Raw genomic sequence first — 131,218 nt, 5'->3', positions numbered from 1 at the left:
TAGTGGGCATACACAGAGAAACTTTTAGATTTTATACTTTAACTAAGGTCTGGCCCTCACGGGCTCTTAGACCATAAAAATAATACAATAATTTTTAGTTGGGAAGGCGGTTAAAATAAAACACCATTGTTACATACATATTACTTTATTACCATAAATGTTACCTGTAGACCGGTACATGAATGATTACAATATATACTTATAGAAAATATTAGCCTAAGAGGTGCTATCGTATACGTTACTTGAAATTGGCCTTTTATGTTTTAATTTATTGTATTTTATGATTTATTTTTTAATTCCGTGACTGTAAAATCAACTGAGTGCTCAAAACCTTGATAAACTATTTCCTTTTAAAAGCGACAATTTTGTTGTAAATGTGGAAAAATTTATATTGAATGTTTTGTTTGCAGAATAGTTTGAAATTACTTTAGTAATCAACGAACAATGTTTATAACTTTCTTTTCACCTCTCAGACTGTAATTAGGCTTATGCTAAACACTTATGATAAATACAGATGATTAAATATAATATAGTCACTTTAATATGCGTGACTAGCGTTCGTGAAGTTCTAACACCAAACAGTTACACCTTAGAAAGATTACGGAACTAGTAAGACTGGTCTTACAGCACTAAAATAAATTCAATTGTGAATTAAACTAAAAAATTAAAAGGGTATTTTCAATGGTCAGAGACATGACCAATAGCCGTACCACATTGAAAATCTCTTCTCGAACCGAACCAAATTCAGGATGGTAGTCCGGCAAACCATATCGAAATAGTTGTTGTTTGTCACAAACGATATAGGTACAAGTGCCATTTATGGAAAGATTTTTTATCTTTGGAAAAAAATATCACAGCCAAAATAAAAATGGTGCTAAAACTTCACTGATTATTTGCGAACATTGCACAAAAAGCTTGGTATCACATGCGTGGCTCGAATTGGGGGGGTCGAAATTTTAATGCTTAATTACATCAATCCTTCATATTTAAATCCTACAACGGTCGGCCAATGTTCTATAAGTTCTAGAAGGGTCAAAAGCTTAAATAAGATACATGGAACTCCACCTGGCATTTTAAGAGAGGTCAAGTGATAAATATTCATACGGTTTAATGGCGGAAAGTCGTATTACAATTATGTAATTATGACAATTCTTCGCACAGTTGTTCAAAAGGAGAGAGGATTCACACGCAAAGTCTAACGCAGAGGGCGTTGATGACGCGATGAGTGTTGCGAGTTGTTACTATTATAGAAATAAGGTTGGAAGTTTTCCTTCCCTAATTTCCAAAGGTATTCAAGAGGTATCGTTGAATCAAGATACACAATATCTCCACGTCAACCATTTGCCATCTGGTCATAGCGATGCAGACGTCATCCCCAATCATAATTATGAAATATTCCTCTATCAAAAGTTGACCCAATGACAGCGAGAATGCACCGTGTGATCACATTTATCACTAATTGTTCAACGAACAACCACTCCTTGTGCATAACTGGATACCCTTCCAACTTGAACAACATTGACGATGCAGTGATGCGATTGATTTTAGCAACATAAATCGTAAGCTAAGTTCCGGACGTTTGACAGATTAAAAAAAAAACACTTAATACTAGATAGTTGAGGGTGCGGTCTCATTGAAAGCTATCAACTAGCAGCCAGTAACTATTTTTAAATAAATGTGAAGCTTTGGATCTGGCTGGAAACTACACTGTTGATTATGGTTGTTGTTATAGACAACGTCACATTAGGTATCTGAAACATCGTTCATAGAAAGTTCTGGAACAATGCTAACTTGCAAATACCAGTAGCAAGAAACCAGCGCTAGCCCAATGCTGACAATATATCCGCGTCCTGACAAATACATCAATTTTTTTCCATTAAGCTCGCACATTGCGCTTTGCGCCGAAGCCTACAACATCTAACATTGAGCTTACCCTAACATCCAAGGACATCGATATAAGACCACAGATGCAAGATGTTTAAGTAAATTGTTCCGCGCCTATTGCGTGGGACGAAATAGCTTCCTAAAATGGAATACTATCTATTCACATTTTTAAATGATATTTGCTTGAAAACAAACTTGTTAATAACAAGTACAGTACAACAAATATTAATATCAATGCTTTAGCATAAATCAAAAAAAAATAATAAAAAAAAGTGCCGGAAAGCTATCTGCGGCGGAAAGCTGTAAGTTCGTGTAAGTTACATCTTAAATGTCGATGCACCTAGGCATTGTATCGATGTCAATATAGTATATGGTAATAGCAAGGTTTCCACATTTAAGTCCTTCTCAGACACGTCATACAATTTTGTAAAGGTGAACCCGTATCCCAAAGGCATACAGAAGTATTCAAAGTGAACTCGTATATATGAAATGCTATGTGCATTTCTGATGTTTACAAATGAAACTTTCTTCTAAGTGCTTCAGGGTATTGAAAAAGCAGTGATTTGCGTCAGCGATATTATATGACGTCTCTGTCAAGGACACATTATTGGGGATTATCACACATAGATATGACCTTAATCTAAGCCCTTGGAAGGTGTTTAGAATGTAAACAGACTGGAATTGAGCAATCATTTCTAAAATTTAAAAATTTGATAAATCCTAAATAAACTCAAACTCCAACATTTATTTATTGAATTAGACTTCTTATAGATGCACTTTCGAATCGCCATAAAACACAAAATAATGATGCAAAAGAACTGTCCTGTAGTTCTTAAGCGACAACATTCCATGGATTTCATCATCCATTAATGCTATAGTAGGCTCTCTGAACTAATACATTTTTAATATAGTTTTTTGAGGAATTCTATTGTAAAATCCACCATACCATATCCACAAATGGAACCTGGTAAAGTATTATTTTAGACCAAAATGTGAGTGAAACATGGCGAGGAAGCCAAAATTAGAAAAAAAAATCGATATATCATAGATAGTGTTACGTTGTGATATTGATTCAAATATAATTGTTTTAAATCGTTAATTTTGTACGCAGATGGAGTTGTAGTCTTTGCCCTAAATATATTTGAGGGGTGTATCGACCCGAAAAATAATTGTATACTCTTTCAAACACAACCATGCATAAAAAAAAACAAATCAATAAAAGGTAAGAAAATTTTCGAGAAGAGTTTATGAGAAAATTCCTATTTTCTTAGTAACCAAATACCACGTAAAATCAAATCAATCAACCTCACATAAAATCAACCAAGTATTAAATATAACTCAAATAAAATTATAAGTATATAAACATATCAGCGAGTTTACATTCCAACCGCACCCACGGGGAGAGAGCTTAAACGCTAAACCTAATAGTAAAAGTCCTTTTTCTTGAGTCCGCCTCGTAATTCGTTTTATGAAGATTCCATTTCCCTCGTAAAATATAAATTTCAGGGTTATAAAAATAGAAAAATAGACGACAAAATGGAATTCATTTTGAAGGACTATGCATAAGAGTGAAAAAGATTTAAATCAAAACGATATTCTAAATATTTCTGTTAAAATATACAATAATAAATGCACATGTTCTAAAAAATATATCAAATAATACAAGTTGAAAGTAGCGTTTCACACTTCGATTCAAACCAGATTATTTCATTCTTACCGCACCTTGTTGCGCCTTCCCTCATCCTCTTACACACAGAACTCATTAAAATATCAAAAAACTTAACGTAAATACTTAAGAATTAATTGTGCATAAGCCGTGGACAAATAATATTAAAAAATCAACACAGTTCCCGTGAAAGTGTAAACAGACAAAATAAACAGTAAACGTAATTATAATGAATTGAACTCTGAAATTTCTTTTAGCATCAAAATCAGTCATTATGATTGTGGTACTAGAAAACAAAAGTAACGCAATAATAAATACTCCTGCACCGGGCGAATTTTTAGTACGGTCAGCAAAATAATGTAGGCAATTCAATATTGTTAAACAATAATCATCAAAGAGGTAATACATATTAAACAAATTTGAAATTTCGAGCACAAATAAGACCGTACAACGAATATTAAAGAAATTTCAGGGTCAATCGGGAGCAGTTTAATCGGAATAGCTATCATCATCATCAGACGGTGCTATGTACACGTAGTTGCGTACCCCCGAGGGTCCAGCTTCGTAATCATCATCGATCACCACTCGGTCGTTGTCATTCATATCATTTTCATGCCCGTTCACCCAGGCCCTGATGTAGTCGCTATTACGGTTAGAGGCCCTTGCGGTGTTCCAGCGGCCATTGACCAGAGCTCTAGCGGATATGGGGTTTTCCAGGGACGGCAGGGGGTTGAGTAGCGGGGGGTCCAGGTCAACCGGCTCTTGGGGGAAATCGTCGAATAGCCCCTCGGCGTGGTGACGCCACTCGTCTACTACCATTTGGTGGCGGTGCACGTTCCATCCTGGATGGTGAGGATGGAAAATTGTAGTCATTTTGTTTCTTTAAATCTTCATTATTATATAAATTTCATGTTATTGCAGATGTAATATAGTAGTGTTTGCAATATACAATAAACAAATGAAAATTCAAAATTTTAGTTTAAAATGCCTAGTACAAAATGGTTACGTGACGCGAACCCCCGAAATGCTGATTAATAATCTCAATATCACCGAAAGCATTTACCCTTTTAAAGTGAACACGGAAGGTGTTCTATGTTAGTGATCATTGCAACACCCCTAAACACTATCGTACACTCTTGAACACGCACCTACTCCAGAGTCCAGACTTAATATCATCTAGAGAGAAGAGAGCCCATCTTCCTCAGAAAACTTACGTTTCCCATACCCGTAATCAATAGCCCCGAGCAATATTATATCACCACGAGATTGAATAGAATTAAGGTCTAATTCAGTAAAACCGACCGGTTAATCATGGTCCCCGAAGAGTCCCCATAACTCACCGGTAACCTCCAGGCCATCTTGCACGCGCACCCACTCCAGGCTGAGCAGGTTCTGCAGGAACTCGATCGCCTGCTCCGACAGCTCGTACTGGTACACGCCGCCGTGACGCGCGCGGGTCTGCGCCCACTCGCTGCCGTTGAACACCGACGCGAACTCGAGGAACGGCTGGCGGTATTGAGAGTGGAGAATTGTGAACGAACAAGACTCGAGATAAAAAGCAGTGGTGGCTCAGTGGTGAGAACCTCGGACTTCAAAATCGATAAGTCGGGGTTCGAGACCGGGCGAGCGTGGAGGAAATGAATTGATTTCAATTTATCTGCGCATGTGCATAACATCACTCCTTAAAGTGAAGGAAAACATCGTGAGGAAACCGGCATGTCCGATAATCTGAAGTTCTCATCTGCCAACCCGCACTTGGCCAGCGTGGAGGATTATGGCCTGAACCCTCATAGGCCTGTGTCCCAGCAGTGGGAACATATAAAAGCTGATGATGAAGACTCGAGGGAACGACACTTCCCGATTTCCAGCTAGCGTTATGCCGACCGTTTCGGCATAACATATGCTGAATGGTACCCTTTAGGTCGCCACAATAGTTATTACAGTTATATAAACTCTTATAATTGCTATTAAGTTTTTACGTCTGCAACATATCTCTTATTTTATGTGTGTTACTTTTAATGTGTGGTGTACCTAATATAATCATTTTATATTTTTTTTTTCATTACGAGGAACGCGTGGTTGGCGGCGTTTTGAGAGCGGAGATTATGTATATATAATAACTAAGTTACTTAATCGTAAACAAAGATGCAAAAAACTTCTTTATAACATTACTGGTGTAGTTTGGTTTCTTTTATTTAATTTAATTTTAATTAATTATGTGGCCATCTACAGATTCACAGTTTTGGTGGAAATACTGTATATCAGATGGGTCTGAATTCAAAATATCCATGTCCTTTATAAATAAACAGTAGCCAATAAATATACTCACAATATTAATATCATTAACAGCGAGGGTCGCCAAAATGAAGAGAATCCCATGGTAATAAGCCTCCAGCACATCCACGGCCCTCGCATTGTCCTTCAGCAGGACGTTCACGACCCGGGTGCGCAGGTTCAGGAATGGAACGAATGGTTTCGCTTTATAGACTTCTAAAAGCTTTTTGAAATATGGCACCGGGGTGGTGCTCAAGACGGAGTCCTTGGCAGACGAGCCGAGCTTTATTTTGAAGCCAGAGTACTCTTCGCCTAAAAGTTTTTGAGACTTTAACTATATGCCCATTTTATTCGTAGTTTCGACAACCCCTAAGAAGTTATTGAGTATTTTTTTGATTAAGAAGAAATTCACTTGAAGATAAGACAACTAATAGTTAACAGTTGTAGTAGAATATGCATATTTATTTGGTTTAAATTTATTTTATACATTGCTATGTAATATTGCAAACTTGCAGTCGAATAAACAAGACACTTATAATTTACTTGAAGATATACCCGATAAAAGATTGAAAAAAGAAAATCCATATGGTAGCACTATCATTATGTCTCTATAATTGTATACTGTCAAAAATGGATTTATCTTATTGAAATGAACATCGTTCTATATTTTCATGAAATCAGTCTAGAGTTAGTTCAAAGCTATGTGCTATCAAGCCATTATGGTATTTATGTGCATCTAATTGAATTCCACTTCAAATATCACATGAGTGTAAATAACTCTACTGTCAAAATCTGTCAGTGTAACTGCGTCATTAAATAATCGATTTCAAAATTTTGAGCAGATCATTTAACGGCACAGTTTATAGCGAGGTAGCGTCAGCAAAATAAGCTCTCTTACCCGTCCTAGATTTATGCAAGTGGAATATCGGCTCTTTATAATTGACATGTCGTACTCCAGGATACTGTTCATGTTTTAGTATAGAGTCTAAGGAAAGCATGAAACGAGGCGGATTAAATGTTTCTAAGCATACTGCTTTCACAGCGCAATAATTGCAAGCCAAGTGCGTCATAATCAAAAATAGATATAGACCGAAACTGGTCCTGAAACAAAAATGCATATATTATATTGTTCTTATGACAATCACACAATATGGTCACTTAAGTAATTGTTGATGTGAAAAAGCTTGGTGAATATCGTGGTTTGTATGTGAGTGCGGAATTTTTGAAAGTTAACATTGTTCGAATGTGTGTTGCTTACTAATATTTCATCGTTTTTCTTATGGCTATTTGGTCTCGTTCTTCCATTTGATACATAAATGAGTAAAAACGAGAGATCGTATGAGACACACACTAATGGACTTTATTAGTAAGCCCATTGATTGGTAATAATATAAAAATTGTAATAACGTATCATATTTATAAGCTAAAACGCTGTAATAAAAGCGCTTGCGATAAAACGCCAGTGCGTTTAGTATTAGAACTGCTACTTATAGCTGTACCTAAAGATTTAAATCGTTATATTTTAATGCTTATATAAGAGCAGAAAAAGATATATTTTGCATGTTATACCTTAGTGTATTGTTATCTAAATAATGTTTTCAGACTATTAAGAACTTCGTCACAATTGTATGTATTTTTATGTCACAACAACTGAGTTGGTGGTTTACCTGATCGTATGAGATCACCACCGTTCATAAACATTCGCCCGCTTTTAAGGGGATAAGGGAAGGATTAACGACTGGAAAGATGGAATGACCTAAGAAGGGCGAGGAAAAAGATACGGGTCACCGGCTCCCCTTACTCACCGTACGAGTAGTAGCATGCTACTATTTCATGCCGGTTTGCTGTGTACCAAAGTACTTCCCCGAGCTGTCCCAATTCGTGCCGAAGCGTACTCGACGCTAACATAAATGTACATATATTTAGTAAAAATATTTAGTGTTCAGACTCATGACTTGATGTTTTGATGTGAGAACTTCTTATGGGAGGATAAACGCTTCTCCTTTCGTACTTTAACCCACAGCACTATCCGTACTAAGTCTAAGTCTACATTTGTTGGGGGGCCCGAGACAAACTCGGTACATTTTTATTTATAAATATACTGTTTCTGTCGATGTTAACAGCATAATAAACGCAACGATAAACTAACGATTTAAATCTTTGGCTACCCACTATTCTATAGAAATAACCTTGATCTATATAGGTCAAAGTATAGTCTATCGTCATTTTTAATATTTACCTAATGTATTTGATGATGATGTATTCGATGATTTTAATATTTACCTAATGTATTTGAGATCATTTACAATAACTATAAGCAAGAGGGAAATCATATAATATGAATTGTTCTATACAAAATTACTAATTGGAAGAACATTACAATTTACCATAACTTAGATATGATTTTTTATAAAAATTATCTGATTGCGTTGATTGTATTGCATTTACTGCACTATTCGTCAGTTAATTCTTATGAAGAAGTATGTTTTACGGAATCTGTAAAATGACGATAGACTTACGTTAAAAATGTATGAACAATGAAATATACATTCCTAATTAAAAGCTATTTCATCAAAGTCATATCATTGAGTATATTTTACGTAAAAAAAAACGTGTTAAAAAGCATCATGTCTTACCCGCAGTATGTAAGTATCAGTATAGCGACGACTGACGCGAATAGATTGACTGCTGTCTCTTGGGCCGCGTCTTTAGCGGTGACGTCGGCGAGATTACTGCGTACCGCGTGGTGTTGCGTTAACGCCGTGCGTGAAGCGCCCCCTTTATACACCAAGTATAATAATATGTATTATGTACGTATATTGTTAAGAGGAAATTTGTAAGTTGTGGTCACATATAACAGGTTGGGCATACGCCAACTTATATTCATAAACGATCTATAGCTTAAGTATATATGTAACGACTATTTGGGATCCTTAAAAAATAAAATAAAATAGGAAATATTTTATTATATTGTATGCAATATTGTTAAACGTATATTTTCTTAATATCTATGATTATACATTACTAGCTGGAACCTTCACTCGCGTGGTACTTGGCTAGAATGTTGTCTTTGTTGTCGTTAATCCAGACTACAATCTATCTCTGGACCATATACCACAGAGATCCCAAGAGAGGATTTTGTGTGAAAGAGTAACATATATCCATACATTCTTGCAAATTTTCGCATTTACATTATGATAATTTGTTATTTTAACTGATTGATAAGAAACAGATCAGGAAACTGAAAACAGGCCCTAAAATTTCGTAAATATGACTGAAAATCTCTTGTCAAAATATTGTTTATTGGGGAGTAAAAAACGAAGTTTGAATACCTACAGTAAGTCCGAAACAAAATTAAGATAATACAAACATTGTGTGATGTATAAAAACGTGAAAAGGAAATTTTGAAATAGCGTAATTTCAATTACTCTCAAATTAGCACCACACCTTTTTTCAACAGAGACTAAATCCTTATTTGTATTCACATACATGTTACTCTTCATCCGGGTGCTACGCGAATGACGCCACGTCCTGAAACTAAGCTAGCACATACCTGCTACGCCAACGATCGCCTTCAAGGTGGTGCTGAAGCACAGTGCAACGGTGGTGAACTCGAAATAGTGTGGCAATGTCAGCTCTATGACCATAGCCACGTCATTCAGCACGTCGGCATACAGGCGCCAGGTCTTGCAATAGGCGTCTAGGTAGCTCCTACAATTTAAAATGGATCAATATCGATTTTATATGGAACAATATGGAATTGTATCATCATGTTATAAATGTCATGTTTAGAAACTGATAATTAAACAGTTATAACGTAGATTTTTTTGTTGGGTTGATGATGATAATCGATGACGATAAATAAATAAAATTATGTTTGTAAAGTGTCTGTTTGTAACGTTGAAGTAACCCATTTACAAAATCTTAAAAAAATATTTTTTTTCTCTGTCTGTCTACTAATTCCGGCTAATCTCTGGAAGGGTTCGACCGAAATTAACAGGACTTTCCCTGATAGATAGCTGTTGTTATAAGGAGTAACTAAGACTAGGTTTTATGTATAAAAATTTCTACCGGAAGATTAGGATTAGAAGAAAAACATTCATTCACTTGAAACATCGCATAGAAGTGCTTTTATGTGATATAAGGTACTCTTAAAACTCATTAACGCGAGTGAAATCACAGGACGTTTAAATTATAAAATCTTAATGTAAACAAATATTGTTCTTTTCACAAGCCACGAATACCACTTGTCCTAAATATCTATTACATAACTTACAGTTTATCTTAAGAGTTTCATTGATTTATCTAAATTTGTTTTATGTAAAAATACCATAACAAGCACAGAACGTTATATCACAGCATATTTTTTCATCAATTGTAGGTAATTAATGAACTAATGTATTTCTAATACTTTTATTCATCACCAGCCCATATATTTTCCCACTGCAGGGACTCAGGCCTCCTATCAAGGTTCACAGGCCTTAAATTTATCACTCTGGCCAAATGCGGATTGGTCACATATCGTCGAAGATTTTTGACAAGCCGGTTTCCTCACGAAGTTTTCTTTCACCGTTTGGAGCAATCATCATGTGGATCATGTAAAATGTATTTCTCGCACGGTCGACCGGTTTCGAACCACTTCTCTTAAAGCTGATACTATTATATAAGCGTTATTCGTCAGATACTAAACTATACTTTACACTATGAGCTCACACTCACACGGCACACAGTTATAGGTAATTACCATACTGTATTCACAAGATTATAATCAAGGATCTGTAAGGATGGTTCACTTGGATGGATTATCTTGGCCGGGCCTTTATATATGCAACAAGTATATCACCAATCTCGTTGTGACACGTTGTTGCTTCTTGAGTATTGTTACGAGGAAAACATTATTCTTTCCGAAATATTCGAATACGTATTTATGGCTTGATATGATAAAAATAGTACAAGAATCATTATAAATGCTTTCTCTCGCTTGTTGCCAATACAAATGTTTAAATGCTAGGGTCAATTAATATATTGCGCTTATGGAATGTTCAATGACTTTACGTGATGTTATAGCAAGCATATCATATCATTTTTTTATTTAACTAGAAGCGCTTTTGGCGATGGGTTTGATTGATGACGGCCAGTTTCGATAATGTCAGAAATGTTCTTTTCAGGCGACTCTTACGTAGACCTTACTTCAAGGGCTGATATTGGTTATGAAATCCGAGAATATTAGGAGTCTTAAATACTTAGGAAATTAATAAAATTAATAATGGATCTCTCTCTTAAAGCAGTACTAATTTAAGATGGCGCCAGAGGCTGACCCCTTTCCTCATCCTCCCCAGTACATTCCTTCTCTTCATTCGTCAATTCTTTTCTTATCCATACCCCTTTTAAAGCGGGCAGCGCATTCGTATAGGCACTAGCTCTCCGTATGTTAATGGATGGTGATCGTCTACCATCAGCGAACCACCAGCTCATTGCCTGCTCACCACTGAGGCAGTATAATTTCCACATTCCCCCTGCTAAGTAACGAAGCATATAGCTATAGTTTCTCAACATAAATTCGATCATAAATCTGTATAAAACGATCTCAATATAATTTTTTTTTCGATTTTTCTCTTCTTCGAGTGCTTACTTGAATTCAATAGGTAAAAACTTTTCTTGACTCACAGGATGTTTTACAAACAGAAATATATATTAAGCATACCAAATTAAATTTTCGAGTTATGCATGCGCCTATCCAACTATCCGTATACTACTAGATTTTCCGATCACTTCATTTTATTATCACAACAATATTCATAAAAAGTGAGCACGAAAACGAGAAATCAATGAATATTCATTTGAATAGAATACGATGTACCTTAGGCTTGATAAAAATCTGTTCCGACTTGAATTAATTTAAAGGAAAGGATAAGAAGTGGTTCACGTTGTTCCATCATTCCTCTTATTTATCTGTCTACTCCTGTATTTATATTCCGTGATGTATAATTTAGAATAAATAAATAGAACGTCACTATATTTAAATTGTTTTATTTCTTTTTAAAATTTTAAATACGCACGACGTCTAAACTCTAAACAATAAGTAACGAAGCATATTTATTTGATAGGTATTTTGTTTACCAATTGTTTCCCTAAACAACCAGTTCTAAATCGTCGACTATAAAATAAATTTATATCTGTACTTTGTTGCCTAATAAATTCTTAAGACAATAAGAGTTATATAATACAAAAAGAAAACGCATTAATTTACTTGAAACAAAAAAGTATACGCCATAAATGATGAAAGTTTGACCACAACCGTCACATATTGCAAGACGCTATCTAAGTTTTAGAATATAGGAATATAATCCAAAGTTAGTATTTGTCATTCAAGATTTGCTAACCAAATTTAAAAACGTTCGAATATAGAATATAAATAACTATCCCGTTGAACTAAAAGCTTTTTGGCGTCGTATTTCCATCGCTGGCTAGCAGTCAGTTATTCAAAAGTAGCTCCCGTCATAGTGAGCTATGTACAGGTGTTATAACAAAGCCACACTCGTATTTCATCCGGGCTCATAAATCAATAATGCAAGCTCTGCACCCTGCATCCGAACCTGCGCAATCTCGTTATTTAAAATCGATAGAGCCCTGGGTGTCCTAGGCATTTACTATCTATATGATGTTAAAGCCTAGCTTCCGGCGTCGCTAGGCAACGCCGCTTGTACGTACGAGACCGGCGAGACGAGTCTGTGAATGCTTTTGAGTTTCGAATGTAATTTAATAACGGAGTTGTTAACAGCTATGCATTGTAATATAATACATCAACGAGGGGTCTGATATTGGTTGTTTATTATTTGTGTTTGAGCGTCGCGACGAATCAAATCATGCGTATTTATATTATATCATCTACTATATTTTACATGCGAAATTTTTAGATGAAAATATGAGAATGAAGGTTGAATGGAAGTCTGAATTTGGACACCATATTTGAGAACTAATATATTTCCAAACTGGAAATATTGATCATTGAATTGAATAATATTAGAACCCAGGTACGAGCGTTACTAGGCAACGCACTACGAAGTTAGATGAATGGTGAGCGGAATCTACGAATACTTTTGAATTTCATATTTAATAAATGAATTTTAACGGCAATAATACGCGAAACCAATATCGGCTCCATATTATGAAAAATTATAAGTACGTATGTAAGTACGTCTCATTCGAATATGTTTCTAACATTTTGTTTCGGAAGGAATTAAACGTATCATGAATAAAAAATATAAGACAATTTAATTGCTGAAATAGTACTTGACTTGAAACTTGAAAATAAGAACGTGACTAAGAAGCAGATAAAACTAGATAATTATAGCAAACATAATTTCATAGAAACAATGAATGAAAATGTTAAATTTGCAAATTTAAGGACATAATATTATCAAATAGCGTGCAAAATCCGTACATGACATAAAAAAAATATATATATTTATTACGAAACTTAACGAAACTGACGAAAATGAGCTACATGCTCAAATAAATAATAAATGTTATTATATATTGTATCCACTGCATTGTTAATCTTACACGATATTTGTTAACACTAATTATTATTAAAGCATTTACTTGTAGCCCCGCTTGAAACATTACCTTTTAATTAAAAAGCTACAAACGATATCGCGTAGCCTGTGAGTCAAACGATCTATGGAATGTTTAAGTATGGCCTACGTTAGACAACCCATTAGGGCATAAAACACGCGAGCTCTAAAGAATACACAAGGTTTTTACGCCAGCTATCTGTTGCCCGCTTCGCCCGCGTGGTCGAAATAAGTTTTCATGGTACTAAGTTCCATCTCCTATTTTTTGGGGGCTGTGCCTGATCGGCCTAATAGTTCCGGCTGCACTTTTTTGTTGAAAGATCTATCAGTTAATCACCTTTGCGTTTACATAATAAAAATATAACACATGATTGAATTGTACTTGTATTGAATATATGTAGATGTTGAAAATCTTTCTCTTGAATCATTATTTTTAAAACACAAGCATCAAAATCTGTTGTAACGTTTTAAAGATCTAAGTAAATATGGAGACAGACAGGGGGAAGCGACTTTGTTTTATATTAGGTATATAAAACAAAGTCGCTTCCCTTCTATAAAACAAAGTAGTATCCCTAATACGTTATTTGAATTTTACGATTGCCTCTTATATATGAAATGTTCCGAGGTCTTGGTCCCGTAGTTCCTTTTCCCGTGGAATTTCCAGTACAAAACAATCCTATGGCCTTCATCGGGTCTATCTTTCAATCGAAATTCAACATCGGTTCGGCATAAAGAAGAAACAGACAGATAGTGTTACATTCGCATTTCATAATACTAGCCGAGACCACATCTTTATTTGCGCTTTTTATAAGAATCCGTTTTTTCTGCATAATACGGACATATTGCATAGGTGTCCCATTCCTATTAATCATTTCGTGATATTATACGATTATGTATATCATTCCGATATTATATTCACGGCCAGTAAGGTCACCGATGTCGCTCGTCACTAATATTATATCTACCCGCATTGAAAGTTAAAATAATCAAAAGAAACATATGTAGCGGTCGTTGGCTATGGTACTCGGAGAAACTTGAATAAGTTTATGTTTGCATCATTTATAAATCTTTATAAGTTATGTAATAAATATCAAAAAATAAATAAAATAAATATAATAGATTACACAAAAATAAATAAATGCATAGTTTTTTTTTGAAACAAGGGCTTCCCAAGCCAAAATATTTATTAAATCCTTTCTGAAAGTAGCAAATTCAAACAATCTAAGAAACTAGTGGGCTTTAATATGCTAACAATTAGGACGTATGATTTATATCCTCCATTTGTCTGCGCTCTGCACAAACATCACGTTATTCGCATAGCAAATGTTACATGAAATCAATACACAGGGTTCGCAGTTGCACTAATTAAAAAGCCCCGGGCTAAGATAATCCCCGTTACGCTGTTATAGCAGCTTTACATATTTTATAACATTGGAAATGTACGTTTCGAATTCGAATTCGTTGAGATATGTTTTGATAGAAAGTATGATTTCAATGATGAGAGGATACATTGCCATTTTATTGAAAAGTTCAAACAAAGAGTTTTTCTATGATTTTCAGGATTTGGAGGCCAATCGAAATGTAAAATATAAAATAACAAAATTGTAATTCAAATTACATAAAAACAAAATTAAAGTACAAATGACACATCATAAAGATTCAGAAATAGTTGCTGCAGTTTCTTTCTATATAAATTGTTTTGTATTCATTTAATTAGGATAAATTTTTACTTTCTTGGACAACAAAATCTATTCTTTACTACTTTACTATCTTTACTATTGTATGGAGCTTGAAAATTAATTACTTAGGAAATGTTGCTGCTGGAAATTGCTCTTCTTTTAATGAAATAGAATTAATATCCAATAAGACGACGAGATTTTAACTGCATAGCACGCTTTATAAAATACCCATTCACGCCGCACACAAAAACTGGACAATAGCCTAAAGCAACTTACCCATGAGTGTAGGCGAACAGGATTCTTCCAAGATGACCACAACCGTCTTTCAACACCCATGTGACCGTAGCAGCCAACGGGGTGGCAGCTAAGTCCCCCACTCCCACCCCCTTCATAACTTCCTTTGTCGCCAAAATACCTGTGTGAGTAATTGCATTTTTCTACATTCTTCAATTTAATTTCTTCATTCATATCCCGATAAATATTTTTCTCATATTAGTTTTGATATAGTGAAATTTATATGTGTATTTTTGTAACTGAAGTTATATAGTTATATGAGCAAATGTATGTATATAAAGCAGTTTGAATAAAATGATGTTTAAGACCATTTAAAAGTGTTCAAGTCTCTAACGCACTTGTTTAATGGAATTTGATTTTTTTGTGAATTCTATAAGATTTGAATGAATCACATGTAAAAGATATATATTCTTATGAGTTCAAATTATTTAGTTTTTAATTTTTTACTATATTTATATTTAATATGCCCTTTTTTACTATTTGTTATTTACTATACCCATACTTATATTTTAAAAATGTTACTTGCTTTTAATCCAATGAATTAATGTACATTTTAAAATTTTGTTGGCAATGCACTACAAAAACTGTGATTTTTCATGTGTTGTCATGTGCTTTCCATTATATGTTTTGATCTTTGGTAATGTGACAGCAGAGCTCTCATAGTGTTAGATATATACATGATATGCCATAAAGTCCATAATAGCATGAAAAGGTATACAGATTTATTGTGAAACTGTGTTTCTTTCTTTTGCTATTTTTTATTATTTCATCAAGTGAGTATTGATGTCACAAATTGTTACTTTTATTTCTTGAACATGTTGGTTTAAAGATTTTGAAAAGTGGTGATGTGGATAAGAAATATGTAGGTAGATTGCAAAATTTATTTATTTTCCGCCAGCTCATCTAGTGTTGAACCCACTTACCAATATAAGACTGGATGTCGTGCAGAACTTTCTGGAGCTATACATTATAAATACTAAATAATAAAATAAGTTACATTACCTGTGATGGTACTGCAAAAAGCTTGAGCAGTGTCGAATATCTGATATTCAACATAGTCCTTACTGATGCTGTATGGAAACCCTTGTGGCAAAAATATGCTTTTCAGCCAAGTTGTTATTTTGCTTGCCTTTTCTTTGTCACATACAACAATCTTATTTTGCGCTAAAACCAATGATAAATGTCAAAAGATACTCAACTTTTATATATATGCAAAATAAGATCATATTAATTATTTGAGTTTTTATTTTCATTATGATGAATATGAGTTGATTATGTATAAAAAGAGAAACTTAAAAAGACTGCTAACTGTATGCAAATGTTCCTAATTTTTCGAAAATCAAAAATAAAAAAATGAATACGGACCTGGAGGCTGAACATAGAATCTCTGCTTGGTTCCATGTCTCTCCTGTAGCAGCAACTCTCCTTCCATTGGTGCTGGATCAAAATTCTCCACTGTAACAATAATAAAAGAGTTTAATTATCATTATATTGCTTATTGTTCATAAAATTATTTTCCTACCCACTTACTTTTAATTGCCAGAAGAACCAATGTCAGTTTTACCCCGGTGGACAGTTGTTTTGTGCATCCCCGGAAGCCGGTCCGCACAAAACTGCCGTAAGTTAGGCGAAATTGTAATTTATTGATCTAAGAGTTGCCATATCCTACCGCTCTTTTACCACGTTTCCAGGGAAATCCCTACTGCGTGATTTTTGCAGATAAAGTGATTGAATAAGTAATTCAAGTAATATTTATGGTATGGATGTATCCGTACAAAATTTAGAATTCTTAGAAACAAAGTTTTGTTTCTTTAATAAATTCGACTAAGAAAATAAGAATTACTTGTATTTTATTTCTAAGAAGCAAATCGATACAGATACAGACTTAATTTATAAATAGTTATTAGTACCTTGTTAATATAAACTACTTTAAGTTAAAAGTTTTATGACATAGAAATCCGTGCCATATTGTGACTTATGACGTTCAACAACAAATATGTCAAATCAGAAATGTCAATGAATATTATTTTGTTATCTATTACTATATTTATGCATAATATGCTTATATAATTAAAATTTTTAACTTTTAATAAACAATCCATATATTTACTGTGTGAACAATTAAACATTTTATAGAAATATTAAAATTATATATAAATACATAAAATTGAAATAATAATTATTAAAATAAACATTTCTGAATATCTCTCCTTAATTGTAAATTTCAAATTCGAGTAATTTGTGAAATTATACTCAAAAATAATCATGAGATGATTAGGTAGGCGGCTTGTAGCATGTTTTTAGGTAGTAGAGATGTATCAGATAACAGTCCATTAATAATCATATTTATTACGTCTATGCTGTTATGAATTTTGATATTTGATTGTAGCTTGTTTCTAATTTGACAGGTCGGCCATATTGTTTAGAAAGACTACGAGTTGCCTCCCTGCTGTACAGTGACTTTAACCATGGATGGATAAAATCTATTTAATGGAACACAGGGTTGAATAGAAATACTTAAATTCATGTGTGTAGACAATTCATACACCACACTCCAATATTAAAAACTAGTTTGTTGGTGCTAAATGACTGATAGAAAATCTTCATGCACACATAATTTATTTTATAGTTCTTGTTTTTATTTTCTTCTATCGAAAAGATAACTCTTTCATAAAATGGATACATAAGCAATTCAACACACACAATGAAGTAGTATGTTAAAAAACTGCTTACATGTTAATATTCCCCAATTCTTAAGAAACTTAATTATAATGGCAATATTATTTTATGCACTGACATTTGACAACGTTACGTCTACGGGACTTATTTCGTGGCAATTTCTCACGTTCAAAAATCATTTTCGCATAGTTATTAGTAGCTAACTTGTTAGATACCTACGGAAGTGGTAGGTACAAAAGAATTCTTGTTTTTTGTAAAGAAAAAATCTTATCGGTGGTCTGTAAATGTTATTAAAATGTAATCTGTGTCTGTTAATCTGGGAATTGTCTATTCACAGTAATTAATCATTATTATTGTTTCGTAGTGCAGGTTTTTCGAAATTTGTGTAAGATGAAAATATAAAAGTGACTTCTGTTAAATAAAATGGCTCGGAATAACGATGTAAGCTCTTGTGATAGTAACGGTATAAGGGTTGAAGGTGATTTGGGTGATTTACAAGTGACGGAACTGAGCGACAGCGAAGACAAAGATGAGAGAACTTTTGTTGAGCCAAGTGCCTCAAGGACGCTGGATACCTTATCTGCCCTGCCCGCATCACTAGTGCAGAAATCAACAGTGCCTGTATTTGGTAGTATATCCGTAGTGGAGTCAGAAAATGTACAGTTTGGAAATAATACATACTTCAATGGGCCAGTGACTATAAAGCAGATTGTACAGAACAAGTCTGGTGTTGATAACAGTTCATACACTAGAACTGAGGAAGATGAACCGAAAGATACAGTTTACTCTCATGGAACAAAATTGGACGATATTCGTAAGTTATATTTTGATATGTATCATTTTATTTATCAGTATGTTACAGTTTGTTGTGTTAGATCAGTAGTCTTCTAGTATATCTATGCACAATTTCTGAGATACAATTGCTGTTTACAGTACACAATTATAGTGTAACTAGTCTTATTACAAGATAATTCACTGTAAGAGCAGACTGCAGAGCATATGCGCAGTGTTTTTGCATATATAATAATGAATGTTGATTTTCATATTATTGTATTATTTGTCATTGTCACTTTTTAGCAACTTTACAACAGACCAAATACTGTCCTTAAACCACAACCTTGACCTTTGAAACATGTCTTTATTGTCTTCCACATTAGCCAGTCCACAGATAAAAAAGACTCACAAATATTAAGAGGGTTACAAGATGTAAAAAAAAATTGTAAATATAGAAAAGAGACATTATTTTTAGATTATTGTCAGTTCAAAAAATTTGATTTTGTTTACAGTTCAAATTTAATATTGTTAATAACACCTATGTAACCTTGCTATTGAATTATTAATAAATAATTTCATGGCTTTTAATATTATAATAGAGATTAACGTTTAAGATATTTGAGTACTTTTATGGTTAAATAAGACAACAATCATTAAAATTGAAATAAATTCAAATAAACATATAAACTGTACACAATACTTTTATGGTTGAATGAAAATTAGAAACCACGGAACACTTATGGGATTGGATAGTGAATATTTACAAATATGTAAATTAAGAACAAATGAATAAAGAATAAGATTGAAATAAACTAAACTGTTTTAATAACTCTTAAAATTAATTAATTATTGACCATAACGCTACATCTTTCTGGCACTATCTGGTGTACCTTTTCAATTAACCAAAATAGTGGTATAATTTATTTCTATTTTGTCATTTGCCAAAACATTTATTTGGTCACAACAAATTAACCCAAGATTTATAGTTATTTTATACTCATACATATTGAAACTATTTAAAATAATGTTGTTGTATCTGATGAAAAATTTAAATGAAACAACTGTCCTTCAATTGATAGATAAATTAGACAAAAAGGGCTTACTTTTGAGTACTATTCAATTTCTAGAAATTGATTCATGGTCAGTTCCACTCATCAATCTATCAATCTTGTTGTAATTTATAATGATAAGCTATATACAAGAAAAAGACACAAAAATGTGGTGATTTGTGGTTCCTCAGGCCTTATCTTGTGGGAATTTACTCAAAAAAAAAAAAAATTGCGTTTTGTGTGAATAAAAAAGAGAGTGTTGTCTTTGGTTCATTTAAATCAAGATTGTAGTATGAAATATATTAAGAAAGTATATAAGTTTGAACATATATTTTGACATTAAAAATGTACTTTATTGAGTGCTAAATTTGTACTATAACATGGTAAAATATAGTATGATAAGTGAACTATGACTCTTTGCAAATTTAATGGCCAATAATCAAATTGATTAATAATACAATAAATTGTATGTAATTAGTTAAGCATTGAATTTAATTATAACAACAGTAACATTTTTGTTTTTTCAGCCTTGAAAAAGCACGAAATACTTGTGTGGCATAAATTAACATTTTCGGCTGTATGTGTAACTATAATTGGGGGGATAATAGCAATAGTTCTAATTTTACCCAGCCGAGGAGACCAGCAGCAAGGAACCACCGTTAGCTATGCAACGGAGAGTTGTAAGTTAATTATCTGTAAAATTATTATATAGGATCTTGCGAGCCTAGCTATTATGACATATTTTGGCCGTAATTCATGTATAATATAGACATTTCATATTTCTACATATATATCATATATGCAGTCTTCAATCATTAATGATATTGTCGATTGAAGTATCCACTGCAGCTATTTTATTTGAATATATACATTTCTTGTAGAGTCTAAGTTACAAGGCGTAAGACATAAACGGATAGGCATGACGATACCATGTTGTTGAGTTTACTATGGATCTCAACAAATGTACTACTTGCAACATATTATATAGATTTAGTTAACATTTACAAAGCTTTGCTGAATATTATTGTTTTTTTTGCTACAATAAATATTCCTTATCATCTTTCTATAGAACTCATTAACATTGAATAATTTGTCAATTGAGCCAACAGTAAAACTTTTTTTCAGTTAACTCAGCGGTGGTGGGCTTCTGTAATGAGAACATACAAATTATTGTTTTATCAGTCATAATGTTGTTATTAACATCTCTGTTGATTTCGTATTCATTACTAACAAGGGATATTGGTCATGTCAAAGCGAAGAGAGCAGGAATGTATGAAAAACCTCTGAATAAAAAGCAAGCACGCCTGCAATGCACTTTTACAGGTACGTTATGAGGTTGTTTGCATTCCTTATGTGATATTCATATAGCTGCGAAATTGTTATAGTGCTATCTTTATCCTTTCTAATTTTGTAAATGCGAAAGTAAGTTTGTTTGTCCACAAATCACGTCGCAACGCAGCGATTTTATGATATTATTTTCGTCTGGAATTTAGAAGACTGGACTTTGGATATACGGGCGAAGCGGCGGGCAAAAGCTAGTATGGATATATTATTACACAAAATCTACTTTTTCTGATTTTTTTCGATACCTAGTCGGTAGCTAAAATGTATGAATAAAGTGTTTATATTTCATGTGAATTGCACTACTATAAGGTTTAATGCATCAAGTTGGTAATAGATTAAACATTATTAAAAGGAACCATCAGTATACAATATGTATCCCACTAGATTATACAAATCAGGGTCATGTTATATTAGTTTGTATTAAGATTTCAATTCTTATTAACTATTACAAATGCTTAAGTAAATATTTCTTAATAATTGAAACGAATGGCAAAAATATTGTAACTGTCTTTAGTGTAATGGGTAATATTGCAATGTATAATAATGCGTCATATATTAACCACTTGATGAACATATAACTATTATATTAAATTGTTATGTATTCCTAATTACAAGTGCCATTGTATATTGAGGAAAATATTAAGGATTTACTATGTGTTGGTATGATCGCCTCCTTGGTATAGAGGTTAACGCGTGAGCGTAGAACCGAGGGGTCCTGGGTTCGAATCCCGGTGGGGATGCACATAAAAAAAATGCTCCGGTCTGGCAGGGCATAGAAGGCTGATGACCCGCTTGTCCATAACGAAAATCGATCAGTGAATCAGATGTCTATCATCTGCGCCATACCCCTAACGGGACTTCACTTTTTATGTGTTAATATAATTTATAGAATAGGCGTTCCCACTGAAAGAATAAGTATATATTAACTAGTGGTTTGCCACAGCTTCGTCTCTGGTAAGTTGTGCGTACATAGCCAATAGCACAATAGGAACATGTAAATATGGTGTAAGAATTTTGGAAATCGGTCCAGTGGTTTCTGAGATTATCGCGTTAAACAAAACAAATTCAATAACATCAGTAATGATGACCCGAAACCGTTCGTAGATTATTGTAATTGAAATAAATTTAATTTTAAAAGTGAATTACCGTGGAACTAGTGAAATAAGTTTGTTTGATTTTATATCAGAAATATAAAACTCATTATGAGAAAAATAAGTCATTCTCAATCTGTTTAACCCCTTCGTGAAAATTATCAATTACTTTCAGAAAATTTAGCTATGATTTAAGATTTTAACATTTAATTGAAGATTATAACAACAAACTTATTATGCATTTGACTTAATATGATTAATTTATTGTATCATTTAGTATGTTTAGGTGCGAATAAAATCTACACGATTCTTGAAGATATTTTATAATTTTTAGTAAAACATTTTTTATAAAAGTTGAATGTTTTACTTTCGACAGCCGAAACAGGTTTTGCAAGTTTTATATGAGTGTATTGCCAGTCTATGATTCTATAGCTTCGAAACAAATAAACCGATTTGAATGTAGTTTTGTTTCATATATAATATTTAAGTTATCTTTTTTAAGTTATTTATGTTTGTTCATATACCACACACTCATTCACGGCTTTAATTATTTTTAATATAATAAACCGATAACTGTCAATAATATGATATCATATCAATGTTATGTTTTATGATCAGAACTTTGCACGGTTGCGTGATTGCTTTAGCGAAATGTATATATTTGCATTTAAATAAACCACAAACGGAGTAACCTGGTAATACGCAGCGTATTTCTCGGTATTTTCAAATGATCAAGAAAAGTATATGTCGATGTAGGTGTACACCTAACTATTTTATGATATAGGTTATAATTTCTAACTATAACGTGCCGTAAGAATCTTTAATGTTTCCGACTTATAAAACTTTGATATACGTATTCAGTTGTTTTATTTACAAAGCACATGTATGAAAATAATCATCGTCGAATCACGTTATTATTTCTAAATTCATTCAGCAATCGTAAACCGTGATTTGTCTCCGTACTTCGTTTAATGTTTGTTAATCAATGAGTATCATTGAGTCATAATATACTGTACCGTATTTTTCATACATAACATTGCAAGTTATGATGAACGTTAATCCTACTATCCTACTAATATTATAAATGCGAAAGTTTGTAAAGATGTGTGTGTGTGTTTGTTGCTCTTTCACGCAATAACTGCTGAACCGATTGCAATGTAATTTGGTACGTAGACAGCTGGACAACTGGAAAAATATATAGGCAACTTTTTATTCCGATTTTCCTACGGGACACGGACTTACGCGGGTAAAACCGCGGGGCGAGCTAGTTGTTTTAGTGATGCGAACCCCATTGAAAAGTGATATTTTTAATATGAATATGCGTTTGCTAAATTCATTATGATTAATTACTACCTTAAATTGTCGTATCTTAATGTTGATTCATTAGTGAGGAATGTGCAGCATATAGCCAAAACCATTGCAACTTCATTTCTTGTAGATTTTTAAGCCAAGTAATTCATATTATGTGTTCTTATTTTCTGCATTGTTTGGAAGTTTGCGGACTTTCCTATTAAAATCAATCAAATAACGCAGCTGCGAATTGCAATGCAAATTGGTTACTATGAAATGAGAGCTAATTACAATGAAAGACTGCAACGCCATGCAAAGCGAATGAAACGATCAGATTTCATATATCAATAAATTGGTCTATTATATGGATTCTGCGTGTAATTAAGCTCGAATCTCGAGACTGCATAGCTTTTTTCGCAAATAAATGTGTTCTTAGCTTTAGCAAATTGTATTATTCTTCTGAATATCGCAGCGTAATTTCATGAAACATGTAGAGTATAGATTATACAGTAATATCTTATTATTAAATAACTGTTGAGCATTGCGATTGGTGCAAATCGAATCATGCAAAAGGACTTATCACTAACTATATTGTCTATTAATTTTCAGCGGACCCATTGTTAATATCGCCGGATTACCTCAGGATAGTATCGAGGTCCGATTGGTTGGCGCAACCGGTGGAAGCCGTGCTGGATAAGATACGGCAACCCGTGCCGTGGGTGATCATCACCCACACAGCCACGGAAACGTGCGAGACGCAGGTAAAGTGGGGTGATATGATATGATGGGTGACGGTAATAATGAATTAGATTTGTCAGATCCAAGGACTCATAACTGCATACTAGCCTCGAATAAATGTAATAGCTAAAACCAAAGATATATTTTTACAACTAACGTACTAGGCTAAAAACATAGACGTTTAATTATTAAGTATCTATAATTTTTAATGATATAGTAATCACTTTTATCATTTTCGTCGATATTAGAATAGACTCCCGTATAAGATTTCGTGTCTTCAGCGATGCTGGTGTAGTCGATAGAAAGTGACAAAAAAAATGATAGACATATTGTTGAATTTATAATAATGGTGTTAATAATCATTCTTCAGTTTCTGATGTGAACATAGACAGATTTTTACATTATATTTAGGTAGGTGCTCTTGGGAAACTATTGTAAGAAAAATAATTTTTTTGTACCAACAAATGTCACTGACGTTCCGGGGAAGGGAAGTACAGCTACACATTCTGAAATAAATAGGACCAAATGATAAAATTCTCCTATCAAATACAAAAAAAATACAGAGTAGGTATCACGTCAATAGGTTGAAAAACCCCAATAAATTTCTTGGATTCTCAACCGTTTCGCGATCACCAACTTACAAAACGTAAAATAAAAAATGATCAGTCGAATTTAGAACGTCCTTCGTTTTTTGGAAACATCGGTTAATGAAAGAGAGTATTAATTATAAAATCGTATATTCTTGAATCGTATAATTAAAGTATTTGCTCACTTAATAATTTGCATTTGGTATATGTATGTACTTTTTGTGTATTACACGAATTAGTATTATTTTTCCGATTCTAAAATCTACATTCTATAATTGTGAGTGAGTATTTCTAAGTATTTTCCTGTCTGTTGTGTAATATTGTTTTATTTGTTTGTATAAAGTGTCATTAAGGTATGGTTTCTATTTATGTCCAGTTATATAACACAATTGATAAGTGGCATAGGTCAGTGCTGTGAACGTCATTGGATTTTCGACTTTGTCTCAAAGAGATACGTGCTGTTTAATACATTGTTGATTTTTATAATCGCTTCTAGGTAACATCTAATAGTTCATTGTTAGTGGCGTATATACTGCGTTTTTCAATTTCAAATGATAAATCGCTGATTCACTTTCATGCTTGGACTATGGGGTTACTATGACGTATTAAAGTAGGGGTAATTCCAGTGTGAGATAAAGACAGGAGTCGCCTAGCGCCATCACATTTTCCACAGTGGACTCATTTGTAAGAACTACGCGAAGTGAATGTGCGCAGCAATAATTTATAATCATTTACAATTGATAAACCAAACGGCAAAAAGTATTTCGTTAGCTGGCGAATTTATTTGAAATCCCCGTATTTTTATACATTTAATAGAATAATAATTAACGTAAGTAATATTTTCGGGGATTTCTTCAATGGGCATATGTGTAGTTGTACACCAATGAGTCATGCACATACATCGCCCTTGATAAGGCTTTGTGCAAAATATGAGGGGAATTACTTGTTAATACTAACGAAACAATTAAGTGCTTTATATCACTATATTTCAATACAATTTGCGGTTGTGTTGTAGTTAATTTTCAAACTATATTATATAAATACAACAGTAGAGTGCACACAATAATTTCTTCATATTTTCGGAGTTATTAAATAGTTTATTTCTTGCTTTGTATACCAACGCTTAAACAAAAATAATCCTCTTCTTTGATATCCTTTTTGTTTGATCGTTTTTGTGAAACTGGTATTTATTTATACATAGAAAGTTTTGTTCTTAGAAAGCGCGATAGGCGCATCTATTGTAGGTATTTGGGTCGCCACCACTCGAAAGTTCATTTTCATTTTTAAATATTCATATTTATGGATATATATGGAATAAGGCTAAAACAGAAATTTATTATAACACACTACTCAATAATGAAATGATGTTTATACCACGTGTATTTTTTTGCCACTGTCGGCATTGGAGCTGGTGGGTCGCCTGATGGTAAGCGCTACCACCGCCCATGAACATTTGGAGAGGCGTAAGGTCGATTGCAGACCCTAAGCCTCTACAAATGGATTGCCGACTTCAAATTGGAGAGGGATGAAAAAAAATTGACGAGAGGAATAAAGGAATGGACTGGGCTGGTAAGGAAAAGGATATGGGCCTCCGGATCACTCACCGAACGAAACACAGCAGTATGCTATTTCACGCCGGTTTTCTGTGGTACTTCCCCGTTGCGAGCTGGCCCAATTCGTGCCGAAGCGTGCTCGACTACTACATACCATTTATTATATACCATATATATAAATCATTTCATTTACATGTATAATGTAAATTATATTATGATTTGTATTAAGCATGCCCATATTGTGTGTTGTGTGCATGCGTTGGACGTTTGAAGGAAAAAAATAACTACAATAATAGTAATTATAAGCTACGTAAGAACTTGGAAGTAACGGCCTCGTAGTCCTTAGTCCTTAGTCTCGTAAATATACCATAATAAATACATATTTAGTTTAAAAATTATAATAGTTTCAGACCGCGATTTTACTTAGGAAGTCAAAAATGAAAATTGGATTGAGATATTTCATGTATAAAGTAACCTGTATTGCTCTGGCCTCCTAACAATCTCCAGTCTTAAATACGAACGCAACATCAAAGAAAAACTAACAAAAAAAACACACTCGCCTTTATAATATGCTGTAATGTTATAATAAGTATGTTTTTCGTTACAGAGTCAATGCGTTCTGCGCGTGCGCGTGATTCAAACGTTTCACATAGAATCGCGAGGTTGGGACGACATTGGCTACAACTTCCTAGTGGGGGGGGACGGCTCCGTGTACTATGGCCGCGGTTGGGACTACATCGGTGCTCATACGCAGGGCTATAACAAATATTCCATCGGCATAGCTTTTATAGGCACGTTTAATAACTACCAACCCGCAAAGCAACAGATCGAAGCGTGCCAGAAATTAATAGCTAGGGGTGTCAAAATGGGAAAACTTGCCAAAGACTACAAACTCTTAGCTCATAGACAACTGATGTCGACCTTGAGCCCTGGTGATAAGTTGTACGATATTATTAAAACGTGGCCGCATTTTGTTAACAATTTCACAAATATCAAAGATCTGTTGCCGAATTATTGATTGTTAAGGATTGTTTTTTGTTGAGCTGGATTTCAATTGTTATAGGATGACCTTGTTTAGGTTATGTGAGTATGGAATGAAAAAGTTGATTTGTTGTTTAGGGTGGTAAATTTATTTCTTGTTGTATAAATGTGTACATTTATAAATATTTTTCTTGAGAAATCAAAAAGGAATGTACATTTTTTTAATGTACTTTTTTGTTAATTCCTCCTGCACATATTTTATTGTTTGTATTGTAAGTTTATGTGATAATTAATTACTGAGAGGGACTTCTTTAGCTATGATAATCAAATACGCGTTTTTGAGATTAGTGTTTCATTTCTAGTCCAGTCATCTGGTAATTTTATTTGAAAAGTTGTCTGGAAGTTTTGAAAATGGGTGATTTCGTAGATTTACCTCGTATCTTTGTCGACATTTTGAGTCATTTCACAAGGTAATTAACTCACAATCAGAAAATATCTGTCATCGATCTATAAACACATGAACATTGTAGAATATCAATAATTTTTCATATAAAATGACTAGGATCATTGAAAAATTGAAACGTATTTCAATGCTGTTTTTCCACTGTATGTATTATGTATGTGTTAGTATCTTATATGTGGAAACGAGAGCGGCAAAGTGATAATTCGAAGGTAGCTATTGAAAATCAATTCCAATACTTCTAGATCTAAGTAACCACATTTTATGTACCAAATGGCTGGATGATACTTTGATTCCGCATTATTTTACTCAAAAATGAGAAGATGCTGCAACTATTTAATATAGTTAATGATAAATTAAGCTAGTAACTATGTAGTTTTAAGTTTTATGCCATTCAAATGATTTATAAACTGCGAATTTTTTTAGAATAGAAAAATAAATTCACTCTCTTGGGAACTAACTAAATAAACTTAATGTTTATAGTAAATTGGTGGATTTATATGTTGAATCTAACAAGAAATGAAATTTTTACATACATATTACGTATACCAGTAGGTTTACGTTACGATTCTCTGGCTATATCTGTGTCCTTAATCACTCAAAACCTCAACGTTTATGTAATTATAATAACTGTTATAAACATATTGAAATAGCCTGCTGGCAAATTGAAAGGCCACTAATATTTAAGTACTGTATGTATTATGTATGTGTTTGTATCAGTATGTAATCGTTAAATGTTTCTAATGAGATTAGTTATACGAACAAATGTGTTAATTCTTTGTATGGAATTTCTGTTCATGCATATTTTATACATATTTAGATGGCAAACTAGTAGAAATTTCAATCTATGGACATACTGTTTGATTCGCTATCATTTAATTATGTTATATGTTTGTTGATATTTTAAGTATATAGTATAAGTAGAAATTTCGATAAGTGATTGATAATTTTCAATTAGGTTATGAGGTAAGACAATGTAGACGAGGGTGTATGATGTTATTGAGAGACAGAGACGATATTGAGCCGTAAGATAGACAAGGACGAAAGATAAATATAACTTATTTTCAATAAGACTATTTTTCTTTTGGGCCAAAACGAACTTGTGATATTCTAAAGAAATCTATTATTATTCAAATAAGATATGGATTATTAAATTTTAAGCTATTCTCATAAAAACGGGAGTTGTAAATTTCATAGAAGTATGTATTTGAAAAGAAACTCGTGTTAAAAAACGTTTATATTATATTATAGGATCCAAATAGTTTTTACGTGAACGTTCGACAACGTACAGACATGAAATTTCATCAATTATATTGTTTACAAAGTAACAAGCACTTGTTTGTAGGTCTTTGTTTTTATTCAATATACAGAATTGCACTCTTCTACAGTTTTATTCGTAAAAACCTAGTTACATTCGTGTAACTAGGTTTTCGGAGTTGAGTTAACACGTGTAATTATATTCAACTTTGACACAGAGGTGCCTTATCAAACAATTGGTTGTCACGTGAACAAACATAGTGAAATATATTTGACGAACTTCGTATTATGTTTTCGAACGTAGTTTTATTAATTTTAGATTAATTGTATGTCATTTATTTCACTTAGTTGACCGTTGCATTAGAAATCACTGCCAATGTGAATATAATGTATTCTCTACTAGCTTCTGCCCGCGGCTTCGTATGCGTTAAATTTGGAGTAGTTTAATACATGTTATTATATATATTAACCTTCCTCTTGAATTACTCCATCCCACAAACAAACCCATCAAAATCCGTTGTGTAGTTTACAAAATCTAAGCGTACACACAAACATACCAACATAGGGACACACGGGGGAGGCAACTTTGATTAATAATATAAAGTGATATGTATGAAACGTATAATTCCAGCAAATTTCAGTATTTATATTTTTAACCAACAATACGATATAAGAACTCATAGTATTTTTATGTAGTATTTATGCCATTATTACCTTTAAACTGAAGTATTAAGCATTCCTTTTTTATCTGTAAATAGACAGGTGTACACTGAAACAGACTAAGGATCAATAAAATCAACTAATGCATAGCCAATTGCACTGTCCATACATATATATATATATAAGGATTATTTAACAAATGTCGGTATTCGAACTACACATTACCCATACATTAAAATTGTTGCATTAATAAAATTGTTTCGTAGAACGGAAACTTTATATCTCGTATTTTTCATATAGCAGTGAGAAATAAATCTTTCCTACAATATCTCATGGTTAAATGGTGACCGAGTCTCTACTGTCAGTGTTTTTTTTTTCATTTATATCTCTTTTATATGTACTACTCTTAAGAGACTGATAATGATGTATGTGAATCATGATATATAATATAGTGCTAACACGGACGGTGTAGTTACGAATTAAAACAGGTGCTCACAAGGTTTTAAACCATTTGTATTATACGTACATTTATTTAATAAAAGCTCGTTATATAATTAAATTTATTGTCAGTGTGACTGATAGGTACATGAATATGTATGTATGAATAATCTAAAGTAGATGTACTTTGATTTGATACTATAATAGAAAACACTTCATGTGATAATGCAATTGAAACTTGTCATACTATTGACCGGAATATCATTGCGTTAAGTACAATTAAATGTATTTAACAAATAGAATCTTATGTTATTTATTGCGGTTTCAATTCTATGTTCAGCTGCCATTACCAAACATTTATGTTCTATTTACAGTAGAAGTAACTCTTCTACTTAATATAACCTCCGGTAGGCATAGTATTTATATAGAGTAGTATCACGATTAATGACCATTACTTGAAATAGAATATTCCAAAATTCAAAATTATTTATTTGTAACGAAATTACACAGTGTACTCAAACCAAAATGAACGATGACACCTTTAAAAGCTTGTTTAGCTGTGGCACAGGTGTCAACGCCCGTCTCCATTTAAGAAATATGTATAGGTAATAAATAGATAAGATTAATTAGGGCCTTGTTGCTAAGCCTTGCACCAATGGCAACAGATTCATATGAAAATATAGGTAAAGTATGTTAAAGCGACGACTTAAATAAAGATTAGATCACGAATTTTATGGCATTTATATGTTAAATAGAGTGGTAATTGTTTTTGAGTTTCTTAATACACATATAGAATCTATACTTCCGAAATAACATTATACATTTCATAAAAATTCTTAACTCATTTAGCTCTATAATACAGGTTATTAAGATACTGAAAATCCGAATTTAAGCGAATTTTTAAACAACGTTATCTTTTATGTGCAGTAGTAACTATAGATTTCGATCTCATGTTACATTTTTTTGTTAATAGTTGTACTCTAAATAAAAATTGACGTAACATTTTCTTTGTAAACCATCCAGAAGTATCGTATTCGCATAATTTATAAAACTGCAGTGTTTTAAATATTGTGAAATTTACCGTAGATCCCCATCCGATACCGTACCATATCTTTCTATGGTAATTAAAAAAAAGCACTCATTCAGTAATATTAGCAATGCGCTTAAGCTAATACTTAACTATAATATATAAGCTATAATATGAAATGTAATGTTAAGTATGTAAAATTATCGAGTAATTGATTATTTGATTTTTTTTATTGTAATGTACATTTTCTTTATATTATATTTTTACTATCTGAGATATTATAATATACGTTATTGTATTAATATTTCTATACGTATTAGAGATCGTTTCATATGAATATTGCTTTTGAATTGTTTTAAATTTGTGGAAAATAAATATTAAAGTTGATTAAAGGTCAAAGCATGACTCATATGTGAAGGTGAAATAATATTCATGCAGGGTTAAAAAATAACGTTTCACCTACACGTACAATTTTAGGCGAGGTTTATAGATTTATATAATATATCTATCCTCTTCTATGTCGCGTGAAATGAAAAGGACAGAAAGCACGATTAGTCGTAATTGCCAGTGCACCAAGTATTGAATGATTGACGAATGATCGATGCCACGTGGAATGAAATGGTTATGCTTGTACTTGACATCGAGGTGAGTTCATTGATTTTGTAATTATTAAGAGGGATGACGTATATATATCATGTGGGTTATATTTAGAGGAAAGGTGTTTTGTCTCTTCACTTAAAATTTCTAGAAGAATTTATATAAAGGTTAGATGAACTCTTTTTTCATGAGTGATTATTATGTATTGATTGTGTGAAAAACAAGACGACAATTATTTGAAAACGAAAAGGTTTATTATTATTGAAATTGTTGCCAAAGTGTTACTAGTTGAAAAAAATCCAAATAAAAACGAATAAATATTAGTTTAAAAAAAACTAAAAAACACGCTTTAACAAAAATCATATTTTGCAAATTAAAAAATGGAATAATTTTATCAAATTAGTGTATTGTCATCGGTCCTCAATAAATCTACAAAGTTTGAACGAAATCTGGCCGTTTAAAGTTGGTCAAAATCGCGCCCAAAGAAGTCGGTTACAAACAAACATACAAACATACAGGTGAAGCTAATAAAAAGCGTGTAAAAAAGGAATCGTGATTGTTTGTAATAAAATTTTAAATACATGATATATCTGTTATTACTAAAAATGTATATTGTTCGTAAATCTGTTTATAAGCATTTATATATACAGACATTAGATATAATATTTTGTTCAATGTGCCTTAATTAGTTGTAAATGTGTTTGAAGTTTGTTGTAAAATAAACGTTATCAAAGCGTATTTATTAATTTGTTTACGATACCAAATGAACAGCTGAAAAATTTAAATGTTCGTACAACTTAAACTTGAGATATCTGGAATGTTCTGAGTGGGGTTATTTTAAACTTTGCTCATACAGGTAAACACTTCAACTCGGGGTGTAGGCGATATGCGTTACTATGAAGAATGTCGAAAAACCATGAAAAAAGTCACGAGGACATATCTTATATGCGGTAAATTATAGAAATATCAAATTGTAAACTAAATATATTTTTATTGTACGCGTAACGCTATGATTTGACATTATACTCAAAATAACACTATCTGTTATTCACTCCGCTAAAAATATTATTCACGGATTGTTTTAAATTGTTGATGATATAAAACGTTTCTATATAAATTCTACATAGATTTCATTTTAGAACTATATTTTATGTCTTTTAAATTGCTTCAGAGAAAAAATACCAATGGTGACTATTTGACGATCTGATGGCCAAGGCTGTGGACCATTTGTTGCGGTAAAATTGATTCACTAATCTTTCTGTATAAAACAATAATATGTGAAGTCTTATTTTAATCTATCACGTGGAAAATATGTTTACAATTGTTATCTTCTTCAATCTCAAACATTTATTTATTCAAGTAGATTTTTTTCACTTCTTTTTGTATTAATATTCTAAAATAGATTCGTATCATGTTTTGCAAAAAATCCATACTGTTTAATTGTTACAAAAAATAGTAAATCAAATTATATTCAATCAACATTTTTAGGGAAACCATTAGAACTTAGTTTGGTAGTGATTACAAGTAAGACAAATTAATGGTTGGTTGCTTTTTAGAAAACTGACTGCGCCCCGCGGTTTCACCAGCGTAAGTTTGTATCCGGTAGGAATATCGGGATAAAAAGTTGCCTATATGTTATTCCAGTTGTCCAGCTGTCTACGTATCAAATTTCATTGCAATCGGTTCAGTAGTTTTTGCGTGAAAAAGCAACAAACATACACACATCCTTACAAACTTTCTCATTTATAATATTAGTAGGATTTCAGTCCTATAGAAGCACAGATAAATTTTTAGTAACGTGGTTGGAGTAGAAAATGCTACAACAAAATTTCAGACGACAGTATTTCGAGTATAATCTTGGAAAGTTATATGACTTGTAAAATGTTTGTCTACAAATCCTTTTTTGTGCTTGAAATTAATGATAAATAAATAAAATGAAAAAGAAATACATCTTATGATGCCAGCCTCTGAACTTGAGATCCTTTAAAACATTAAATGTGGGCCAATTCATGCGCGTTAAACCATGCTGTATTTGTTATTACTTCATGTGACTCTGTAGTAGTCAGGAAAGGAGTAAGATTATAATTGTCTTAAACCTTTCTGAACAGACATATACGTCTATAGTACCGCCTGTACAGAAAAGATTAAACGACGTTTAAACGACGAAGTTGTCGAGGTTTTATACTCAAGAGTCCTCAGTGGAATATATATATATATACCCATACTACTATATTAGATAGCTAAGTATATAAGCTTTTTCCTACTTGTCTTGTCTTATCAAAATTTGAGAAATTACGTAAAGTAAAGGTTATATTTATAAGATAAATATTTAGATGTAAAGACATGCAAAGAAGCCTACATGAATAATTGTTTTCGGCTAAATAAAAAGGTAGAGTATCTAGTAATTGGGATACGCTGCACGCCTGTCTATATTTTAATTTTATCAATGTCAGTATATAACTCTGTAGTAGGGGTATCCCCATAACCGTCCCCCACGTTACGCCCATGAAAGTATACGTTTCATGACTAAGTATTATTAATTGTTATGGTTCGAGCGTGAATGTTGTGCATGGTGCTTATGGACCGATTATAAATTCATACTGTTTCTATCATCACGCTTATTGAATTATTAATAGGTAAAAGGTGGTGTAATTACCGCAGAGCGAAAGTTCGTTTTAAAATGAAATTCTTAGTTCTTTTTCAATTGCTATTTTATATCAACTGTTTTATCGTAGTGAGTACACTATTACGTTGTATTCGAAACTCATTTTCTATCAAGTGAATTGAGCAAAAATTCTGAATGGATATCTAGATTCTATTAGGTATTTTAGAAAATATGTAAAAGGTGTGAGTATCAATAATTATTTATTTTAGTAGGAGGTTTTAGAATATTGGGGTTTAATATATACATAAGTATTAAAATTACTTCGATTTTTTTAATCCACTGGATCATCCGCTGACTTCTTGTCACTAAGAAAAATAACGTACCTACGCATCCACAAACAATTAAAGATCTTAAATAGCTAAAACGATCCAGCCATCGAGTTTCAGGGCACCTATACTTAGAAAAAATGTAACTCGAATTCTGTACTATGAATATATTTAATTGAAAATTTTGGACTCTAAAAAAGATACAAAACCCAAACTTTACCAAGTACTTAAAGTTTTTGTCTGTCTGTATGTATCTTTAAATTACATCACGCCGATCTGAACGGATTTGTGTGAATTGTAGTACACATATTTGAAGTTTTGACTCTTTAGTGAAATATGGGGTTTTTTATCAAATATGTACTGAAATAGTTAATGTTTAAACTCAATAATGCGCAGGTACCTTGCATATTTTATTAATAATATTTTGTTAGAAAGCTAACAAATTAAGATATTATAATAAAGAAATATCAAGGTTTGCAGTTTACAAAATAACATGGACATCTCAACCAATGAATCAATGTAAACAAAAGCTCAATACAACAGATAATTTTGAAGAGAAAATAAGCATTATGTTATCTCGTAGATTATTTTGTAATGAAGACGTGAAAATAATGCTTTAAAAAGACGAATACTCTCAATATCTATAGACGGGCCGTCTATAACCCACCTGATAAAATGCAGTTAGGACTATCATGCTTCTGCAGTGCCCTCCGGATGGTTTCATAGACCCTGGATACATATGATTTCTAGGCCATCATCTTAAAACGCAGCGTCATTATGGAAGCGAATGCGGGGCAGTTGCGACGGTATTCTGAGGATCATTGCTGACGATTGCGGATGTCAGGACGCCCGTCATGGGACACTTTGTGCGTACACTTGTTGCAAGCAAACGAATCGTTTATGCGTAAAGTGTCTTGTGATGGGCGTCTTGTTCTCGTTAATGTTGTTTCTACGTTAATAATTTTTTGCATTAATGTAGGCCTACACCATATTAACATTATCATTAAGTTCTATCAAATGGATCTGCACTATCCGAATAGATTTTTGAGCCCGATAGTGTCTATCGACACTAGCCAGACGCGCAAGTACGGCTGTCGTCTGTATTCCATCATTCTCATAGTCACCTGAGACAGAAGACCGATGTGTTCAGAAAATATCAAACAAGGAACGTTCTGTTCCTCTAGCTTTAGGTACGTGCATTGATGTACCATAAATTTCCTGATTTCTGTTGATATTGTACACAATATTTTTATTGATTCCACCAGGTATTTGAAACTGTAACCGCATTCAGAATTCAACATTCTGTAGTCGAACATGCTAACCACTACACCAACGAAGCAGTCATGTGCGACTAATTTGCTCATATTATGAAGAAGCTTAGGTTTGTTAATTTGTTTGAGGTAATCTTGATAAATACTGAAATAGTAGGTACCTTTAACCAGTAGCAAAATAATAGAGCGGAAGTGGGCACGGGTCAAGAAGTTGATTTAGAATTGTATATTATAGGTTTGTATATATTTTATTGTATATCGAAATAAAAAAATCAGGCTCTCAGTCTATCAATTACAAAAAAAAGTTTCTATTGTTTTATTTATCATATAAAGTAATATGGAACAACCAGCAAGCCCGCGCTTGGCTATCAATTCGATCTACAAGTTATAATTACTGTCCGTACCTGCTTCAATGATATATCACACCTATTTTTCATTGTGAGTGGACATATTGACGGTTAACGTCCATTTGCCCTTTGGAATGGCTCAAAAGGCCCACATCAAGGTAAAACCTGCGGGAAAGAAGCTAACTATAAAGGAGAATGTAAATAGTAAATTTGTGGATTTTTGCAAGCGCACAGATTTGCATGGCTTTAAGTATATCGTCATGGAAGATTTGAGTAGAATGGAAAGGTGCGTATTCTATTTATAATTATACAAAATTAATAATGCACAATATTGAATTTTTGTCAATTCTGACGATTATAATACCAACGCGGCGGACTAGAACCGCGCATGAACATTTGATGACATATGAGGGAGTCTTCTGCAAATGGATTGACAAAGAGATCAGGGATTAAGACAAGCTTTATGAGGGGAATAGAGGAAAGGAAGTAAAAGGGTAAGGATGAGGATACGGCAGATTTTCTGTGGTTGTGTGGTGCAGGCTAGCCCACTGAAGATTGGCGCGAATACTAGCGTGCGGATGCTTGTGTTGATGTTGTTATCCCTAATTCCTTAAAAGCAGGTAACACATTTGCAGAGCCTTATCTCTGTAAAAGTTCATGGGCGCTGGTCGAATGGCACCAGATGAACCACCGGCTCGGTTGCTCGTTCCAATATATAAAAAAAAGATAAAAGCGATTCTAGTAATCAACTTAATAATATTCTCGCAACCAGGGGGAGTTTTTTTGATAATGTTAATTAAGCAAAATTCAGTTTAATTTATATACATTTCACGTTACTTTTAGGATTTGTTGGGCATTAGCAGTCTGCATCAGTATTGGATTTGCAATATATTTTGTTATAACCGCCTACAAGTGGTACGATCGGAATCCTATAGTTACGGTAAGTAACATTAAAAGGTACCTATACCATTTGTCGTGGAAGGCTTAAATGCTATTATATCATTACACTATGACTCATAGATGCAAACGCGTGTGAAATTGCGGGCTACAGCTAGCGTGTGGATAATAGTATCCTTTATATTGAAAATTAACGTAGACGAGGGGAGGAGAGAATGGATTCTTCATATACTTTTTATTCAAAGTGCATATAAACACTGATCTATTTTCTTTACGGACAAGTAGGTGATCAGCTTTCCGTATCTTGTCAGATCGATATTTTTTTTTCTCAATCGGGAATCTAACTCGGGACCCCTCAGTTGTACGCTCTCGATTAATCACAGTACCAAGAAGTCGGTAAAACCAAAATCGTTACCCATAGCACAGATAATATAATATTGTACTGTTTAATAATGAAAATAACAATGCGAATTAAATGGAATATACTACTCATAGTACCACATTTAGCAAATTACCTATAAACTATGACCTTTGTACATTTCAAATACTCATTCAGCATCCGCAAACATAAATCGCTAATCCACTTCAAACACAATATTGAATACGCGATATTTTGAAGTGCCGTTGTATATATAGCATAAGTACACACAACAGCAATAGATTCCAACTAAATTGCTAGCGAAGTGCTCTTAAAACAGAAACAGTAATGATTCAAATAGTGGTTAAATCGAAATCCTCAGTTCATATTGCACTTATATGGACTTTGTTTCGGTAATTGGTTACCAAAATATTGGCCGAGTGGCCACACACGGGATTGCGTCGAACAATTCGATGTTTCCACGAATGATAGAAGTTCAAAGGTTATTTATCGAAATATGCATAGAATTTTCCGTTTGTTACCAGCTGCTGGTATAGCGTGGACAGTGGTAATTGACTTAGGGTATTGGTTGTTCTATGTTTCGTTATTATTTTATATAGACCATTGTTGGTGGGGTAAAAAATCAATAGAAATAGGAACTCAACATAAAATTGTACACACTTTTTTTAAGATGTGTTAAAGTTGTCATTATGGCTTGGGCTATAGAATTAAAAAAACAAAAATAAATAAATGCAATTAATGATAAATTACAGCAGAGTTAACCTTTTTTTGTAATCATCATCACATCTGTTCATAAATGCTCACTAGCCGGGCTACGGGCCTCCTATGTGGCCTCAGGCCATAATCCCCCACGCTGTCCAAGTACGGGTTGATAGATGTTACACGTCATCGAACTTTTAAATTTAAGTTCGTGGTCTTCACCAGTGAGCCCCCACTGCGTCTTACCCTTTTTGTTTGGACAAGTTAGTGTTAATTTCAACGCTCTACGCAATATCTAATCGACTTCAAAAAATGAGGCGGTTCTCAATTCGGCTGGTATATATATGTTTTAATCTAGTATATCTTAGTAGCAACTAAGCATACCTTTCAATACGACATTCAAAATAAAACATTTTTCTTCCAATAATTTTATCTATAAAACGTTATATAACAGGTTATAGAAAGCACACAGGGTCCCATATGGGAAGTGCCATTTCCAGCTGTTACTATTTGCAGCTTAAATTTCATATCGCTAGCGGCAGCGAAGAAATGGTCCGATAATTTGTAAGTATACACCGTAGGTATATGTATAAGTAGGTATTGTATTGAAATATCAATTAGAAATTAATAATCTCGTATTCGTAGCACTTAAACATTTGTTGAGCAATTCATCACTAATGTTACTGACAACTTTAAAACATGTTGACGCTTTTCAGGCGATAATATTTCAGCATACGTTATCAACTTTGAAATACGTCATGTTGCCAGTAGCATGTTGAAAGCTCCTCAGCATTTTGTATAATTTTTTTCCAAAATGTTTACCATGTTACGTGGCTTTAATCAAAACAAATGATTCCATTTCTAATTACAACAAATGTTTCTATTACGTAATTAATCCCAATACTGTATCTCAAAAGCGAAATATCGCTATTTCATATTATTCATATTTATTATTGTGTATTTTAGATCGTTACCAGTCAACAAAACGAGGGCATATGTATTTGAAACGATTAAACTGGCACCGCTACTGTTTATGCCTTCAACAGCAAGTAATGAGCAAATAGATAAATTACAGGCGCTGCAAGACATTTTGGATTACAACAGTATATCTGTAAAATCGTTTTTTACAGAGGTACGTTAATATTTCTCTCTACAAATCTCATTTTTATCCATCATCCCATATTTCCATTGCGGACCTCGTATGAGCGTTAGGACCATAATCGGCTACACTGGCTAAGTGCGAGTTTGCAGATTATTATAGACATTTTTATTTTATTTAATTAAAAACGAAAAATTTGAACGTGTGTGTGGATGTGTCATTTAGTAATAAAATTACCTAAGAAATACAGTTATTAATGTTGATAGAAAGCTCAGATGTATTAAGAGATTACCTATTTACTGGGTTTTCTAACCAAATCTGAGAGGACTTAATTATTTTTTTATGAATCATAATCTCGTTTCCACGAAGAATACACCTATTTGTTTATAAAACTAGCATACAGAAACTTCTATATACAACTGAAGCTTTAAATAAAAGTCTTTTCCCGATTTAAAAAAAGGAAAGGTTCTTAATTCAATGTTAACTATTTGTTGTTGCTCTGTCAGAAATTTAAACTGGCTGAATCGATTTTGATAATACTTTTTTCATTGAATGCTGATATCTTTCGTGCGGTTCTTATTAAATTTGCCATAGTACTGATAAATCGAAGGAGGTTCAGTTTTTTGCTATAAATAATTAATACAGGATAAGAGTTTAGTGAAAGGTGCGTTAGTTAGTTATTTTCTAAAATCTATTATGAAATAGTACAGGGCTCACATTGTTACTTCCACGTACAAATATAGTATTTGATTTGAAAGCGGATTTACGGATTAGTGAATCGCTTTGTAAATTGGCAGTATAGCTCAATATTGCAATACGAGTGCAGGGATAATCGTATACACAAAATATAATTTGTAATGGATCGTTATTAAAATCGGATGCTCTGAATAACGAATAATTAAAACGTTCTATTATTTTGTTTCATATAAGTGAATAATAACGTCATAGAGATTTGACCAAACAACAGATGATTCAAAAAGGGATAGTCTATGATTATACTATATTTTAACTAAGAATGGTATTTTGTTTTATTATAACGTATTAACATCTGATGAATTCTTTATTAATTCTTTTTAGATCTGATTTTGATGAAAATAGTGATTGCCTTTTTATTTAAATAGCACAAAGATTGCAGACATTTGTGCGCGGTTCTTGTATCGCCATATTTCAAATTGTAGAAATTTTCCATAAAACTGCCAAACCAAGGTCTTTATTCCCACACAACTTGCCGGTAGATTTCCAATGTCAATAAAATAATGAAAATATATTCCAATTGGCAGCCCCATTCAAATATTTCTACCCTAATGGCCAATTAAATAAGTTTTTCATATAATGTTATGATTATTTGTACTTTGTATAGCTCTCAATGGAGTGTTGGATGTTTATATACCAGACGATAAGTCAAATTACGAAAACATATTTGAAAAACTCTTAAATTGGATATTAGAGACAGTACCAGCAACTAACAAAATTGTCTTTAGTGGGGTGTGCCTACCGCATTATTTATAAATCCAACTACTATCAATAATTAATAAAAACATTGTGATATTATAATAATATAAAAACAACAAAAACATAACTTTCAGTTGTCACCAACCATTTCGTGCGATAATTTAATAGAGCGATGCATGTGGAAGAACACAATGTACAGATGCGAACAGTTGTTTCAACACATCTTCTCGACAGTTGGCCTCTGTTGCGCCTTCAACTATTACGCAGTTGATATCAGTTTGACCAGCGAGTAAGTATTCTTGTGTTGGCTTATTTGATCGCTAATGGAGCACCTGAAACGCCACTTATATATGCAATTAGCTGTTCACCCTGGCTTCGCCCAAGGCCATATATAGAGGCCATAGTCATTTATTATTATCTTAATATCATTTTATTACAATCCATCGAATGTTACCAAATTTCGAAATCATTTTTCAATAATTCAAACTTCACAAAATACTTTTTTGGTACCTTAATCTTATTTAAAAACATCTTTCTAACGGCCTTTACCTTACCTCACAAGAAGAATATTAAAAAGCACACGCTACGAATTGAGAAACTTTCCTTTTGGGAAAGTTGGTTAAAAAATATTGAGACTTCTTTAAAGATTACACCCATTATTCTAATAATAAAATAAAGCTGGGCGTAGTTTATATTCTTACAGGCAACTATTACAATATAAAACATTTTCTATCATAAGCTGCTTATACCAATTAGTAAGATCTTAGCACAATATTCTATTTATGTTAGATTTTTCAATATTAACAACATTATTTTCTGTAAAAGTGTACACCTACATCTCTAGTGGAGGGGTATAATTCCATATACTAAAATGGAATCAAATTACAACAGTTTCCTATTAAACATAAAATGCATTGCGCCAAAAATCTCACGCATATTCGAATAACGTCCAGTCTCCTTGTTTTTGGGAAAAAAAGGTCACCGCGATGTGGACACAGTGAGAAATCCACAATGTGAGAATGCACTTGCATATTCATGGCACTTCTTCATTGCCACAATAGGTCGAATCCCAGTCAAAAGCATGTCAGCCACGTCACGAATTTTGTTGTGTGGTTTTTCTATGCCTTTTTGCCAGTGCCCGAACGCATCATAAGCATTTTAATTAGAGCTAGTACACACTTAACTACATAGTGTAAAGCTAAGTCGCTTCCCGCGTAACTTTTGTTGTGTTTTTATGTTACTTCATAAATTCTTACTGGGTGAACCGATTCTATGATTCTTTTTGTATCTGGTGCCTTCGATGTGGTCTAGTCTACTACATTTGAATGTGGTTTAGTTTTTTTTAATGATTATTTAATACGATATTGTAGGTTGATATAAAGACAAGGACTTCTTCTTATCATTCTCATTATACTTGGTACGAGTCCTTGCCTAATAAATCTTCAACACAGCATAATAAAAATAAAGAATTACCGATACCGGTTCAGCTGTTTACGTGTAATGTCGGTACCAACTTCATTTACTATATCCTATATAAATATATCTTCTTTTCGCCTGCGGTTTCGTTTACATAGTCAAAGGAAAAGATTTCTGAAGAGTCCCCCGGTTTAACCGGCACAATTACCGACCCCATGAGATTTCTGGAAATAAAACTATCCTATGCCTTTTCCAAATCTTGTACTATCTCTGTACCAAATATCATCTAAATCGGTTCAATAGCTTAGGCGTGAAGAAGACACAGACGGATAGACAGACTTTCGCATTCATATTTGTAGGAATATTAATTATTATCATAAGCCAAAAATTATCAGTATTATTAAATCCTATTTTGCTTTATTTATTGTTGCATTCCTGATAAAACGATAACATTGACGTATTTCAAAAAAGTACATTTCAACAAGTTTATTGTTTTTTTAGTTATTCCACACATTCATATTTATTATGGACAAAATAAATAATATAAATGAAGTAGAATTTAGCTCGTAAATGTTCTATCAACATATAAATAATTAACTATTCTATACAAAGCGATTTGGACTACTGGATCTAGCAAATTGTTTACTGACAATCAGTTTAGTTTGAATTTTAATTTTATAAAGCAATAATTTAAAATCAATTGCTGTTTGTTTATCTTGCCGAAACACTTGACTGATTTCTAAAAATATTGATGGAGGTTAGGGGAAGGTTTTAAAGACAATATATATAAATATTAATCAAAAACCGATTTACCCCGCAAAAGTTATGAGGAAACAAACACAAAAATACTGGCGACTCGGTAACCTCCCCATCATAGTATTTACTTGTGTTTGATTTTATGCGAGTATTATACATTTATAAAATAAAAGACTTTTTGACGGATTTTAAACGCGATTTATTCATTATATTATTAACCTGACTTACTACTTAATAACATAATGAATAAATCGCGTTTAAAATCCGTCAAAAAGTCTTTAATTTTTAAACCTCCCCATCAATACAATATTTGCGTAATTGTTGTAATGCCATATATAATGCGCATTTCAGTTAATTATTATAGTTTTATGCCATATTATTAATAATTGAAGTTGATAGTAAATTAGTAATTAAATGCTTGCTTTAAACTTTGATTGTTTATGTATTAAAACGGAATTTTAATAATTATAGTATAGATATTTCAAGATTGCACATTTGTGTTTTGTTTTTTGCTAACGTACATAGAACTTTCTCCATACAGTCCATTAAAAAGATATGTATTTTTCTGTGCAGCCAGTGTCTTTAATACGTACGCCAAAAAGGTTTTATATTTCCCATTCTGTATAATAATTAATAAGCTTATTTAGATTATCGAATGTTTATTCAATAGTAATTCAGAGTTGTTACACATGCCGACTCCGCGTCGAGTTGCATCTTGTGGGTATCAGACAGCTCTCACCGTTATACTGAAAACCGACCCAAATGATTACTTCAGTACTATAACTGCCTCACAAGGGACTTTGGTGAGTTTATTCTTTAATGTTTTAGACTGGTTTCTTAACAATCGATAAACAAATTGTTAAAAAGGTTTCAATAACATCTCTTGAGGGATTCCAAAGTGCTTTAGACACTTAAATAGGTAGAAAACTCATGGCACATGCATTCGTGCTTTTTTTATTTATTGGTGTTTTATTATGTAAAAGTACGCCTTTATCACGTTCAATGCCTGATCCTGGATAAATTTGGATCTCAATCCCCAGTACTTCTCGATTTATTCGATAACAATGTGGTTTTCAACCAATCCTATTGAAACCATAGAAACATAAATTCTTGATATAATTATTCTAAATAAGTACTGTAAATTTTTACCCCTTACCATATATAGACAAATTAAGACTACAATATCACTAATTGGTAACATCGCTATATAAATCGGATGAAAAGTATTTTTCTGTACTGGCAGGTTTTTATAGAGAACGCATACAATCACCCGGATTTAGACTCGTCGCTTCGAGTGATCAATCCTGCTGAAGAGGTTATGATAGCGATCTCCCCAGAGTCAACTTACAGCACCCCGGGCATAAGGACATTTAACCCGAGCAAGCGGAAATGTTATTATAAAGATGAGGTTAGTTAAAAAACATGAATCCTACTATATTAAAACTCCATATATGCTTCAATTTATGTTTTGTATTTACCCTATCGTAACAGGCCCAAACATCAGCCAGTTAAATCATTCGTTTTTTATATTAAATCATGTATTTCCCAAAGCTATCGGTTACAATTGCAAGAAGTATATAATGAAAATTGAGAGTATACGTCCTCTGCTAGGAGCCAGGCAGTTTGACATTTTTGCAGTAGCATTAATTAAAAACCATATTTGACTATATATCTCGATAAATTAATAGAGACTATACTCTTAATAAATAAATCCAAAAGCAGTGGTGGCTTAGTCGTGAGAACCTCGGACTTCAAAATCGATAAGTCGGGGTTCGAGGCCAAGAAATAAAATGCTTAAACGGTGAAGTAAAACATCGTGAGGAAACCGGCATGTCCAAGAATCAAAAGTTAGACGACATGTGATAACTGCCAACCCGCACTTGGTCAGCGTGATGGATTATGGCCCGCACCCTCGTAGGAGGCCTGTGTCCTAGCAGTGAGAACATATATGGGCTGATGATGATGATACTCTTAATAAATGGCTTATGTAGTTAGCAGTGACTATATACTTAGTCCAGATAGAGCTTGTTTAATGTAGATTTAAGTTTCCTAATTACTTGTATAACATTAATGGTATTTGTTCGGTCATTTAATTATTGCTTATGCTATTTCTTGTGGTTGGCGTGTTTAAATTACTGCTTCGGTATCAGTGAGTGTTATCAATAATTAGATAACAATTAGTTTTAAATGTTCTTATCACACACAGATCGTTTGATTATAGATCAATAATGTTTTGGTACAAAAATATTATAATTTTATAGAAAATAACATTCTATCGTATAAGTGAAGAATCAATTTACCCACTTGTTAGTGAAGTATGTGCTGATTATTTTTGTTATTTTAAAATAAAGTAAAGGTCCGTCGGTTCCCGGCCGAGGTAGAGGACGGTTATGATTTTCCCTATTTATTTTTATGTTATTTTTGCACTTTCTTTATTGAAGCGACTTAATTAATTTCAGTTTGAGAAATCTTACATTAGTGTTTTTAACTATATCACTAAAATATTTATAAAATAACGGTAAACAAAACAAGAAAAAGTATTATGGTTCATCAAAAATAAATATTATACAAATAATACGTATATTATTTATCATCCAATAATCAAAGCATTCATAAGCTGTGTGTCCATTTTGGAATTTATGATAATTCTTCGCTTTGATAATAACTTATATGAATTTTTATTATAGGTCTTTTAATTTTTATTGTAATGTCTGCGTTTATAATTTTGCATTAGGTGCTATAGATATGTTTAGAGTGAAATAGACATTCCATAATTCAGTGTGAGGATAAGTTCACATACAATTATGAGCTTGTCATAGCTACTGATACAGTTCAGACTTCAGAGAAGACACGTGTACGCATCTATAGATATCATAATATATATATATAACACCTGGTAATGGTATTATATGTTTCTTTAAAATTGATTTTTATTTGAGTATAACATTGTACATTGTTTTCATTGGCTCTGTATCTTTGTTTGACCGACTCTTTTATACTCGATTTAGACATATTTTAAACGGGCAGATTTTATTCCAACTTAGCACATCTATCAAGGATCGGTGATAATCCATAATTTCATGCGTTTATCTTATTTTCCTGATTATGATCGCCAGGGTTAATTAATTTCCTTATGTCTGTATAAAAATAAATGAGAATATTTAGTTTATTCTATAATTAATGCGTTATCTTTAGTTTTTTTTTTAACTTGATTTATTATCATTCATAAATGTTTCAGAAAAGAAAAAAAATCCTTCAATTTTAAGCACTGTCTTTTTATCTATCCATAGTGGTGAAGAGTTTATGAAAAAAAAACCTATGGAGACAACATTAGGGTCTATGATATATCCATTGAATTTATAAGCGAGTTCTTTATCAGTGGATTACGATATAACATGATATGGAAATAGCGAATTTACTAGCGAATATTCAGTTTATTGTGAGCACAATAGGGCCATTATAATATTTAGAATATATGCTATAATGCGAAGTCATGTAAGTATGGATGGATGTACGAATTTGTTATATTTTATGCGAAAACAACCTATAGTATCTGTATGAAATTTGATACAATAGATGACAGTCCGGATTAACACTAAGGCTACTTTTTGCCCGGGGTACTTAGTAGAAGTGTATATTTGGAAACCTTAACTTCTTTCTTTACTTTTATCGCGATCAATAATAAGATGAAGCATTAAATAAAACAGTTTTCTTAAAGTGAGTATGCAAGCACAGACATTCAAACATTATATACAGTAAAACATTCACGTCAAAAACATCGATAACTCATGGAAAAATTTATAGCACAATCAAACGATAAACAATATTTATAGACCCATTAATGCCTATTTGTAATATTTATTCATTATTCCTTTCAACCGCCGATTCCAAAATATTATTGCTACTAACCACAGTGAAATATCTTATATTAGTTCATATTAACCTCATTTAAAAAACCTTTTCAACGCTACCTCGACCGTCCGTAACGTTTTTTCAATTTAATTGTGTCAAAGGCTAGCAATAATGAATGTCGAATAAATCAATGTAAAATTTTTAAAAATTAATAAAACCACAAACCTTTATTTCACTGTGAAAAATGTTACCCACAATAACCGCACAGCTGATCCTAAATTTAGTGCTTATATCAACAAGGAAGTTTAATAAAAGTAAATTCGTAATCGTTTTATCTAACGTAAACATAAATGTAAGAGTTCAATTTCAACATTATAACCCCAACTTTACCTCAGGCTGGGATGGGATAGGGGGCGATTTTATTCTTCTCCTCTTTCATGCATGCTCTGCATTTTGTACAAATCAAACGTAGCTTGTGTAAAAATTCTTGAAAATTGAAGGTAGCATGCCGTTATGTCCTTTTTCTATAATTTTGACAGCTTTGAACTAATATCATGTATGATATGAATTTTATCGTAAACACTAGGATCATCATAGGCATCAATTAAATAACAATAGATAAGAAGAAAGCAATCTAAATGTGAATCATTTGCTATCAGTCGTGATAATATTATAGTTTTCGGTAAGGGTTTGATAATTTATGAATTTCAGTTTTAAAATTTTGTGACATACCATTGTAATTAAATATATTTAAATTACAACACTACGGACTACTTCATTTTTATTATTTACTAATATTATAAACGCGAAAGTAATTCTTTCAGTCTGGCTGTCTCTTTGTCACGCTTGAACCATTGAACCGATTGATGTGGAATGGGACTTGATGCAAGGATACCCTCAGTGGTTAAGTGACAAAGAGACAGAGAGACCGATTCATTCCGCGATTTTATAGATGAAATTTTCAATATGTCGTTTCTGTAACATTATTAATTGGTTTATCAATATGTAACAAATTATTTCAGGATTTAGGGTATGTAAAATGTAATTGTTCCATATTGGTAAAATATTAAAAAAACCCTATACTAGATAATGGTTAAAAGGTTAAATGAGAAATACCTTATATATTTGTTTTCATCAACGAGTCATATAAAGACATTTACAAAAATGACCTGTCGCGTTATTTTTAGTTTTCGTGCGTATTAACATAATCCTTTTGTTCTTTTATAAGATACACTATCAACTCTTGCGCATATAAAACCGGCCAATCACGTGCGATTATCCTTTGTGCGTATTTAAATTCACAATATCTATACGGTATTGACGCAATTTGTAGTGATAATACAAATATCTCGGATACCATCAAATCACTCTTATCTCGATTTAATTCAATTAGCAAAAAGTATGTAAATATCCCAATTGTTTCATTTATTTATGTGTTTTGTAGCAGAATATCGGATAAGGCACTGTCATTGAAATGAAACGTGAGTCATGCGTGCGTAACTGGGAACTGACAGTAATTCAGTTCTATCTAGAAATGTATTCTATGACACGAAGTCTATCTTAGTGTTGAATATACGAGCCAAGTTGAAACAATTCTTTCAGCCATTTTCATAGATTCGACTATTGCAGTGTCTTAATATTTTGAAGTTAAAGGTTATCGCGAAGTCTTAAAGCAGTGCAAATTCCAGTGTAAGAAAGAGACAGAACTGTACGAGTGGCCTATCGCTATCACTTTAAAATCATTAAAAATAAATAAGATCTTGTGTGATAATTAAAAAAAAATCTTTATATACATCAGTCTTCGTCAGGAACCGAAATGAGGAGACAATGTTGCTACTCCATCTCCATATATATACGTCTTCATATATACTCACTTTTATATACGACACGAAAACGCAAATCCAAATCTGTATGCCATTTATTTCATTTATTTATTTACTAGCTCCGCCCCGCAGTTTATTATTATATGTTATTCCAGTTGTCCAGCTGTCTACGTATCAAATTTCATTGCAATCGATTCAGTAGTTTTTGCGTGAAAGAGCTACAAACTCAAACACATCCTTACAAACTTTCGCATTTATAATATTAGAAGGATTTAACGAATATTTGCTCGCAAGTAAGTGTCCTGAATAACATCAATGCAATGGTAATGCTAAGCGAATATTGTCAATCGAGGTTAAGTCGTGAATATATATTCACATAATGCCTAAGCATAAAACCAGTTGTGCAGCGCGGACTCTGAAATAGAATCCCTAAGGGTACAGTATCCAAAAGGGACTCCCATTACTAAGACTTCACTCTCCGTTTGTCACTAGACTGTATCTCATAATTGATGACATAAATGTTGTTTCCAATAACTAAGTATTTTTTTCAATAGTTTCCGTATTGATAAATATATCGGCGCTTCCTGGGGGGCGAAGTCCCCACCGCCCAGCCGATCCGCGCCATTACATAAACCATTTCCAATTAGGAACCTATATAAAAAGTTGATACCGCATACGTATGGTTTCTTACCTTGAGAATGCTCACATAATTATTGCTTTCTATTGAACATTTAATGTAATAAATACTCGTAGTCGACTTTTGTATAAAAATCCCTACTAATTTGTGACTCTGTGATTTATGAGTCGATGAACAAGGAATAACGAGCCACAAAATTTTCCAGGTACACATAGGTGATTTCGTACATTACTCTTTCCACAATTGCAAGTCTTTACAAAAAATGGAGAATATTGAAGCTAATTGCGAGTGTACCCCATTCTATTTTCCAATCAAAGGTAAGTTCGATTCGTAACAAGTTATCATGTACTGAACACATGCAAAAAAGTTTTCTAAATCTCACTATAATCGACAAAATTAATATTTATTATAAACACGATAGTTTGTAATAATGTTAGTAGGTATGTATGCTTACTTTTCACGCAAAAACGTGAAATGATTATAACCATATACGTTGGATAAACTTAATTATATAAAATAATATAGCTAATGATATACAAACTTAAGTCTTCTGTGTCCTGCCAGACCGAGACATTTTTTATTGCGTATCTCGACCAGGAATCGAACCCAGGTCCCCTCGGTTCTTTACTGTACCAAGTAGGCGTTCAAATTCAAATTAGTGGATTCGTTATTCTTGTTATCTTGAAAAAAGCGCTACAAAAGGTTTTTTTTTTCTCCTAATAAATGAGTAATAAAAAAAAGTATTTTTCATTTAATTTATTTAATTTCAAGTAACACAGACTCATTCTGCTAGTAAGTAATTCTTACTAGCAAAATGAGTGAGAATGACTTACTAGCAAAAGGATTAATATCCTTAAAAACTTTTTTTCTTAAAAATTATGAGAATACAAAAATAATAATCCTCTTTAATTTTACACATAAGACAGAGGATTTATTAACAACGATTGCTCATGACTTTTACATACAAAAAATGGGTTTTGAATAACCGACACATTAATTTTAATATGTAACACTGAAAATAACTACGGAAGATGCAACGCAACGCGATATCATCTTGCGCACTTGTTTAGACACTTCGCAATATATCTCGTAACGATCTTCTCAATAGATTTTGCTTTTTGTGAGCGATAATATGTTATCGGTATTGATTTGAGGAAATACGTACAGTAGTACTATCTTCGCTAATACGAAGGCTATCGAATATATCACAACAGATTTATCCAGATAACTGGATATTAATAGCGACGTTTTTCTAGAATATTCTAAGCGATCTGTTCATTATTTCAGTTTATCAAAATTTGAACATTTAAAAAACAATTCTTTGCAGTATTAATCTGAATCTACTGATGTATGTAAACTTTCTATAAATCGTAAAATAATCACTACATTATTTATTTCTTTCTCAGATAATACTCGAAGCATAAGGCAGAACCCATTTTGAATGTATTAATAAAGCTGTTATAAAAATTCTATTTTACAGAAAAGATGCGAGCTTGCAACTTTTACGACATGCGTTGTATTCGTCAAATTACAGGTAAAACAACGATATCAAACAAAAGAAACGATTAATTATCAAAGAGGAAGCGATGGAGGCGGTTGATATTAATTATCGAAGCGTGAAAAACACGTCAATAACATTACTGTGAATTTGAGTCTCAATTCAAAATTTATTTCCTAAAAAAAGTTTAATATGTGTAGTTTTATAATTTCGATATATTTTATTCTGTAGATCTTAATAGAGTTTAATTAAATTCCCTTTAGTGGGAAAAGGCTCCATAAACAAACATTGGTAGCTGTATTTTGCGCCAAATGCAATACCGTTGACTGCAAAGCCATAATTAAGCATTTCGTATTCAAATAGAGGGATATATTTAATGGAAACTAGGTTGTTTCGTATTAGGTATGAATCGATTCTAGCTATATTAAAGGATGTGAAAGCTTCGTATATTAGAAAGTATTGTTAAATGTTGAATTATTTATCAAACGTGTTTGTTTTTCAATTTATCTATAGATTTACATACTGGGTATTGAGATTTACATAGTAGTACTCGCATGCTACTTTTTCACGGTGGCCTTCTGTGGGATGTGGTGTCTTGGCCGGTGCGAGCTGGCCCGATTCTTACCGAAGTTTGTTCGTGTTCGGAGTTCTGAATTAGTTATATCCATTCTTCGTATGAATCACCGTACCGAATTAAATTTTTTCGATGGTTATCTCTTGGGAAATTATGAAATAGCTTAGTCATTCGGTGTGAAACTCTAACTTGTTTGAAGTACACGTGAAAACTTGGTCCGTCTTCACACAGTTGAAAATATGGGTAAAGCTGTCTATAACGATGATTTAGTTAAGATAAACTCTTTCGATTTCATTCTCTAAAACATTTAATTCTGACGTGAGGTCGGTAGATATTGATGAAGAGTTTTAACATACGTTTGGAAATCAAATTTTCAGACAATCAGTCGGAAGGAATTGGTTTATCTCTAAAGAGTTCTATAGAATGCCTACCAGAGTGTGAACATTTTGACTATCCGTTGGAGACGGCGTTTGGTGAAATGAGTAACAACGTACCGCTCGGTGGACTAACATTTTTGTATGTAGTCAAATTATTATTTATTTTTTTTAATTATTTATAATAACTTGTTGCACAACCTAAGATAGAAACAACGAGAAATCAATAAACAGAACATTAGAGCCATATTTTGTACAAGAGGCTAATTGCCAGAGCAATATCTGTTTTAAATTAATTTTGAATGTTATTATAGTTCGGTGTTAGCTTTGCAATTCTGTTCTATAAAATTTACAACGAAACCGAATGAAGCCGATGAAAAAGGTAAGCGAATACAAATACCTACTTAAGTCTCATTACAGAGGTTGGAATTATATTTTTGTTCAGTCACTCACTCAGACTGAGTGGTATAGAGGCAGTGCTTCTTTTCCACTCTTCCACGTTTTTTAAAGTCTATCTGAAATGTTTATTTATCATGTATTTTTCTACAAGGTCTCAGATTATTATGGAAAATGCGTATTTGCATTACACTAAAGAATTTCTCAGAAGCTTTCCTATAGTAATCTGATCTCCATATGTAACTGAATCGATGCGAACCTAGTATTTTATCTAGAATTAGTTATTGCTGCTTATTTTTATTTGTATTTTTCTGGTCGGGGTTCGATACCGGGCGAGCATACAGGAAATAAATTGATTTTTCAATTTATCTGCACATGTGGATAACATCGCCACTGCTTAAAAACGGTGAAGGAAAACATCGTGAGGAAACCGGCATGTCCAAGAATCAAAAGTTCGACGACATGTGACATCTGCCAACCCGCACTTGGCCAGCGTGGTGGATTATGGCCTGAACCCTCCAGCTCCAGCAGTGGGAACATATATGGGCTGACGATGATGATGATAATGTTTTGGTTGGTTAATAAAAGTTGTATTTATTTCAGTGAAAACATTGACCTGGAAAATAAATCAGTTTTGAATGTGTTCTTTAATGACTTAGTCTCTACGAGATATAGACGGGATGTTAACTTCAATTGGCAGAATTTACTCGGTAAGGGTTTCTATACTAGATGTTTAATTATAATCAAATATATTTTAATAATAATCATCAAATAATCATTAAATCATTAATTTTTGAAGTGTTGTTCTTAAATTGGCTTACATTAAAGCAAAAGAAATTGCAAAAAATTGGTTACCTATCCAATTTATGATCGTGTCAACTGCGACTTTCTAGTTAAATAGCGTTATATGGTGCTGTCGGGAGGTCTTACACTCTCTCAATGGTCGTATCTTGATACACTTGCACTGTTATGTATTTTCATATATTTCTACACAGATATCATACTTGGAATTTTTTTTTTAAATGTCACCGTCGGCAATGGAGCTGGTGGGTCGCCTGATGGTATACGCTACCGCCCATGAACATTTCGAGAGGTTAGGTTGATTGCAAATGGACTTTCACTTGTACAAATGGATTGCCAACTTCACATTGGAAAGGGATTAAGAAAGGATTGACGAGAGGAGTAAAGAAAATGACACGGAAGGGTAAGAAAAACGATATGGGCCTCCGGCTCCCCCACTCACCGAACGAAACACAGCAGTGTGCTATTTCACGCCGGTTTTCTTTGGGTGTGTGGTACTTCCCCGGTGCGGGCTGGCCCTATCCGTGCGGAAGCGTGCTCGATATACAAGTAATATTGTAATTTGTTGACTTATTTGGAAGTATTAATAGGGTTTTGATAATAATAAAGTCATCTTTGAAAATAGGCGACATGCTTCTAAGTAGTATATTAATTTAATTTGATAAAATCTTTAGCTAGGGATAGTAGGATTCTTGGAGATCTTTCCTTAAATACTTTTATCGCCTTATTCGGACGACGTACTACATGGACGGCTACCTCTTTCTTTCACGGACACAGAAGGTTTTTTATCTACTAATGTCTAATAATAGCTTTGTGTGTAGAGGCTATTAATAGATAAACCTTTACATTTGCAAAGCGGATGTAAATTTTTACAAATTAGCAACGGTTTTATACCTTTTTTTTGTAATGCTTTCACTGTAATTCGACCCTCTTTTATTTTAATATTAAGCAACAATAGCGCGAATATGAGAACGGCTATGAATATTCATTTGAAAATGACAGATTCCACATTCAAATATGACATAATATAATTTTTTTATTGTAACTATATTTATGGCCAGTTTTTAGATTAATGGTTAAAAAAAAATTTTTATTGTGTTGCCTCTCTTTTAAGTAGGATGTTAACTGTATATGTAATATTTAAACTAAAAAAAATATTACCCGGGCGGAGTCGGGGTTAAACAGGTAGTCTGTTATATAAATAACTTACATAAATTGGTAACATATCTGAATGACGTCAATGTACGGACGTGAAAGATTATACAAGATACAAGGACCGATCGGATTGCGATAAATTGAGCCGGTTTTGATATGTTTTGTTTTTAATTGTTATGCTAATTCGTCTTATCTTGTACCGTGTTTCATATTTACGGAATGGTAAGAATTGCGAACCTACTGTATAATGGATTGGTCATTGAATATGGTTGACACAATTTCACGTTATATAACTGTATTTAAATGTTCATATTAGATTGCATTGTTTGCAATAACATTCTACACGTTTCATATTTTTCTCTCTTTAAACTCGTTTCATTTTGTTTTTTTATCCATGTTATAATAATTTATTTCATATGTAATATTGTTATTATTATTTGGTATAAATTTATATACAAACCATTTAGTTTAAAAATCAATTTGCGTGTTACGTACTGTATGTATGTTTATATGTACGTACCTATGTTTATTCTTTTGAATGGCACTCCAACAAGTGGCTACTGAAAATTACCGCTGCACATTACGCGCGTAGCACATGCTCTACATGCTGCTGCACATGAGTAGTTACCTTTTTTAGAACCACACTGATTAGTTATAAGTTTTAATGTTCTTTTGTAAAGATTTTGTGCTGTTAAATAAATATTCTTTCTTTCCTTCCTTTTAATTAATATTTGTTGTTATGAAAACAATTTTTTCTTCAGTATATATTGGCCGGCAGTGTGTTATTGGAAAGCCCATCTCTTGCTCGAAGATAAATACATTGATTTTACCTTAATAGACTCGCAGTTTTTAACATCAAATATTCGTATGTTTTGCAACAATATGCAAAGCTAGGGACACAATTAATAAAACAATTATTAACACACATAATACTTACACAGTAAAATGTTATGTATTATAATATAAATAAACAAGTCTGTATCTAGAACGATCATTAGTGTGTAACAAATCTGTATTGTTAATATTTCTTTCACATGCTCTAGAAAATTCTACACACCCACGTAGGTGTCACTAGTTGGCTTCTCTTTGTGTTTTTCAAAACATGGGGGTGTATGTTGGAATTCGAATTAAGCGCGAAGTAAACTAACAAAAGCTATAGCTGAAGCTAAAAAAAGGAAAAAAAGCTTCAATAACATTTGCTATATGTAGAAAGGAGTTATTGGAGTGTATTGAAGTTTTCTTATAGAAAATATGAAATTTTTCGATCACTCCAATTAGAATCCTCTAAATCTGTATATATTTCTAGTGAAATTTCATTTATTTCTCTAACGAGATGGTTGAATCGAATATTAGTATTTTGGTTTGAGAGAGCGCATCAAATAAATATATTCTTTATAGTACCTGTATTTCTAGTGTAAGCTACACGCGGAGGGCTATCTAAGTTTCTTCACAGAAATATATTGCTGCATCTGTGTAGTACATACAAAAGTTGCAAAAGCGGTATTATTAGAAATACGTTATGAAAATATTTAAATATACCTTTAATTATTTAATTATTATATACCTTTCTCGGTTGAATTTTTCTGTTAGATGCAATGTATATATTATATGCATGAAGTTAAAGGGAAAGGACTGTCTTCTGAGACACATATAATTTGTTATAAATTTAATATTTGTCCTTGCTAATAAAATTTATTTATATTATATGTTTTTATAAATTGCCTGTTTGATTAAAAAACATATCCAGTCTCGAAGTATAAATATCGCGTCAGCGCTTCTTGCGGTTGCCTGCTAATAAGAATCAAAGGAGCACATTGAAAGTGGACGATACGTATACCAAATCATAATACGGGATCTAAAATTATCACGGTTCAATTCACAAATATTTGTTAGATCTAAATCGATTTCAGTGAAGCCGCTGATAGCGATAGTATTGACGACATTCGAGCTGCGGCTTCTTATCGCTTACATGCAATCTCGTGAGAACATTGATAGAAATTTGAGTGACAGAAATCACGCATCATTATGAGTAATGATTTTAATGTTTCATTATAACGCAATTACGGTTATTTATTGTATTATTACGGATTTTTATTATTTTTATTATTATTTTTTGAATTGAAATATTTATAATTGTACGGCGAAATTTATATTATTTTTAGAATGTTATTTCAATATGAAGCGGTCGACACTTGTGTTGTGTTTGAAATTATTACCAGCGTATTGCTTTATTTCCCTTTTTTATCTTTTTAACTTTCTTAATCTGATTAATTAGTACAGGTGAAAGCTCAATCATAAATAAAGTAGATGAAAATAAAAGCTGAGTTATTGAAGGTTATAAGTAAGTAAAAACAAATACAATATACTGTTGTTTAAAATATATTAATTGTGTTTTCATTACAGCTGCCTTTGGAGGTCTGTTGAGCCTAATGCTTGGCTTCACCCTTATATCTGGCTTTGATTTCTTTATATTCTTGATATCTTGTACAATATACGATTGTAAGAACACCGAAGTTACCACCAACCGGATGATAAAGCAACCGAATGTAATAAGCATTGCAAAGAAACAAAGTTGGCAATCGAAAAAATTGTATTCGAAGAGATATTAAGCAATAACGATAGCTGTTATGTAAATAATAAAGTTCTGATTCTAATCCTGTTTTATTTAAACACTAGCTGCGCCCCGCGGTTTGGGTTTAAGTCCGTATCCCGTAGGAATATCGGGATAAAAAGTTTCCTATATGTTATTCCAGTTGTCCAGCTGCCTACGTAACAATTTTCATTGCAATCGGTTTAGTACTTTTTGTGTGAAAGAGCAACAAACATACACACATCCTTACAAACTTTCGCATTTATAATATTAGTAGGATTCTCCAAACGAGTGCTATGAGTTTTTCATGATAAAGCCTATGTATATAATAAATTTTCATCACAACTGTTCTGTCTATTTTAAGCCATGGTATTTTATTAGAGACTAGCTATGACTTTGCATTCACGCGTGCGTTCATTAAAAATTAAAATGGAATTCTTCAAATAAATTATATCCTGTATATGGAGGACTTATAATTCTATAACAAAACAAGTTTCATCAAAATCAGTCCAACAATTATTGCTTGAAAGTCGGACAACAGGTAGACAACTTCAAAATTATTATTTTTTGGCTTATGTTACTTCTATGAAACTTCTAGGCGTGCATTTGTTAGTTTTTATTAAAGTGTATTCAGGATTGAGTTCATTTTTAATTTCGTTATAATAGGAATAAATACAATTGAATATAAAAGCAGGAAACAAATATGTTACATATATAATTATTATACCTAAGTGTATATAAAAATTATATCAAAGCATTATGCTCATCGTTTTGTATAGAAACTTCATAATACATAATATAGTTTATCTAGCTCTTGAATGGAACTGAAATATAAAGCTTAATCAATCGTGCCTGCGACCCTTATTCCAATTAATATTGACCATTTCGTGTGGGAATAGAGAAATCCTGCGCACGAAATAGGCCAACTCTCACCGAGGAAGGTAGGTACTAGTATATTATCATTCTCAGCACTTCCTTTCTTCTCCCTGTCCATCGTTTCCTTTATTCCTTATCTTTATAAAAGGTATACCATAGATTGTAGTATATATTTAATAAACAACAGTTTAGATATACTTCCTTTAAACGGTGGCCTTTTCATAATATTCAGAAAATCGTTCAAAATTATTACCTACTTTAATTTTTGTGCATTCCAATGAATCTATTGTGCAACACGTAATGTTCAAGTATGTTTCCATTTGCGAAGATACTTGACGCCACTTATCTAGTAATTGTTATCTGTAATTGTTATTAAAATCGCCCATTTTTCACTTTTGTATTTAATAATAGGTTTTATGGTTAATTTTGCATCTTTATTGTGCCTTTTCTTACATTATATAAAAAAAAACAATATTTGCATAGTTTGTTCTATTAAACATATCAAACATGAGGTGACGAGAAAAACTTCTTTACGTTCAAATAATAACTAATTATTTGCACCAATAATATTGACAAAGAAACTTAATTACCTAATTGATATAATTATTTGACTTACCTTTGAACAATCTTTTCAATGGATATGAGTTTGTATCTTATCAATAATGATATTGAGATATTTAATAAGACTATCTTAATCCAACAGTTATGCCAATTTTATTATTAATACATAAAAAAGGGCGTTGATTCTCAAAAAACGGAACCTGCAAAACGATAACTATTGTTATGAGTAAAAAGACCTCGCTATATATTACAATTAAAACAAGATCTGTTCTATAGAAAGCATCCCGGAAAATAATAAATGCTTTAATTAAATACTACCTATTTAACACATTGATGATACAGATAAATTTAAAGCAATAGTATAATTTTATTCAGATAGTTGCGTCTATAATCTATATTATTTTGTTGCGTTTGTTTTTTAATAGCAAAACATAAACAATTTGATCTTGAAATAAGCCATTGTGTCAGTGGTTAGGACTTCGGACTTTAATCGATTAGAGGTTTCGACCAGACGAGATCAAAAGAGCGTGTTAAACAATTAGATCGTTCAATATATCACCACTGCTCGAGATGGTGAAGAGAAACGTCGTGAGGAATAAATGTTTGAGAATGAAAAGTTTAAATACATGTGACAGCTGCAATGTGCACTTGGCCGTGGTAAAAGGTCTATGTCCTTGCAGTGGACAAATACGGGCTGATAATGATGAATTGAAAAATAACCTTTTTCTATTATATTTCAAACTATTTGCAATCGACATCTGATAACTATTTATATCTACGAATATATCGCTATCAGTAGGTATCCTGAAATATATATCAAACTACTGAATCAACAATATAATATATCTCAATGTAATTGAATCTACTAATCGCAAATGGTGCCTTATCAATTAAGATTATCTCTTTAAAAACCCCAGCCGTTGAAATGTTTATTTCAGTATTGTGAATCGAATTCATCATAGGCGAGTTGGAAAATGTTTTAAATTCGATCAACATCGATTGATTGAGCTGTCGCCGAGTTATTAGTAAGTATAGTGGCACTTAAATAATGTACTACGCGAAGTTATAGGTTTATAGCGTTTATGAATATAATCTTGCAGTGTTATTGTAAGGAAACTGTGATTTGTGTTGAGTGAACTACAAAGATAAATGGATGCTATTTTGAAAACGTGTTGATCGTATGTCATTATATTAAACCACGTTTAGTTTTATGTTAATTGCAACGTATTGCGAATGTTGTCCATTGTTCAAAAGGATGTTACGATGCTCATTGATTTTTGAATGACATATATTGTTTAGTGATAATAATTGTGATTTGTGTTTAACGACAAATGTTAATTCTTTGTGACCGTGAAATATTATTACAATTATTTAATATGAATACGCTATTTACGATGGAGTAATTGATAAACAAACATATATCTATTTGTATTGTTAAAACAGTAAGAGTATGTATTATATAAGTAAGAACGAGGCAATGGTATTTAAAAATTATTCCATTTATCAATCGGAAGTTTTCAATTGCTATTTTTTCTAATATTTTAAGTTTATGATGTTAAAAATTCAGAATTTTTAGTTAATTTTAACTCTTACCATTACAATGCATCAAATTAATAATTTATTAAGATTTTACACGCCATTTACATCCGCAGAATGTGTAACACTGTAACACTGCACCACCTTACCGGTGCTATATACGAGCGCGAAAAAATATTTCCATATAAATTTATACTTCATCTTTTTACTGATCACACATCGTGTGCTGTCTTATCATTTAATTTTTAAATAGTTTTTAATGAGGAAAACCACATGAGCACGGTAAAACCCCAGCAATGATATAACAAAGAGCAATTTTTTAAATCTTAATGTTTATAGTAATCTTTAGCATTATTACTATGAAGTTCTCTAGTATACAATATTAGGTCAAGTGATCTATGATAAAAGGAGTCATATTATACATAAAAGAAGCAGTATCTAACATTAATTTCGCTTACCGTTATTAATGAACTATAACAGCATTTAAACTTTAATCTATCTAGATCATTAAAATGCAATTAAGATATTGGGATCTATGAAATGAATTGACATCGATGAATATCATTGCCATTGATAAAAACCGTACCTATAAAATAATAGACTTATTTAATTTACTTTTTCACTTTGAAAAGTGCCCTTGAAATAATTAATTACTCTTATTTTTAAGTGTAAGAGGAAGCGAAGAATAAACTATTGGTTAATTTTTGACAAAAAATTAAATCGCCCTCAAATTGTCAAAACTAGACTCAATTTAAATGGTACAGCACTAGCTTCGGTTCACCCAGTCAAAAATTCTTAGGTAAACTAAAGAAAAGAAAAAACAGTCGAATGGAGAACTTACCCTCGTTATTTGAAGTCGGTTGATAATTAATATTATAATAATCGAAAAAGAAGAAACGATCCGCGTAAAGTTATTAACAATAGAATAATCAAATACTAAATTATTTTGAAATACGATCAAAACAATAAGATTAAACTGTTTCAAATGGAAAATATACATATCATGTACGAATAATCACTCATTGTTATCCGATGAAATTAATATCGAAGGTGTTAAGGGTATTAAACAAATTCACGTAAGGAGGATGCAAAAATACAATTCACAGATAAGAATACTTTATAGATAATAAATTTTCATTGGAGAGATAATTTTATAAAACGGCTTAGTATTGCCATAATTCTTCCCATGACTATTCTAATAAATCTTGTAGAAAAATAAAACCAATATACTAACTAACCTAACTAACCTAACTATTGATTTATAAACGTATATATTTTTTTGAATTTAGTATTGTTTAAATGTTAAATTGTTTTATATAATGTAATTGAAAAAGGTAAAATTTAAATAAAGAATCAAATCTTGAACAGTCGTTCGGTCGTTGATAGATAGACCGTCTTTTATAGCAGTCCATTAATTTGTTCGAATGAATATTTGACGTATACATAGATAAATAATTAATTACGTTTGCGAATTTATTATCTATGATATATGAGTTCTTAATTCGTAATTTTGATTATTCAAGCTATTTACAATATCAGTGCTAAATTAGGTTTTTGAATCATTTTGGCGTATTACATGCGCGATTTCTTATTGATTATGGGGTTTTATTACTCATTAGTTAATAATGTGTAAAACCCGTGCACGAGGAAAATGGAATATCATTTTCGACTTCTTAATGCGATCATTATAAATAAATTGTTGTAAAGAATAAAACGAAAGCCCCGTACATTGAGGTGTAGGGAATAGCATTATTCGTTGAATGTTTTTATCGTTCGGTTGCTTTATGGGTAACTAGATGTTAATGCTTCGTAAAGAATTCATTCTTAAAGCAGGAGAGAACGTTCGAAATATAATATGAAGAGCCAAATGTTTGTTTGAAATATAATACATATGATATCAGGATGTAGAATTGAGTCGTAGATAATTAGTAAATAATATCGAATTTACACATTTCTTTTTGTTTAAATTAGTGATTCCTTTCACGGATTCAATTTACTCGCAGCTTGGATCAATGCCTTTAATCTTTTAATAGAAGGTTATGGCAATGTACCTATCATTTTTGAGATAAATACGAATCCATGTTATATTTATCTTTAAAGTTTGACTCTACGCAACCGAACTATGATTCAGCGAATATACGTCATTTATTTACGTCATCGCTTAAGCCTACTATGCATTTAAGTGTGTGGTCAAAATAAAATACTACAACAAAACGTAAACAATAGTCGTTTTATAATAATCGATTAATTTGAGAATAATATAATCGAATCGGGTACACGATAAATTGGTAACAATAGTAAACGCAACATAAAATCGATATCATTATACACAGCAATTATATGCAACGATAACTGATTTCTGTACACCGACTTAAATTTATAAACCATGACTGTAAATGAGTTACTGATATGAGGACAGAAGACAAGGGAATTTTGTGCAGTTGTTATTTTTCTAGACTAGGGTAAATATAATATTATATTCTATTATTACGTTTAAATTGATGGAGTTGATAATAACACAAGACGTTAAAAGTAGGATACTTGAACCGAGTCGGTTCCTTGTTTAAATCTACTTACACAAATAAAATAGGTACTACCATTCACCATAAGTTACTTTAATATACCTTATAAGGAAATAATATAGAACTTATTCGTAGGTATATCTTCTTTATTGCTTAAACTAATTGTAAATACATTCGCGTAGTGTTTATTTTATTAATAATTAACATAATTTCCTGGTTAATAAATATGTGAAATAATTTTCGTGTTTCGACATCGAAGGAAATTTAAAATATATATCCATAACATTACATCAAAATAAAGGTCTTTATTGTGTTTATAGATTCCTCTTTTATACATATTTATACTAAGGATAAAGGAAAGGAAGTTTATGAATTTTTTGAATTTGCGACTCTGTAAGGGGTAATCTCAGAAGTTTCTGGAACGATTTCAAATATTCGTGTGATATAGACCACGGGCGAAGTAGAGATGAACAGATGTATGTTTTGACTTTCAAAACAAATATATGTTTGACGAATCCTTTGCACGATATGATTATTTTATATGAACATAGTTTATAATTGCATGTACTTCTAAGAATATCATAGACCACCTCACTAAAACCATGATAGAAATACCGGTTTTATCGTTTATTCAATAATTACCTGTATCTACTTTTATTAAGGTGTATGTTTAATTGCAGGATTGGCAATAAATCCGATACACCTACAATGGACCGACTTAGTGTGGGTCTCGTTCTCACACTATGCATAACCATCGTTGCATCAATCGAAGACTTCAGTAAGTATATCAGTGACTATTTATTCGAAAATGAACCGTGTCTGGAAGTACTTTTGGCTCAAATCCCTCTGGTGTTTGTTTCTTGAAACTACGAACGTTTCTTCGTGTTTGAATGTTACTTAATATGTAATTATTATCTAAATTAACTGCTTCTGAGATATAAACTTACAAAGGCGCTTGACAGATGCTGAAGGTTTATATTTAATTTAGGTATAAGTTTAATTCGAAACCAAACAACCTTCTTCTGTTTTTTGTAAGCGTGGTCTTTGAAATGAATTAGGTAAATACTATACTGAATTCGCGTATATTTAAAAATACATATACATTTCATAATATACATGTTCAATTTAATAAATGATACACAAGATATCCCTTAAACAAAAACATTTTAGCAACATTAATATACTTAAATTTTTTGTACTCGTACACTCTTTTTTCATTAAGATAAAATGTATAAGTGTACAACTAATTGCGGAAATAATAAATATTAAATCTTCTAGTAATATTAAATTGATTTATCGTTTAATTCAGTCCAATAGTGATCACGCGGTTTTTCCTGCTTTTATAATACAATAAGGTCATAAGGATAAATATTTTATACTAATCGTAGAATACAAATATTGCATTTTACTTGCTGTTTTTATATCACTGCGTTTGCGCTTATAATGCGAACATTATAGCGCTTATAATTCAAAATACATCAATAATTAATCAATTGTCAAATCAAATCAAAATCAATCACGGATTTTTAAATATAACATCGAAAATTTAATAACCTAGTAGTTAATAGGCGTATTGATTTTATATTTTTGCCATAATTATTGCTTTAAAAATATATTGCCTGTACTGCAAATAAAAATACAATAGTAAATTTGTTAGGTCGTCCTCCATTTAGGTTGAAGCTGATAAATGTGTTGCATTGTCTCTCGCATTAGGACATTATGGGCTTTTCTTTATCTAGAAATCACGCGAAGGTATTCTTTCAAAGTGAACCTGAAGTGAAATGAAAAGAAAATTTAAAATTTGGTTTTAACTCAGATAACGCACGTTGATCAATTTATCTCCAAGGACGTATATCATATTTTATAACGCTATTAACACGCAACCAAAGTAATGCTAATATTATTATACAACAAAACATAATAATGTCATAGTGGATAACAATGATATATGGGATTCGGGATCGATTTAGTGGGATTAACTACGCAAACAGATTACACTCATAGCTAGTGAGTAGTTTATTTTTGATAACTCGGGCTACCCAACGTGTCCCATATAGCGAAGAGGTAAAAAGTTGGTGTGATTAATGGATTTTGCAGTGTGGACTTGTATTATTCATTTCTTTTTTCATGTCTCTTCGTAATTAATTGACTTTCGGCGGTTTAAACTGTTTTAAAGGTATATTTAGTTCGATTGTATTACAAGGATTTTGTCCGTGTAAAATTAACAACAATGGAAAGAATAAATCATAAAGCATAACGCATTAGAGTACCCATGGAATTGGAATATTACCTTGTAAAATATTACTTTAAGGTGTGTTTTTTTATTATTATTTCGTTATATGTATATAACATTTAAAATATGTTAAATTTTTTGTGTAAGGACAACTGAAAATAATCCAATAACTTACAAATAAACATGATGTTATATTTTTAATCTGAAAATATTTGACATTCCATGACAAACATTGGAATGACATTACACGCATAAATTTTAAGCAATATTAAATTTAACAGTGAAAATTCGTTCACAATTATAGCGAGCGAGTTGACTTTAACCAGGCAAAATATCTGCGCTATTGTCTTAATAATGAATTCATCCATTACTACTTACTACGTTTTCGCCGCTTTATTAAATACTATGTTTTTATTTTTCTACATAGAATTTAATATATTCATTCTTCTGCAGCACTAATCGCCAACATGGTTTTCTGTTCTGTGGTAAATACTAAACCAAACACAATGCAACCTTGCTTCATTTTAGTTAATTACTGTTACCATTATTTCCTTTGAATCTTATCGTTATGTTATGAGGAAATGTCTCTCATTGCAGTATTAGCCCTGTATTGGAAGCGTTGTCTTATAATACAATATAGATATATATTTTGAAACTGTATGTGTTAAGTTTGTGATAAAGGTCTTTGAATATTCAGTTTATATTGTGCTTTATGTTTTTATTTCGTAGTTTGTGATATATGTTTGTTTACGTCTGAATTTTGGTAAATATAATGTATTTAATAATATATTCAATGAGGATTTGAATACTCAAAAAAATCTTCACTCTACTGTGAAATTTTGATCTTATGAGCTCTTTGGAGTATTCCTATTATTATTATTGTTTGAATCATCTTCATTTTAACTATTTACAATTTCATTTTTATCCGCAATGCATGCACATATTTATTATATTTTTTTACAACACTTTATATTAAAATGTTAAATACATTCTATTTAAACTCAATTCATTGTAGATACACAAAACATCTCAAATAGTATACAAAATAATTGCGTAGCAAGCATTCTACACCTACAGGGACTCGTATTATTTACTAGCTATCTGCCCGGGCTTTGTCCGTGGTAGATGTAAAGCATATATCAGTTATAAATCTCGTACGTATACAACGGTAACAGAATTTTTGATCGGAGGAGAGGTACTGATATTATGGCGGTCAAACAAATAAACTCTTTAGATTTATATTATTAATATAGAATTAGATTCGAAATATATTTGTCATACCCATTGCTATGCTAATTGTATACTATGTATTTATTTAGAAAGAATTATTTCTATATCTTCGTTTTTAAATAGTCCGGCTAATTGGAAATTTAAGGTTCGCCTATATCGAACCTATCTGCGAAGTTAGGGTAAAATAGTTGTTGTCTATACTGCTATCAATGTTGTATATTTATATATTCAGCGTATGCTTAAATATGGAACTATTCTATCAATTCAGGTTATCTATAAATCACATCATGTTTTTAATAATTGTGAGCAGTTAAAAATTAAGATTGTAATAAATATTTATTGGTAAATATTCCCAATTTTCTAGTTCATTATAAAAATTATCTAGTTCATAATTCGGAAATAAAAAGAAAAAAACAACAAATTTAAGGTTAATTGTGGAAAATCAATTGAATGAGAATATTGTGTTCTTAATTTGAACGATAATAGAAAAAGAAAACAACGTTGTTGACTTTATTTTGTCTTAAGCAGTAAATCGAAAGTTCTCAAAGAGTCACATGTTTAGAAAAATAGGACCGCCATAATATTGCCGATTCCTCTTAACTCCAGAAAACTTCCACGGCACTGTCCTACAATTCTATCGATAACATCAAAATTTCCAATTCAATATTAAATCCAATAATCACAAAACCAATCAAATCGTCAAAAAGTCATTAAATACCTAACTATTTAATCAATTATCTCTTCTAACCTAACACTACATTTCAGATGTAACCGAAAGTCCGCTTCTGACAGTGACTAACAAACATGGTGAAGAAGTGTTCATAAGCGCAGACCTTATGAGGAAGTTAAACGAGGAGCTGGAGACGTGGCACTGGACCCCTTGGTTACGGACCAGGACGGAGATCCACGACAATATACTGACGGAGGTGGCGTGCCCCAGTGGCGATTCGATTGACAGCTTCCCAGATAGCATATTTGACGGTGAGCTTTAATGTCATGCAACTGTTCCCCCGAATACCAGCGATATTGGCGGCTTTTCTTTCTCCCAGTCAGGCCGTAACCTATTTTTTAAGGGCACTTGTTCACCTATAAATTGGTAATCAAAGGCAAGGACATCTAATTGTGTTATAAAAATTAAATAAACAGGTGAATTTATGCACGTGTGTGCTAGTGTGCTAAATAATACGTTCTGAAATAGATATACAAAATACAGATTTTCATGCAACTCAGGCTTTTTAATTCTTTGTGTCTGACATTTTATTTGCATGATAGTCTATCAAACGCGCGATTTTCCACATCTTGTATTGGCCAAAGCATGGTGTTATAACGCCTATTTCGATAGTGTGCTATCTTCCATCTATAAAATATTTTCTTTATTTTTTTTTTATATTTATGTTATTTGTGCTAATATATACGTATTATATTGGAAATTTTGTTCTAATCCTAAAATATCATAACAAACAGGCTAGATTAAGATATGTTATATATTATATTAAGAACCCCATCTCCACAGATGAGCAGCTGCGACGTGGAGGCTTCCTCCTATATGCTCTATTCGGTATATACGCCTTCACTCTGCTGGCTATCGTATGTAATGACTACTTCATACCCTGCGTCGAACTTATATGTGAAGATCTGAAAATACCACAGGTGAGACAACGAATAAATATTCATTTTATATCACGCTTACCTGCACAGCTTCTGAAGTTACTCTAATATCTGAACGTGTCTTTTATTGCAATTAATTTTCGAAAATTTGCATGAGTAAGTGTCAAACGGGCTACTTGGTAAAATAGACTTAAGGTCTGGTTTACCATGTGGCTTTAATTATATTTCATCTAAAAGTTTGTGACACAAGAGGGAAACTCTCTATATTTTTATATCTTTGATGATGATAATAGTGATTGTGTGGTAAACGGTGGTAAACGTTTTCTAACCGAATAAAAAATTAATGTTAAAAATAGCAAGACAGACAACCTTAGAATTAAGATTTATAAATCTTCAATATTGACATAATTAAATGAATCTTCAATGTTTATTCTCGTCACAATTAGCCGTATAGGTTTTACTGTTTTAAATTGCGTATATATATTAGAATATACATAGCTGAAGAAAATTAACATTAGGGTAATACGATGTCTCTTTAAGAAATAGTTTATAACAGGATATCTGAAAGTTGGTAACAAGCTAGCTAGAATTAAACTCCGTTATTTCCGCCAACGTATTTAAAAGCCCCAGAATGCTCGTTGGGAAATCGTGAGTTATTTTCCTGAATCGGATCGAATTGTATAGTCGCATGTTTTCTCTGTCATTAGCTGTGTTGAAATACGGTGCAATTTATATGATTAGAGTTTCTTTCGATGAAAATAATAAAAAAACTGAATAGGAAAATGTAGTTAAATCATGTTTGGCGCCAATTTTTGAATTTGGAATCTCTTTTATATTTTTAGAATGTGGCTGCGGCCACTTTCATGTCGGTAGCGACGTCGTGTCCAGAGTTCTTCGTGAATGTGATATCAACGTTTTTGACGGAATCCGACATGGGTATTGGGACCATAGTCGGATCCGCCATTTTTAACATATTGGGAGTCGCCGCAATTGGTGGCCTTGCTGCAATAATGGTAAGATAGAAATTTAATACAATTTCGTGTTAACAAATATTCTTAAAAAAATAATGTAATTTTTTGTAATTCAGAAATAATATATATACTAATATACACATATTTAATTCACAAGAGTTAAAAACCATTTTATACATTTCATCGAATTAATAACGCAAAGGATAAAAACATCAATTACCTAATGAAAATTTACATTGAACACTTCCAACCAATGAGGCGTCGGAAATTCTAACAGCTGTCTAATTTCAGCCAATCACGATTGAGCGTCGGCCGGTAACGAGAGACGCATTCATATACATGGTGAACGTGAGCGTGCTCGTAGTTATCGTGTGGGACGGCCAGGTGGAATGGTATGAGGCGTTGGTACTGGGCATCATGTACATTCTGTACTTCGTCGTCATGTTCAACAGCATGCGAATGTTTGCACTGTACGATAGAATTATAGCGTCGATATGTAAAAAGAAGCCCGAGTGTGAGTATCATACGCGATAAATAAACTTTAACTGAAACAACTAAAACTAATTTAAACTCATCAGTTTTAACCTCTTTGGTTATAAGAAGAGTGCTAAACCATGTCTAAGCTGTCTGTATGGAAGCGGTTGTTTAAAGGCAAGCTATTTGCGTTTTGCAGATCAAAGAAAATATAAGAGTTATTTCTTATAGAACGTAGTTTATTCAATATTATTTAACAGATATATAACATCATTTTGTAATGGTTATTGACAGAAGAATATTTTCTTGAAATAATAGCTTAATAACGCCAGTGTTAACGAATGCTCTGTACAGAGAGGTAATATATATGCTAACCACTCATTACTACAATAAATTATTATAAAGAAAATATATTACCGAAAATATGTTGTACCTTTCCATTGAAGTAACTGAATTTTGATTAACACAATGTTCTATAAATTACCACAAGTACTCCTATAATGAACACAAATTCCCCAACCTTTCTTCTTTAAAACTGTTCCAAGAATTGCAGTAAAATGAATAAAAAGTATGCAGTCTTCATTGAACTAGATTTAGTACAAAATAAGTATTCACATTTTCTGTGTAAGAGCTTAAGCATTTAAAAGGAAACGATAACGACATCATTCGAATGGTTTCCACAATGTGTTTTTCCATGGTTGCTATCTCTTTAATTTTCTCAGTCTAACAACTCTTATCCTTAATCCTCGAATCCAACCTCAAAGGTCACAGTCGGTTGTTCAATTTCTTAACTGTTGAGCAAATGGATGAGTTTAATAGATACAATAGATATTTACTATTACGGATCGTCAGTCTTACCTAATACCTACCAAAATACATGATAAACATATAATTCTAAAATTTACATCTTAAAGCACGTTATCATGGAACGTTACGAAGATTTTGATATTAACCCTGTTTGTTATTTTGTTGCAGATATTGTATCCACAGACGGAAAGCCAGTCGAGGATGGAGTCGATAACAAAGGTTTTAGTAACGATATCTCAACTGGAAATGGTGTTTCAAACGACAAACCTGTTGAAGAAAAAGGTAATTTTCAATTGTAACAAATTTAATACTTGTGCTCAATAATGAATTTGTATATATTTGTTATATTTCTATCTTAATTTTTAAGTTTTGTACCCGTAGGTGACGATAATATTAGATAAGATGTTTGCAAGGATTTGCCATTCTTAATGTGAGGCAAGTCTGATAAAGTTTTGGAACAACAAAACATAAATTACAAAAAATTACGAAAATAAATTGATGATATCGATAATGATACGTTAAACATTTATGATTACCATCATGTATATTAAATGATCGATAAAAACAAAATCACATTAGTCATTGTTACTCACCAATGTTGTATGTTTTCCAGTTGAACCCGTAGAAGAAGTAAAGAAACCAAAAAAGAGCGTCTGGAGGTTCCCAAAAGAGAACTCCACCTTGTACAAGGTTTGGTGGTTCTACGCCTGGCCTCTTAAATTAGTTCTGGGCTTGACTATCCCTTCACCTATCACTTACAAAAGATTCTACCCTCTTGCCTTTATAATGTGCATTATTTGGATCGGTGGCAATAGTTACTTAGTTTCTTGGAGCATGACTGTTATTGGTAAGAAGTTTTTTTTTGTCATAGCATATGCGTATGTATATACATAAGTATAGGTAGTTTTTCTGCGAATGTGCTGTTCGCATTTAAGACGTAAGAGATACGAAAAGGATTGATGACAGGAATGTAGGGTGGGGGAAAGGATACTGGCGTCCTACTCCCCCACTCATCCTATCAGACACATTCGCGTTTTCGCGGCATTCGCGTGCTAGTACTTTATGCTGATTTTTTGTGGGGCTGTGGTACCTACCCTGGTGCGAGCTGGCCCAATTCGTGACAAACTGTGCTCGACTCCCAAATTTTCAAACATTTAGTACTTTGAGTTTTCAGAAAATTTTCTCAGTATTTCTGTTATGTCTTTTATCAGTTTTAACAATTGCTTAACAGTCGCGTGCATTGAGAAGTATGTGCAAACACTTCAGCATAACAGCGGATGACATTGGCCCAGTCTTCGATCAATAAAACATGGCCCAGTATATATTATACATGAAAGATAGAACCCAATATTAAAATAAGATAGATATTCTTTAAAATGCCTTTAAATACGTTTAATTTGATATTCATTATAATTTTATTTTGTCATCCCATTTTAGTATTACACTCAATAATAAAAAAAGGAAAAAACAGGAAATCATGCATCAAATAGTAAAATCCTTATGAATTTTTGACTATATTAGCTTTGAGTCAAATGTTATAAAAATTTGGTTGCAGGACACACATTCCTTATCCCCGAATCAGTGATGGGAATGACGTTCCTTGCTTTCGGTGGATGTCTACCTGAGGCCTTATCGATTTTCATCATGTCCCGGCGTGGTATGTAATCCTATGCTTTCTGAAGCTACTTATTATTTCTCTCACTTATAGTACCTACTAATTTAAGCGAATTAAGAGTAATCCTATAATTTTGTCTTTAATTTCATATGATTATTTTTAAATGAATACTTGAAAATTTTAGCGAACTTTAAACTTGATATATTATGTGTATAATGATGTGTTGTGTTCATAATTTTGTTTTGGAAACGTTAAAGCAATAGAACGTTGTAAAGATATTAATTTCTAAATTTAATTTATCTATTTGGCGATGCTCACAGATATAAAAACCATTCCATATCTACACTTATAAATTCGTTAAAGCGTATCTACATATAAATACATTTATCAGTTGATACAGATGATATAAGTGTTGTAAAAAAGCGATTAATTCGCCTTTAAATAATAATTCGTTAACGCTTGTTAGATGGTATCAATTCTAGTGTAATGATGATAATTCAAAATTTTGCATGCGAGATTATATTAAATATATATGTGTATCATATGCTGCTGCGATATTTTTCTTTTTGCCAATGGACAATTATGCGAAATGGAAGCGCTTGCTTTGCGATTTTATCACTCTGAAATTCCATGACTCCTTACTAATGTTCCGTTCTTTTGTTACAGGTGAGGGTGGTATCGGTGTGTCAAACGCGCTAGGTGCGAATTCATTAGCAATCTTGTTTGCTCTGGGAGTACCGTGGTTGATTAAAACTCTGACATACCTCGCCCAAGGCGCTGATTCAACAGCTGTATACATCAACTCTGCGGGAATTGATTTCATTGTCGGCTCATTATTGGTCGCAGTCGCATGTCTTTGGCTGACACTATTTATCGGAAAATTCCAACTTCGGAAGACTGTTGGTTTTGCGCTTCTGGTCTTATACGTAATTTTCATCACCTTCGTCATCTTAGTCGAAATGGGCATCATTCTTCACACCCATATTGCTATATGTTGATAATTTAGTGACGTGTAGTTAGCTGTGATACGTTAACTTTTTTTAATTAATGTATGGTTAACAATGAATTTTAAGTTATATGCAATCAGCATTGACGTTGTTCTTCATACATTTTCATCAAGACAAGCGTTTCTGTGATGAAATTATGTTTGTAAATATGTTTTAGTGTAAGCTTCGGCCTCTTTTCTAGTGTACAGTTATTGTTTTTATATACTTGTTAGTATTGAAATTTGAATTACAATTGTATCGTGTAATTCTGAGATGATATTATTGAACATTGAAGGATTTCAATTATTTGCAGCAGATCTGATTATAATATGGAGACACAAATGTGATTGACTGTAATGACTGAGTTGATGTCTCAGAGAATCAAATGGTTTTATAAAATGTGGCTTGAGGGTTGGCGTAGTTGGACAAATGCAAGTGGTGGCAAAAGGATCAGTCTTAGGTCCTGTAATGAATTTAATTTTTAAATTGAAAATGAAAACTTTATATGATTTTAGAGTTGTAATGAATTAAGCCCCCTCTACCTACGTTCGCCCTTGAGAGCAATTAATAAAGTTGAATAGAGGAGAATTACAAAAACGATGAATTACAATTCAAAAGTTAATAAAATGTTAGTAATTTGCATTGCGTTTTAATTTTTGTTTTGTTTTGATACTTTGAGTGATTGTGTGCTCTTTACTTGAAACTGTCTCAGTAAAAAGTAAATTAAAATTTATACTTACAGTTACTCTTATTTTCTTCTGTAATTATATTACAAAGGTTAAATTAGATCCAAATTTCCTGTTTACAGCATCTAAGGCTATCAGGCAATTATTCATACTATTATTATAATGCGAAAATTACTGTCTGTTACATGATTTCTGCCCACTGAATGTATTTGAATGTGAAAAAAAGTGTGCTGGATAAATTTTGATTACTGATAAATATTTAATGATATTCTAAACATAGCAAAAAAATTGTACGTGCATCCAAACAATTGCACCGCATAAGGTAAATCTTTCTTTTAATTGTTCGTTATCATACTTAAACGCCGTGTGAATTTATAATTCTTTTTATATATTTATGTGGGAGTCTTTACTCTTCTTGGAGGATATGTTATATGATTTTTTCCATGAAAACAGTGTGAAAATCGGTGTCACAATTCTGACCCTTATTGCAATGTCAGCAGCATCGCAGACGGCAATATTTACAGAGTCTTCACTTATCTGTGATCAGGTATGTTATAACTCCTGTGCCATCATTCACCTTACTTTATCTTTTTGACGGTTTAACTAATTTGATTTTAAAATGATATCCGTGCGCCTCATTTGTTTTGATAATTTGATAACCACTGATAAGATTGTTTAATTAATCAACTAATTAGCAGTGATTAACAATCTATTTGAAAAAGGTTTTGATTCCGTGACAGTGGTTTTATTAATTTAAATAATTGAATTGAATTGCTATCTGTCTTTGTAAAAACAGATTTTATTTGACATAATGTTCGATCTTTTAACAAAAAGTCTCTATAATAGAAATCGATGTAAATTTTTTTATTTTTAGCAATACAACGAAACCGTCCTTAAATATCAGAACTAGACTACCGTGCATATAAAAAAAAATGATCATAAAAATCTGTTCACCCAGAAAATGTTATGAGGTAATAAACACAAAAAAACGTAATTGATAACCTCCCCCTTTTTTTAAAGCCGGTTGAAAAATGGCGCTCATCAGATTCCTTTTCCGCTGTCAAACATTTTATATATTTAATTTCCATTTCTCTGATTAAACCTTTCATTGTCTGTTATTAAATAGTTACAGATCATAAGTATAATTTATAATACATACTAATTGTATAAAACTGAAGAAATTGTTTTCTGAACGCGCTACATTTCTTGGGAACAAATGTTTTTGTGTTATATTGTATAGTTAGATAGTTGTTTATACAATAGAAACTTTTCTTTCAGATTTTTTTTCAACATTGACTTGAAGTGTTATGTCATTTGTATAGATGATGATAAAAGCACATTTTTATATGAGATCAGGATGTCATAAATAAAACACGTATTTTATTGTATATTTAATATCGTATAATTAAGATTACAACCATCTCAGGCGTCAAACGACTCCTTACAGTCTAATACAATTCAAAATGGACGTGGGTCCTTGCCTTTTAAAACTCATTCCATTAAACTTAAGTGTCCTCTATATGCTCTTATAATTTAAACACCAATAAATTTTATAATTATTTAGATGATGTTGAAATAAGTACGTATTACTAAATTTTAAGTGTGATTGAAAATGTTTTTGGTTGAAGTTAAAATAACATTACGTTAAAATAAAAGAAATCATTGCATAAAAATCATAAAAATTGTAAATAAAATAATAGACCAATTCAGGTGCATACAGATATGCAGAGACTTTGTTTTAGAACTCAAAATCGTTAATTGATATAGGTAAAATAAATTGTAAATAAAAGGAAATGAACTCGCAAGAAAATGGATTTTGATGACATATCTGTTGAGCATTTTGATGAAAATCTACAGCTCAACTGTAAGCTTATTGTTTGAAGTAAACTTACATAAATCCATTAATTTCTAGGCCTTAACTTCCACCTTCTACATAAGTAAAGGGCCTATAAAATCAGCGAACATTTTCAAATCACACGAGGTCTTAAATGTAATAAACTAACGTATAACTGCGAAATACATGTGTTTAAAAAGCAAGGTTTACAATAAATTATGACTATTACACTCAAGTTTTGGTGCAAAGTAATCAATCTTAAGTAAGTAATAGGTGGGACTAATTCTGCTAACATATTCTTAAGAACAAACAAGTAATAATGCAGAAAAATCAAAGTGACTAGTAAGAGAGGGCCAATTTAAAATCATTCACATATTATACCAACCCATAAAATGTCTTATAAATGGTACGGTGCTTTAAGAACTCTGCGATTACATTTAAAACTTCCCCATTTTAAACGCAAAGGCTCATTCATCCGTTCGTTTGAAGAGCTTTCGCTTACAAAACAGAAACGATGGTTTTTGATTAGTTATAATTCGTTGACATAATTATAAAAAGTTGATATTTAAATGTTTACCGATGTAAAGGTGTCTGAAACTTGTACAATCCCACATTGTGAATATTTGTTTCGATATTTGTTTAACAGCATTACAGTCTCTTTAAGTTAAGGTGAGTTGTTAAATTTTGATGGTGTCGGCAAAAACCGATTTAATTCGTTTCTGTACATACCTACTGGCCCTTAGAGCGATAGAAACTATATTACTTAATCTAATACTGATAATAATCAGTTATAAAGTATGAGATCTCAAAATCTATAAACTACACAGTCAATAAGATTAAATCTATAACCTAATGTACAATAATATGATTGATAATATGAATGCCAAGGTCGTCATTTTACACTGATCCGGGCATGCTCAATTTCCGAGATAACAAAATTATTTTTAACAAAAATGTTAATCGCCTTCAAATTATAAGAACTAGAACAAAATTGAAATGAGACCACATGGGTGACACAGGTTTTAAATGAAATAATCGAAATGAATCGGATAAACTAAGTTGCAGAAGGTGAAATACTATCTATATAAATAATAAATAATGAAGAATTTGACCTTGAAGATAGATAGATGTACATACTAAATCTTCCAAATTTAGTGCATCAGAAAATTCGTGATGTCTGGTGGCTATGGGATCTTGCTCTTTTTTGAAGATGATTAAAAAAAAGGGAAATTATAGATTTTATAGGTAATTGAGCGCTGATAAAATGATCGCTAAGGTCGTCGAATATAAGGATCCTGTTGTCCAACGACTAATTACGTTCGTTGGATAAAAATCGGTAGTCCGTTGGGCGTAAACAATGTCGTTGGGAATAGATCAAACCTTAATAATTAAAGTAGAATGAAGCCAATTATATAATATAGGAAAAAGTAAGGGAATTGGTAAAAATGAGAGGAAAAATAATTTAGGCTAGAATTGAGATCGGGAAGTGGGAGAAGGTTTTAAGGACAAAAAAAAAAAAACGGGTATTCTCTATTTCCGGTAATACAACTAGACCTGTTAAAAATAGTTTAATCGCAAAGTTTCAGTTAATTAAAATATGTACAAATTAACCTTATAACGTTATTATATATTTTTTCTCATTTTAATTTATTCTCCTCCTTTTCCAAGTGCTTTCATTCTAGTACAATATTTTTTTTTTGTTATTTTTTTTTGAATGCTTTATGTATATGCATGTATAATATATTTCATTAATCCGTTAGACGTAAAATATTTCGTTGGGCATAAAGGATATCGTGGAGCTAGGGGTCATTTGTGGGCAACCGACCGTTGGGCAAAATCAGGGTTCGTTGGTTCGTAAGGTATCGTCGTCATTAAACCGTTAGGCAAATCAGTAGTCGTTGAGTGAAATCAGCATTCCATGGGGCAAAATCAGTGTTCCGTTGGGCGAAGGCCGAAATTCGGTGGGTAATAATCGTTGATCCGTTGGCCATAAAAGAATTAAACTGCATGTTGTCGATGGCGATCCGAGCTGCCTGCTAGAGAAAACCACAATCAGCGTTTTCAATAAGTGTCCAGATAACCCAATCCCTAATTAATCTTGAAATTATTTTATATACTAATCATATTGAATAACATTATGCTATTTAATATAAGAGAAATTATTTGCAACATGAGTTTAGTAAGATTTCAGTATTATAGGGAAATTAGAAAAGTTGATGGAAATGCAAGGAAGCTAATACCTGCAGATATTTTTGTTTATAAGTAATAAATATAGGTGTAAAACGTAATAAGTATAGTTACATATTATTAAAAATATTTGCATAAAGTATTTGTTGTTAATTAGGAAAGCGTATGTGGTGCAAAATTAAAGAGATACCAGCACCGCATGCCAAAACGCTGCAACCAATTACGGCATAAGATTCTGGAGATACATGTGAGAGCTTCTGCATTACTAATTATTACTACAAGCTAGAATTTCATAGATAATGATTATGTTCTGGGTTATACATGGTACAAATCTATCATTGTTTAAAGATTCAGATTGAATTCATGTATGTATTCTCTTTGCGAAGGAACGTGTAATAGGACGTGGAATGTGCTTTGCGAGATGGTGAAAGTTAATTTTGATATATTTTTGTACGGACAAAGACTTGAAAGTCCGGATGGAACAGAATTCACATTGATCACTTTTGTGTCATAATTGGAGGGAAGTTTAAAATACTAAGAATTTGCTTCTTTTATTTTGGAATACTATATATTATAGCTTGTACCTGTCCACGTCCTTGTAAATTGTCATCTCATGTTGATAAGGATGCGGACTATAAGTCGTGAGATTCGGATTTTTTTTCGCATTTAATAAGAGATTAAAGGCGTAGTACTACTGTTTTCTTTTTATACTGCGTTTATAGCGAAGCTTACAGTCTTTACAATTGGTTAATTAATAAAAAAACATAAAGAGAAATGATAAACATAATGGAAATTCAATTTTAAGAAATTTGGGCATATGTCGCATCTAGTTCTTTAGCTTTCGTCTTATATTCAGAGAATGTGACATCTTTATGTGGAGTAAAACTAGGCTCCAGCATTATGCAAATGGATAATAAAATATGTTATGTATTATGTAACTGTGTAATGTATACGCTTTTTACGAAATTATGTTACAAGATCTTGTGACTTTTATAAGATTCTCTATATCATAAAAACGATAGCAGTATAGATGAGTTTTGGATTTCTGTGTGATGTTTTGTTTTATTTTAATTTTTATTGACATTATAAAGCAATAAATATTTACACTTTTCTTAATATTGTTTTCAGACAGTAGAGGTATAGAATTAATATTGACAAACGTTAAAGAAAATTGAACGGGTAAATTATAATTATTTATCAAAAACATTATATAAATTGTCTGTTTCCTAAATTTAAGTGTAAAATAAACACCTGTGCACGTAGGTTTATCGAATTCAAATACAAAGTTTTATCTTAAATCCAATATACCTACTACTAAATATACATTTGTATGTGAACCTTGATTTAGTTGAATAGATGCTTGAATCTGAATCTAGTTCATTGAAAAGTTACATGAAGGACTGGAGGTTTATAAAGGACGCAATTTTATTTATAGAACCTGGTTATAGAACCCGGGGGCGTTGTCAAACCAACCAACAAAATAATAATAATATGTATTTAGTAATCAAATCATGCTTTTTATTTTTTATTTCAAGAAGGTATAAAAAAAAGATTGCTACAAATAGAACCTTTTAAATTGCACCCCTTGAAGTTAAACTATTACTAGCAACCCCAACATATAAAAAATAAAATAAAATCCTCTGAGCAGCGCACGCTAAAGCGTAAATAATGTACCATTAATGTTTAAGTGAGACAAGATATGGTGAGACATTGTATTAAATGACCAGTAACTCACCACTAATAGCTGTCATGGCGAAGACATCGCGCCGCTGGCGGCGGCGGTTCAGCACTAGGCGGATGGCGTTAATGACGTCGTGGTTAGTGAAGCAGAATATGATGGACAAGCATACACCCTGGTAATTTATTATGCATATGACTTTTTATCACGAAAAAGGCGTGAGCACAATTTTTCAATATGGCAACATTAAAGTTATGTTAAATCGTAGAAGGGTTAACAAGGTGATGGCTATTCATATTTATTTAACTTAGTTTCTTTTTTGTTTTATCAAAAAAATATTTGTTTTAATAATATTCGTCCCTAAATGCTCAATTTTGACCATGCTATCATACTTGTAATAAAGTTCTCACGAACATATCGTACTTCCGTTTTGTACAAAAATTATGAAAAAATTATTGGAAATAACGTATCAAAAAAATAAACCGTAATAAATGGGCCTAGATAGAAAATCAACATTTAAATCGATATCGATGATCTTCTGTAACTCATTCGAGAGGTGGCATGGCGTGCATGCTAGGCTGGATGTACAAATTGACTTAACACTTTATATTCTAGATTTAAATAAATCTTACCTGGAGGCTAGTGATGACCGAAGCGAAGATCTGGTAGGGTTGTTCGATAGCTGTTTGCTGGGAGGGGTGCATCGGGATCAGGATGAAGTGCAAGCCGAACAGTGGGATCTGTATGAGTGATAATTATGTTATATCACACCGCGGTACTTTAAAAAACTCCCTATAAATTACCGTAAGATCTCGTGTTTTCTATATAATGTACGTGTGTAATATTGCGTACACGTGCATTTTTACGTGAACCTAATTTGTTCAAGAACAAAATTTAGCGAGTTGTCATGTGCTTTATTTGAGCGGTATTTCCACATGGCCAAAGGAGAAATAGACACTAAGGGTCTTCCCGACTAGTACCCGTTTCCGAGGCTTTTCTCAGCTATTCACATTTACAATATTAGAGGAATATAAAGAGGTCGTAGAGTTCGCGAATCTCAATATTCATGCCCTGCTTAAGTTAGTTTAGGATGCGCAAAACCGTACAGTGGCCTCATATTGTTATCATCCGCAACTAGCTCTCTAATCTAATTTAGTTTCGATTCAATGTTATTTTTATAATATATTTATAATATTATTATTACTTGTCTTAAAGCTGAGATTAAGGCCTGATTTCTTGATTGAAATTTAATTCCAAAGTAACATATATCGTGGTGAATATTTAATCGCATACATACTAAACAAGCATTGTGTAAATCGTAACGAAAAAAGTCCAACTTCATTAATAATTTCCATCCCATTTGACGGTATTACAAAGATTCACGGTATATCAGACAGAATGAGTCGCAGCGCAGTTTCTTCTCCACATTTCCCTAACTTAATTGATATTTACGCTGCGAAGCGGTTTTGGTTGTTTAGTGAGCGCTCAGTATTAAATATTTTCTTTGAAATATAGTATATTCAAGGAATAATATTATATGGATGTTTATGAAGTTTTAAATTTTTCATAATTACAGTGAATCGTGTGAATAATGCTAATACATGAGTAACTAAATACTTTGTAAATGTTATGATATTTATGTTTAATAAAACAAATAAGCGAATCATTTGTATATAGAATTTAGTAAATGTGCTGTGGACTTAATGGCGAGGGCCCGGTGGCAGATAAATATCAACTAACACCCGCGGCCCCGTCATTTCGGCTCGACGACACACGAGTTTAGTTGGTTGTCCACTATTGCAGTAGGAGTCCGCAATAACCCACGAACCTTGCCCGGGGGTCTTGTGAATGCGCAAAAACTTTCCCCACTTAAAAAGGTAAGAACCTCGAACTAACATCAAAAAGGGTTCGAAACCAGGAGAGCATGCAGGAAATAAACTGATTATTGAATTTGTCTCTAGATCCACATCACCACAGCCTGAATCAGAAATGGAAAATATTATGGTGAGATAATCGGCTTAGTCAAGAAGTTTGATGAAATGTTTGGCAGATGCTTATCCGATGACCAGATGACCAGACTGGTGGACTTTGGACTAAACCTCATAGAAGCCCTGTACCCTAGCCTCCACAAACACTTCAAATGTACAAATGTTCATCTAAGCTGCGAGAGTGTCCATTTAACGGTTCAAAAGATTGAGGCGATGGACTCTTGATCAGTTGCTGGTCGGGCAGTAATTGATCAGTGACTTGATTCAGGATGCCAGTCTATATATAGGTTTGGGATACAAAATATGCACTTACCAGAACCAGAGCAGCCTTAGCAGCCTTGGCCAAAGCGACGAAAGTACTCTGCCGCGGAGTGCGACGAATCTTGAAGTACAGCACGCAGACGACGTTCGCCAGAAACACTGCTATGAAAAGTTTTGTTAGTTTCATTGTTTTCCTATTATATGTAGAAGGTCCGGTGGGACATAGAGTAAATATAAAGAACGTTTTTTTAATAATCTGATAGAAATAATATCTATCTTACCCATGCCCATATTACCATACTTATGATCATACCCATATTTTGATGTATTGAGTATGAACGATTGATTGATTGTTGATGAATTATCATTTGCTAGCTTTAACACGCGGCTTCCCAGATGTTCAAAAATTAAAGGCAACAAGAAATATCATTTACAAAAAACGAACATATAAAAAAATACAATTTCTTAATACAATGACTTACTTAGGGAAATAACGAGAGAGCCGAGAACCGGGATAGAGATGAGCAAGAAAGCATGGCTCGAGTCAGTCCAGCAGCTAGAACAAATTAGGTCAATTAAAACGTTAATTAATCAACTTGTTTAGATTAATTCCCCTTATATATCATAACTGTTATCTAAATTTTATTATGTGACTCTGGTCCTCCTCGTACGTATAAATGGATTATAGAGTCAGTCCCACTTTTTATTTTTTTTAGTTCCTCTGTAGTTTATACCTACCTATAATGAAGTAGAAGAGAATTGACTTCGCATGCTCGAGTTGTTATTAACCACAGATGATGATGATGTTTATGATGATGATGGAAGTGAAATCTCCAAATTTTAGAATGATCTTAAGTCTCCTTCACTAGATTTTATGAAATGAATAGAGTATGAAGCATTTGGCAGTAGCAAGTAAATTGTACATTCGCAATGAGATTTATATGATTCGTCATGTATAAACATTATCTATCATCCCATTAAATTATGGTTGTAGAAAAATTTAAATCGACTTCTCTCAAACATTTATAGGTATTTAATTGCCTTCTGTCTTTGAGGTAAGAAGTAGTTTAAGATTGCGATAATTTTCAACGAAGTAACAATTTTTAAGATTTATGTTTTCATCTTATCATTATTTAATCATTCGCAATGCAAGTAATTTCCCTCGTTTTACTCTATCCATATAGCCTTAATTATTTTTTGCTCTAAGAATTGTACTCATGCATTGCAAATGAAAAAAAAATCGCTAGAACTGATAATTGGTAAAGAGTAATTCCTGAAATATATTACACAAAGCAATACCTTCGCAAATAGCCATGTAAATATTGAGATAATTTAATTTAAAAGTTGTTTTCCGGGACTCATTAGAGTGAACAATGGATTTAATTTCACTGGTGACTGGATGTGGGTTATATCTTATTTCTATCTATCTTATTTATTAGAACTTGTAATGTCCATATCCCAAATAATACTCTCAATAGGCAGATCCAAATAAACGATGAAGGCGCATGTAGAATTTTATTATAATATTATTCGTCCGTATTTTTGCTATGATTAATTAGAATAAAAATCATTTGTTCCATGGCGTAGCATAACTTATTAATTCCTGTTAACATAATAGATTCGCTTCACATTCTCGCTTCATCGCTTCATATTCCAAATTTAATAATTTTTAATACAAACAATAAAAAGCATTAATGCAATGCTTCAGATTTGCAATCAGCATTAAATTTACTCGCAACTTATGCCAGATAGCGTTTCGCATAGATCTTTTACATATATTTATACTCACTGATGGGTAGATTTCTCAGAGAAGATGCGGACAGCCGAATAAGCAGACATGATGATAGCAGGGAGGCCCCAACCAATGCATCGGAACAGCAACATGCATTGTTCGTTCTTCATAAACACCTGATAAAGGAAAAATATCTATAAATCTGAACAAAGAAGCATATGCTAATTATATTTTCGAAAACTCTCTATGATACAGTGACTTAACGAGCTGCCAGAAAAATCATAAATACTTACGCAAACCAGAGACAAGTGAAGATGCAGCCCCTCACAGAACATCCACATGTAGCCAGTAACCATCAAGTAGTAAGTAAACACGTGAAGCGTCTGGCACCAGATCTAATAAATTTAAATATGTTTTAAGACCTCGCCGTTGCATATTTTATCCAATTGCAAGAAGTATAAAGGCTATTTTATTTTGAGGAAAAACCAGAGTTAAAAATACTGATGAAAATACAAATAATTATACTGATGGTCATATAGTAGACACTGACAGAAACTGACAAAACTGAACAAGACAATTCTAAAGGAACTAAAAAAGAATTAATGCCATAAATGAAATTAAGCATTTGATTTCAAATGCCTGTTATACCAACCGGATTCTCGAAAAGCACAAACACGTCGTTGATGACAGTCAGATACCAGATGGTCCAGAGCAAGTTCGTGATGATCACTGAAGAGAACAGATTGATGTGCACGCGGATGCGGGTGCAGTTCAGCGTGCTCCTGTTTGAAGAATTATAGCTTCAATTTATGGAGTTTGAAAGAATTTTCTAATTTTATGGTCTTTTAGAGTATCGATTTATATAAGCTCTATTAATTTTTAATGTAAAGCTTTTGTTGACATTTGTTGTTATATTATCTACTTTTCAACATCTAACTTATAATCGCACTGCAAAAATAATAAAATCCCATTTTAGTTTGAAGACTAATCATAATTAAAAAAATAATCTGTGGTACTTACCGGAAGTACCAGAAGATGAAGAGCGCGAGAGACAGAGCGAAAGTGGACAAGGCATACCCGCCGATGTACAGGTTGTTCACCAAGCTGCGGAACTACGGAAATTCACACAATTTGAATAACACAACCTTTAGTAGTTAAATTGACCACGTCCTTGGTACAGTTGGTTAATACGAGAATGCATAACTTTTAACCTTTAACCATAAAATCGAAGGGTCCTGGGTTCCCGGTGAGGATGCATAAAAAAGTGTTTGGCAGGACACAGAATCACCTACTTGTTCACAAATAAAATCGATAAGTGACACAGATGTATATCATTTGCCCCATACCCCACTAGGGGACACAGGACCTCACTTAGTAATTAATTTACTAAATTACTGCAACTGTTTTTTTATCATTATCATGTTTGACTTGGTAGATAATTTGGAACAGCAAAATTAAACATTAATTTTAAGCGAAATCATGATTTATAAAAAAATACGCAACCCTCATATCCTCGTAGTTGATGCAGTTAGTGTAGTTGGTCCACGCCTTTTTCCCCACTGGGTGCTCCCACCAAGTCCCATTTTCCAGGCAGCTGTAAAAAATATCTTACTTCAACACGGAACAAATGAAAAATAAGGGTAGGCTATATATAAGTCGTTTGTAATTTAAGTTAAATTATAAAGTTGCATATATTATGGATAACATGTGGGGATAATTTCGAAAAATTTGGTTAACTGTAGCATAAAACTATGTTCTTCGATAACAATTTGATATGATTTTTACTCAATCTAAAGTAACGATTACAGCATTCAAAAGTATTGATAAGACGTTAATATAATATACTGTTAATATTGAATAAGTGGTCTTATAAAATCCCTAGTAAAGTTGAAAGGCCATTGAAGTTGCTAATGACATTTAAAACTTCTCCCTTCAAAACGCCATACTAATATAAAGCGCTTTACATGTTCCCTTTGTTTACGTTGTTTAGGAAATAAAAGCACATACATGAGTGAACTGGAATAGACCAGACAATAAGATGTCACGTAGGTGTTCAGTTTTTATTAAAACCTTTCAACGTCAATGAGGAACGACCACAAACTATCAGAACAAAGAACACAGCGATCTCAAAGGATCATGGGATTGCATGTACAAAGCGAATACCCTGAAAAATATTGGTGTAAAGTTCATCATAACAATAGATCCATCTTTTGTTTCGTTGCCAAGGTTTATCAAGAGGTGCAGATTTTTATTAAATTCCTGCAATATTCGAGTTCGTTTGTGAAAGCGCAGTCCTTTGAATCGAATGAATTTTGTATGTGGTATTTGGTATTGTATTTGGAAGAAAAAGCACGCTGTCTAAAAGGCAGCTTATTAAAACAGAAAAATGGCATTCAGCTCCAAATCTATATGAACTTGAAGTTTAAATTGGTTAAATATAGATTAGTGGTTGCCGGTGCTGAAACATTGGTTACGAGTAAAAGCAGGGCACTAGCCTTTCAACCATTAATTGCATTACTTAAAGCCAATACCCCATTAATTATCAGACTGGACACGATACACGGAGTTCAATTTTTTTTTTAATTTGACGATTCCTTTAGAACTATTTCCTACTTGTGCTTTGGTTTAGAAATATTACAAATGTATAATAGTAATATACAGATATATATACATAGAATATGTGAATACAATTCATAAAGGACCAGATTTTATCACCACTCCAACGAGATAAGTCGAGTTCTTGAAACAATTACAAATGCTGTTCAAATTTATCAAATGTGATGTAATATTCAGTTTCATCCAATAACTGGTGAGTTGAAGCTTAATCATAGGAATTGTCAGTTGATAGGTGACAGAAACGCATTAGTTAGTTACGAAGCTAACTGGCTAGTTGTGTAATGATACCATGTAATGACATAAATCATAGTATGTGCATAATCAAATAATTAATCTGTGTCATATTAAAAGATAGTCAGTCAGTTCATGGACAGCTCTTAATTTAAGAAAATGTAATAAGTATCTACAATGCATGAAAAAAAAGGAATAACATAATGATGATATCTGAGTTATATATGTGACAACTTAAATAAACTGTGAATATTTAATTCAATGGATTATTAATAGAAGAATATCAGCGAATTATTTATTCTCATCATTTATAAACAGCGACAGGATCTTAGCGACATTCCTTAAATATGTCAGGGCTTTCTTATAAGTAAATTATAAGTATTATTACATGTCTTAGCAAATTTAACTTTTCCTTTGCAGAAGTCCTACTTCTGCACATGTTCATGGGCAATGTAGTTGCTTACTATCAGGTGAACCACCAGCTTCGCTTGCCCGCTCTTGCATAAAAAACCACAATTTCTAACAGTAGCCTTTGATAAAAATCCACTACTAGGCAAATTACCAATCCGATGAATACTCATGTAATAAGACCGAACATTTGCAATAAAAAAAAGTTTAATCTAGACTCTATCCTAGTGTAAAAACATTTCAAACGTTCACATAAAGATGTGAGTAAGGTGTCAGGATTCCAAGATATTATGAATTAAGTGAAACTCAATTACAACTTCGTCTCAAAGCTATGCGTTCATAACAGCTTCGTTCTAACTTCTAACTACATACATAATATCATATAATCACTACAACCAACACAACTTGTTTACGACTAAATGCTTTGATTTTGCTCAATTTTCGAAACATAATATTTATATTCGAAGCAATCATTCTTATGTAAGGTAATGCCATTGAAATAGTTAATCGTTAATCGATTAATGGGAAAATTTTGTTGTTATGTGTTTTTATAATTACTAGTACACATCTATTTGCGTGAGTATGTGTACATCCATCGCTTATTTTTATAACTAAATATAAATTTTCTGTAAACAAAATCGAAATATGTAAATGTAAATCTCTTAGCATTTTTCACTTATCGCTAATGGAGGAATGGAGATGAAAATTTGGTCACAAATATATTTACAGAAAACTCGGAGCAAATTCGTATATATTTTAAATGAAACTTTATATTTCCTTTTATTGGATTGGTTTTCTTTATGGACAATCGAAATTACGAAACATTTTATAAAAATTAACGCGATGGATATATTAAAATCCTAGACTTCCGTTGTGACGAACGAGTTGGTAGATTTTATTTGAATAAGTACAATCAAAAAACCGGTGTCCAAACATTATCGCACTACGAAAACCGGGATTGTGTACTTAATTCAACGGACAATGCGACTCGATTTGTTCTAAGTACATTTATTTGTAAAAAACCATATACCTACAGCTTTCATGAGTTTCATTTACGTATGAAAATACAACGGAAGGAATCGAAGTTATAGTTTGAGAAGGAATTTTATGCTGGGAATAAATAAGATAAAAATCTTTAAAAGTAACAAACTGACTTCACTTAACAATTTGAGAATAACACATTACATACTAGAAATCCTTACTGTTAGAAAGGTAAATTCAAACACAAATGGAGCTACAGTAAAAGGCACCTACTAGAATTAAAACCGAACCTTGAGTTTCATTAAAAAAAAGTACCATAAACCTTGTTATTTAGAAATTGTATGACGTAATCAGATAAGAAACATTTCCTAAGTAATGGAATTAGTTTAAGTCGGATATTAGAATGTGAATCCCAAATAGCGCAAATTAATTTGCTGAAACGCCATGGCATATATGAGAAGAACATATAAGTAACGATATTTGAATCTATAAAGCGTCTTTATTCAGGACGATGTGACAAGAAAATATTATGACAATTGAAAACTTCGGAACAACCGACGCTTAGGCGAATGAATGACTGTTGGCAAAAATCCATAATGTTTCTTATCAAGGCCTATGGGAATAGTATACATGTTTATGCTACACTTCTATGAAGTGTTGATGAAGCGACGATTGAAATAATAGATTTGATGAAAACTATTAATAATGAAAATATAGGGATATGAAAGAAATAACGTAGTTCCAATACATGACCATTTGAATAGGTGGGAGTAATTTTTTAAAATAATAATTTTGACATAACGTTTTAGGAACTTATAAGTCGCTAAAAGGTGGGCAAACCTAGCAACCTGTGATGTCATTTAACTATAACAATAATGCTCAAAAACATTATTTATTTATTATCGTACGAGCACGTTACAAGAATTCCGATGAAATGTAAATTCACGCAACCTTTGATACCTGACGTGGTTTAATTAACAGTTGATTTTTTGCTTTAACCTGTTGCGCCTGGTGTCAAAATTGCTTTGGCGAAATTCCTTTGTGTCAATACAAACGAATGACATTTCGACAAGCCTTTTGGTAAAGTGTAAAAGCCAAACGTTACTGCTACCTTTGCGTTGAAACCTTTGAGTAACACTTGGATAATTAATTTTACGTCCATTGGGCGTTGAAGTGTAGCTTTGTGTGTTTCACTTTATAGTTTTGACATTTTTCCATGAAACGGTCTTTATAATGCATTAACGCTACGTGGGTTTGAAGGAATGTTCATGCATATGACGCGTTGGTTCCAAAATTTGCTATAATCAATAGTTTTACAAACGGTAATCGATATATTATTAAAACATTTTCGTTCCGTTGAATATACTTTGATCTGAAATAACCGCTATTCTGTCATCATCGCGCTATAAAATTAAAGATTACGCGATTGCTTTTTGCACCAGTTATACTGACATTGAAAGTTTTAACTAAAATAAACTAGATAAAATATTGATCTTACAAATCAACATGCTGACTCGAAATTTCAGTGCGTCTGATATATATTACCCATTTCACGCCAACCGTGTCTATTGAAATAATAATCTTACAAAGCTGAGGTGGGTTAATACCGCAGCTCATCGCGTTTATTTTATCTTATTGCCACTAAAAGTTTTATAACTTTTGTACTCATGCATAAAACATGGAAGTAATATTATTAGCTTATACGTCCAATGTACTTTTTTTCCTATAAAATAATCTTTTTAAAAATAGACGCAGAACCTGCAGACTTCATTTTGCAAAAGTTACGTAGCACTGCTTAAATTTTAAATATAATTATAAAAATAGAAAAATGCAACTTACGTCTTATGCCCATATCTGGTAGGGTCAAAGCCCACGACATGGTCGGGGCACTTCTGCGTCACAGTAGTGCCGGCGGGAGTCTCAGTCCAGCATTGAAAGCCGTCGAAAGTACGAGGACAATAGGTGATGTTATCTGTAAACAAGTTGAGCTGTAGAGTTGCGATGCGTAGGTACTATGAGTAATATTCGTAAGTTTTTGGGAGTGTGATGTGGTACGTGTCTTTAGTTAATCTCATTTTATTTCGCCTACATATTCAACTTTTCAGTTTAAGTCGTTCATTAAATCTATTCTATCTATATTTCTATACAATTAAGAAAATATATATTATTTCAGTAAATGTTAGAAATGCTTCAATATTGATACTAACAATATTTTATAGCTATTATGTCATCAGTAATTGGAATCCAGATGTGAGGTGAACAGATTTGCGACTCCCAATATTTATCGCAGTTAAAATAGGCAAAAAATCTCCATTGAGTGAATTCGAACTCATTGCCTACAAGATAAAGTTATGATTCGCACAACACTAGCTTACACTAACCACGTACGCGATTATTTAAGTACTACGTTGAAAAATTGTTACTCTGGATACTGAACTTTTTATTGTAATTTATGTATTGGTATGGTATGGTTCTTTAGTCTTCTTGACCTTTTTACTATAAGGGTGCATTTACTTGAGTGTAATTAATTAATTTGTTCGGGCATCGCCCTTGTGGTGAATGAGCCGCGTCTATCGGAGGTTTGGGATTCCAAAATACGTCGTTCGAAATGAGAAAATTTATATTATAATATATAATATCTTCTTATTTATAATACCTTTTAATATATAATAGTTTGCGAGTTTATATAAAATGTAAAATATTGTATAAAATTTCGTTTTCAGGGTAACCGGTTGATCTGGAATAAATTTCTTCAATAATAAGAAAAATATTTGTAATCTATATCCATCTCACAGGAAGATTTAAATCTCTATGAAACGAATGTTATATAGAAAACGCTTTGAGTTAATAAACATTATTTGATGCAACAGCACAACATAAGAGGCTTACATTGTAGTTTATGCTTTGTGGAAAGGGAGCAATATCCAGTGCAAGAGATTTTCCGATCAATAATATATTTGTAAAAGGAATGACGGTCCGAGCCTAGAGCGTATGGAATTAAGCCGGAAATCTAAAAACGTTTTCATCAAAATATCGGATGATGGCTCACTATCTGTACTATAAGAACGAGTCTATATCCTATATACCGTGTATCTGTATATGTTATGTTGTCATATAAGACGTGCAAATTGCATAAAAAGATTCCAAGATTATACTCTTAACTTGAAAGCAAAAGATATTCTTTATTCAAATGTACTGAAACGAAGCCATAAAAATCATTATTACGTATCTACGTTTTACGTTTGTTTACGTCTCCAATCATTAATAATATTAAAAGCAATACATTTTTAAGACGTAAGAGACCTAGTCATACAAAATCTAAAAACAATCTTATTTCGATGAGATAAAGTCGAATTAACAAACCACCAAAGCTCCACCCTGGATGACCACCCACTTGGTGAGAACGCTTCACGCAACGGATTATGTATCTTTGAAATACATGATCGAGGCTTAGTGCATATTGTAAAACCCACTCTTGCTTTAGATATTGGTGCAATACAACTTACACTGTGAATGAAAGGCGTGCTAGTGTACAAAATGCTCATACGTTTGTATTACATTACACTGGACTCGTACAATATATTTATATTTATACAGAAATAACACTGTCTGTCTTGAATCTTTCCGCACCTAAACCGCTAAATAAATTTGGCGAAGGTTTGTCTGTTCTATGAGATAGTACTGTGGAAGGGCATATAATATAAACTATTATATTTATATATATGTATGTAGTGTTTTACACAAAAACTACTGGACCGATTAGAAAGCGGCAACTTCACGGAGTGACATTCGCTATATATGTACCACTAGAATATTAATACTTATATAATTGTATGAAAGAATAAAAAGGAAGTTGAATATCCCTCGAGAGTCAGTAATTTAAATATGAAATAAGTTTTCATGTCTTGGAGGTTGATACAAAGATTCAACAGATAAGGTTCATAGTTATATATGTTTGGTATCAATCATATTGTTAATATTAGTAAAACCTTAACTCATTTATTTTGCATGTATATTTTTGGTACTAAGAATCATCAATCTGGTTGCAAATATTTGTATGTAAATAAAAAAAGAAATTAAAAAAAAATTTCCCTTTGTACTTACGCGCCAATTCCTTGAGTCTCTCCTTGGCAGCTTCATAACATTCTATCACCAGTTCCTTGAGCCTTTCAAACTTCGGCTGATATATGAATTTCAGAGGACTTTCATCCAGGATTTCATCCATGATCGCGAGTTTTATTGAATCACAAGCTGTGGGGATTTTGGAATAAAGTACGTTATACGACGTTGAAGCAACCTTTGCAGCAACCGGATGAGTTATTTTTCATTGTACGTCCGGGTTGCCTGAATCTACGTGATTTGATTATAATTGCAGACCATAGAAAATTCATTGATGCCTAAGCTAATAATATGTCATCATGAGGGATATAGTCCGGAGGGATATACCTACTGTAACAATAATGCATTATCGTGCATTTGTATTTTGAATGTCAGTAATTTGTTATCTACAACTTGAAGTTAATTTTTCCTTTTTTGAAAACATGTTTTTCGTTTCCAAAATTTCATTTTTCATTTGTTATTTGAGAATAAATAATTGTGAGAATTGCAATTATTAGAATAAAATATTAATCGCAGTTCGCTGTCGGTAATTTTAAGTTGAAATCTGTTGTCAATCATTTATTGATTCAATAATTCTAATGTAGTGTTTTATTGTATCTCAAATTGAACTTTTATGTACTGTATCGGGGGAACACAGAGTCCAGAAACACAGTGAAAGTTATATTGAGAGTCTGGGGTCCATGTTTTATGTGATGCATAATTTGTCAAAAATTATTTCATTTTATTATTTCTTTTTAATGTTGAAAGTCATTGTAAGAACCTTTGGTCAATATTTGTATACAAAACTTTTTTAAAAATCATTTAGGATCGATGTTTTAGATAGCAATGTTCTAAATATATATTTTATAGATTTCAGGCAAACCCCTTCGTGATATATCTATCTAGTTATTCTTTTACAAGAATAACTATAATCTGGTAGTTTTAATATAGGTCCAGGTTGCTTTTACTTCGTATTGACTGAGATGTATGGGTAGAGAGGGGATATTATAAGAAGCAGAAAATAAAAATATACATATAAAATAATACTTAAATTTATGTTAAACTAGTTAATAATTATAATTAATGTTCTTCAAGTTATCAATAACGATAAGCTTAAATATATTTGTACCTAAAGTATCTTAAAAGAATTTTTAACAGCATATGCTGTTAGCTGAAAAAAATTACCTTAACCACCTAGATATGTTACATGTCTGCGAGTTTCCCCAACTCGTCTCATTCCATTAGAGGAAGGGAAAAGGAATGTGAAAGGAACTCACGGATTCTCACTTTTTAAATAAAATAATCACACGCACATATATCCACACACAGTTCCGCGATAATTCAATCATCTATCGAAATTAAAGAGTTTGCTCACTTTTGTTACGCTGTGAATGTTTTCAGAACCCGATTACGAATACTACAGCGATCGTGGTTACGAGAAGACTGAACATGTGAAACGGAACAGCGTTTAACGCATGTACTCCCGGTTACAATTTAGGTATGTGTTTAATTCAAAAAGGATCTCAGAGTCATCGGAATGGAGGTTCGCTTGTGCCTTATTATTATGAGAAACGCAATATTTTTAAACGAATTTAATGTGGATGAACATTCAAATATACGTATTATTATATCCGATGAATTATGATAGATAATATGTAATAGGTAATATATTGTCGATATCATTTCCATTCTATGAATGCATTTAAAATTGGTGGTTGGTTGGTTTAATGCAATGATAAAGTATGTATCAGATAAATTTATTTGTTTATAGTTACGCGATATTTACTGCGAGAATCAGGGTTAGCGTTGCCCTTATGGAGACTTACCTAAAACTAAAAAAGTGTATTGCTTTATGTATAATATCATCGAAATATTATTAATACCGTTTATGACCTATCTCGCAAGATTGCAGTGTCGATAAATTATAAATCTGACTGGTCAGTATTTGGTTATTGTATTATAATTATTATTTCGTGCTGTACCATAGAATTAGGTAATACTTAGAGGAGCTGATCCGACCAATAAGGGCCAGTTGAAAATTTTACGAGTGGGAAAGTTGAATTCCCTATGTTCAACTATGTCATAGTGGACATATTGTGAGTTGAAGTTACATTTAGACGTTTTGCTAACTATAGTTCATAATGTTTCGTAGTAACAATTTCGCGAGATAGATTTTCAACTAGCAGCATTTAAAATCTTATGGTAACAATAAAATTCTAAAAGATATGAGCTTTTTTGTACACAACTGCTTTCAGTTACAGTATCGTAATATTTCGATGTTAGATTTTATTCGATATTTTACAATTTTTTTAAGTATAAGCAAAATATTATATCTAGTTATTCATTTCATGTAGATAATTAAAATCAATCTTCAAAATTCAGTCTTGACTTTCACAAGCTCGCTTCCGCAGTTGGAGACAGTGATTAATTTCGACATATGAGACTAGTAAAAATAACAAATATAATCGGTATTATTAAAAGTTTCACTATGCCGAAACCAACCGTGAGTTAGTTTCTTTTATCTAGAATTCTGTTAAACCTGCAAATAATCTCTAATATTAATTTTATATTAGATTTGTATAGCGTCTAATAATATTTGAAAACCCCCTAGTTCTGGCAACAATTATCACTATGGCAACATTAGACTAGATCTTAGTAAATAATAAATTAAACTTTATGGATCAGATGAACGGTTTATAAGCCACGTGTTCATATAAAGACGAGTGGCTTATTTCATATTTACTTTGTTTTCACACCTAATTCAAGAATGTCTACACGATTGTTATTTATTGTCGATGAGTTCACGTTTGCGAATTCGCGCGCGAAACTTAATATTTGAACGCGACGCCATTGATTTTTTTATATTGAGGGTATGTTTCAATGAATAAATAATACAGTAATATTATATTATATCGTATAATATTGTTGTGTTACTCATAATATGTACATCATACATAATATAAACATAATAGGTTTGATATACATTTTCATACTTATAATTTAAGTTATATCAAATTAAATACTAAAGTAAGATATACACACGGACAAAGACAGTAGGTCACTAAACGATAGCTATTCATTTTGAAACTAATAAGACACTTATTCTATAACCGCGTACGTACAGAAATATCTATAGGTATATCTCTGCTCACAAGTGTATAATCTAAAGTAAACTTTATATAATGCTCATAGAATTCAAATTAAGGGCGCAAGCAGATATACGTATTGTACGATTCAACTAAGAATAGTAAAGTCAATGACCTTTTTCCAATTTTTATTTGCATACATTTTTGCACAGCTATGACGCCAAAATGTGTCAATGTGGCGATCCTATTCTCAGTTGAATTGCATAGTGGGGTCTTGTTTCTTGCTCCTACGGCTTCTTCAAGTGCTGGGTGATGGTAATTTCGCTGGACAGATTATGCCCAAAAACCTAACATATCCAGGTTTTGCGCATATTCCATTCAGCGAAACTACCCGTGCTGTATTTAGTGCGTTTAGTGGTGCTCTTGTGTCTACACGTAGTTTTAAGATGCAAACTACAACATGCATTATATCCCTTAATGATAATAAAATTTAAAAAATATGTGATCAGTCAGAATATATACGAAGTTAAAATTAGAATTGCATTAGGATTCTAAGAATTTAAACTCAGTGGAAGTGTGTGGAAAATTCCACTGGCAGGCCTGTGGTAAAAGATCGTAATAAAATGATCTTTTCGCAAAGGCCGTCCAGTTGGAACAATCCGTTGAATTTCCTTCAAATATTCTTCGTGCAGGCTTTATAGTTCCTTGTACACTTAAAAGTATGCCACATCTGATCTATTCCGTTTCCATCAAAATCAAATTACATCCTAATTAAGAAGTTATTACAAATTGTAAACAATCGTCAATTCAATGACGGAAACTAAGAGGGCTATATAACATTGTAACAGCTACTTCATTAACAATATATACTTACGAACTATAACTATAATAAATACTTACGAAGACTAATACTTACCTTAATTTAAAAGTTCCGGGATTCCTCCATTACACAGTACACTTCACCACGTTCACACTTTCGGGGAGTTTGCACTAAACGCAAATGGCATAACGATCTCCCACTTCTCGTAAATATATAAGTGAATAAATACCGTCAAATAATAAAAAAGTTCCCCATGACTTTTTTATTTATTGATTCTTATTAAAATATTTCTACTTTATGAACTTAAAATAACACGATATTAAACCCAATTACATAAGATGTATAATTTATCAAGATATTGTTAGCAGACGTATCGAAATTGTTTCCAGATTCAGCAGGCAAGAAAAAAAAAATATAGATAATAACTCCTAGGATAACGGATAAAAAGCTATCGTTAGGAATGAAGCAATAGCGCCTTACGCCTTATGCCTGATGCCTTACGCAATTTTTATCGTATGTTTGAAAATTTCTGTTAAAATACAATCGTTTGACTTTTACACGCAAGCATTACTAAACTTACATAAGTTTTTTTATTCTTTAAGTTTGTTATGTGACTAATATTATATACAGGTACAAATGCTGTGTTGTTTAAATTTCTTACAGTTGTTGACGTTTTAAAATAAGTCAAAAACTGTTAATTTAATTAAAAAAACGGTCTTCTAACAGCCCCGTTACGTTTGTAAGACGTATGCAATGAAAGCCCCGTGTATTGAAGGGACAACGGGAAAAAAATATTATCCCTAATTTATGTGTGTGTATATAAAATATTTTTTTAATTATCTTAGTTTACCCTTTTTATGATTAACGAGTATAATCGCGCTACATAACAACTTTCGAAAACCAACAGTTTTTGAGAAAACAGACAGACAGATAGGCGGACACGGCAAAACTGTACGATCTGTTTTGACTAACGGAGCTATAAAAAGAAACAAAAATAGCAGAGCACTCAATACAATGACTGCATTATTTATATTTAACAGGATCGTTATTATTATGTTATGATTTAATCGGAGGTCTATTTCCTTCTCCTAGACCTTCCCAGTCACTTACTTCTTTCCAGTCATCAATCCTTTCCTTATCCCTTATCCTTTAAAAGCAGGCAGCGTATTCTCAGAGGTCTGCGAATAAAGCGATGGTGATCGTTTACCATCAGGCGAACCACCAGCTCTATTGCACGCTATGACGTAAAAAAAATAACATCGTATTAACTTTAATACTCTCTTGTCATACAAATATGTAACTCAAAACATAACGATTAAAACTTGGTCTTGCTTCTTCACCAGTCATCACTGGCATCCGCAGGTATTGATAATTAAGGCTGGCAACACAAGTGAAAGGATCGCAAAATAATCTCGATCCTTACACAAGCGCCATCTAGCCGTAACCATGTAACTAAAATGTTATTTATCCATACTTCTTTTAAGCGCGCTTTTTAAATCATCGCAAGATTAATTTTAACACCGTATTGAAATGTCTTCAAGGAGAAGAATCTGCAAGGAACTCTAAAGTTGCTTGTAGCTTTAACATCATCTATATTTAAATAGCTATCTTAGAAAAAAATATTGTGGGTGGTGTTGTTTGACAATAGATAAACCGATATATATCTATTGTGTGATAAATACATTTTATACTTCAGAAAAACAAAGCGTAAAATGACTTCTTTCATGAGATTGCATCATTATGTTTCAATTATTAAAAAAAAAATTAACAATTTTTCGGAAAAAATCACTGGACATAGCTAGACCATTAGACACAGAGTTTGTACAGACAAAAATATTATCATTTTATAATTTAAATGATTCAAATTTTTAAGACATGATTTTGCTTTCATTTATGCATATTGTAATTTTGTTATATAAAATACGTTATAGTTATTTCATCTAAGACCATGCCAGTTATCACTGCGTGCTGGTGGAGGCATTCACGGTCAATCCATTAGGTGCGACATCATTATTTAGGCGAAATGGAGTAAGTGAAAATTCGAATTTTTAGTACTGTCCATCGGGAGTTGCAACGTCACGAGCAAATTATGGACCTGGCCCGCGCCGATTGATGGATTGACCCTGAATAGCCACTTTAAAGACAAGTGTGTCATCTTCAGTCCAAAATTTTCACTCTTCGGCGTCCGAAAAGGGGTGCATGTGGGTAATTTCGACAGATAACACATATGTATAAATCCGCTCTATAACCTCGGTATTTCTACAGGTGCTGATCTGTCGGAACTATCCGAGAAATTGTGTTTCTAGAATTTTCTGTATGCTTCCTGCATCTGGGAATTTGATTGAGTTTAATTTTCAACATCAAACAGACTCGATATGATCTGTATTCCAGAGTGTATTATTGCATGTGCTTATGAAGGTACTTGCGTACGCTTTCTAAGGAAACTTAATAAAATGTAATGTATTTAATTTTTATAAGTTGAAAGATGACAATTTAGATGGAGAGCGCATGTTAAAAATGTATTGATACTTCGTTTTTTTCGACTAGTGCCATTATGCCGAAATTTCCCGTGGGATTATGATTTTTTATATATTTATTTGAGATAATACACATTTTGCTTGTTGACTGTTAGATGTTTGTGTAAGATCCATAGCCCTTTTAGGCTCACAGATAATTTCTCTCTTTGGAATCTCAATCTGTTTGGGATAATTTTGCTTGCGTGAATGCATACATTATAATTGTATGAAATATATTTTATAACTGTAACAAATTTAAAAATGAGTCGAATTGAGAACTTCTCTTGTTTTTGAGAACGTCGGATAAAGATACATACTTATAAGATAAGAGGAAAGACCAGTACACGGATAAGTTAGTGCAAGTCTTTATATCATCAGTGAATATTTAACAAACAACACAAGTATAGAAACATTAACGTATCTTAGTTTTAGAATCACTTTAAGTATATTGGACTAAAACTGTTAGCTATCTAACATCTTATATACCTTATTATGATAATGTAAAATTTATTTAGATCTTAAGATTGCCTCATTTAAAGGCGTGCAAATTTTAATAAGCGTTATCAGTGAGCGCGAAATTTTAATTTATTTTTATAACAATATCAAATGGTGCTTATATATGATATGCGGAGGTTTCATAGATAGGTAGTTTGTTTTACTCCAATATACAGGAAGCCTATTTTGGCGATTATATGGTAATATCGAATCGGATATTATCACTATAACTACATGTACATTTTTATGTCATCAAAACAAATCAAATAAAACAAAATTTTGTTCGCACTCTTTCATGAATTACTGATTCAAATATGCCCAAGGACCATACGAAGCTTTTATTTTATTAGGTGTTGATATATTCTGCTCGCCAAAATATACTCCAAAAATGTCCAAGAATTATACAGTGATAAAATGTGACATTAAAAAGAACAGTAAAAATACGCAAGTTACATAGTTAATACAATCTCAAATACAAGAATGCTGGTGAATTCAAAGGCTTAAAATTTTCATAGGCACTTCCATAAGAGTCCTTATCATTAATAAAAAAAAATTAATTACAATTTAATGTTTAATTTTAGAAAACATTGTATGTATTAAACATAAATAAGATGTTTGTGGGAAAAAAGGAGTGCACTTTGACAATGTTTACAAAATTCAAGAAGCTTTATTTTTTTAATTAAAATTAAATATTTAACAGACACCGGTTGTATCACTCTATTTCTCCGGGAAAACATTATTGATTAGTTTTAATAAATACATGTACTTGATTGAAAACATAAATTTTTAAATTTTAATACTATTATTAACTTAAATAATATTAGAAAACATTATGATGCAATGTTTTTATAAGTTCAAATTATTGATATTTCTACAAAAAATACATATGTTTTCGTCAGAAGCCACATGAAATCTGAAGTAAATATTATTTTTTCTTCTATTAGCATTTAGCGATACGGATTTTTTAACTTTGTAGCGGGTAATCTCCGGATCACCTGAATCGATTTAAAAAATTATTTTACCTGTAGAAAGTCACATTATCTGTGGGTGTCATTTTATCCCGCGCGCCCGGACAGAGTCTGGTCACGCAACTAGTCACTGATAATAAAATGCGTCATATTACTTTACATTTTCATGATGTATTACGTCTTTCGTACAATAATGGTATGTTATAATCACCGTAATTCAATAATTTTTTATAATTAATAAATAGCCACTCACAGAGTTCCATAATACTACTCGATAGCAAAGATACGTGGAACGGAAATATTAACTAAATGCGATTCGGGTTCCCCAACTAATTTAACCTTTTTCTAAACGACGAGTGTTGTATTTCCCCGTGCTCGTTATCGAAACACGAGTTCCTCTAACTATTATGTTGATTAACAGAATCATTACGTAATTCATTTTAAAAAGTATTTGTAAACAATAATATAATGAAAATTAATTAGAATAACAGCATACATGTATAAGCACGGCATAGTAAAATCAGATTATGTAAATATAAAATGACGTCTAGAATATGTTTGGTTTTCGAGAGTTTGTGCCTTAAAAATAAATGGTTGTTGTCATATTTGTTATATAGTCTGGGAAGGTATATCCTAATACCGTCCGAACTTGTGCAGATGTGCGCAAAGAAAAAATGGCGCCCGAAAAATAGGATTTTGTATTTTATTTTTTTCTTACCCCAGAAATGTGTATAAATCAAATTAAATATGGTTTAAATACCATTTAAACTTAAATAAAAACATGCGGTTGTTTTATTATAACAATTTTCGTTTCAATCCGCAGATAAGACGCTCTCCGCGTTACCATAGCAACGCCAATGCATGACACAATCGCAAACATCTAAACACGGGATCAAACAGGAGTCCATAAAATGAAATTAAGTTCTGAGTTGAATTAAAAAAAAAATATTTATATCGATGGTCAATGCAAAAATGACATTGTCCCTATTTCTATACTGAAGTGCAGTAAAGGTCCAATATCAACTTGTCATACTTCGTACCTATTTAATGGCAACAAAATGTCGCTTTGAAGTCGTTTAATTTCAAAGCCAATAACCGCAGTAGCAACTACCAACAGATAAGTAGATGTAGTAAACCGCATTCTATGTATTGAAATGTATTGAAAATTTTAAGGGTTATCATTTACGAACACACAACAGGCGGAGTTTTAGCTCAAGAGTCTAGCATGTGATTTTCAGTTCCAGCAGATAGATAATAAAAGTTGTATGCAGATATAAAATACGTAATTACTTTGCAAACATTGAATTTCGATTTAATGAACTAAATTTGCAATTTGTTAAGTTAATATAACTGATGTTTTTCATTCTCATGTAATAAAATAAACTACAAAACGTTGTAGCATAAACAATCCGCTTGAGTCAAGGCTTGATTTAAATTTAAAAAAGCATGTTGGTAGCCAGCCTTCCAGGACGTATGATAAATGTTTAAAGCGCGTTAATCCTTGCACTTATTACTCTGTGGTTAAAATGCGAACATTTGTTGCGATCGAGTCATTTTGTGTTAATTAGTTCTCTAGCAAACGTCTCATTACTGCAGACCGTAAGCGCGAAGGCGTGACGAGTGTTGGAGAAGGGAACCGCATCGTTACGATATCGTAGCTATGTATTTGTGATAGATATTAATTAATAAACAAGGTTATCGTTAACCTTATTACGCGCATTACGCCTTGCGGAATGTAACGCGGTGATTAATTACAAATTGTCACTGGTTATTTTTTAGGTTGAAATGTTGTATCAATATATGTTGGTGGGTATATATAGTCTTCAAAACAGTTCACGTATTTGTTAAGCCACATACCTCGATTTGGATGACTTCTTTAAGCATAATTAACAACACTTAAAAATCTTAATAGCATTTATTTTTTATTTAAACCAAAATTAACAGCGCACGTATTTGTTGCTTGAACAAATTTTAAGTTCATCATATTTTTAAATGTTGTAAGCGCCAAATGACGTCATTTTTCCTATGCTAGTTACTAGATAACAAAAAGTGTTAAAAATTCTGTAAGAACTGACATTACTGTAAATGTCATAGTTTAAGAGGCAGAAGAACTTTTTTGTATTTGGTTAAAATTTTGTAAAGACACATTTTGCCGTATGTATGAAGTCTCAGATCAATTAAAGTTTTAATTTATTTTCTTTTAAAATACGGTAATAATAATTTGTATGTTGCAGTGAACTCACTACACAAAGACTTGTCCATTCTTCTCGGAGCTTGCTTACATCAAAAAGAACCGATACGATATTTGAAGAAACTTCATTTCTTGATAAGATCTTCTCAGAAATATTATCTTCTACATTAGTGGTAATTTCGTTAGTGATTAGTGGATGTACCGTTATAGCGATGCAGTTAGTCATCTTATAGGTTAACGGGTATTCAATACGCCTTCACAACGAAGTGGTCCCAAATCGTTTTGAAGCCGATTTGAATAATATCCCGTAAGACTTTTAATATAAGTTTTGATTAGCAAAAAGCAAACGTTTCATGTGCTATCACATTCGATTGTGTTTATCGTCTTCAGTGCAGCGGTTGCTGTGGGAGTACAAAAGACACTACGTACACTGACTCTGCGTTTTACTATTTTGTATAACGCTAATACATAGCATCATAAAACGCAAATACAGTCTACGAGACGTCCAATGTATGAATGCATTCAGTGTTCTCGTTTCACTATTCGCGGCCATTTTAAGTGCACTAACGAAGCTGTGTTCATCACAATATATTATTGGCACTTCATTAATATTCTGCTGACATGTATCAAACAATACATCATTCTTGGTACTGACCAGGTGCTAGGAATAGACCATTATGATGAGCGTGCATAATTGATCGATAATTGTTTACGCCTCTGCAGTGGTGCGTGATTTTCGGTGTATTAAAGCGATACTATCCACTGTGTCCGATACGATATTTTGATTTAACGATAGTTTAAAAACTGGCGTCAGACTATAGCACTTTATCGTATCGCTATATAATAAATACATAATGCGTGAAATTCTGATATATTCGACGTTTTAACCTAAAGTTTTTTCTTATAAGCAATTTTCGTGTTATGTTTTAAGTTATGAATATCAAATCATTCAGTATACGACACGGGTCCGATACGAAATCGGATCGGACGATGTGCAAAGGCACGAACAACCCTATTGTCCCGTAAATATTTCGGGAAACGTGACCATTAATTGAAAACTATTGTTTACAAAATGTCGTTTTGTGTCATACATTTTAAAGGTCGTGTTAATTTTGCTCCATGTTATATGCATATTAATCTTTTGTGTTGAATTTTCGTTATGCATTTGTAAATTAATTTAAAAAGTATTGTATTTTTTATTAAATGAAATGAACCCTGCCATGAAATGAAACATTGTACCTCGTTGAATGCGTATGTGGAATCAAATATTTGCAATTTATCAAAAGTAATAATTATTATATCTACTTTTACAATTATAATTTATTTCCTGGCAGCCTACACATAATTTTTTACTTTTTTATTGTTATATTCGATATCATCTTTTGAGTGACTAAAGTCCGGTTTCGCTACTCACCTATGGTGTACCAGATAACGTATTTACATTTTTTGACATAATATATTTCTTACATAATTTATCATTTTAAGTAACAGTTAAGAGAAATGATCAACTTTTTGCTTTGTATACTGTACATCCGAAAGTTGCGAAATTTACTGCATTTCTTTTAATTATATAAATATGGTACAATACTTTATATGTATAAATCAGCTTTTTAACGTAATCATTTTTAAAGAGTGATCACATTATTATAGAAAACTTTAAATGCGAAATGTAACAGTTTGGTAGGGCGTGCTTGATTATATTAAAAGGTGATTTAATTTTGTTTCCCGTTTCGTAATCATCACCTATTGTTCTGGTAACAACGTGTCATATTTGTTGATTACATTCGATTAAAACGTAACAATGTTTTAATATCCAAATATATCCACCGAAATGTGGGCAGGAAAATTATTAATTATTTAAATATAGATGTTTTAGGAGAACATTTGGTAACTTAATTTTTTGATCATATAGTAGAATCTCTGTTATGAATGATATATAGTTTAATTTTTAGTTTTATAGCATTGAAATGCTTTATGATGTATAGTTTTCATCCGATTATCTTGGGTACGCAATTCTTTTTGTATAATAAGTATGTGCATTTATTTTCCTTATTTTTGTCGTCTACTTCAATGGAGAACTCTATTTAATTTTGTAGCCACATTAAAATAATGTTTTTAGTTTTTTTTATGGTACATGGCAGTTACTTTTATTAAGTTTCTAGTATCGTAATTTATTTTGTTCCTTTTTATTTGTCGGGTTGTGTTTTTTTGTTTTCAGTTAATTTTATTTGATTTTCTTCATAACGCGAGGATAATTATTTGAATTTTTTAAATGATTGTGTTATCCCTGCATATATAAACACAACAGATAAAAAAATAACTTTAAAACCATTTTAATCTCATGATTTCTTGATTTCTTGAGTCGTGTAACTAAGCCTATTTTATACATAAAATAACAAATTAAATAGCCTACACATTGTGCACCAAACACATTTATTAATAATTTTGCTATATTCATGTGCGTATTTTTAATATTCCTGTAATAAATCTTTCACATACAAATCAACGGCTCATTCATCGTAAATGTTTGTTTTGATTCGTCATACGAAACGTTTTACAAATATTACAACTGACATGAATTTCTGAAGATCTAATAATAGACCTTCAATAAACAATAGCCTAATATAATTTATTTCGCCGATTTTATGACGGAATGAAGAATGGTATTTTAATACGATTTATAGCTTCGTGGCTGATGTGGGAATGAATTCGAATTATGTGCGTGTGCGCACGGACGCACGCGCTTTTTAATGTATTTGTGTGTGTGTGTTTGTGTGATATGCCTGTATCATAAAAACAATATTTTTTAAATTCGTTTATTGTGTTATTTTGTTTATTTATTGTTGTAAGTTTTAAAATCTATATTATTTATTGCATAATATCGACTGTTAGTTTAAAATCATTTAGATAATATAGAGGTTACAATTTTATTATTTTTTACATTATGGTGTAACTATTTAAATAATTGAGTTAGTTATTTTTCGCCCAGTTGGTTATTTCAAGTATCATATTCAAAATACGTCATAATTTAGGATTTTTTGTTATTTAATAATATAATAGTTTACTAGTACTTATAAAATACAGTTGCGACGCGCCTATGCTGTAGCGGCCTCGCAAAGACATTTCAGCGTTTAAAATAAATTATAAGCAATAATGATGGTTTTCGTTGGAAATATCCTTTTCTTCCAGGATATCTTGTTAAAATTCCTTACATAACTTCAATTTCTGCGGTATGTACGTCAAACTAAATGCTTTTTCTATTCATTTTTTTTTTATTTGTAAGTTTTATGTGCTAATTTATTTTAGAAAAACATTTTCCGTAACAAAAACATTAGACGTAATTTAGTATAAATGAGATATAATATATTTTGTGAATTTAACTTCTGTGTTTAGCTTGTTTTCGTTGGCTAGAATGAAACGCCAGGCAAAAGTGAGGCTTGCGTGCGTTGAATTCGAATTTTAAAGCGATTTGAAACGTGTCTTACGATGCTTAAAATACATAAAGATTGTGTCAATATAAAAAGCTAGTAAGTGTCAAATGACAGTCAGTGTAAAGGAGAAGATGAGTTCCAAACCAGTAGGTACATCTGTAAATTTGATTGTAATTGTTTGTATGACGTAATCTTCGGTAATATATGATACACTTTAAGTCGAGTAAATTTAATAATGTACTCGAGTTAAAGTGGTCAAGCTTGTGCGGCATAAAACAATGTTCACCAAAATGTTAATAGTCTGTGGTATTGTAATTACTTTAATATTTAAACCACTATTAACATTGCATGCATCTTTATCAAAATCTATACCTAATTTTGTCAAAAAAATGTTATGATAAACAAAATTTTGGTAAGGGCGAGTCGGATTCGTGACTTGGAGGTTTAGAACAATAGCCTCCCCGCGTATATGACCGTTTCAACCGTTTATTCTTGATTTTATGACTATATATTGTTTTAGCGTCATCAAAATTATATCATTATTAACATTATTTTGTAAGACATACATAGCTTTTTAGCTTTTGCGGTACCAGATATTCACAAGCATAAGACATATGACACCACACATAAATATGCGGATAGCAACAGATTCTCTTCCTAGCGAATGTTGCCTTCTTAATACGATCAATATTTGCCAGAATTGTTGCAGAACTAGGTGGGTTTACACGCTATGAACATTAGTATAACAATAAAATAAAGTCTTAAGATATCTAAATTTCTACTACTTTATATAAACCTTGGTGTATGTCCTTGAGTCGCGTTGAGTTTGTGAGCAAGAGTGCTAAACCCCCTGAAGCAACTAATCTGAATAACATGAGAATAGTTGCCACAGCCGAGATAATACACCTACTCAACCGCTAATGGCACCAAAGTTCTTAGGGGGCGTCCATAAATTACGTGAAGTGTTTAAGGGGGGAGGGGGTCAAGTAAAATATTTCCAAATCTCACTTGCGCGCGAGGGGGGTTTTAATAAATATTACGTAATAAAAAAATCCTGAAAAATGTCACACGTAATTTATGGACGCCCCCTTATAAGGAATAGATAAAAAATGTAGGTGACGAAAATTATGAGTGATTGGATAGTTATAAGTGATTGAATATTATAAATGATTTAAGGTATAAGTGATTGTATAATTATAACTGATTGAATAGTTGTAAGTGGCAGGATATTATAAGTGGTTTTGTAGTTATAAGTGATTGATTGTGGGTTTGTGCAAATGTTTTATTAAAATACACAGTTACGCAACTATACAATCATTTTGACAATTTTTTTGATACACATATTTTTTTTTAAATATCTTACAGAACAGGATTATTGAAAGTGCTAACTTATATATACTGCATTTATTGTTATTTGCGTACACGATTAAGCTATAAAAGCCAAGTCTTAGTATATCTAAAGTGTACAAATTTTTATGATCTTTGGTGTAAATTCTTCAGTCACGTTGAGTTTGTGAGCAGGGGTGCCAGCTCAGCTAAAGCAGCAAATCTGAATAACATGAGGATTGTTGCAACAGCCGAGCTAAAACACCCGCTCAACCGCTTATGTCGCCAAAGTTCTTATGAAGAATAGAGAAAAAATTTAGGTGATGAAAATTATAAGTGATCGTATAATTATAATTGTATGTATGTTTGTATAATTGTAAACTTGCACGCTCGAATTCTGTATTAATTGTATTGTAAATTCGAAAACAATATAATATAATAATTTTAGTTTACATCTCTCAGAGAACCTTATCTCAGAGAAACATCAGAACAACATTATTAGGCATTTCCTTTATTATTTAATTTTAAGTCTCTTGTACTGTATTTCTGTATACAAATTGGAGTTTATTCCATATGTGCAGTTTCGGTTTACAAAAGGAAAAGCATAGTTGGTTTTTTGTAGAATTTTGAACCCTCCAAATGTATGTTATATGTAAAATGCAATTAAAAAAGCATAGTGGGTTTTTTGTAGAATTTTGAACCCTTCAAATGTATATTATATGTAAAATGCAATTAAAATTTTTAATTATTATTATTTTTAATTATTATTCGAAAAAAAATCCACAATATAGACTGCTATGTGAGTATAAACCTTAAGCGAGTGACACAAAAAAACAAGGTAAAAAAGTCGCTTATAAATTGATTTAGAACAAATAACATGAAAATATACATATGATTTAAAAAATTAACATTTAGCAGATAGCAGTTGTGATATTAAACATAAAATAATTTTTGAAGATTCTTCTTTAATTTCAATAATCATCGTTACGCAATGAGTACTACATATTATGATACACTTTATAAAAATAACTATCCAAAATTTGGGCAACGCTAAAACTGATATAGCACCAATTTCCAAATAGTTTTATGATAGTGACGAATATATTAAGGAAATTGTATATTATATTAAATTGAATATAACCATCCGTTAATATTGTTTTATGCTATAATTATAATAGGCCAATACCACCCGTTGTGCCATGTTTAATGGCAAAAATTATGTACGCGATATGCTACGATCAAAATGCGAACAAATTATATGATTCGCCAAGAGAGCGTACATGTGATGCGACATAAAAAGTGACGTTAACATACGTTAAAAGGGGGTACTAGTAATTTGACATGTTCAAAGTACACGTCGGCATTTTACAGTACCTACTATTGTGGTATGTTAAAAGCGCGCAAGGGAAAATATCAAAATACCACAGGTGATTCGCTTCGCTAAAAAAGAGCACGATGGATGCGATGCGTTACGAATATGTATAGGCAATCCCAATGATTATTACGCTACGATAAATAAGCGTAAAGGTAATTATCAACGGAGATTCGCTACGTTAAAAGAGCGCATAAGTAATGCGATACGGTAGAAGTGTGCATAGGCAATTACAATAATAATTTCGATACGATAAATGAGCACTCAGGCAATACAATAGACGTTTCGCTACGTTAAAAGAGCGCACAAAAAATGTGGTATGTTAAAAGTGTGCGTAGGCAGTTTCAGTAATTATGGCGCTACAATAAATGAGCGCACATGTAACACCATAGACAATTCGCTACGTCAAAAAAGCGCTCAGGTAATACCATTGACGATTTGTAACGTCAAAAGACCAAACAGGCAATATTATAGACGATTCGCTACGTCAAAAGAGCGCTCAGGCAATGCCATAGAGTATTCGCTACGTTAAAAGAGCGCTCAGGCAATACCATTTACGATTCACTACGTCAAAAGAGCGCACAGGTAATACCATAGACTATTCGCTACGTCAAAAGAGAGCACAGGCAATAGCATAGATTATTCGCTACGTCAAAAGAGCGCACAGGCAATACCATAGACTATTCGCTACGTCAAAAGAGCGCACAGGCAATACCATACGACTATTCGCTGTTAAAAATGCATTAGGGCAATTCCCATTGTTAAGGCGCTACGTTAAAATTACAATAATCAAAACGTAAATCTAAAATTTTCTCGTATTGCGCATGAGTTAGATGAGTTTATATTGAGTCGTATTAAATGAAAAATATTAAATTTAAAAAGTTGCTATGTCATAATTTTATTTATGAGAATCCATGAGAACAACAGGTAGGAATTTTAGGATTTAATTCGTTGTGAATATAATAGATCTCGTTTAAAATAAATTAAAATAATTCTCATCGTGGAGCCGGTGCAAATATCTACATTCTGCTATACCCGAAAAGCTAGAAATAATTAAATTTGTATTTGTTTCTGAAGACGCCGCCTGTTGCTATCAGTGCTTGAACCTAGATAAATAAAAGGCAGTCGCGGCCAATTTTCCCCGACGCTGGAACGGCACCTGTTGCATCAACTAAAATACTTACCTTAACTTACCTGACCGGAACTCTCGAAACAACGTTAGCCTTATAATTATTTAATTTTATTGTATTTTATATTTTAATAAATATTTAAAATAAATGAAAAAGTTTGTAAAAAAATAGAAATAAAAATAATTTGCAAACAAAAAATATGTGGATAAAAAGGGAAGGATAAATTATTAAATGTTGGGATTTTATTAATTTTTTTAGTCGCGATAATTTTTATCTGGACTTAGACTCAGACAGGTTACGTACAACTAGTATCGCGAGAGCGTAACCCAACTGCTCCAGTTCACGCTTCGATGCATACTAAAGCGGACGAGGGATGCGAGAAAATATCACCTATAACTCTATCAGTGCCCAGAAACTCGAAACAAACTATTGCACAATATACATTGCTCCTACTCAGCGCGGCTTATTACCGAACGCAAAATCTGCAGCGATGTAAAGCAAACAGGATAAAATGTTAACGAAGCCTCGCCCTTTCTAGATAAAACCGCGATACAGGGATGAAATTTCCGAGAACTACTGTGTAAAATTATGCTTGCACTATAGTTCGCGGAACATTTTTGCGCCGTAAAATATTTTTAAAAGGATTTTCTAGGGGAAAAAGCTTTATTGATTAGGTTTGCAGGCGAATATACGAATCCAGTCCACATAGAACGCATCGTCCGATAGTAGGTGACATTTTTGTAATTGAAGCGAATTTAATTATGGGGCTTAATGGATGTGGTCTATGTACAAACTATAAAATTGGTTTATTGATTTACTCGGTTAATATAATTAATGCATGCAGCAAAATAATGAAGGCGTATCCTTTAACGTTATCCTTTGTATCGAGAATTAATAAATTATATGTAATTTAATACATGATTTAACAGATTAATAGAAAACAAGATACAAAGGACCAGCTGGCACTGCACTGCCCCTCCACCCCATTTAGGAGACATGGGAATTTGCGTCAAGTCGATCTTGAGGCGGGATTCGAACCTTTGTCCTTGACTTTAACATGGTGACGCATACCGCTAGGATCCCCGAGATTTCAGTCATAATAAACGCGATTAATAGAACATCTTCTATCCTTTTGATCTATTTCAAACATGAATTAAATAATATTTAATTAATTAAATTTGCTACACATAATATAACATAATACATTTTATTGATGTAATATATAAGCATACAGTACGACAGTGCATCAATATAAAGAAACGTTGTTATTTTGTAATGAATACATAAATAACGAAGTGTGTTTTCCACGTATTGAAATTGCATCCAATTTATTGCTTTTCAACTATATTTATTAAGACTTGTTGCGATGTTACTCTGATTTGCGGTATTCCTTAGCCCCATGCCGTTACATATATGATTGCTTATTGAACGATATTCCTAGAACTGTAAATAATCTAGATTCATGAAACCTATTCTAGATTCATTAACATTGTAAGTTCCTCCTTTCTATCCGTACTTATTTTCAGTTTTCTTATTTGTGCCGTGGTTCTTAATGATATATGGAAATGCATCATGTTTATTAAACTGATTGATATTATTTTTTTCGAGTAAGTTCTTTCGACTGTAGTCTTTCCTTTTATCCGCGAAAATAACAAAGTTTTCAAGGTGCGTTAATATATGCATGTATGCTGATGTTACAGCAAAAACGTTAGTATGAATTAAGTGCTCAGTATATTTTATAGACTTACAAATAACAAAAATATTTCAACTTCCGATTTGTCTCTTTTTCAAACGGTTCCACTGAATATGTCCATGTGTATAAATACATTGGATGCATGTCCGAGCGCAGTGTCCTATCTATCTAGGAACATATTTTAATGCTGTCATTTCGGCATACATTAAGCATCATTGCTACAGCGATATCTGCCTTTCAGTCGTCTAAATTTAAACAGTATCAAAATATAACATGCGTTTACCTCGAAAATGTCGCATTCAGACGAACGTTGATATTGAAATTATAAACGGAATATCATTTCAAACAAATATTTATTCATCTGTCAAACGCGGATATGACATGTAGCGAACGGATAAGTAAAAAGTAAACAACGAAATTGCATAATACTTCGAAGAAAAGAATTTGATATTACTGTTTAATTTTTTTTTTTAACACACAGTTTTGGTAATACTATATAAATTTGACATTTTTTAAATTTCGAAACCGAAGCCAAATCAAAGTTGGAAGTGAATGTTATTCTATTTTACCACAAATAGTGTTAAGAACCTTAATATCTTTCGGATTAATTATTGTACGTGTATGCAGATAATTATAGGTGGTTTGGCTTTAATGCTTACATCACTTACGAGAAGAGCATAATATATTAAATATATCTGAGACTGGCTTAATTTAAGCTGTTAATTAATGTTAAATATATAAGGCTATATTGTTTTTATATAGGGACTAGTCATCTGCACAGTAGCTGGCTTTTTTTCATTTCGAATCCATTGGATAGATAATAGATATCAATATATACGTTTCCTCTCCTTCACACGCACGCACACACTATTATGTATTTGTTAACACAGAACATGTTTTTCATATACAATATTTAGTTTGGTTATGGCGTGTTGTACTTGCACTCTGAGAAGAAACTGTCTTTCTCAATGCAGGATTAAAATCCTAGTAAACTAGGGAGACAAAGCCACAAGGCTTTAAATGTGTTTTTACTTTTTAACTGTACTATATTCAAGAGCTCTGCAACGATTCAATAGCGACATTCAATAATCATAAATGATTTCTTCTTTTTTTCGGGCTTACGTAAAGAGCACTGACCTTTGATTATAACTATGGTACGGCAAGCAGAATCAAGTGAACAACCATTCAAAACGTAATTGTAAAGAAACATAGAAAAATAAAGAAAAACATAACGCACAGTTTTTCTTAAATAAACCTTTATTAAAGTCGTCATGAATCTAGTTTGTTAAAATTTCTTACAACAAGTTTAACACCGTTTCCCTTTTGCACTCTTTTGTAGTAGAATAAATAAAAAAGGTTTCGTAAATAAATGAAGACGTAAAAATGAAATGCTTTCCTTATAACGGCAACAAGATTTAAATGCAATTGAAGAAATAATATTTACAATTTCATATGGATATAAATCTTAGAGATTATATTCATACAGGGATTGAGCGATGCTACAAGAGTATTAAGTATATGTAAGTAGATATATTATACGTTATATCTGGTTGGTTTGTTGCAAAGTTTAGAATATTCATACTAAGTATGTATAACAAACATGTCTTTATAGAAATTCAACACAATTGAATGGGTTTCTAGGATTTATGATTTGTAGAATTTAATCGTTTTCAAATACCTGCTATCAAAACTATGAAATCGATTGAAATTCACACAATTTATTTATTAAACTTTATGTTTTTTTCTTTGTTTATGTAATATATCACTTTGAAACTATTTTACCGATTTTGAAAATTATTTCAGTAGAAAGCTGAGAGGCACAAGGTATATGTATGCAAATATTTTAATTCATATCCGTAGCTCAGAGCTCGCGTGAAGCCGGAAATGCTTTGCACCAACCATTCAATTCACATAACATTTTTATTTTTTTATAACATTTATTTAATTTTTCATATATGTAAAACAGCGGGCAACTGAGTTGATTATTTGCTAATAAGCGATTATCACCCCTCATGAACTACAGAGTTTCTTGTCAGCACTTCTCTATAGAAACTGTTTCCCGACCGGTAGTAAATGTAAAAAATACGTTATAACGATTCTTAAATGCTTCTTGAAGAAGTCTAATTGTATAAATAAATGTTTGAGTCTTAACTCAATACATTACGCTCCAAAAGCTTAACTGTTGCTCGCTTTTAATGAATAAGGTATAAGGAAACGATTGACAATAGAAATAAAAATGGACTAGGGAGGGTGAGAAATAGGAAACAGGCGAATTCAAATGAATTATAATAAATTTCTCATTCCCTAAAAGACAGACAGTTTTATTGAAGAAAACACATTGTTTAATTAGTTAATACTTATGATACCAACTTACCATTTGAATATTTACATTTGACACTCGAAAAGGTGTTTAATGCGTGAGATACGTAAACTTCTCAAAAGACCAAATTAATTGTTAATATTAATGAAAAATTTGTGCCTGTTTCATGTGTGAAATTAATATATATTACTATATGCGCACATAAGACATGCATCGAACCTATAAAATCCGTTAAACGTTATAAAAACTTACCAAAAATCCAGCACATCGCAGCCAATATTTGTTTTCTTTCGTCGACCATGATTAGTTCTTTGGCTCCTTCCAAATATCAAGACATCGTTTTATGATTGTTCCTGAAAAAGGGACCTTATTAATATTCGGATAAATCTATTTTTAATAATGCTTGTCTATACTAATATTATAAAGCTGAAGAGATTGTTTGTTTGTTTGAACGCATTAATCTCAGGACCTACTGGTCCGATTTGAAAAATTCTTTCACTGTGTGCCCATTTATTAAAGAAGGCTATGGGGTATATATGTAATACGGATAAAACCAGCTCGGACCGCTAAGTATATCATATGAAGACATTCCGAAAACAGAATTTTAATAATAAGTTAATTTTAATAATAATAGCAGAGCTACCACAGATGTACGTGATACTACAAGAACAAAGATATACCTAATGTAATATAACTACTAATTTAAAAGCAAACTATTTTTCTGACTCATCCATTACTAGAGGCGCATTTTGTTATTGATTTATTTTGCGCCAATAAACATGAAGGTTAAAGAACATATAGAAGAGGCTAGAACGTGGGCGGAGCAATTGCGCCGTTCGTTTATGAAAACATTCACATGTCACTGTATGTTGATGAAAACATAATTATACTAATTATACATTGCTTGCAATGTATATGAACCATCTTGTACTAAGCAAGCGATGACCGAGATGCCAAATAAATAGCGAAAAAAGTGGCGTCACTTAAACTGATAGAAATCATTTTTAATCAATTACTTTCTTATTCACCTTTTATCAATTCTGTAGTAAAAAGTTAAGAGCGAATTTTTTTTTTACATACAATTATATATTAATGTATATTACATAGTTTTTACCGCGAAAATTTCCATTTACCCTGTATGTCTGTTACTTATGATAAAATACGATATGTGATGATACATTACTTGTAGAAAGCATGCAAGTATAATGGTACAATAATTATAAAACTAATTATTATAAGTACGTAGTAATTTACAAAGGAGTAGTTTAATATGTTATAATAAACGACGAATATTCGTCGCTGATATGACCAGTCTAGTTTTGTTATTGATTTTATAATATTCGATTATAGTCTTCTACCATACAATCTATTCATCTGGTGATATGTATTCTTCTTTCCGGTTCTTCAAATTATTTTTCTTTCTGGCTTTGAAGGAGATTCTTTTGTCATAATCTATCAGTTCTTCACTCACAAAACTGCCACTATTTCAAGAATAATGTTTAAAAAAAATGGTAGTTTTATGAGCAAACAACTGACAAACCTTTAGGCCTTTGAAAGGATGTTCGTCGTCTGGTTGACCTGCGATTCTAGTGAAGCGTTGTCTCTGTCTTATGAGGATTATCCATGAGAAATCTCACCTACACCTACGTTATTTATGAGTGCGTTCTAATTAATATGTAAACATTTCATGATCATATTCAAGATCCTTGGTGATATTATCAATGCGAAAATGTGTTTGTTTATTTCTCTTTCATAGTTAGGAAGCTACAGTTAAATATAGGTCACGAGAATATATTCCTGATAAAATTATATAATAATTGTTATCTACAAACTTACGGTCACTTTCACTACTTCTTGATAAAGTCACTAAGAATCTATTTAACACTTATCAACTTAGATGTTCGTACATTTTAAGTTAAAATTTGATTAATACTAAAAGGATCTATGAATAACTACCAAATTATTACTTTGATTTTAAAATGGAATTTAAAAGAGCCGAAATTGAAATCTCGCTATATCTTTGAACCGGATACCTCAGATCTCACACGACATGTAAACAAAATTAATTTTACTAAGTGTGGCATGCGGAAGATGTATATATCATGTTGATATTATGTGTCCGGAATCAAGTAGAATTAATAAAGTAATATCTTCTACAAAGAAGGTCACCGAAGTCCCGGGCAGAGAAGTACCATCACAAAAATTAATATGGGGCCAAATAAAACACAAAAGGAATCACGTCAACCCGTTGAATCTTTTTGTTTTTCTTTTTCACATAGATTTATATATAAAAACGAAAAAAATAAAATGCATTCCAATTGAGAACCTTCCTATTTTGAGAAGGTCTATTGAAAAGGTAGGAAAGCATGTTATATATGTATAAAGTTGTATTCTTTAATAGATGTCTTGCATTTCTGATATTGAACAACGCTAGAATGCTATTTGTGCAAGTGGAAATTTACTTGTCAGGTATGTAAGTACATTTAAATGCTTTTTGTGAATGTACGCAGCGGCATATACCACTTCACTCAATAAATAAAGGGAAGTCTAAATAGGTATTGTATTTAAATTCAACAAAGACTGCGTTCTATCGACACAATATTGTAATCATTTATATAATGTTTCATATTGGTTATCGTTTCAACGGACATCCGTTAGGCAGGTAAAATTGAATGACTAGAAAAAAATCGGTCTAAGACTAAACGGCGAACGGCGCTCCTTTAAATCTTGCTCTATGGTCGTATCTATTTATTATTTTATTTTTATAATGATGAATTTGTCGTTATATCTGAAAGCTTAATAGGTCTATAATGAAATACATATGTCTGAAGTTTAGAAACTCGCTATTACTATTAGAAATGATATTGTATATCAGTAAATGATTGAAAACTTTTTCTCCATATTTTTCTACTAGCGGAGAACGGTTATAATATAAAAAATAAAAACTAAGTAAAAAAATAAAAAAATAAGTATTTGGTGTATATAAAAGATTATTGTTAACATAGACTCAAATGGTAAAAAAAGCTCTAATCAAGCTGTTATGTCTTTGCTTATTGGTAATTACGCGGGTTTTCAACAAATTGACGCGATTCTTTGTGTCAGATAAGAAATTGATTTCATTTGGTCTGGTTTTAGAATCTGGATGAATACCTCCCTCCCCTATCATTTAATATGTTTGGTCTAATGTCCAAATTTTTTTATCCGCTACGTATATACGAGTACACACAGAAAAAATAACAGCCCTTATAAAATTGTAAAACAACATCGAGATTGTTTGTTTAGGAATTAAGAATAAAGCGGATTAAAATGCGCCTAGAATAGAAAAATAAAAATGCTGAAGGAAAATTCTATAAACAATGTAATGGAAAATTTATCCTACAGCCATCTCTATTATTGCAGATTTCAAGGTAAATGGAAATCGGATTAAATCAGACCTTCAAAGGATTTAGCGAACTATAAACTAATTAGTTGTAAAAAACATCTTATTTTCTTGTTAGATAAATCAGTTTCAATAATATTTTTTCTTTCGTTAATACCTACCTACATAATACCTACCTACATCTGAAAGGGATGGATTTATTACATCACATTTATTATATACATATTCTTGGTGCATACTACATAGTGATTGTATTTGGTTTTCTACACATCTTAATAAAAATTGCCTCACGACTCTTAACACTAATGCGATTTATATATATATGTATATATATTGATTCTATTTATAATTCTTATTTTATCTTATATCTATGTAAATAAATATTACAATAAAATAAACAAAAAACAAATTTACAAAAATACATTAAACATGCAAACATCAAAAGAAACGAGCGCAAATACATAGATAGTAAACAAACTAGAACACAAAAAAATAACAGTATAATTACCATAAATGAAAAACCATAAGCCGAAATACTTACTCAATATTATAATGATGACAACAATCTTGATACAGCTGTCTGTAGTGTTAAAAAGGGGCCGGCGATACATCCGTAGAATATTTAAATACACGAATTAAATTTGACTTTGTGGCGGCAATGAATCTAATTGGTTGGCCAGGTCGTGCAATCCACGGCGTCTCAGTGCATCTGACTCCCTCGCGATACGTTTCAAATTAAAAGCTATTGATGTGTCCTTTAACATACAGCATGGACTATTTACATATTTTATTAATCACATCGTGTAGCTTCTAATTTCCACAGATACATGGCTCATTAAGTAATCAAAATAGAAGCGGGTAGCGTTTGAAGAGGAATTATATTAAAGAAAATACTAACTGCACAGTAACGGACACTGATCTAGATAAAGTCTGCATTACAAATAAATTTTTAATAATGCATTTAGTATAGCTATCAAAACATTAAACATTATATTAGAGTCCGAAATATGATTTTGATTAATTGCATTACTGTGTAACTAAACAAACTACTACTACTAAAAATGCATTTATCTTATAAAGTTTGCTTTTGTCCCAATTTAGATTTATATTATTAACCCTTATAAAGTTTGAAATTTAACAAAAATCTTTTTTTAGACTTTGTTTACAACCCCCTCGGCATCAGCCCGAGTTGAGTATATTCCCGCTAGGAAAACCGCCATCTTAAAATCATTTGTTAATTTTTATATGGCGCTAATCTTTACTAAATTAGCCCTTTAGAGTCACGCTGACAGCACGCTAACCGTCAATGCTGAAAGCCGAAGCGTTCTTTGAATTTTTCATTGTTAAATCAAAATTTATTTACAGCAATCATCGCTTTTAGTTACTTTTAGTTGTAGACAGCCAGTAAATATTAATTTAATGAGAAACACAAAAAATTACTTCTCTGTACTAAGTATTTATGTCATCTACTTCGATTATCATACGTTTTATTAAGTACGTCATTGACAAATCATTTGACATTCAATTTTCTCTATGGATACTAGATTTCGTTTCACAAACATTACAGTCCATCTGTCAAACATTTCAGTTTAAATAAATTTTGTATAATTTACAGAAACATTCGCATAAAAATCAGTAAAGATGTCAGCTTCGCTAGATTCAGCGTTGGATCCCATGGAAGAAATACGATTCCGCAAGAAACACGGTGCTATTTGGATGGAAATACAGAAAGACACACATTTCAATTTTGACGAGTTAGAACGTATGTTATCTTGCCACATTTTGTGTATTTCGTGTTTTTTTTTTTAATTAAAGATTCTTTGTTCATGACTTGTGCGGACGAGCGAGCGAGACGAAATCTTTTTTATGGTTGAGAGTGAAAGAGCGCAGCTTATAAACTTCCGATGCCGAATTGAAATATTAGTTGTATATCAAACTATTCTTTGCTTATTTTGCAAACACGGAAAGTGTTCTTGTTCTAATTTTTCTATCGATATCTGTAATATATCTGTATTTTAATGAATAAATCATAAAGTTTTAAAATAAAATAATAGGGAAATCATATTTTCTTGCACCATACCCCATTTTATGAAGCAGTAGAGGGCATTATTGATTAGAAAATTGCCTACAACCTTAAAGACAGTCAACGGATAGCAATTTAGATACCTACTTTCATAACAGTGGAAATAAATTGACGATTACTAACTTATATGAGATCGTTAATTAGACCCTCTAAAACGATAAATAACCTGTTTAAGACAACATAAGGGATATTGAAAAAAAAGTAAAAAAACTGAAATATTGTGTAACAACACCAAGTGCATTTAGAATATTTTTTTTTCAGAATCATTCATTTAGCACAGACTTGTGAAAAAAGCTATGTTAATATTTTTTTTTAAAACAGAGCAAGCAGAGGAGCACGTGGGCCACCTGATGTGTTTCATTTTTGATATGTTTCTTTTGTACTACACTAATATTTTATAAATGTTAGATTCATTTCACATAGAAAATAAAAGACGTACGTCGAATCGAATATCATAAATGATTATTGCGCTGCTTAAAAATTCCTTTTACCTCACATTATTATGACGTTGGCCGTCTTCACACGTTGCAGTATTTTCACGATGAATAAAATATAGGGATTTGGCAATTTAGTAATTTTCCATGCTATAAATTTTACAGAGCATTATTGCTGTACTTTAACACTTTTCCAATTCATTGGAAATTCTAAATTGCAGTTTAAAAAGTATTCAAAGAAACGTATTGTTACGAAATTACTTATAAATGATCCTTGGAATATAGAAAAATTCAACACCGAGCGAAACATTCTAGACACATAGGTACTTTAAATTTACATTTTTTTGTTGTATAAGATCGCGATAATGACTTTCCGATAAATAACTTTCAGCATTTTAAGACTTACATTTATTGAAAATACCTCAATAATTGCTTAGTTGTTTCAACAATGGGGAAGAGAGAGTGATACGCACGTGAATTAATATATACATTTAACTAAAATAACCGGAAAACGTGAAATAAAACATAAATATTATTATCTTATATCTTACTTATTTCTACTTTTTATACAATTTTACGAAACTATGCAGATCATCAAGGATCTTGAATAAGTCTTACAACGGTTTAATAGTGGTTGAGTTGACAGCATATTGCACCCTCAACAACAACGTTATTTGCATTCAATATGTACTCCATTACTTTCCAATGTTCATTCCAATTATGAACAAATTATACCGACGATTTAATTAAAAGGCAAGCATGTCATATTAGGCGTCTGAGTATGGACAGGCATTGCCTGACTTTCCGCCCTATTAATAAATAAAAAGAGCGGAACCACACTGCAAGCCTAGTATGATACATGAATATGACCTTGTAGATATGTATAAAGCTTGATATTTCTAGTATTGATCCTCACAACGCTTTATGCTATTGAAATTTAAACATCTTTCGCACTGCATATCAGATGGAGCATTTTGTATGGGTCATAATCGTATTCCTTCTGTGCATGATGTTGCATTACATGTTTTTCTTCGATCCACAGAAATAATGGTGATTTTTTTCAAAATACAAAAGAGGGACGAGAAACCAGCTGGGTCGGATTTAATATCAAGGTAAACGTATCCGTACGAAATTTATTATACAATATATACCGAAACAACTTTTAAAGAACAATGATTGAATAGTAATGTGTTATACCACCTTTGGGGTCCACACTTGTGTGAAAAAATGAGTTTAAATATTTTACTTGTAAAACTCTATTCTAATTAATGCCACAGAAATTTAAGAATTTTGAGAATACTACATAACTAATAATCAATACAAAATAATCAATTTAATTATTTTAAAAAGTTAATGATAAATTTAATTAGGTACCATAATAAATAAATCTGCAATTATTAATTTTTTATTTATTATTTGTAAAGCTACTTAAGAGATTTAAATTATTTTTATCGTCCCGTATGTGTTCAAGTGGTCTGTATATAAAAAATAACTAGAAACTGATCGAGAGATGTCAATGACGCTCAGGCGCTTTTCGTTTTTGCTATTTTCTTCTTTTTACTTTACTTTCATTACCAATAGGTAATAAAAAAACAATAATCAAAATTTTGTCCTCAACAAATTTCCCACATGTAAGTCTGCCATTGTTCCTTTAATTTAAATTTAAAATAAACTGCAAGCAATAGTTAATGTTGGAATCAATTTTGAAAATAATTTATAAATCGGGACAAGATATTTATTAAGAAAATGCAACCGCTCTGCCCGGTTTCTATTTCAAAATTGCATTGTTTACATTTATTAAAACACTACCAGAATGTGACGTGGTTTTTTGTTAGAAAAAAATTAACACATTTTTAGAAAATACTCGTAATTGGTATTTTACACTAGCTTGGCTTAACTCCCAACGCAGGGAGCTAGACCGTAAATCAATTTTAAATGAAGAGTCGATCACGCTTCAGCACGTATTGGGCCAGCTCGCACCAGGGAAGGTATCACGGTACTACGCACCAGTACAAAAACACAAAAACACAGTAGCATTCGTATGCTACCGTGTTTTGTGCGATGAGTGGGGGGTCCACCCGGCCCATTTCTCTTTTTCTTACCATTATCTCTTCCTTGATTAAATATGTTAAGAAATACAACGAAAATTTAGTACTTGGTAAAAAATTGTGCTCTTTAAATTTTCGCGCATGTTTGCAGATAAAATTATTACTTTATAAAATTAGTGTATAGGTATATGAAACTATCGAAAGTAAATCTATTAAAAAATATCTAAATTACTAATAACACGATAAAGAGTGAAAAATGGTCTGGTTCATTTTAAACATAAAGAGAAAATTTAATTAAATAACGTGTAATCTGACATAGGAATCAGTCGTATGAAGTTCCTGTTTCCAATGGTCTAATTTATTTATATTAATTTGTATATTGCAATATGAATTGCTTATACGTCTAATAAAAAAAAGTCATAATCTAAGTCTGGAAATTAAAGAGTTATAACGGATCTTTAAATGATTTTCATTAATTTTCACCATTATTTTAACACTCCTCTTACAGAATATCTGTTTTTTAGGAGTTTTAATGTATGACTGTGTAATATACGCTCAGTAGCGTATTCAAATATACTCGAATTTATTATATTATATTACCTGACATTTCGAGCATTTTACAAAGCGAAAAGCGTTAAAAAGTCTTTAATTTCTAAATGTGTAATACTCACGTGAACCGAACGTGCGCAATTGAGCGTAACTTAGATTAATATCGATAGTTTCTATTGATAGATATTAAATTATTGGTTTGTTTGCCGTGGGGAGAACCCATGAGAACGCAGTCATAACTCGGTACCTTCATACCTCTTCTGTTAGCTATATCAGTTTTATATTATATTTTTCTAAATTGTAATTGAGACATTTATAATAATAAAAAGTAACAATTTATTTTTTTATGCATTTTTGTTATGGTTTCACACAAAAACTTATTTCACCATAATAAAGGCTCATCTAAATTGAGGGACAAGCTATTAATGCACCACGGACAAAGCCGGGGCGAATAATATATTTAATTTTTTTAATTCAAGTGGATTGTAATTGATACCAGAATTGCAGCGAAATATCTAGAATTTTAGCGATGCAATATTCTATTTATATCTCGAAAATTCGAGTAGAAAATTTGTTGATAAATAGTTTATCGTTTCACGATCACAAGCTGATGGAAAATTTCACCTAACAAATTGCGTTTTACACCGAACCCAAAATAAAAAACGCGTACAAGGTAATTGAGTTAATCCCGCTCGCAGAGTGCACAGGGTTAGTATAGCTCACCTCCCAATAATTGGTTTAATTCACGAACATGGACATCGGGATGGCGGTTTGATCGTGGGCGTATGATTTCATTAGCTTTATATTTTGGATTATAGTATTAGTTGTTCAAAATAATCGCTAATTGGAAGAGCGCGTGGGGGACTATAAGCGATAACATTTTAATTGGTTTGCTAGAAGAAGTTTTTATAAATTTCTTCTCCTTACTACCTACAGACGCCCTTCGTTTTAATAACATTGTTTATAAAATATAACAAAAATATTATGCTAGACTATTTTCGTATTTATAATGTTCTTGATGCTTTTATTATTAAACAGATCGAGATAAAAATCACTCCTGATGTTATTTTAGTTGACCTAAAAACTCACAGAATGAGCTTAAGGCTCTGATTCCAGTGTGTTAGTGATATATTCAATTAGGAATATGCCTTTTAGCTTTCACATTGTCCAATCGTACATAATGGAGATAGGATTAATTGGGATATGCTTTTTTCATAAATAAAATGCTGTAAAAATATCCTCTGTTGCCACGTGATTCCACGTATTCGTTCAATCCGATACCTGACAGCGCAATGGTATAATCGAAATGGATGGATGCTTTTTACGTTTGCGTACTGAAAGCTCTTATTTCATCAGATTTATCATGAAAAGACAAGTTGTCTTTTACACTCAAATCGGATTTGATTCGAGGCTGGTTCTGATCTTCAATCACTATCAACTTTTCAGGGCACATTTCAGAGATGTTCTTCATACTGGTTTGGGGATGACGGACGCATATATGATGGAGCGGGTCATGGTGGCCCTGGATAGAGGGACATCTCCCTATGTTACCATGGCAACGTTTGCCAAAGCAATGTCTTTGTATCTTCGAGGCGATCTGGAGGAGCGTATTTCTTATGCATTTACGGTGAAGTTATAAATTTTTATTAATGCTGTTTATTTTCATAAAAACGTGTATGAATTTAAGACGATTATAGAATTAAATAACAATAAATGACTATGTGCACTTGGCCAGCGTGGTTGATTACGGCCTGAAACCTCATGGGAGGCCTGTGTCCCAGCAGTGGGAACATGTATGGGCTGATGATGATGATGATGATGAAATGACTATGACTCTTATTACTTTTGACGTATTGAGTAAATCGCATACGTATTTTTTTTTAATTGGATGCTTTATACCTGCATTATAACATGTTATTTTGTCTTATAATTTCTTGTATGACAAAAATGTTTGGAAATTGAAACGATTGATAATCTTTGAAAATATTTAAAGAAATTTTATATATCAGAAATTAAAAAAAAAATACACAATTTTGAATATATGTAAAAATGCAATGAAAATGAAACAAAGCAAATAATTATGCTGAATGTTTTATCTGCTGACCTTCTTTTACTGACTAAGTCGTTCCGGTTGACATTTATTGCTGATCATTTGACTTTCCAGCGGCTATTTACCGTGAATTATTTAACGAGAGCCCTGCACGAAGGCAATTTTATAATTTCAATCTAATGTCATTAAATTAATGTTTTACATCGCTTGTAGTGTTACGATCTGCTGGGTGAGGGACATTTGCGTAGAGAGACAATGTACCAATGTATGAAGAAAAGCATTTCCAAGGCCTCGCGGGACGATGATGTGGAAGAAGCTGTGAAGGTGCGATTCGGGCCAATGTTTGTGCTAAAATTCAATTAAATACCAATCCGTTGGTGACACAAGCCATCGCGTACCATCCGCAACCCGATCCCACTCGGACTCAGAAACACGTCTGACTCACGTACACGTTCTGATCGACTCCGACGACGAAATAATTAATGCTAGCTAACGCGGCTAGACCCGGCGATTGAACAGAGAACTAACCGCGACACCACGCCAAGCGTGCACACAACAGCAGAATGCGTACACAGTCTTCATCGACGAAGACGAGGTCCCTTGTTCCGCGTTCCCGCACCCACCCGGGTGAGCGCCCGACCGAGTACGGCCCCTCCGGCCCCCTCCATTCTTGCCTGCATGCCTTAGCCGAGGTTCGTGGTCTCCGTCAAGTGAGGACGCCCTTGAGAGTGTCACTATTACGGTGAACCCTCAATTCACCCACGCGTCCGTGCTAAGATGTAATAGCTCCTCTGGCTGACATAGAGAATAAAAAAAAAACAGTTTCATGTCCCGCTATTATTTGCCAATTCTTTACACATACAGTTGATACACCAGATACTTTTATTGAGTAAAAGCTGCATGACTCTGATCATTTATTCAATTAATTTTCTGGTATATAACGATTTTAGGTACTTTGCGGATCGAAATAATATACCTAATTTACAAAGCCCTTCGCTTTGAATGTTTAGTAGTTTAACTTTAAAAGTACAATATGTTATGTGAAGACCCATGTCCCCTATTGGGGTATGGGGCAGATGATATACATCTGTTTCACTGATCGATTTTCTTTATGGACAAGTAGGTGATCAGCCTTCTGTGTCCTGCCAGACCGAGACATTTTTTTTTTATTGTCCCCACCGGGGATCGAACCCAGGACCCCTCGGTTCTACGCTCACGCGTTTACCACTGTACCAAGGAGGCGGTCAAAAATACAATACATCATCCAATTACCTATTGAATAATTGTTTATTTATAAACATATAAATGAAAATAAGTACAAATAGAAAACAAATAACGACAGTAAGTAATAATTAATTAAAAAAAAACGGTCAACGATGTTTCTGGGGTACGAGGCCAAAACTTATCAATTCAATAACAAAACAAAAAAAAAGACGCATGAATCGGTTCGCGTAAATCTGGAGTTATCAGCACCACACACACACAGTGAAATTCAGAACCTTTTAAAACTATTCTCTGTTTGGATATCCCTGATGAAATCTGGCAGAGCATTGCAAGGATTACTAAAATGCATACAGAAGGATCGCTCGTAAAATGTGTGCCATCGAAACTTGGACAACGCACGTTACGTATACAAGGTGGGATTATGAACCTTTTTGGTTCACAAATACTCGGTACGCTTTAAAAGAGTTTTATAACATGTTTTATTCAATACAGGAACTAGGTGAAATAACGCACTCACATGAGCTTTGTACGTTGAAGGTACCCCTATAAAGAACTTCTCGTATTCAATAAACTGATACGACAGTATTTATTAGCTATACATATAATCTAACAGACTATTCCCCCAGCCAGACTACATATCAAATGCCCGCCCGTCTAACAACCAGCCTATGATATATATTTCGAAAAAAATTATTATACCACAATTATTTTCTGTCGGAATATACAAAGGTCACCGACGTCCCGGGGGGAGTTAACACCCCACATTCTAAAATGGGACCTAATGACATCAACTGCCTATCAAACACAAAAAGAACCACGACGATCGTTTGAAAACCCACGTACGTAGTTATCGAATAACGAAACCAAAAAATAAAAATATAGTCTGATCGAAAACCTCCTTCATTTTGTGAGCGTCGTTTTAAAAATAGTGTCTGTTGCTAATTTGCTGAAACTACCACGTGTAAAGTGTAATGGACTGTTATGGAACATTAAAAACTGTTTTGTCAATTTTAGAAGTCGCATTTTAGGACCGTGTTTCATTATGTCGAAATCTAATTTATTTAATAAGAAAGTGACATCAACTAGTCATATCTCTTTTAACTTAAGAAATACTGAACACATATAACAGGTTTATTGGATTTGCCATCGCTTAAATTACGTTAATAATATTGTGTGGAATATTTAAAATACTAGCAACAAACAGTTAGCAATCCAGGTGAGAAGCTTGTCTTATAAATTCAACATTACATATTTTATAGTGGAAACCTACATTGCATCCGTTCATATCAAATTCTATAAATTTTACTAAAATTGCGTTAATTCTTATCTAAAAAATTTGCTGCAACTCAAGCATTTTATAAATTTGTGTTTAATTCCAAATATTTATTTCGTTTTTATTAGTATTTTTAAACAAAATCAAACATAATTTTGTATGCTTTTTCGTTTCACGTGTTTTTATCTGGAATGTTCATAAAAGTAAATCAACAAAATGTATTGCTTGCTAATACACTAAATAATTAACTTTATAATATCAATGATTGAACAAGTTATTCAACATCCATAAAACCTTTGCTTAATGCCATCTAGTGTTAAATTAATGTTATTTAAAAGTAGGGGTTCCAACCCCAAGAGAATGGCCTAGAAAATTATGTATTGAATGTTCAAGTAACTTTATTACGTATATTCAGGCTTTTACAGTTTGTTACTAGATGACGCTACTAATGTTTCTATTTTATTAAATAAACTTGCCGTTAGCTCCTGCTCCGCCTGGGTACACGTATTATTGTATTTTTTATTTCTATTTTTAACAGATTTAATCTTAATTGAGGCAAATCCAACGAACCAACACTATTTACATCCGTTAAGCTGTTCTTTATTTATAAGTGGTTTCACAAGCACTACTTTCTTTTTATATGTACACTATACATTATATAGGTATAAAAAAGAAAAGGAACATCTGAAAGCTTACCTTTACCACTTCCATTTCGAAGGGATGTGGTAAGGATTTTAATATTACATTTTCACTGCTAGATTAGATTAGCCTATAAAAATATTTAATTCACTAAATCTGCTCAATTATTTTTTGCCATTTCATAACAATTTAATATACCATTAAATGGAATAAAGAGCTTTACTGTATCTTCAATGTTTGTGTAATTATAATCATTACAAAATATTAGTACAAAAAGAAAGAAAATATTTTATAATTCTATCAAATTTCAATCGATGTATCTTTCAAAATGCAAAGTATCTAGTTATAAGTAGCCGCCACCTTTATTTTGCTTTAAATAATAAGTGCTGATTTTTTTTGTACTGTTGTGTTTCCAAGGAATGACAACAGATGGCGTTGATATTGATTTTGTGATTTTCACCATGATTGTAGATAGCGTTTGCAATTCCAATTTTAGTTTTTGGCTGTTGCAATTCAAAACTGAGCTATATATCTATCATTTTATTCAAAATGTTTCCTTAGATATATACATCGAATTAACCGCGTGATAGTTTATTGATTGTTCTAGTGTTTACTTTAAGACTTTCATGAGAACTCTTTCAATTCTTTTACTTATTAGTTCTTTGTATTTGCAAACTGAATGTGAAATTTATAATTTAATTTATGTATGGAGTCTTAACGTAGCGCCATGTGTTGTATCTCAACTGATTTAGAAGGTAAATCGTATATAGTTGAGAAATGTTATATATCTCATTTTAATGAATTCAATCAAAATATAAAGTACGAAACATGTTTTATAAGACATCAAAATTATTTTCACTCACTATAACATAGTGTAAGTTTCATTTTATCCTTTTCATATTGCTAGTCTGCGGCTTGTGCGAAGGTCTTATAAATTTGAATCATATGTTTTATCACAGATTAGAAATCTCTTATTTCTATTAGAAGGAAGAAAAAAACTCATAATACATGATAACGTTATCATGTATGTCAACGCAATTATTATGTTAATACAGGTTGACAAGAACGATACAATAACAAACGAATTAAAAATTATACATTGCTTGGAATTGAATTGTCGTCATCTTGAACTAAGCGAGCGATCGCGCATTATAGTGCGTTGATTGCGATTCAGTCGCGAATGCCGAGTCTAGTATGTTAAATATTGAAGGCAGTGCGGCGACACGCGTTCTACTACAAATCAGCAACTATTTCCTTCCTAATCTCTTTCATCTATTCACTATATTTTGCACATATCCAAAGGAAACTATTAGTTATATCCATATATTTTAATATTTTACTATCAATATATAGCACAATACTTATTCTAGTATCTTAATGAGGTTGTCATTGCAGTTTTCATGCCTGAAGGGAATTTAAAATATAATGTTATCCTAATGATCTGGTTCAGGCCCCTATCTTTCCTATTCCCAATCATTTCCTACATCAATTTGCCTCTGCTTGGTTTATGAGAAACTGTTAAATATATGAACTTGCAAATAGAATATCTATCGAGGTAAAATCGGGGCGAGTTATATATAAAAGTTCCAAATAATGTTTTTTGCATTGATCACTGGAAGGTTACGTGCTACCAAGTTCGCCAAGTTTAGCTTATACCTGTATATTTAAACGAGGGACACGATTGGTCTTAACTTAAAGTTTCGTAACGGCAGAAAATTTTTGCAAGAAACCTGAAAACTCATTAGAATTTCGTTAGTTTGTTTTAATGAGTTATTTGAATATACCGTTTAATATAATTGCATTTTTTATAATTGTTTATATTTTAGTACTATCGTATTTTTTATTTTATGTCACATTTTCTTAAAAAAGGCTTGCGGATTTTGAAAACAATGCGTATGTACCATTAAATTATATGTTTCCACGTACCCAAAGGGCGAAAGGAAAGAGCTCAAAAGCCTAACCTACTAAAATCCACTTCGTTTCGTTGTGCAGCTTTGTGTGGAACTGTGGGTATGAAAAAATATTCGTGCTTGTGAATATTCCCATCCAAAGCTTCTACAACCAAACTGAACACAAAATCCTGTATTGTGTGTATATTGATATACTGTCATTAATCATTAAACACCAGAGCTACTGTTTCATTTCTGCTGCGTTAAAACTATGAATTAATGAGAGGATGATTTTATTATTAAATTTAAAATGAATAAGCATTCTATTGAGGATTACGTTCGCAGATACACACGGCGTAACACTGACCTCTGTGTTATACAGGTCAGTGTCAGGTAAAGGATAAATGGCGCGTGAAATCGGATAACAATATTTTATATTAAAATGAATTGAATTGTATTGTGTGTAGTTACTTTTGACCGCGGCTTCGCTCGTTACGAATTGGTAAAATAATCGTTCACCTAAAGACATAAAATGAGATTCAAACCGGTGCAGTCATATAGGAGGAATGTAGTGAATAGCACACACATACGCGCACATAAGAATATATGATATATAATATATATGTCACCGTAAAATTGTAAACATCGTTATATTGTAATCTATCTTACAAGGTTGCAAACTGTCGGGAAATTATGATCTGTAACATATTGCTTACATTTTAACTTAATTAAAAAAAAAATAATAAATAAATTTCTTTCATTCTTTTTAAGTAGATTACACTGTATCGTAGTCAAACTGTAGCATGAACCATCAAAACTAGTAATAACGAAAGTTTTGTGCACTTTCAGGAATTTGTGGACATAATGCTGAAGCGAATGGACGTAGACGTGGATGGGGTCATCAGCTTCGAGGATTTCCACAAGTCGGTAACACGGACGCCTTCCCTCCTGGAGAGCCTGGGCTACTGCTTGCCTGAACGACCCGCTGTGTACGCGTTTCTCGCCACTTGGTGCCCGAACTGGCGCAAAATGTAGATGAAATAAATAGTAGCTAGATGATCAGTTGTTTGGATATATTAAACAAAATTGGGCACGTCAATTAGCTAAGCTTAAGCCACACCTTAATTTGATACAAATAATAGTCAAGCATCGTGCACACCCTTCAGTAAAGTAACTCGGTATGTTAATATTATTTTTTAAGTAGGTAAAAGTCTTTGCTATCCTGTAGGCCAATGTGGCGTTGGGTAAAAAGTATACTTACTTTTGGTTGTTCTTAAAAATTGTCCGTCCTATCTTTACTAAATGAGACTATATTGCCAGAGTGCTGGCCACAAAACACAAATAATTGTACGTACATAAATGCAAATGTTTGGCAATTGCATCGTTCAATTGCGTATTTGCAAGTGTGTTAACGTTTATCTATATTAATATGGAGCTATTTGCCAGCTTCATACGGATACCAATTTATTTATTTTAGAACATTCCTTTGACAAATATTCCTTTGCTTTTCGTAGGCCATCATGAATTCATTTTCACCGGGATATGAAAGAAGAAAACCCTTTAATTAAGCGCCAAATGATGATAATCTTACCGATATCTAATATACCAATAGATTCGATTAAAGCTATTGAAAGTTCTAAGAAAAAAAAACAATTTAAAATGAATATGTCTCTTGACGAATAATTTTTATCGTTAAATAATGATAGTAATTTGATAGATTTTATCATATAGATAAATCTTCTTGAGTTACTCTATCTATTAAAAAAAAACCTTCAAAACTTAAGTATATCTATATATACATAGTGACAGAGAAGGCGACGTGTTTTATATTATGTAGTGATATGTTTAGAGGTATTTATCGCATCAAATTATGATGTCGATGTATATTTCATTGTTCACTTTTAACTGCATAGGAGCATATACTTTTAAACATTGTAACACGCTTTTAAGTCGTGTCGTCCCCGTAAGTATGTCTCTGTAATGAAATTGTGTGTAGATTTGCCTAATTATTAGACAAAAAGGATTATTATCGGAAATTTTATATTGAAACCAAAGCCCACAGTATCAAAATTGATTTTACACGGTTATTGTAATAATATGAATTAATAAGAATTTTTAGTCCGTTCTTCTTAACCCATCTAGTGATCACTTTTTTTCTGTTCTTTCAAAATGTTTCATTTATAAAGCACTAGCTGCGCCCCGCGGTTTCACCCGCGTAAGTCCGTATCCCGTAGGAATATCGGGATAAAAAGTTGCCTATATGTTATTCCAGTTGTCCAGCTATCTACGTACCAAATTTCATTGCAATCGGTTCATTAGTTTTTGCGTGAAAGAGTAACAAACATCCATACATCCATACTTACAAACTTTCACGTTTATAATATTAGTAGGATTTCAATGCTATAAAACTAAAAATGAATAGTTTGCAAAGACACGCAATCACATAAATAATAATGGTATTAAAGTCAAATGAATAAGTAAGTGCATTTATTATGGTCGGTAATTAAACTCGTCAGTCTGAATTTCTCTCAGTATTAATTATTTCACTAAGACACGGTAAGTATGCAGTAAACACGACGCTCCGAGGAATTTCTTTCTCTCCCGCTTTCTAGTATCGTATTGCGCCGTTGTTTACTGAGATCTATCGGCTTATAAAATTACCGTGTTCCCTAGTGGGGTATGGGGCAGATGATATACATCTTTCTCTGATCGATTCTTTATAAACAAGTAGGTTAGCTTTCTGTGGTTTGCCGGACCGAAACATTATTAGTTTTCTTCATATTACGTTTGAAAACTTTTCTTTATGTAACACGTCTAATTAATGTCATATAAATTTGATAAATGTTACGAGCTTTAACGATAACCCACACAAACACACACAGAAAGCCATTTTGAGGGTCCGAACCGCTGAGGGTACTACGAAACCCTATTACTAAGACCTCACTGTCCGGCCCTCTGTAAGTCTATCAGTCTGTCACCAGGTTGTTTCTCATGAATCGTGATAGTTTGTATTACAACTGTATTGCAATTTTCTGAATCGATGCCCAAGTAGTATTTCTGCTGCCGCTTAAAAAAAACAAATATAAAAGATAATAAGTAAATCAAAAACTTGTATACTCCGGCCATTTTTATCACGAGTCAACCCGGGACAAACCGGGGCAGGCGGCTAGTGGCAAATATAAATCAATCGGCAATCCCTATATACTAATATTAGAGCCAGATAATAGGGGCGTAGCAAGCCTTCCGGCGTGATGGCACGTTCAAAGAACTTTATCCAACCAACCTACCAATATTTAACTTTGAGAAATTATCTTGTATTATAATTACTGTGACAATT

At 32.2% G+C, this 131,218-nt stretch overlaps 6 protein-coding genes across 8 annotated transcripts; 4 read left to right on the top strand and 2 right to left on the bottom strand.

Moving 5' to 3' along the window:
• Positions 1–2,995: 2,995 nt before the first annotated feature.
• Positions 2,996–17,349, bottom strand: LOC119835564 (RUS family member 1). 2 transcript variants are annotated; one of them, XM_038360470.1, is made up of 10 exons: positions 17,285–17,349; positions 16,740–16,829; positions 16,377–16,538; positions 15,357–15,495; positions 9,378–9,535; positions 8,461–8,602; positions 6,723–6,925; positions 5,880–6,136; positions 4,891–5,056; positions 2,996–4,392 (listed from the first exon to the last, which is right to left on the bottom strand). In XM_038360470.1, exons 2-10 carry the CDS (start codon positions 16,804–16,806, stop codon positions 4,040–4,042), a joined length of 1,647 nt encoding a protein of 548 aa, XP_038216398.1. In that variant the 5' UTR covers positions 16,807–16,829; positions 17,285–17,349; the 3' UTR covers positions 2,996–4,039. The 2 variants fall into 2 exon arrangements, with proteins under 2 accessions (XP_038216398.1, XP_038216397.1); XM_038360469.1 differs by lacking the exon at positions 17,285–17,349 and adding an exon at positions 16,905–17,197.
• A 900-nt stretch (positions 17,350–18,249) lies between these two features.
• Positions 18,250–27,642, top strand: LOC119835670 (peptidoglycan-recognition protein SA-like). Of its 2 annotated transcripts, XM_038360637.1 has the most exons (5): positions 18,250–18,867; positions 20,404–20,556; positions 21,002–21,199; positions 24,211–24,362; positions 27,087–27,642. In XM_038360637.1, the coding sequence occupies exons 1-5, from the start codon at positions 18,477–18,479 to the stop codon at positions 27,495–27,497; spliced, it is 1,305 nt and encodes a 434-aa protein (XP_038216565.1). In that variant the 5' UTR covers positions 18,250–18,476; the 3' UTR covers positions 27,498–27,642. The 2 variants fall into 2 exon arrangements, with proteins under 2 accessions (XP_038216565.1, XP_038216566.1); XM_038360638.1 differs by lacking the exon at positions 21,002–21,199.
• An 8,940-nt stretch (positions 27,643–36,582) lies between these two features.
• LOC119835828 (pickpocket protein 11-like) lies at positions 36,583–44,787 on the top strand. The gene is made up of 6 exons (XM_038360849.1): positions 36,583–36,734; positions 37,292–37,388; positions 38,878–38,987; positions 39,390–39,555; positions 44,390–44,554; positions 44,758–44,787. Exons 1-6 carry the CDS (start codon positions 36,583–36,585, stop codon positions 44,785–44,787), a joined length of 720 nt encoding a protein of 239 aa, XP_038216777.1.
• Positions 44,788–65,182: 20,395 nt separating this feature from the next.
• On the top strand, positions 65,183–72,846 carry LOC119835629 (sodium/potassium/calcium exchanger 4-like). The gene is made up of 9 exons (XM_038360570.1): positions 65,183–65,337; positions 66,570–66,785; positions 67,318–67,454; positions 68,255–68,425; positions 68,675–68,897; positions 69,833–69,946; positions 70,278–70,511; positions 71,220–71,321; positions 71,946–72,846. Exons 2-9 carry the CDS (start codon positions 66,641–66,643, stop codon positions 72,275–72,277), a joined length of 1,458 nt encoding a protein of 485 aa, XP_038216498.1. The 5' UTR covers positions 65,183–65,337; positions 66,570–66,640; the 3' UTR covers positions 72,278–72,846.
• A 5,841-nt stretch (positions 72,847–78,687) lies between these two features.
• LOC119835827 (calcitonin gene-related peptide type 1 receptor-like) lies at positions 78,688–91,092 on the bottom strand. Its single transcript, XM_038360848.1, has 11 exons — positions 90,972–91,092; positions 88,707–88,839; positions 84,135–84,225; positions 83,652–83,743; positions 83,284–83,413; positions 82,925–83,026; positions 82,689–82,807; positions 81,382–81,455; positions 80,952–81,058; positions 79,283–79,390; positions 78,688–78,825 (listed from the first exon to the last, which is right to left on the bottom strand). Exons 1-11 carry the CDS (start codon positions 91,090–91,092, stop codon positions 78,688–78,690), a joined length of 1,215 nt encoding a protein of 404 aa, XP_038216776.1.
• Positions 91,093–117,333: 26,241 nt separating this feature from the next.
• On the top strand, positions 117,334–128,916 carry LOC119835859 (EF-hand calcium-binding domain-containing protein 1-like). Its single transcript, XM_038360911.1, has 5 exons — positions 117,334–117,454; positions 119,252–119,321; positions 122,253–122,433; positions 123,070–123,180; positions 128,731–128,916. The coding sequence occupies exons 1-5, from the start codon at positions 117,334–117,336 to the stop codon at positions 128,914–128,916; spliced, it is 669 nt and encodes a 222-aa protein (XP_038216839.1).
• Positions 128,917–131,218: the final 2,302 nt, after the last annotated feature.

This window comes from Zerene cesonia, chromosome Z (assembly GCF_012273895.1).
Source record: "Zerene cesonia ecotype Mississippi chromosome Z, Zerene_cesonia_1.1, whole genome shotgun sequence".
In the NCBI taxonomy this organism is placed as follows: domain Eukaryota; kingdom Metazoa; phylum Arthropoda; class Insecta; order Lepidoptera; family Pieridae; genus Zerene; species Zerene cesonia.
The sequence above is the reverse complement of the archived record's forward strand: the minus strand, read 5'-3'. Positions and strand labels throughout refer to the sequence as shown.

What these genes read in the sequence shown, in the direction of transcription:
- LOC119835564 (XM_038360469.1), bottom strand. An exon ending in GGCGATCGTTGGCGTAGCAG is followed by an intron (nt 8,603 to 9,377) that starts GTATGTGCTAGC and finishes TGGTGTATAAAG; the next exon opens with GGGGCGCTTCACGCACGGCG. An exon ending in CTTGCATAAATCTAGGACGG is followed by an intron (nt 6,137 to 6,722) that starts GTAAGAGAGCTT and finishes AAAAACTTTTAG; the next exon opens with GCGAAGAGTACTCTGGCTTC.
- LOC119835670 (XM_038360637.1), top strand. Translation starts at nt 18,477, where the DNA reads ATGGCTCGGAATAACGATGTAAGCTCTTGTGATAGTAACGGTATAAGG. An exon ending in AACAAAATTGGACGATATTC is followed by an intron (nt 18,868 to 20,403) that starts GTAAGTTATATT and finishes TTGTTTTTTCAG; the next exon opens with CCTTGAAAAAGCACGAAATA. An exon ending in CGGAAACGTGCGAGACGCAG is followed by an intron (nt 24,363 to 27,086) that starts GTAAAGTGGGGT and finishes TTTTCGTTACAG; the next exon opens with AGTCAATGCGTTCTGCGCGT.
- LOC119835828 (XM_038360849.1), top strand. Translation starts at nt 36,583, where the DNA reads ATGGCTCAAAAGGCCCACATCAAGGTAAAACCTGCGGGAAAGAAGCTA. An exon ending in ATCGGAATCCTATAGTTACG is followed by an intron (nt 37,389 to 38,877) that starts GTAAGTAACATT and finishes GTTATATAACAG; the next exon opens with GTTATAGAAAGCACACAGGG. An exon ending in TAAAATCGTTTTTTACAGAG is followed by an intron (nt 39,556 to 44,389) that starts GTACGTTAATAT and finishes CTGTACTGGCAG; the next exon opens with GTTTTTATAGAGAACGCATA.
- LOC119835629 (XM_038360570.1), top strand. Translation starts at nt 66,641, where the DNA reads ATGAGGAAGTTAAACGAGGAGCTGGAGACGTGGCACTGGACCCCTTGG. An exon ending in CCCAGATAGCATATTTGACG is followed by an intron (nt 66,786 to 67,317) that starts GTGAGCTTTAAT and finishes CCATCTCCACAG; the next exon opens with ATGAGCAGCTGCGACGTGGA. An exon ending in TTGGAGCATGACTGTTATTG is followed by an intron (nt 70,512 to 71,219) that starts GTAAGAAGTTTT and finishes ATTTGGTTGCAG; the next exon opens with GACACACATTCCTTATCCCC.
- LOC119835827 (XM_038360848.1), bottom strand. Translation starts at nt 91,092, where the DNA reads ATGGATGAAATCCTGGATGAAAGTCCTCTGAAATTCATATATCAGCCG. An exon ending in ACCAGATATGGGCATAAGAC is followed by an intron (nt 84,226 to 88,706) that starts GTAAGTTGCATT and finishes TATTTTTTACAG; the next exon opens with CTGCCTGGAAAATGGGACTT. An exon ending in TTCATCTTCTGGTACTTCCG is followed by an intron (nt 83,414 to 83,651) that starts GTAAGTACCACA and finishes TTCTTCAAACAG; the next exon opens with GAGCACGCTGAACTGCACCC.
- LOC119835859 (XM_038360911.1), top strand. Translation starts at nt 117,334, where the DNA reads ATGTCAGCTTCGCTAGATTCAGCGTTGGATCCCATGGAAGAAATACGA. An exon ending in CAATTTTGACGAGTTAGAAC is followed by an intron (nt 117,455 to 119,251) that starts GTATGTTATCTT and finishes TTCGATCCACAG; the next exon opens with AAATAATGGTGATTTTTTTC. An exon ending in GGGTCGGATTTAATATCAAG is followed by an intron (nt 119,322 to 122,252) that starts GTAAACGTATCC and finishes TCAACTTTTCAG; the next exon opens with GGCACATTTCAGAGATGTTC.